We start from the raw sequence: 144,179 nt of genomic DNA, 5'->3' as shown, positions 1-144,179 counted from the left end.
TGTGCTTTCGGGGACATTTGATCAGACGAGATGGCCTTGTGTGATATGGGGGGGGGGGGGGGGGGGGGGGGGGGGCGCCTTGTGCTGCTGCTGCACCTCGTGGTGAGATTGTGTCCTTCGTGATTATCTCTCGTGCTGGTATGAGTTTGATATTCTTGGAGGCCATTAAGGCATGACGCATGTTTTCTGCTAGAAGCCTTGAACCTAAGCGATTTGGGAAGAAGCCATTTCTTTGAAAACGTTCTGGATTATTCCAGAAAACATTGAAGTTGTCAATGAATTTCAGGCCGTGTACTAACGGTATTATAGTACTAGTAGTCATTTATAGTCGACTATAGTTCAGCATTCAACACTATAGTCCCCGCCAGACTCAAAACCAAGCTCAGGAATCTAGGACTCAATCCCAACCTATGCAGTTGGATCCTGCACTTTCTGTCAGACCGACCCAGGTGATGAGGATGGCCCATAACACTGCCCATGTGACCCTCAACACAGGAGCACCCCAGGGCTGTGTCATGAGCCCTCTCCTCTACGCCCTGTACACTCTTGACTATGTAGCCACTCACAGCTCCAGCATGGTGATTACCATGTTGACACACCGTTCTTTTTATAGGCCTAATCACCAATAATGACAAAATGGCCTACAGAAGTGAGGTTGACAACATGACCTCACTAACCTCTCTTTTAATGTTGACAAGACCAAGGAGTGGGTCGTGGACTACAGGAGAGTGGGAGACAGGGCGGCTGGGTGGCGTAGCGGAGATTGCGCTCGTCACCAACAGTGATGCCAGTAACTAGTTACTAAGTAACTAGTTACTTTAATCTGATAACTTTTTCAGTAAATAGTAATCTAATTTACTTGCTTTTTACAAGCCAGTAATCTGATTACAGTTACTTTTCCAAGTGGCTGTGCATTACTATTTAGTTACTATCTCATAATACTGATGATAAGAGAGCCAGGGGTACAGTCAGCTAGACCGCTCGCGCACGCACACAGCCACACACACATGTTTACGTTCATAGCTGATTTTAGAATGGCTTCAGTATGAAGTTAAATCAACTATCCAGTTCGTTTTATAGTGTAATTTGGCTACTTGAGAGAGAGTGAGAGAGTGAGAGTGAGAGTGAGAGAGAGAGATTCATGTTACACACGACTTGCAGAGTACGCACTGAGTCCGTTGTCTCAGATTGGATTTGGTAGAGAGAGAGAGACATTTTTTTTTGTCGTTCTTATGTTGTGGCAGCAGCAGGGGGGACGACGACGACTTCGTAACCTAGTTACTTTCAAAGTAACTTAGTTACTTTGATAATCAAGTAATCAGTAAAGTAAGTAGATTACTTTTGTACTCAACTGGCTGTACTTGGAGACAGCCAGTTGAAAGCCGACCCCAACGCCGCTTCCGGATCCTTGCCAGATCTAATCGCCATCATGCATTCTCTAGCTGTCATTCCAGTCGTTACATGTGTCCTGCGCTGCGCACCGAGCTGCTTCAGTTACGCTAGGAACTGCGTCTTCGCTGCCAGAGTGCAGGGAAAATCAGAGACATGCGCCTATAATGCGGTATGCGAGTGTGACAGGGACGTGGACTACACCGACGACATTATGCGTGATGTTCTACTCAATGGTATTTATGATTCAGACCTACGCCGTGAGAGGCTAGGGACACCTGACGTCCTTAATAAACCAGTTAACGATGTAATTGCAATCGTCGAAATCAAAGAAATGGCCCCCAATGCTCTCCCATCGTCCACCCTATCGGCCATGTCGTTATTCCGGCGCTTGAAGACAAATCCACAGACGAGCCCCGCCTTGGGCCCTGCAGACGGGGCTAAATGAGCCTCGTGTCCAGAGTGTAAAATCGCCTTTAATGTCTTCACGGAGGGGCCTCGCCGGTGGAATTACAAGCCTCACCAGATTTGTATCGACTGCTATAAGGCCCGCCGACGACTGCTGTGGGGTCAGAGCTGATCTCCCAGATTCCATCAGTTCAATCTGGAGCCCGCCCCGGCCAACGTTGCAGGAGCCGTCGCAGACACCGCGCCCCAACGTCACACGGCTGTGTCAACAAACCTACACCTATCAGACTCAAGCACCACATCTTCTCTAAGGGTGAATGGAGACGAGCCAAGCTGAGAGACCACCCCGAGCATTAATCACCATCTCGGTGGACATGCCTGTCGGACCAAGAGACGGCACCAGCAACCGAGGCTCGTCAATGGAGCGAGGATATCTGCTGTCGCAGACACTGGTGCGCAGTCGAACTGTTGGAGGATGAAGGATCACCCTTGCTGGTTCAGGTTTCCTGTTCCCAACAGAGCAACGCTATGCAGCCATCGAAGGAGAGGCCCTGACCGTGGCTTGGGGTGTGGAACAGACACGATACTTCACACAAGGGTCCGACAACCTCGTTGTGGTTACTGAACATAAGCCCCTAGTAAAGATCTTTGGCGACCGCACGCTGGATGAGAAAACAAACTCACATCTATTCAGACTCAAGCAGCGTACCCTGCCTGGCAAGAGCAACTATGCCGCTGATGCTACCTCGAGGCATCCTTTCCCTCTGGCTCAGCGAACGGTCTCTCACTGGGGTTTCCGAGCATGCCTGACACCGTGGAGTCAGCACTTATGGCCTCCATCTGTGACGATGCACAGGAGCTTGGAGCCGTCTCTTGGTCCCTCCTCGCATGAGAGACAGCAGCTGACGGGTGCCTCGGTCACCTTCTCCACCTTATCGAGCATGAGGGTGGGATTGACATGAACGACCCTGCCCTGGCGAGTCTGTCACCAGTCTGTGAGTCTGTCTACGCACAGGATGGCATCCTACTCTATCAAGACCGAGTCGTGGTTCCTCCATCCCTCCATGAGAGAGTCCTTCGGCACCTCCATGCCGCACACCAAGGGATTTCAGCAATGGGGCAGCATGCCCGTGCCATAGTCTACTGGCCCGGGTTGTCGGAGGACATCTGAGCCACCAGGGACGGTTGTGCAGACTGTAACCACAATGCTCCATCACAATCAGCTACACCCCCCTGCCATCCTCACCTCCGTCCATGCCATTTGAGGCGGTGTTTGCTGACTTCTTTGACTATGGAGGCTGCCACTACCTAGTTATCGGGGACTGGCTCTCGGGCTGGCTAGAGAACCTGATGTCCACGGCAGGTACTGACCTGGGAGGCTCAGCTGGCCTGGTTCGCCACCTCCACGCATTCTTCGCCACCTTCGGCGTACCGGAGGAGGTCTCGAGCAACGGTGGTCCGGAGGTCAAAGTGAGCCATACTGAGGACTTCCTCCACTTAGGGCATGTCAAACATTGGGTGTCCTCTGTTGGTTTTCCACAGTCGAATGGGAGGGCGGAAGTTGCGGTGAAGACTGCTAAGCACCTCCTGATGTCCAACACTGGCCCGACAAGCGGTCTTGATCATGTTACAGTTACACAACACACCTGACCCTGACTGCAACCTCTTGCCAGCACAGATCATCTTTGGTCGCCCCTTCGAGGTTCGCTCTCCTTCATCAACCGACTTGAGAAATTCTCAAACCTGCATATCTGACCGCTCTGGTGCCAGGCATGGACAGCGAAGGAAGATGCCCTTTGGACCCGGATGTCCCGCACCACTGAGTCTCTGTGGACTCACTCAAGACCACTCTGCCCTTTGGCACTCGGCGAGAGGGTATTCCTCCAGAACCAGCCCCCACAAGTGGGACAGGTCAGGGGTGGTGGAGTCACTAGGTCACGATCAGTATCGGGTTAGGGTTGATGGATCGGGACACCTGACTTTGCGCAGCGGTTCCTCCGTGGTTACACGCCAGCCACACCTTATGCCTTATACAGGAACACACAGCCCTGGGACGCCAGCCACTAGTCAAGAGTTTTATTTGTCACGGCATACAAGCATACAGTGAAATGCGGGGGATCATGCCCGCAGCGATTGTGCAATAATACAAGTAATAAGAATAGGAATGAGAATAAGACATTTGTGCAATAATACAAGTAATAAGAATAAGACATAACAGGTATAATTAGTGATGGGAATAACGGCGTTATAAGTAACGGCGTTAGTTTTTTCAGTAACGAGTAATCTTCCAATCTTAATAACGCCGTTACTGCCAAAAAATGCGGCGCGTTACTATGATTGAAGGTGTTTTTTTCATCAGACAGATCTCTGCGCCGAGAGGCAATATGTTCTTCCTTGGTTAGTGGACAGTGCGCGATTGGCTGAGGTTGAGTAAAATGTCATGCAAACCAATCAGAGGTAGAGGTGGGCGGGTGTTTGAAAGCATCCAGGGTCTGACACACAGCAACAGTTCAGTCAACGTGAGACCGCGGTCTGTGTACGTGTTGATAGTTGGTTTGGCGAGCCCAAATAATCCAAAACTAATCCAACGAACGAACAACACAAGCGACTCAGTCAACGACAGACCGTGGGTCCATGAGCGTTTTTTGTTCACTCTTCTGTTAGTTGTTGTAGCGCAGGGCACTACAGTAGTGGAGGCTACAGCCTTATCAACAGTGCTGCACTTCCTGGTTTAATAGCACAGTCTTCAGGTGCTCAAAGATATATATATGTCATGCATGTCTTAAATGTCATGATTAGATTAATTTAGATGATTAGATTAGATTCTTATATCTGTATGCTGTGTATGTCATAAATGTCATGAATTGAAAATGGGGGACCCTGATGTAAACAAGACGAAAGTCTTTCTCTGGTCTTCTGCATCCCCTTAACAATTGTGTGAATTGAGCTGTACTGTACTGTACCCATTCTGCAATCTGTTCATTAAAATGTTCAATCAATCAGTATATGTTTGTTATTTATTTGTGGTATAGTGCTTAACAAGCATAGGCCTGTTGAGGGGCAATACCAAAAGTTCCAAAACATCTATTGTGTTTGTATTTGTATGATCCACTATATAAACATAGTAATTATAATATCTACATACATGGCATTTGATTGGAGGCTAGTCTCACTTTGTCCCACAGCAACATTAAAATAGTTTAGATTTGTGTATGTTGTTTATTATTTGTAACTGAGTAAGTAATTCAGTTACTTTTTGGAAGAAGTAACTAGTAACTAAGGTCCTGCGATAGTACAATACAATGTTAGCTACAGATGAGGCACTGGGTCTTATGTACACTACTATACAATGCTATACTGTACAATCTACAGTTATACTATGTGTCCTTATGCTTGTTATCTTGAATCAACAAATCCATTATTCATAAAGTCCTACACATAAATGTTTTTAGATATGGTTTACATAAAAACCTTGGTGATCATTTTTCGTGCTAAGAGTAAGAACCTACCAGCTTGTATCCAATGTCTCTTTCAACCAAGAGAAGGAAAGTATCATTTAAGAGGGTTGTGTATTCTTAAAACATATAAAAAGGTAAGAACTAATGTAAAAGCTAGATGTGTTTAAATTTTGGAAGTTAAATTGTGGAATAGTCTTAGTGACGGGTTGAAGTTGTGTATCTCTCAGGGGAGATTTAAAAAGGCCCTGAAGGATAAAATAATTCAGGAGTACAGTTTTGAGTAAAACATCAAACATTTATTTTCTCTTTTATTTTTTCTCTTAAAGAAAAAGAAAAAAAATTATATCTTGCAGCATATTTTAAATTTGTTTTTCTTATATTAAAGTATATTTAGATTTTAAGAATTGTAAAGGATAGGCAAAAATAAGCATGTGCTTCAGCCTATTCCTTTTTTCGGTCATTGAGTTTGGATTTTGTGTGTGAGCTTACTTTGAATATGTACATTTGTGATTTTTTCTTTTTTTCTTTTCCTTTTGAAAGTCCACACATGTGTTTTTGATTTATCTGTAAACAAAGACCGAAAATAAAACTATTCATCATCATCATCATCATCATCATCATCATCATCATCATCATCATCATCATCATCATCATCATCATCATCATGCTAACTTGCTATATCCATCTATTTACTATACAAGAACCACTCCCGTTTTTTTGGCCATTTTTTTATTGATGAAAACGCATAATATGGTTTTTACCTATACATTCGGATCAGCAGTTCAGCACCTGCACTGTTGGTGGGTGAGCCTAGTAAAGGATGTCGCATTGCGTTCATCTTCAATGAATGGACCAATGCAATAGTCTACCAAAGCCCCCCCTCTCTCTATATATATCTCACACACACACACACACACACACACACACACACACACACACACACACACACACACACACACACACACACACACACACACACACACACACACACACACACACACACACACACACACACACACACACACACACACACACACACACACACACACACAAACTAGATTAGATTAATGTATTGGCATCATATACAGCTCGCGGTACACACCTGCCGCAGCGCGCGCGCACACACACACACGCGCGCACACACACACGCGCGCGCAGTACTGTATATGAATGAATGACATATAATATATATAGCCTACAGCCAGCCGGCGGGCGTAATGAATGAAGTAGTATGGCTTATTATTCCATAAGCCTATAGGCTACTGTTCATTCGTAGGCGCACACAAGACTTGTTATGGAATATTAATGCAGTCTATTTCCACCGATTAGCTTTAGTTCTTATTTATTTATCCACTGTCATTTCAGTGTTGGTGTATAGGCTATATAGTGTATTTCAATATAAGTTTAATTGATATATTCGAAGGAATGCAGGTTTATAGCTATATCAACCCCCTCCAATGTACAGTAAATGACCAAGTATGGTTTTGTCAATATTCCAATGTACAGTTTTGCTTGTACAGTGTAAGTCTACCACCCCTCCAACCTCCTCCAACAGTTTCTATGTCAAATGTACTCTCTTTTCTGGACTCTTTTTGTATCACAAACAGTACTGTATTTGCAAATCTGGTATGTCATAAATGTATAGATGTAGCAGTACTGTCTATCTGTGTCGTGTGTGTCATATATGTTATGATGAATTGAAAATGGGGGACCCTGATGTAAACAAGACGACATTTTTTCTCTGGTCTGCATCCCCTTATGTAATTGAGCTGTACTGTACTGTACCCATTCTGCAATCTGTTAATAAAGTTTTCAATCAATACCAATCAATGGGATACATTGCATGTTGACCTGCATTCTTTCAAATGTATATAATTAATCATTAAAACAGATGTGTAACAAATACGAAACACAAATTCCACATAAGGCATTAAATTATTATTATTTTCAATCATTTCACAATAATTGCATAATTGTGTTTGAATATCTGAGTAATTAAAGTAATTATACATTTGTCCAAAATAGCTGGTTCAGATATGGTTAATCCAGCTGCCCTGTGATCAGATGAATCCATATTATTTATTTTTCCGACATCAAATGCGTAATTTCTTATCGTACAAATATTGTCATATTTATTTTAATTATGATCAAGTAATTAATTCCAAGGAGGCCTGTAGCGTTAACATGAAGGAATCACTATGAGAACACAGTCTGTCAAGTTGTAATAAAGTTTTAAATTAGTCAATCAATCATGAGATTTGATCGTGGGCTGAGAGCATATTTAAGAGTGCTCCTCAGCACTCTTAGATCTGCTCTCAAATAAGGTCTCAGGAAAATTTGAGGACTCCCACTCCCAGCCCTAATATGTCTTAAATAGGCCGAAATCTGGCTAAGACGAAATATTTTGTCGTAACTACGTTCGAGAATGAGACCCAATGAGAGCATCACCAATAATACACCTGAGTGATGTCTAGTAAAAAAAAAAAAAAAAAAAAAAAAAATGTGCCCCCCCCCCCCCAGTGCTGGGCCCTTGGAATCATCCTAAGCTACCCCCCCCCCAGCTACGCCCCTGCCTGCAGGGGTGGTAGTGCAATACCCGTAGTACGCTCAGCTGAGCGCACCACTCTCTGTAGGGCCTTCTTGTCCTGTGCCGTGCTGTTTCCATACCAGGCAGTGATGTTTCCAGTCAAGATGCTCTCTACAGCTCCGGAGTAGAAGGACTGGAGTATCTTCCCTGATACTCTGAACTTCCTTAACTGTCTCAGGTGGTAGAGGCGCTGCTTCGCTTTCTTTACGACTGAGTCTATGTGTGTTGTCCATGTCAGGTCTTCTGAGATGTGGACCCCCAGGTACTTAAAGCTGCTCACCCTGTCCACGGTAGCCCCGTTTATCCACAGTGGTGTGTGTGTTCCCTGCTGTGTTCTCCTAAAATCCACGATCAGCTCCTTGGTTTTACCAATGTTCAGGAGCAGGCTGTTGTCCTGGCACCAGCGTTCCAGTACCTCAACCTCCTCCCGGTAGGCCTTCTCGTCGTTGTCAGAGATCAGCCCCACCACCGCCGTGTCGTCCGCAAACTTCACTATGGAGTTGGAGCTGAACTTGGCCACACAATCATGTGTGTATTGTGAGTACAGCAGGGGGCCCTACCTGTCTACCCGGGCTGGGTAATGCCCCAGGGGATCGTTCAGCAGATTCGGCTATAGGCGCCTCCCAACTGGCGCCTGCTGATGAGGCGACCTCTGGCCTCGGGGCCCAGAGCGACCCCGTTCCTGCAGGTATCTCCCCGGGGCAAACTGGCCTCCGTAAATGTCCAATACCCCCCCCCCCCCCCGCCCCCACATATATATGACCATTTTCACGATATTTCACGATCTTTGCGGAGCTATTGTATATTCTATATTATAGCTATGGAGACAATAGAACTCTTAAAACTCTTGACTTGACTTGACTTGAATAGTATGGCCCATTTGACAGACACTATTTCTAGTCCAACATGTAAAAAAAGAGTTTGTTTCTACACACTGTAGTTTGTAGTTTATTACACGATGAACATCGCCCATTTCCAAAAGAATCCAGTCTTTTTCCATAGATCGCGAGATAGGACGCATTATATGTGTAGAAGGGTGGATTATCCCTACTTTGTGAGGGTGCGATTCTACTGGCACCGGATAGTAGGAACCCGGCAGAGCTAAGTCCAGCTGGGCCCCCGACTGCAGTGTTGGGGTACTAGGCTTAAGGTTAACAAAGGTGGCATATAGGGCCTTAGGATTTACCGACCTGGGACTGGTGTACTGGTCCTTCCCGCCTCTTAAGGGCAATACTCAGTAACCCCTAATCACCCACGCTCCCCTAGTACGCCCCACACCCCCTCACACCCGGTGGAAGTAGTGGTTGGTGTAATTCTCCCCAAAGCAGTACCATACCTTTCTCTGTAGGAGACCTGAAATGAGTACCTACCCTGCTTAGTGGGATACAGGGTTATCAAAGAGGTTAGACAGGAATACTCTATTAAATCACACACACGCAGTGGATCCAATTATCACAGTCCCGTTTACTGTAATTTTCAAAGGAATAGTTACATGAACATGTCATCACAATACTGCCTCCATAGTAAGCAGTCTATTTTACCTAGTAGGAGGAGAAAGCCATACTCCACAATGTTAATCAAATGGTGAACGTTCCCTTTAAAGGAGTTGCTGCAGTAGCACAATGCATAACTACTGTAGGTTACACTATCAATAAACCTTCTCCCGGGGGCGGCACGGCAATAACGCAACGCACAACTAGTATAAACCACGGTTCAACCCCGTGGGTAACTTGGAACGTATACACACACAACATGCATGGGCCCACACCTGTGCAATGCACTTTACCTTTACTGTGCTGCCCCCCCCCCCCCCCCCCATCAGTTATTGAAAAAAAAAATATATATATATATATATAATATAGTATTTATATATTTGTATATACTGTAACTGTATAACTGTAACACTGTATATTATAAGTTTATCCTGCTCAAAGCACTTCACCATTTTAATATTGTGTGTATTGAGCCGTACTGTATTGTAGCCATTCTCCAATCTGTTAAATAAAGTTTTCATTCATTCATTACACTACTGTATGTACACAATCATACATGTAAAACCGAGTCGATTTTCGAGTGATGACAGACTGTCTCAGACTGATTGAATGACAGGTGAAACAACTAATTGTATTCACCTCCCGTCTCCCGCCCTTCCCACGCGCCACGAACCACTGAGCTACTGTGATACAGTGCTTGCGCAGTCAGTCGATTTTAGCTAGTAGTCAGACTTTGCTAGCACAGAATGTCTCACTCGCAGAAAATAAAAATATCAGATTTATTTTCGAAACGTCCCGCCGGTCCCAGTGACAGTCCCACTAAATCTGATAAACGTCAAGGAGAGAGACAGAGACGACAGGTTCAGCCTCAGCATCAGGTATTGAAGAGTTAACTGAGTCTGTTCCCCTATACCCCCCCTCGGGCGCCAGGGGCTTCCACTGAGGGGTTTGATTGATTGATTGATTGAAAACTTTATTAACAGATTGCAGAATGGGTACAATACAGTACAGCTCAATACACACAATTGTTAAGGGGATGCAGACCAGAGAAAGACTTTCGTCTTGTTTACATCAGGGTCCCCCATTTTCAATTCATCAGGATTGAAAATGAATGCAAATAAGGATGGGGTGTTATGGCAGCTCATGATGGAAAGAGTGCGCACCGAGTCTGATCCCGAGTTGAAGAATTGGCTCCAAAAGAGATACAACTGGATGTCCAACAACATCCAAAACGAAATCTTACAGCTGTTTGCCCATGATATTCAGCGACAAATTAGAGGCAAAGCATCCAAAAGCCCATTCTTTGGCTTGAGCGCTGACGGAACCACTGATGTCACTCACTGGAAAAGAACAATTCTAGTGTAATATACAGTTCGCCGATGACAACTTGGAAGCTCAGAACTTCTTTTGGGGTTTTTACAATGCCCGGCCCAGACACAACAGCCGAGACGCTGTTTTTGTGTATACAATACTTTTACGCCTCGACCTGCCCATGGAGAGGCTGATAGGATACTGTTTTGACGGGGCCAGCAACATGTCTGGGGGGTACAGGCTAGACCAGGGGTTCCCAAACTTTTCAGGCCGCGACCCAAAAAAAAGAGAGCCGCGACCCCCACTATTATAGTCAAGTCAAGTCAAGAGTTTTAATTGTCACGGCATACAGGTATACAATGAAATGCGGCTGGTCTTGCCCGCGACGATGTGCAATACAGTGGTACAACATATAATAGAATCCAATAAAAGGATAGGAGGTAAAAAAAAAATGTAAACGGAAATGTATGGTTGAAACATGCAAACGTTCAAACGCACACACACTAATAAGCATTGGAGGCTTTTAACCAGGGCCGGACTGGGGAAATCATTCAGGCCAGGAAATATAGCCCCAGTCAGGCCACTTTTTAAGCAGGGGGTCTGGGGGTCCCCCACCAGGAATTTCTTTGTTACAAAGACTTCATTTCCTGCATTCTGGTGCAGGATTTTTTTTTATTTGTACCCTTTAAATGCCAGTGTTTGTGATGGCATCACAAATTATTGTTAAAAAACAGGCTAGCATATGTATGATTAGCAACAACACAGATTTTTATGGATTTTCAGTTTTTTGTAATTGACAATATTTTATTCAACTTCAGCCCTGATCATAACACCACATATTCATTTTATAATTCTAACCCTTTAAATGCCAGTGTGTGTGATGGCATATATTTGCAATATATCAAATGCAAAGTACGTTTTTCTGGGGGGGATTATTACAGGCTAGCATGTGTCAATGATTAGCAGTTTTTCGTAAGGATCCCGCCTCCACCAATCACATGCGGCTCCCTTTGTGTGTGTGTGAGAGCAAGAGAGAGAGAGAGAGAGATAGTTCTCCAACTTGTGTGAGTTGCAGTGATCTCCTGGTTGTTCCCCACCTAGGTTATCTAACTATTGCGCTGGTGCAACTAGAAACACTGGCCTGGCCTGCTTCTAAGTTCAGTGGCCTGACCAAAAAAATAAAAATAAAAAAAATTGACATTTTATTTAAATGTTTTTTTATCATCTGGCAACCCCCCAGCACCCCCTACCGATTTAAAGTTCCAACGTGGCTGCCTTTACTCGAATCGCCCGTGTGTGAGGGTCTATAGACGAAGCAAGAGCTCCTCCCCCTCAGAGCCTTGATAGTCCATTTCATTCATTGTCTCTCCTGTTCCCTTTCTATCAGAGTCCAAAAGGTAGGCGATACTGCCACCTGGTGAGATTCGATCGGCATTGCAATTCCAACATAGGCAAATGAGCCAGGGACGGCTAGAATGATCCAGATGATGGTTTAGAACGGGGATCAGAGGAACGTGATTACGTGACACACGTAATATTACGTGTTTGGCCATCAAAGAGTTAAGCCAGAGCGGTCCGGTACCGGACCGACAATAATTTCACGCCATAAATACATCTATACAATCCGTATTAATTAATGTAGCGTTTTTTTTTTTTTTTAATGTAGCCAAGAGTAAAGACCCTAACCCTATCAAAACAGCAGTCAAAGTGTATTTTCAGCACTACATTTGTTTACCAATGATTTTAACTGTTATAATATATATAACTCATATACATATGAGTTAGAAACCGACAGATATTGACGCGAGTGTAGTATTTTGAAAGAAGAGATCCAGGGCGTTCGATGGGCTTTCGTATTTCTACCCAGCTCACGCCAGCCCGTCAAACTTGGAGCCGTCTGACGTGAAATAATTGTCATCGTTATTTTTCATGATTGTCTCATGAACAAACCTGAATGTTATTGCCATAAAATAGAATGTAGTTAGTTTATTTACCTTTCTGTGAACGTCTAGAAAAAAACATTATAATAAAGTAACTGTACTTTACAGTAGATTTCATTCACGGATTTGCTGCCCTGTCAGGGGCGCCTGGTGGTACTAAATCCAGATTGAACTCTGCTATTGGAAAGATGAGATTTGGTCCGATCCATAGATGTATGACTTGGCCATATTAAGGTAATTTATAGGCCTGATATTCTATATTCATATTTCAAATGGCATGTGTCCGGATGGCAAAATTCAGTACTGTATCTACAAAAAAACCTGTAAACCATCTGCCCTTTATTAATTTGCTTAGATTTTTTGTACACTTGATCTCAAGAAGGTGCTGAATGAGCTCAGTGGCAACGTCTGGTCAATGTTAGCATGGTGTTATTCACCGTCAAATATGAAAAACAAAAATATATATTTTATATTCTCCTTTGGTTCATTACAATTTACTCAAGCATAGTAACAGACACACTATTTCTGACACTGGGAATACATTCCCTGAGGTCCATAGATGTCCCTAGATACCAGGAACATGCAAATGGGCCTTGTAGAAGTGGAGCAATCTTCCATTTACTTGGGTATGTACTTTTAGACCGAAATCTCTGAAAATATGGCTAGGGCTTAAGAGGTTAAGTTACCTTTAACCTTATCACCTTTTGAACACAAGAGGTTGATACTAGACAGGTTTGCTGCTCAGAGCCTCCGAGAATCAGCTCCCTGGCCCATGTTTACAACATGAAAATGCCATAGTACCATAGTGCCATACACCACCAAGCTAGATATACTCACCAATTCACAATACGGCTTCAGGAAAAAAAGAACTACAAACATGGCAATATTAGACCTAATAGAAAAAATACATGATGCCATTGATCAGGGTGATTGTGGGGTGGGCGTTTTCCTGGATCTATCAAAGGCTTTTGACACCATTGACTTCACCATTCTACTTGGGAAACTACACCATTATGGCATAAGGGGTCTGGCTCTCAACTGGTTCAGTAGCTATTTACATGGTAGGCAACAGTACGTCGATATAAAAAATCACAAATCAATAAAAATGGACATCAAATATGGGGTCCCCCAGGGGTCAATTCTAGGGCCTTTACTATTTATTCTCTATATAAATGACTTTGTCAACTCATCTGTACTTCTGCACAAAGTTATATTCGCTGATGACACTAATTTGTTTCTGTCACATAAAAATCCACTCAAGCTACAAGATCTACTCAATACAGAACTACAAAAAGTGGACACCTGGTTCAAATGCAACAAGTTATCACTAAATCTCAGCAAAACAAACTTTATTGTCTTCCACTCAAATCGGATGCACACACATCACATGTGCATAAAAATAAATGGAAAGGAGCTGTCAAGAGTGGCGTCCACAAAATTCCTGGGGGTCATCATCGATGAGTCACTCAACTTCAAATGCCACATAAAATACCTACAAACAAAACTGTCCAAATATGTTGGCTTATTCTGCAAAATACGTCATTTTCTTCCCTTGCCTGCCCTTCTCACTTTATACAAAACCCTGTTTGAACCCCTCATTAATTACTGTAACGTCATATGGTGCAACACATACCCCAGCCATCTCAAAAAACTAGAAAGCCTACAAAAGAGGGTACTACGAGTGCTGTCATGGTCCGGGTATCGAGCGCCCTCAAAGCCTCTTTTCCATCGCTTTGGTCTCCTGAGGCTCGCTGAATTTAACATTCATCAAAACGCATCAATTATGTATCAAGTTGTCAACAACATGAATCACAGACTGTCTGAGCTTGTCCCAGTCTGCCAACCACTGCACATCCACAACACAAGAAATAAGCATCTTATATCTGGCAAGAGGAGAAGGCTCAATTGTGCTAGCCTAAGCATAGCATGCAGGGGTCCACAGATCTGGAACAAGCTTGATGAAAATCAAAAAATGACTAATACCTTTAAAACCTTTAAAAAATCATTGAAAGAGGAACTGCTAAAATCATATCTCTAATTAAAATTATAACTTAGGAATAAAATTGTCTGTATTATGTATCTCTGTTATATGTCAGTTAGTAGGTAGGTGTGTAAACCTACCCACGTTGTTTTTTTTTGTTTGTTTGTTTTTGTTTATTTGTTATTGTTTTGTTGTTTATATTCTGTTTGTATCTGTGTTCAGGCTCCCTCCAAAAGCTTTAAATAGCTTCTTGGGAGACCTGGCACATGCACACAATTTGCGACATGTTATCACATGAGGATACTCGCATGTAAAATGTATCGTGTGTGTGTGTGTGTGAATAAAAATTCATTCATTCATTCATTCATTCATTCATTCATTCATTCATTCATTCATTCATTCATTCAATTCATTCATTCATTCATAGTGAACCTATTGTCGTTGCCTATACCTATGCATTAAAAACATCTATGCATGAATTTGGGCAATGAATTCAGGAATTTAGGGCAAATTAGATGGATATGATCTAATTAGAGTCTAAATTATCACAAAAAAAAAGCGTCTCATGTTTTTCTGAATGTAGGCTATGTACATTAAAAAAAAAAAGCTGTGACAATAAAATTATCTGAATCTGAATGAATTCCCATCCTTGTCCATTGAAATAAGCCCCAACCCCTCGTACTTGGAACCCATTTCTAACCTGCTTCCAATCCTAACATGCTTCCTATCACCCTTCATATGCTTCCTTTTATCCTCCCTATGCTTCCTATCAGCCTTCCTATGCTTCCTACTGTAACATGCTTCCTATGCTTTCCTATCACCCTTCCTATGCTTCCTAACATGCTTCCAATGCTTCCTATCAGCCTTCTTATGCTTCCTAGCATAATATTTTGTCTTTTGTTCCATAGTTATTTCTGGAAACAAGACATTTCTTCCATCTAGTAAAAGGGGCTACAACTCCAGTAATGAATGAATGAATGAATGAAAAAGCATGAATGCAAAATCAAACAAGTCTGAATGCAGGATAAAAACAACTTGCTCGCCTCATCAGATTTCTTTTCCGGCGTTTGGGCCCTATGTGTAAACTTGTCTCTCACAGAACGAGTGAACAAGGGGAACATACCTGGACCTGTGCTGACAAGAGAGCATGAAATGTCACCTGTCATATCAACAGAAGATAAAATGAGAATCTGTGGCAGCTGTATTTGCCATAGCCTTTAGGTGCTATAATATAAAAAGGTCAGAGGTATTTAGTTGATTCAAATCCACTTAATTCAAATCCACTTTTTAAAGTGACCTTTTTGTAGTGTGTTTGTGTGTGGGGTGTGTGAGAGAGTGCAAGTGAGGGTGTGTGTGTGTGTGTGTGTGTGTGTGTGTGTGTGTGTGTGTGTGTGTGTGTGTGTGTGTGTGTGTGTGTGTGTGTGTGTGTGTGTGTGTGTGTGTGTGTGTGTGTGTGTGTGTGTGTGTGTGTGTGTGTGTGAGAGGAGAGATCAGTGTTCAGTGTTCCGATGGCCTGGGGGAACAAACACACTGTAAGTGTGATTAAACTTAAGTATATACTGTATACAATACACAAACACACACACACACACACACACACAGAAATACACACGACCCAATCACCCACATTCTTAATGTAGCATTTTCTGCAGGCTATTTTACACACCATAAACCCACTGTCAGCAGAATAATGCTCACGTATCTTTCATCAAATCAGCTGACTCACTGTGTGCCATTAGACACCTCCGTATAGGTGCTGGGATCGCTTTGCTTTAGTGAGGTATTACCATATTTGGCAGAAAACTGGAGAAATCTCCCTTTAGGCGTGTGACATGGGAGGAGTGAGGCGGAGCCCCTCCCACCATCCTCATCTTCATGGAGTTAGTGTTACTGAATGTTATGCCAGGGTCTCAAGCGTTTTGATACAGAGGGCAGAGGGCCAACATGTAACTCTGGCGGTGCTCCAAGGCCCACATAATGTGACTGAACATCGATTATTTAACAAATGTAACAGTCTTTAGGTCTAATGGCAGTAGTGTGTTTGTACCTTGTAATGGTCAACGTAGTGTAAAAAAAACCAACTCTCAAAATAGTTCCATTGCATTCAAATAGACCAAGCTGAATATAGAACAAGAATAATGTAGTGGAGGGCCGAATTTGGCCCGCAGGCCCTACTTTGGGCAGCCCTGTCTTAATCCCGTCTCAGTGTAGGCCTATGGTCTGATTCAAAGTTACACTACCTTCTGCAGCTTGTGGCATTTCATTCATTTTGAAATCAAATGTATACAAATGATAGCAAATATAATATAATGACGTGGTATTCAATCTTAAGCAATACTTATTCAATGGTATCTGCTTTTTCCTTTTCGTTTTTGTGTTTTACAGTATGCTCTTGGTCAAGTAAGGTGTTAACGAATAGCATGAAGACTATAGTATATATCCTAGTTCAGGGCATATTTCCACATTAATGTTCGGTCATAGTGTGTTGAAGGTTAAAAGTAAAAAAAAAAAAAAAAAAAAGTGTTGGACCGACGGCGGAGCAACGTGCAGAGAAATGCCAACGACTAATGCTCTCCTCTTCCTCAACAAACGCTCTGGCGGTGTCTTTGGGCACTATTGGCACAGTGACCAAAGGTGTCAGACTCTGGGTGAGCGTCAAGCAAGGTGTTTGTAAAAAGGGAGTGTGTGTTCTCTATAATCTTTCCCAGGATGAATTCATGTTAAAAAGAAATGATAATAAGCTCTGGTATTTTGCTCTGACAGGGTGCGGCTCCCTCATGCCCTAGGGCTGATTCTTGGTGTACTACAGAAGACTCCGCCCGCTGTGTGCCAGTTTCATGAGTCCCGACAGGTACCAACAGTTCCTTCCAAGCGGTCTGAGCAAGATATATACGTGCTATATTTCATTCCCGATGGCCTAACTGTCAAGTTATGCAACAGGGATCCATATTAGCGTTCGTATCCCCCTGCACACCCTGCAAGTTCAAGTTTCTTTAATAGTTGTCATACAGAAGTACAGAATACTTTTATACAAAATGCTTCTTACTGTTACGCTCCAGAGACTGTGTTAGACAAGATAAGTATGAAATAAAATAGTATAGCATGTAAAATAGAAGTAAAAATAGAGGTCACAGTGTTCAGTATAGACATATGTACAATGTTCGATGCAGAATAGAAGTAACTGAGTTACCATACAATATACTATGTGTAACTGAGGGGTACAATTCCCTGACTGTATTGAATAAGTATGGTATCATTAAACCACTACTGAGTTATGTACATTACTACTGGCCATACAGTACACATGTATATGAGATGAACACCCCCACAATAACACGGCTTCACAAGAAATACTGTTTAGAATAATATTTATTAGAAGAGCACCAAGATTATCTTACATTATTTATCAAGATTGAGAGTTGCGCTTGTAAGGCGAAGAATGTGCATGAATAGGTCAAGAGCGTAAGTCCATGAGCATATTACGCAGGGGATAATTAATACCACCTGTATCATAAGAATTATATATCGTACACTAGTAGGTCAGCTGGAGATACTAAGGGGGTTCCCTCCGGTTGTAAGCCAGCAGGGGAGAGGATTTGTCGGTAGCAAAAGTCTGGATCAACGAGGAATAAGGAGACTCCAGGTACAGGAGACAGTGCAATAATCCCTTGATCCGTAGACAAACAACAGCTATTCTCCGGTATGCAGTGCCGCATGGAGGAAAGCTAGCCAGCCTCAGAGTCCTAGAGGCGGGCTCGACGGTGCTCCTCACAGGGTAAATCCCACACGGTAGTGGGTGTAGACGATTCTCCGCTCCAACAGCCACAGGACCAAAGCAAATATAATCCAGCCGAAAAGGGCTCTGTAGTCGTCGGGGTAGGTTATCCAGTGTACATATCCACACGGTTCTCGTCTAGGGCTCCTCGGATGACGGCACAAGGTTAGGCCGCCCAGCCTGGATAAGCACACTAGCTCGGTACGATGAAACGTTGGTAATGCTGGTCACTGTAGAACGGTAGCCGCACGATACACTATACATAATAGACTATTACTTAATAATAGAATAGGTCGAACTCGACGATACAGCGTTAAACTCTGACACTTCAGCTATCAATTTGCACGCGGTCTCAAGGCTCTATTTCGGGGCAAAACGGGCCCACTTCACAGCACGTTGTATCGTGGTGTGAGGCTTCAACTTGTTACTAAGAATTACTGCTGTATTCACCTGCGCCGTATTTATACGTAAGGTGAACAATCTAGTACCAGCCTTATTTCTGTCTCGTATTCCTGCGCAGAACCGGGCATGTCCAGGCATGTCTTAGCGGTGACTTTGAACTAGACATTGGGGGGTATGGCCGTGGCGCCTAGGGGATCGCTGTCCAATAGGAGAACGAATATTATGGTCTGGCCTGTACTAGGTAAAGGGATATTCCGTGTATATGTACAAAGAATATACAAGGGATATCAGACGATATACAAATACTATACAATATATCTCAAGTAATAAATATATATATATATTCGGTTTAATCTGACCCTTTGTAACAGCCGCCTCCTAATTAGTCCGCACCTAATTAGATAAGCAGAGACAGATTAACCGCACTGTCCACTACTCAATGTCCGTTGTGAGGAGTCGGGCAATTCACAAAGTCAGGGGGTCATGGTCGTCATCAGGAGAGTCGGGGAGCCTTGGCAACTCTATCAGCCTCGCCACGGGTCGGGTGTATGTCCGCCCTTGGACGAGCACCTCTGCCGCTCTGACCTTTCCGTCGGCACCAGTGATCACTTTGCTTACGCGGCCGGCCGGCCACATAGCTCGGGGTAGTGACTGGTCGATAATCATGACGACTGTGCCCTCCGTCAAATTGTCTCTTTCTTTTACCCATTTCTGGCGGGTCTGTAGAGACGGTAGATAGTGGAGGAGGAAACTGTTCCAAAACTTGTCAGCCAATACTTGACTGTACCTCCACATTCTTCGGCCGTTCGCTTCTTCAGGTCTGTACACTGTCTGTGGGAGCGCGGGGTCCAGCCGCCCCATCAAGAGAGTGTTGGGGGTGACTGGGTCGACATCTGCTACATCACTTGAGACATAACCGAGGGGCTTTGAGTTCAATACTCCCTCGATCTCCGTGAGGACTGTCATGAGGACTTCTTCCGCCACGGTCTGGGCCCCAAGCACGGCGTACAGGGCTGTCTTTATTGAACGAATGAATGAATGAATGAATGAATGAATGAATGAATGAAAACTTTATTTAACAGATTGCAGAATGGGTACAATACAGTACGGCTCAATACATACAATTGTTAAGGGGATGCAGACCTGAGAAAGACGTTTGTCTTGTTTCCATCAGGGTCCCCCATTTTCAATTCATATAGACATATATGACATACATGACATACAGATAGTCAGTACTGCTACATCTATACATTTATGACATACCAGATTTGCAAATACAGTACTGTTTGTGATACAGAAGGAGTCAAGAAAAGGGAGTATATACATTTGACGTAGAAACTGTACATTGGAGGTTGGGTGGGGGGGGTTGGGTACATTGGGATATTGACAACCATACTGGGTAATTTACATTGGAGGTGGTTGGGGGGGGGGGGGGGCGGGGGGCATACTGTATAAACAAGTAACACTGTACATTGAGGGGGGGGGGGGAGGAGACACTGTACAAACAAACACAATTGTACATTGAACTATTGACAAAACCATACTAGGTAAATGACTGTACATTGGAGGGGGTTGGAATGATTGGGTTAGGATATTTACAGGGGCCAGTGTTGAATTGCAGTCTCCCGTAGGTGTCCCTTGAGAGAGGTTTTGAAAGTGGGTAGTGATCCACATTCCTTTACAGCTTTGGGTAGGGCGTTCCACATTGATGTGGCATAATTGCGAAACGTGTTTAGTCCCTTATTTGAGCCGAATCTGGGTTTGACATGATTTGTGGAGCTCCCTCTGGTGTTGTGATCGTGGTATTCACTGACCTTTGGGAAGTATTTTGACATGTACATGGGTACCTTGGTCGTGTAGTGTATCTTGTAGACCAGGCCCATTGCAAGTTGTTGTACTCTGTCGTCTACTCTAAGCCATCCTAGGTTGTCGAAGTGGGCAGGGGTGAGGTGGGTTCTAGGAGTAAGGTCAAGCAGTAGTCTGACCAGTTTGTTTTGAGATGTTTGTAATTTTGTTTTTAGCGCCTTTGAGGTGCTTTGGTACCATGAGGTGCAAGCATAGTCGTAGTACCCCTGAATGAGTGCTCCTGCCAGAGTCTTCAGGGTGTTCTTGTTTACCAGAGAGGAGATCCGGTACAAGAATCGAGTTCGTTGGTTGACTTTTTTTATTACATTGGATGCCATTTTGTCACAGGAGAGATTAGCCTCTAGGATGGACCCCAGGTAGTACTTCTCGTTCCCAAGTTCCACCGAAGTGAGGTGCATTCGGGGGGTTAAACTGGAAATCAATCTGAGAGGGAGCGAGCTGGGTCTTAAGTTATGGGCCCATAGCTTGGAAGCTCTCTCTCAGCTCTCTTTCTCCGCCTTTGAAGTTTGTCCCGTGATCAGACAATAATATAGACGGTTTTCCTTTCCGCGATGTGAATCTCCGGAAGGCCATAAGGAATGAGTCCGTACTCATGGTTGGAAGGAGTTCTATGTGTATCGCTCGGGTGGTCATGCATTTGAATACAATACCCCACCGTTTCTCCGTCCCTCTTCCTTTCTTTACATACAGCGGGCCGAAACAGTCCATACCGGTGGAGTGAAAGGGCTTGTCGCCGAGTCGGAGGCGACAGGGGGGTAGGTCAGCCATCCGGGGTATACTGGGCTGTGCTCGCCACTTGCGACAGTCTAGACAGGTCCGCTGGAAGCGTCGTACTGCTTCTCTTCCTTGCAGTATCCAATAGCGACGTCTGATCTCCGCGAAGACTCTCTCTGCCCCGGCGTGGTGCACGTCCTCGTCGTATTTCTTTATGATGAGCTCTGTGACCTTGTGTCGGCTGTTTAAGACTATCGGGAACTTGACGTCATCCGTTAAGTCTGGGGCTCTCCTCAGACGACCACCCACTCTGATGAGATTATGGGCGTCGCTCTCAGGGGCCAAGTGGAGCAGTCTGCTGTCTGACGGGACTGGCTTTGATCCCTGCAGACAGTCTAGCTCGTCGGGGAACGAGTCTCTTTGGGCTCGCTGTAGCAGAAGGAGTTCTGCTTCTTCGTAGTTAGCTGCAGTAATGTCAGTAGTGGACGGAACCTCAGGGTGGTGCCACAGGAATGTCTTTAACTGCGCACTCTCAAGGGTGGGGCAGTCGTCTATGTTGGGATCTGTGGGGACTAGTGTGTGTGTCAACCCACAGAACATAGATTTCTTCTTCTCTGCCTCCTCTTCACTCGCCTCCCGTGGGGTGGGTGTAGGCCACTCTTCTTCCGGGAGCTTGAGGAACTCGGGACCGTCACTATAGAGATTGTGACGTGTGAGGTCATCCAGGGACATTCCCCGTGTGATGACGTCGGCTGGGTTCTGCTTTGTGTCCACATACCTCCAGCATGCTGCTTCTGTTAAATCTTGGATCTCTGTGATTCTGACTCCCACGAAGACCTTGTATCTACACAAATCGGACTGGATCCATGTGAGTACGGTCATGGAGTCTGACCACAGGATTGTTCTTTGCACCGGGATGGTGAGTTCACGTTGGATTAATGTGGCGAGTTGCGCTCCTACTAGGGCTGCGCAGAGCTCTAGACGCGGGATAGATTGTTGCTTGCGGGGGGCTATTCTTGAGCGAGCCAGGATGAAGGCAGTATGTATTTCTCCTCCCTCCTCTCGGGCCCGCAAGTAGGCCACCGAACCGTAGGCTACTTCGGAGGCGTCGCTGAAGACGTGCAGGTCCATCTGACACGTCTCCGGCCTCACTATGGGTGGGAAGTAGCTGCGGCGTATGTTGACACCTGGGAGCGAGCTGAGTTCTGTCTCCCACTCTCTCCATGTGGAAGCAAGGTGGTCGGGTATGGGATCGTCCCAGCCCTGGTCCTTGTCCCATAGCGCTCGTACAATCATCTTTGCCCTGGTGGTGTAAGGTAGAATACATCCCAACGGGTCATATTGTCTGGCGAGTGTTCTGTATACACTCCGTCTTGTGGTCGGTAGTGAAATCGACCTTCCCTGCTCCTTGGTCAGGGGTGTGTGTCTATAATGGAGTGAGTCTGTTTTGAAGCGCCAGACTAGTCCTAATGTCATTTCTTGGGCTTCTCCTGGGATGGTCGCCATCCAGGTCTCGCTGCTTGCTGCCTTGTCCTCTGGGGAGAGGCTGCGCAATACTTGAGGGTCGCTGCTGGCCCACTGCCGGAGATCAAAGCCGCCTTTGATCAGAGAGGCGCGGAGCTTGAGTAGGAGGGCCTCGGCTTCTTCTGGCGTCGAGACACTTTGCAGACAGTTGTCCACGTAGAAACTATTTCCTACACTTTGTCGGACCTCTTCATCAGCTGCTGGGTCCTCTGCGACGTGTTTTTGCAGTGCGAACGTAGCACAGCATGGGCTGCATGTGGTTCCGAAAGGGAGGACTTCCCATTGATAGATGGATGGTTGCTCATCCCCGATCCTCTCTCTCCATAAGAACCGCAGCAGGGGCTTGTCCTCCTCCACTAGTCGCACCTGCAGGAACATCCCTTTGATGTCGCCGCTGATGGCCACCTTGTCTTGGCGGAAACGTAGCAACACGCCTAGTAGAGAGGGGCCGAGTGTTGGGCCGGGCAAGAGCTCTTTATTCAGATTTTGTGATCCGATCTGGTAGCTGCAGTTAAACACAATACGATCCTTGCCGTTGTGGTGGACTTTGTGGTGCGGCACGTACCATGATTCGGTCGTCTGATCGGCCTCTTTAATGTCAATTTTCTTTATGTGTCCCGCTGTGATTAGCTTGTCAATCTCAGCGCGGTACACAGTCGCTTGAGCGGGGTTTCTGGCTAGGCGCCGCTCTGTGTTCGATAGATACCGTTCCGTCGCTTCTTTTGGGGCGTGGAAGGTAGGCATACCCTCTCGCCTCAGGAGTGGAGTTGCGTATCTCATCACTCCGTTGACTTTGACTCTCTTTGTCCCCCGCTCGAGGAGGGCTATAGCATAAATGTCTTCCTTGGAACGAATGTGTTTCTTTTCGTTCTTAAAGGGCATTGTCTCTAGTGTCCATAGCCTCTCGACGTGCTGTAGGAGGGTGGTGTCTTCTTCTGTCACTCTGGAGTGGAGGCAGCTAGTGGCTGCTGTTCGGTTAGGAGACCTAGAGAGGGGGCCTTGTAGTGTCCATCCTAGGCCGGTCTCGACTGCTGCTGGACAGCCTCTGGGCCCAGTGTGGACCCGGTCCATCGGGACGATGAGGTGTGCATGGTCGGATCCTATCAGCAGGGTCGGGGTGGCACCGTCTATGAGCGGTATAGGTAGTTGACGCAGGTGCACATATTTATCCATCAGCTTGGCGATGGGGTAGGTGTACTGCGACAGGCCTATGTCTTGGCTGGTGAAAGCGTTAGTGATCCTATACCGTCTCTCTGGCTGCCCGCTTGCTGCGATAGTGAAGGAGACATTCTCGCCCTTTATCGTCTTCAGGTCTCTTCTTATTGTCCGAATCGTCATCGTTTCTTCGCTCCCCCGCAGCCCCAGCTGGGCCGCAGCGGACGGGAGGAGAAGGGTCTTCTCTGACCCGTCGTCAAGGACGGCGTAGGTGTCCATGACCTTGTCTTCGTAACTCAATGTTACGCGGACCACCTTCAAGAGCACCCGGGCGCCCCCGCTGCTGGCGGGGTCAATGTACATAACACTTGCCTTTGTGCTGCTTGAGGGTGCAGGCTTTCTTCTGTTACTGTCATGTAGGACGTCCAAGTGGGCTCCGTCACACCGACTACACCTCTTCTTTAGGCGGCACTCGGCTGCCATGTGACTGCGCGCACATCGGTAACAGCGTCGGTTGGACTTTATCCATTGACTCACCTCGTCGGCGGTCATCTTCTTGAACGTGTCACAGTGTGACAGCCAGTGTTCCCTTTCGCAGTACGGGCATACAATCTTCCACTTCTCTTTCATCGAGGGGGTACTGTGGTTCTTGTTGCTCGGTACTGATTCGGCTTGGTGCATGACGGTCACCAGCCTGCGGCCATCGTTTGCTCTCCTAGGTCCCTCTCTGGAGCTTGGTGTGCTCCGCACGAACGTATCCAACCGTAGGCTGTTGACTTCTCTCGCCAGGAAGTCGGCTAGGTCTAGGAGGGATGGCTCGGGACCGTTAGGATCACGGTGGTCTCTTTGCCGCCTGAAGCGCTCTTGTCGGGCGGGCGGAAGCTTCTCTAAAATCCTCTCAACATTAGAGTTCGCGTACAGTTCGTGCATACCCTTTTCCTTTTGCGCCCCCAGCATCCCTACCAGGGATTGTACCTTGATAGACAGGTCATCTAGTGAGCGATTGTCTGTGGCTGGGGGTAGACGGTCAATATTCCTTATCTCTTGTATTACGTAGTCCCATATGCGTCCATATCGTTGGTCGAGGGCTGCTAGAGCCGCGGTGTACGGGGTAGTAGAGGTGGAATATGCCAGCGCTATATTGTGCGCTCTGGGCACCTTCAGGTGCTTGAGTAGGATAGCATACTTGTACGGTTCATCAGTTACATCGGACATCATTGTCTCTAAGCACATTCGTAGCTCTGTGTACTGTGCTCTGTTCTCGTGCGTGAAGTCCGGGAACGTCGGTGTGCCAAGGTACGATGCCATGGATGGCTGGCACATCGGTGAGCGTTGGAGGAGAGGCCTCCTAGGCGAGTCTCCTCTTACTTGTCGTGGTGGGCTGGTACCTGTCGGGTACCAAGGCCCGCGTACCCAGGTGCTGTTCCTCTGGGATGGTCGTGCGTTAAGCTCACCCGTGAATTGAGTCGGGGGTCTGTAGCGCAGAGCCGCGGGGGTAAAGTCTGGGCTGTACTGGACCTCCTGGTCCTGTGGAGTACGGTGATGCTGTTGGGCTTGACTCTCCTCCTCTCCCTCTTCTTCTTCCTCTGCCAGGTCATCTAGATCCTGTAATCGTCTATTTAGCCTCTCCGCGGCATAGGCCGGTTCTTCCCTGTTGCTGGGTCTCGCTTGGACCGGTCGGGGAAGGGGTTCGGAGAGGGGTATAGGCTCTCTCTGTTGGCCGGGCTCAGGGTCGCTTGATCGAGTAGGGGAGGGTGCCCTAGACCCTTGTCTTGACGAGGCCCTGGAGCCCTGTGCGGAGGGAGGGGGGGTTACCCTTGTAATCAGCTGCTCCATTATCTGCGCTTGTAATCGGTCGCGCTCGGCTTCGCGCTTGGTGAGAGCGAGGTCGCGCTCTGCTTCGCGTTGGGCACCGGCGGCGGCGCGCTGGGCTTCGGCGCGGTCTCTTCCCATATTCTCTTCCGTCTGGAGGCGTCTAATCTCTAGGCGTATGCGGTCTTCGTCACTCCGTTGCTGCGCTTGAAGGCGTTCTCTTTCCATGGAAGAATGTTCGCGCTCGCTAAGCGTCTGTGCTTGGAGTCGATCGCGCTCGGTTGAGGCTGCCAGGCTGGCGATAAAGGCCTGCGCCAGCATCTTGTCCGCCTCGCTGGGGGAAGACGCTAGTTGAGGTGATCGGCTTCTGGTAGTACTCGTTGGAGATCCGTTCTCCTGTCGCGTACCGGGGAGATCCATCTCCTGGGTGCGCGTCTCTTCTTGTGGTGGGTTGGGTTCCGTCCCCGGAGGGCTTTCTTTATCCTGGAGCTCTCCGGGGACTACCTCGTCGACGTTGGCGGGGGGTAAAGTCATGTCAGGTCCCTCCTGGTCCCCCCTGTGAGCTTGGTCAGTTACGTTAGAACCCACTAGGGTCTCTACTGGCGGGGTAACCTGGTCGGTAGGGTTGGACATAATTTTACTATCTACTTTTTCCGCGTTTAACGTCTGTAGAAGGCTAGGTAGTATACTGGCAGCGTAGTCCTCTAAGTACTGAGGTGTCTGCCGTCTACGCTGCGGGCGATCTATTTTAGGAGAACCGTTTGTGGAGTGTTCATCATTGGCCATGTCAATATTAATACTACTATATTAATATTACGCTAGTTACCATCCGGCTCGAAGGACCAATTGTAACTGAGGGGTACAATTCCCTGACTGTATTATATAAGTATGGTATCATTAAACCACTACTGTCTTATGTACATTACTACTGGCCATACAGTACACAGGTATATCAGATGAACACTTCCCACAATGACACGGTTCCACACAAAACTGGGTTATAATAATATTTATTAGCAGCAATGATAGTATATAACAATACTTTACGTAGGGTTGCGCTTATAAGGCGAAAGAATGTGCGTGAGCAAATCAATAACGTAAGTCCATTATCAGATTACGCAGGAGATAATGAATACCACCTGTATCTTAGGAATTATATCTATGGTACACTAGTAAGGCAGCGGGAGATACTGGTAGGGTCCCTCCGGTTATAGGCCAGCAAGGGGAGAGGATTTGTCGGTAGCAGAGTCTGGGTCAACGAAGAATAGGGAGACTCCAAGTACAGGAGACGGTGCGATAATCTCTTGATCCGCAGACGAATAACAGCTGTTCTCCGGCATGCAGCTCCGCATGGAAGAAAGCTAGCCAGCCTCAGGCTTCTGAGAGGCGGGCTCGACGTTGCTCCTCACAGGGTAAATCCCACACAATTGTGGGTGTAGACGATTCTCCGCTCCATCAATTACAGGACCAAAGCAAATATAATCCAGCCGAAAAGGGCTATGTAGTCGTCGGGTAGGTTATCCAGTGTACATGTCCACACGGTCCTCGTCTAGGGCTCCTCGGGTGAAGGCGCCAGGGTAAGCTGCCCAGCCTGGATAAGCACACTAGCTGGTACGAGGAAACGTTGGTGATGCTGGTCACTGTAGAACGGTAGCCGCACGATACACTATACATAAATAGACTATTACTGAATTAATAGAATAGGTCGAACTCGACGGTACAGCGTTAAACTCTGATACTTCAGTTATTAATTCGCACGCGGTCTCAATGCTCTATTTGGGGCCAAACAGGCCATACTTCACCGCACGTTGTATCGTGGGTGAGGCTTCAACTTATTGGGTAACTTAACTTCTGTATTCACCTGCGCCGTATTTATACGTTAAGTGAACAAACTAGTACCAGCTTTATTCCTGTCTCGTATCCTTGCGCAGAGCCGTTCATGTCCAGGCAAGTCTTTGGCGGTGACTTTGAACCAGACCTTGGGGGTATGGCAGTGGCGCCTAAGGGACCGCTGTCCAATAAGAGAACGAAATATTATGGTCTGTACTAGGTTAAAGGGATATTCCGTGTATATGTACAAGGAATACACAAGGGATATCAAACGATATACAAATATTATGCAATATATATCAATTAATAAATATATATATTCGGTTTAATCTGATCCTTCGTAACACTAAGAGCATTAAAAGTATATTTATATCCATTGCACTTTTCTGAGACTAGACCTGAAATGTATAAAACTTAAGTGGTTTGTATCTAACACAACTTGATTTAATACACAAAACGTATTATAATACTTTTGTTTTTGTTTTTATTATTATTCAGACAATCTCAACTACAGTAGGCCTATAACATTCAGTGTGAACACATTTTAGTTTACCCCCTTACCCCTTGATATCACGCCATAAATAGATGAATACAGCACTACGTTTGTTTACCAATGATTTTATAGCAAAATATGAGTTTATAAATATCTCAACGGAAACCAGATGAATTAGATGGAAATATAGGAAGCTGTCATAAGTGTGTGTAGTTCTATGAACGAGGAGACCCAGGGCTTTCGATGGGCTTTCTAATTTCATAAAACTACACTTCCCAGCTCACCTTCATCAATGTCAATCATCTGACTTCCAGCGTAAACTTTTTGTTGTTGTTATTTTCAGGATCATATCTCACCGGTCGAACAAACCTGAACATTGTTGTCATAAAATAGAACGTAGTCCGTTTCTTTACCTTTCTGTGAAGAAAAATACCGCAGCTCAATCAGATGAAAAATGGCAGAGCTATTTACATTATAAAAAAGTAACTGTTGGTCCAACACAAAAGATAGAATACAACAAAAGACAATCACATACACCATACATACATGAAGGTTTTCATCTACCGACCACCCAGACATATCATTCCCATAAAACTGCACCACCCTAATATAATCAGAAAGTAGAAAGAAAGAAAGACATTGCCATTAGAATCAGCAACATGTTTTTATTTTTTTTTAATATCTTTTTCCCCCTCCTCTTTTTCCGATTTTTCTCCCATCCCACTGTTAGTCGTTATGCCAATTCCTAACTCCCTTCCTGGTTGTTGCGCACCCCCCCTACTGTTGGTCCGAGAGGCCGGAGACTATCACATGCTATCCTCCGACACATGTGCAGCCAGCCGGCAGCCAGCCTGGCAGCTCAGATTCTCACTGGGAGAGTGTAACGTGTGGAGGGTCACACTACCTCCCTCCAGATCCTTCCTTCGCTGAGCAGGCGCCCCGACCGAACTGTAGGAGTATTTTTCTGTTTACAACGCCCAGGACCCACCCATCAGCTTTCCCACCCTCTAATACTGCCAATTGTATTAGTACGGACGACCAGCCAAATTGAAAACAATGTGGAGAGCTGGATTCGAACATGCGAACCCAGCGTCTCCAGCATTGGTGGTGAGTGCCTTGCCCACTGCAGCAACATGTTGTTTTGAGGAAGAATGCTAAGGAATAGTAATAGTAATAGTGACGTATTTTGTGTTTTTGTTAACATTCTGTGTCTGTTAGTCGCTTTGTGGGATTGGGTTGTAGCTGGAAGAGCTGAAGCCAATTAAAATTTCCTGGAAGAATACACCTCACTCATTCAGCATTCAGTATTTACGTCAACAAAAACAATCAGGATTTGACTTTGGTTTATCCTGCACCAGCTGGCACCCCGACAAGCATTGATGTACGCACTGTATCTTCTATTTCTGTAGTATTGGTGTGTTTTTTTCACACACACCAATTAGGCCTACTTTAAAAAATACTATTGAATGGAATGGAATGAAACGTGGCATTTCTGGTAAAACAACAGGACTACCAAGCTGTAACGTGGTTAGATTTTAAGAAATACTGCCGGTACATTTAACCACACTGGCTCTGTGTCACAACAAGCCGCCTGAAACAGAATATAGCAACAATCTAAATCCTAAATCGCATTTCAGGAGCCATGACATGGTTAGACTTGAAGAGATTCTACTGTAGTAACATTACAACCACAGTCATAGCTGGCTCAGTGCTCCATCTAAACCACAATCAAAACATCCTCGTTTTGATATATGTTTTGATTTCATTTGACATTTCTCCTTCTTTTTCTGTTTTTCTCCCATCCCAATTTAGTCGTGCCAATTCCCCCCTCCCCTGTCTTGATCGTTGCTGGCATGTGCCCCCCACTGGTCGGTCGTAGGGAGGGTTGAAGAATCTATCGCATGTCCCCTCCGATACATGCGGAGTCAGCCAGCCACATCTTTTCACCTGCCAGCACGGACTCTCATTGGCGAGGTGTAACGTGTGGGAGGCTCACACTACCCTCACCATCTCCTGTCATTGCTGTGCAGGCGCCCTGACCGACCTGTAGGAGTCACTGTTTACAACGACCAGATTACCACCCATCGACTTCCCTCCCGCTGACTCTGCCAATTGAGTCAGTATGACGGCCGGCCCAAGCCAGAGGCAACGCTGATACCGGTGTCTCTCGCGTTGGTGACGAGCGCTTAGACCGCTGCGCTACCCAGCCGCCCATTTGACATTTTTCCAAAGGATTTATTTTTTCTTGTATATTAATGTTTTCCCACATTTCCAGGGTGGGTTGAGGGGAGTAAGTAAGATATTATACTCAGGTATATAGTGTGCAGTGTACTGTTTTGAGGTCAAATACTTTACTTGAGTATTTACATTTTAGTTCACTTTTATTCTATTCATAATATATACACAAATACATTTTTAAACAAATATCCTACTTTTGACCCCAATATATCTATTTAAAGGGTGCAGTCAGCATACTACTGTATCTGGTTTGCCAGTGTTGGAGAAGCTGCAGCATTTATTTTTTAAACCATGTAACTTGATCAGAACAATGGTCTCAAGAACGAGCCTGTCAGCATCGTTGTAAGAGCAGAATTTCTTATTTATATGACACATGAGCAGTAATCAATGTGTCAGCTAAAAAACTAAATGTAAATGTAATATTATTGTATATTTATTTGATAAACAAATAAATAGTCACCTCAAAATTGTAAAAAGGAAAGCAATTGAAAAACTACAATAACTTCAAATTTCAAATGTAGTTAAACTACTAATGTAGTGAAGCTACTCCCCAACATTAATGGTCCTCATTCTCGAATGGACATATGTGAAAGTTACCAAGGAATTCCTTCGTAACTCGATTTACGTACTTATTCGGCATTCTCGAACGGCTTTGTATTGTAAATTCGTTGTAGGATTTATCATTTATGTAAAAAAAACGCAGTCGTAAGTCGGACAGACCGGTGTGCATCCGTGTTTTCAACAGCTTTCTCTGCAAGTCATTGGGGATTGCCAATACTACAGACATCCGTGGAATTAAATAATTATAATTATAATAAATACGACAATATGGCGGCTAGGTGGTGTAGTGGTCTAAGGCACTCGCCACCAGTGTGGAGACGCTAGGATTCGCGTGTTCGAATCCAGCTCTCCACATTGTTTTTCAGTTTGGCTGGTCGTCCGCAGTAATACACATTGGCCGTATTACGGGGAGGGAAAACTGAAGGGTGGGGATCGAACGTTGTGAACAAGCGACTCCTACAAGTCGGTTGGTGCGCCTGCGCAGTAGAATCAGGAAGTGTCGGGGGCAGCGTGAGCCTCCCACGCGTTACTCCTCGACACTGAGAGGTCGAGCTGCGCAGGTGAAAAGATGCGACTGCTGTTACCTCAAGTACCGGAGGGGACTTGTGCTATGTATGACTTAGTCCACATTGCAGCCGGCTTGTGGGAGGCAAGAAACAGCGTTCGTGACAGGGGAGGGTTGAATTGGATGATACGAAATTGGGATGGGAGAAAATATAGAAAAAATGGGAGAAAAAGTGGATCAAAAAATAAATAAATACGACAATATTTGTATCATTAACAATTACGTTTTGCATTTATAGTCCTGACTCAATGAGGCATCGTGAGCATTACACACACACACTGTAAACTAAATGAATAAGAAGTAAACCGATCACCATGGATATAGCTATACTGTATAGTGAAATATACTGTATTAATATGCCATATACTGTCTTCTTCTCTATGATATTATTTATTGTTGGTTTGATTTATTCCTATTGCTAGAACTAAATAAATGCATGGAAAAACGGCTTAGTGAGGCAGCCTCAGCGCACAAGCAGACACACACACGCGCGTACTGTATATGTGCAAAATTAATTGTTCCAGCAAAGTAGGCTTCTACTATTGGCTCTTGACAAGTGCACAGTCGTTCAGTATTGACATTACTAAATGAGATGTCATGCTAATATGTCATGTTCTACAGTAGGATTTACTACTATAACACCTAATAAAACAAGTCATTAGAATAATAGAAGAATACTTTGCTGGAATGATTAATTTCGCACATATACAGTATGTACGTGTGTGTGTGTGTGCGTTGATTGATTGATTGAAAACTTTATTAACAGATTGCAGAATGGGTACAGTACAGCTCAATACATACAATTGTTAAGGGGATGCAGACCAGAGAAAGACTTTCGTCTTGTTTACATCAGGGTCCCCCATTTTCAATTCATCATAACATAATGACACACATGTACTGTTTGTGATACAAAAAGTGTCCAGAAAAGAGTGTATATACATTTGATGTAGAAACTGTACATTGGAGGAGGTTGGGTAGGTGGGGGGGGGGGGGGGGGGGGCTGTACATTGGATGTGGGTGGGGGGGGGGGGGGTAGGGGACACTGTACACTGTACATTGGAATACTGACAAAGCCATACTTGGTCATTTACTGTACAACTGGGTTAGGACATTTGTGGGGGCCAGTTTCGAATTGCAGTCCCCCGTAGGTGTTCTTTGAGAGTGTTTTTGAAAGTGGGTAGTGATTCACATTCCTTTACAGCTTTGGGTAGGGCGTTCCACATTGATGTGGCATAATTGCGAAACGTGTTTAGTCCCTTGTTTGAGCCGAATCTGGGTTTAACATGATTTGTGGAGCTCCCTCTGGTGTTGTGATCGTGGTATTCACTGACCTTTGGGAAGTATTTTGACATGTACATGGGTACCTTGGTCGTGTAGTGTATCTTGTAGACCAGGCCCATTGCAAGTTGCTGTACTCTGTCGTCTACTCTAAGCCATCCTAGGTTGTCAAAGTGGGCAGGGGTGAGGTGGGTTCTAGGAGTCAGGTCAAGCAGTAGTCTGACTAGTTTGTTTTGAGATGTTTGTAATTTGGTTTTTAGTGCCTTTGAGGTGCTTTGGTACCATGAGGTGCAAGCATAGTCGTAGTACCCCTTGAATGAGTGCTCCTGCCAGAGTCTTCAGGGTATTCTTGTTTACCAGAGAGGAGATCCGGTACAAGAATCGAGTTCGTTGGTTGACTTTTTTTATTACATTGGATGCCATTTTGTCCCAGGAAAGATTAACCTCTAGGATGGAACCCAGGTAGGTAATTTCATCTTTCCTTGTGACAATATTGTCACCCACTGTAACTGAGAAGCCGTCGGTCTTGCTGAGTTTGTTATTTGAACCGAAGAGAATGGACTCTGTTTTGCCCATGTGTAATGATAGTTTGTTATCGGCGAGCCATATGCAGATTTTGCCTAGTTCCGAGCTGAGGGTTTTTTCAACCTGTAACTTGTTCTTGTCAGAGACCAGCAGGGCTGAGTCGTCCGCAAACAGGAACAAGTTGCAGTCACAAGCTGACGACATGTCATTTGCATAAATTAGGAACAGTAGCGGTCTTAGTATGCTTCCTTGTGGAACACCACAGCTCACTGGGAGGGGGGGGGGGGGGGGATAGGGTACCGTTTACCTCCACCATCTGTTCTCTCCACTCCAGGTAGAATTGTATCCAGCTCACTGATAGACTATCAAAACCAATTGCTTTTAGCTTGTCAATCATAATGGTGTGATTGACAGTGTCGAAGGCCTTTTGTAGGTCCAGCATGACCATGCCGCAGTATTTGCCCGCGTCCACCTCTTGTTTGATGTGGTCGTTCAAATAGAGTGCGTGCGTGCGTGCGTGCGTGTGTGTGAGCTGAGTGCAACTGCCTCACTAAGCTTCTCCACTGGCTCTTACGATGTACAATGTAAGAAATAAATAAAAACAACAATAAATAATATCATAGAGAACAAGACGGTATATGGAATATTAATACGGTCTATTCCACTATACAGTAGGAGCACACCAATACGGGAGCACACCAATACATCCAGATATAGTTGTATTTATTATCATTATAATTATTTAATTCCGAGGGTGTCTGTATCGAAGTGAACACAATCCCCATGGATTTCTCCCAAATGAAGCTGTTAAAAACAGGGCGCACACTGGTATGTCTGACTTACGACTGCCTTTTCGAGTTCGTAAATCCTGTTCGTAGCTAAAAGGTTCGTAAATCGAGTTACAAGCAAATGTCTTGGTACATTTCCGTCCCTTCGAGAAGGAGGTCCATTGTCTTTTTTTTGTATTTTATTTTTTTATTATTTTTTAAACAAACACATAAACAAACATGACAACACACAATAGGATATACCGCTATGCAGATGGTCGGATAACTATAGCTAAGATTTTACATAAGAACAGAAAAATAGCGTTGGTAGCGGTATACGCCCCAAATTTATACGAAGTTAGTTTCTTCACTACACTTACCAGAGCAATGTTAGACCTTCCCGAATACTCATTTATAATCGGTGCGGATTTTAATGCCATTTGGAACCCAAGGATGGACAAATCAAACCCCTCCTTTTCCAATGAACAAAAAAATGCATCTAATGCATTAAAGGATTGGTCGAAGATTACAGGTGTAAATGACTTATGGCGTTCACTCAACCCCATGACCCGGAAGTACTCTTGTCGATCTGCGAGACATAATACATTATCCAGAATAGATTACGTTTTCACAACCCCGAGACTATTTGATAACTACGATGTGGAAATGATACCCAATGCATTGTCTGATCACTGTTATTTACTCTTAAAAGGAACATTTGGTATACTATCATCCCGAGCCCCAAGATGGCGATTTAACACGATGCTGCTTAATAACAAGGAATTCATTACACAAATCAAAGAAGCTCTTACGGTATTCCTACGGATAAATGTGAATTCGGTGCAGGACCCCAGAATATTATGGATGTCGACAAAGGGAATGATCAAGGATTTCACTGATAGCTTTTCCTCCCAAATACGCAAGAATCGATGCTCAAAACTGGCTGAACTGGAAACACTTTACTCAACGTTATTTAATTCTTTGCAATACAACAACTCGGTTCAACTGGAAAATCAAGTCAATATACTAAAAAAAGAGATTAACGCCATATACAGACAACAATCTGAATTGCAAATATGTAGCACAAGACAACAGCAGTACTCCCAAGGTTCCAAACCAAGTCACCTATTAGCTATGCGACTAAGAGTCAACGCAAAATTTGCAGATATAACTACCATTAGAGCACAACAAGGACTTGTTACAGAACCCAAAGAAATAAACACGACATTCAAAGAATTCTACTCCAACTTATACAAATCAGAAACGACCTTCGATCAAAACAAGATGGACACATATCTTAATCAAATTAACCTCCCTAAACTTTCAGAGGATGACGCTAAACAGTTAGAAACACCGATCACACTAGATGAATTTAGGGAGGCCATATCTGAAATGCAAAGTGGAAGGGCCCCTGGAAGAGACGGTATCCCACCAGAAATGTACCTCTCTTGTTGGGACATAATTGGACCCTTATTACTAAATATGATTTTATACTCAGTCAAGGAGGGGAACTTCCATAAGAATGACAATATTGCACTCATAACAGTCCTCCTCAAAAAAGACAAAGACCCCACCGAGTGCGGTAGTTACAGACCTTTAAGCCTCCTCGGAACCGATATCAAACTGTACTCTAAGGTATTAGCCATCAGACTACAAAAGCATATGACGTCTTTAATTCATCCGGACCAAACAGGCTTCATAAGAGGCCGCCTGATCACTGATAACATAAGACGATTACTACACGTACTAGATGCTAACAAGGAAGACAACACACCTAAGGCGATGCTGTCCCTGGATGCAATGAAAGCTTTTGACAGGTTGGAATGGTCGTATCTATGGGCAGTGTTAGAAAGGATGGGGTTAGGAAAAGGATTCATTGATATGATTAAAGTATTATACAAAGACCCATCGGCCATGATTACAACAGGTACAATCACCTCCGAAATCTTTCCAGTATCACGGTCTTCCAGACAGGGTTGCCCCCTTAGTCCCGGACTATTCGATCTATCATTAGAGCCTTTAGCACAATATATAAGACAATCCCAATCCATAGAACCAATCGTAATCAAGGGCACACAACACAAAATTAGTTTATATGCGGACGACGTAATACTGTTCATGCAAAACCCCAACACCGCATTACCTCATCTTCTCAAGTTGATTGAGGACTTTGGAGATTTATCGGGATTTAGGATAAATTGGCCGAAGTCGGCCTTCCTCCCACTTAACGCCCCTGCAAAAAGAAATATAACCCTCCCAGAAGAGATACCGATGGTAAAACACTTTAGATGTTTGGGAGTTGAAATATTCCCTACCATAAGCCAAACGGTGAAGCACAATTACATAAAAATCCAAAACAAAATCAAATACGACCTTGTCAGGTGGTCAAAACTTAAAAACTCAGTACAAGCACGGATATCAATAATTAAGATGGACGTCCTACCTAGAATCAACTTCTTCAGCTCAATGCTACCGTTACCCCCTCCAAAGGGTTACTGGAAAGAATTACACTCCTCCACATACAAATTTATTTGGAATAACAAACCACCACGTATAAAAAGATCCACCGCACAGAGAAACAAAGCAGACGGTGGTATGGCATTTCCAGATTTCCACCACTATTTTAAGGCATACACTTTAAGACCACTGACAACATGGTTTGATCCCCAAGCATCAGTATCCTGGAGAAATTTAGAAGAAAATATAGTAGCTCCACATAGGCTGAAGGACATAGTGTACACCAAATTATCAATTAAGCAATGCGAACGGAAATTTGGCCCCATAATCACTCATGCAATCCGGATATGGCGTGAAACACAAAAAAAAGACTCTATCCCACATAAATGGCATAATCATACTCCCTTATTCAATAACAATGCACTCTTGATTGGAAAACAACCTATAAGATTCCCTAGATGGGAAAAGCAAGGCATACACACATTAGGAGACGTTTTCAACAAACAGGGTTTTTGTAGTTTTGATGAGATATGCAAAAAATTTAATCTCACCAAGTCCTCATATTATTTTTACGCACAGTTATTGGCATGTTTGAAGGCTCACGGTGTTCCATTAAGGATACCAATTGTACACCACAGATACCACAAATTCTTCTATGAAAGAGAGACATCGAGAGGTTTTGTTTCAGATTTTTATCATCAATTACTAACGGCCTCGTATGAAACCCTACATCTAGACTCAGTCTGGAGGAGGGATATACCAGACCTGGAGATAGACTTTGACTGGCAAGAAGCCTGGGCAAATGTACGCCTTGCATCAAGGAACCCGGACCATCAACAAATCAATCTTAACTATATTCACAGGACATACTTAACTCCTATAAGACTGAACAAAATGGGTCTTAAACAAGACTCCAAATGCTCCTTATGTACAAATGGGGACGAAGGGACATTTATGCACATGTACTGGGACTGCCCACCAGTTAAGATATTTTGGAAAGAAGTGACCCAGCAATTGTCAAATCTCTTAACTCTGGATATACCTGTACACCCCTCTGTATTACTGCTGAATGATGTCTTTGAGCATGCAGTACCTCCACAGCTAAAGAGATTGGTTTTATCCGGTATCACAGTGGCTAAAAAGCTGATAGCATCACAATGGTTTCAACCGAAAAAAATGTGCCGTAAGGTCTGGATTCTTACATATCTCGATGTGATTTATCAAGAAATATCAACAGCTAGAATTTTGGGTCTCAATGAATCCAAAATGGCAATGTGGTTAGAAGTGGTGGAGAGAATAAAAGCCAGCATATAATGGTAGTGTCTGGTTAGGAACAAATTATAATGGTTGGATTATCCAATGGGGGGTCCGGGAGAGGGGGGTACAAGCTGGAGCATATGTGTATTTGTATAGGTCCATTGTCTTTTACATTTATAACATATATTGTAGGTGTTGCCACAGTTAATTGTAGAAATATCCTAATTCATTTGAACTAGCTTTCTCCCAGTCTATACAGTAGACAGAACAGTAGAAACGTAATAGTAAAATAAGGATATTAAGATGCTAAATGAAAAGTTCAAGTTCAAGTGCATTTGTCACACCCGATAATAATAATAATAATAATAATAATAATAATAATAATAATAATAATAATAATAATACTAATAATAATACATTTTATTGTGCTTTTCTAGAACAATAAGTGAGACAAACAACATACAGTGGCAGTGATGGATGATTGTTATACAATCTATGACAATGTGTCCATGAAAGTACGACCAATCATTTCAATTTGGCCATCAGTTAAATCACAGACAAACACCTGCATATATTTAGTTCAGATCTGCCAATCAGCACCTCCTGGTGGTGACCAGGTCCAGGCTGAAAACAAGGAGTGATCGAGCCTTCGAGGTGACAGCACCAAGGCTCTGGAACGCTCTCCCCCTGGACCTGCGAACTGCCCCCTCTGAAAAAACAACTAAAAACACATTTGTTCAGACAGGCCTTTGGTCATACATAGGCACTCTTTCTTGTCCTCACTGTTCCTATAGTTTTGTTTTTTAATTAGTGACTCATGATTTTATCCAAATTCTTTTATTCTACCTTTTTATCTGGTTTCACTGTTTTTTTTAACTGCTGTCTGTTGTTGTTGTCATTTATTTCTGATTTTGTTTTGTTGTGTTTTTTATATAAGCTGTAGTGTAAAGCATCCAGTACATTCGTGCTGTGAAGGGTGCTATATAAATAAAAGTCATTCATTCATTCATTCATTCATTCATTCATTCATTCATTCATTCATTCATTCATTCATTCATATACAGTTGGCGATACACGACTGACCTGCATGGAGATTCATGCTGCACAGTTCATATCAAAGGTTCGCCTCATTGAATTTTAAACAGTAAAATTAGGAAATGAGTTCGTACCTCAAATTGAAAAGTAAAAGCAGGGAGCAAACTATTTGTGCAAATCTGCTGCCACGACTGCAAGAAAAAGTGTATGAAATGTCAACAGTAAAAATTTTGCACACAGATTTTATACACACACACACACACACGCATACACACCCACCCCATGTCCCCAATTATCTCAGTAAAAAGTAACCTATAAATCCAACATGTCTTTCATCCCATCTCCCCTGAGGTCCTGCTGCCATTCCTATGTGAGCAGCTGGGTGTGTCAGGACCTGATCACCTTACAGGCTCTGGCAGAGCCAAGTCGTCTGACGGGCTGGGCTGCTCAGACCCTTCCCTGCAGTACATGCCTACCAGTCATCCTGCCAGCAGCCAGGTAAATGGAGTGAGGGGGGGGAGCCCAGAGGGAGACTCCTCCCCCCTCCGAAACGTATAAATGCCTACGGCAGATGAGGAGAAGGCACTCAGAGGGAACTTGACTCTCCTACTGAGGCCTCTCTCTGCACCCTTCCCACTCTCCCTCACCGCAGCCATGTCTTACAAAAGTACCTCCTATCAGATGTCCAGCAGCGGCGGCGGCGGTGGCGGCCTGAGCTTCGGTGCTGGCGGTGGTGGTGGCGGCGGCAGCAGGAGGATCTCTGGTGGAGGATTCACCAGCCAGTCCGTAGGCGGCGGCGGCGGTGGTGGCAGCCGCATATCCATGAGGCGCTCAGCCTATGGTGGTGGAGGTGGAGGCGGTGGTGGTGGTGGTGGTGGTGGCGGTCTTGGAATGGGCTTCAGCGCCAGGAGCTCTGGAGGTGGCTTCGGTGGCCTGGGAGGAGGTTTCGGCGGTGGAGGTGGAGGCCTGGGCGGTGGTGGCGGAGGAGGCTTCGGTGGTGGCGGAGGAGGCTACGGTGGTGGCCTGGGAGGAGGTTTCGGCGGTGGTGGTGGAGGCCTGGGCGGTGGTGGTGGAGGCTTTGGTGGATATGGACTTGGAGGAGGTGGAGGCATGGGCGGTGTGCCCATGATCTCTGCCGTCACGGTCAACCAGAGCCTGTTGGCCCCCCTGAACCTAGAGATCGACCCCGACATCCAGCTGGTCAGGACCAATGAGAAGGACCAGATCAAGACCCTCAACAACCGTTTCGCTTCATTCATCGACAAGGTGTGCCCTACCCCCCTCCCCCCTTGCTTACAAAATAGTGGAAAATTATAGCCAAAGGCAATTAAAGTGATTCCATCTTGCGTCAAATGAATGGCGGTGTTCAGATGACTGAGTTTTAATATAATTAATAGGGACATATAGTAATGCTGGTTAGATGATGAATACGTTTTAATAGAAGTAATAGGAAAATATAGTAATGCTGGTTAGATGATGACTGAGTTTGAATAGAAGTATAGGAAAATATAGTAATGCTGGTTAGAACGATGACTGCACTGTAGACCACTGGTGTTGGTTGTTTGTTTGCAAGCGTCACGCTTGGATCGCTGCAATTCTGTATGCAGTCTCACTACTTCAAGCTCATTAAATATTTCACAGCTACCTACATCTCCTACATGTGCAGCGATCTAGCTGAAGGAACCACTAAACAAACACAGCTCAATCATAATGATAATATCATCCACAGATTATTTGATTGATAGCATCATCCACCTTGTGTTTATGCAGAGCAAAGTACTCCGGAAGACAGCGGCGCTTTCACCTGACATGAACCCACTTTGGGTTTTCTCAAAAGTGCCATTGTGCAGCCCCTGCCGCTACGTTGAAACTGAAAGCAGATCGCTGTACTGAGTACTGCAGTCCCTCTTTGACTGAAGTTGGCCCCCTTAGAAGCTACCGGCCCTCTCTGTAGTGTGAGAGGAAACTCTAGCCCTGGCGTATCCAGTGACCGCTGGCTCTCTCCATATAGAAGGAAGAAAGGGATTGTGTTGTCTTCTGTTCCCATGGTTACAGGGACTCACAAGCTCTACGTTGATTACTTAATGGTGCAAACTGTACTCGCAGTATCCGTGGTACACAATATTTGCAGTTTACCACCCCACCCAACTATACAAGATATTTCATCAACGATCAAAGAAACATTTTAGAGGCACTGCAAAGTGTAATTAGACACCCCCGCTTTGAACAATGTCAAATGTATTTTCTCTTGAGAGATGAAAAAAGCTGCACAACCACACCCTAGTTTTTGTAAAAATGCTCAATCAGCCTTTCACACACACACACACACACACACACAGCATATGAACCACACCTACTTTGTGCACATACAGTAGGTCTACATGTGATCACATCCAATAAAAAAAAACCTTTCTTCTCTAAATAAGATACGATTAAACAGAGGATATACAATATGAAATGCTTACAGAAGCCAAAACAAAGGTTAGACAAAAGATAAATTGCATACAAAAAGAAGAAGAAGCTAGCAGTCTATAACCATGTGCAGAATATGCCACATAAAGGCATATGATTGGTAGGGCTCTATGGAAGAAAGTGCTGTAATTGCACAGGGTGAGGTAGACAGGTTCATTCAGAACTAGGCATCCTGCAGACTAAGGAGTAGTAACATCAGGTTTAATAGCAGGGGATGGGCAAAGGTGTGGCCCTGTGTCATACTCAAAGACCACGCCTTAACCCCCACCACACACACACATATACAGACATACACACACGCACACACACACACACACACACACACACACACAATACAGACATGCTCACATACACACACGCTCACACACACAGAGAATACTTCAGCCTATAATACACAAATATCTTTATTAACCCTCACAATGAGGCGTGTCCATTCATGAACCAGCATGAAGCAGTATGACATTATATTTAGAAATAACAATCTTCACTGGATAATGTGTATGTGTTGCAAACAAGGGACAGCATTTCCCATAATACATAAAACTCATAAACACATGAAGTTAACTGAATACCATGCCTTATCTAAGCTATCTCCTCTTCCTGTGATGTCACTTCCTGGCGTATAGGTGCGCTTCCTGGAGCAGCAGAACAAGATGCTGGAGACCAAGTGGTCACTCCTGCAGGACCAGACCACGACCCGCTCCAACATCGACGGCATGTTTGAGGCCTACATCGCCAACCTGCGCAGACAGCTCGACGGACTCGGCAATGAGAAGGTCAAGCTGGAGGGAGAGCTGAAGAACATGCAGGGACTGGTGGAGGACTTCAAGAACAAGTGAGTGTGTGGAATGGACGAGGATGAGAAGGAAGAGGAGGAGGAGGAGTAGAGGAGGAGATAGAGAGATAGATAAGTTGGGTGTTTTCAGGATGGGGACCGGTTGAGGAAGTGAGTGTGCCTTGTTAAAAAGAACATGTTGTCTCAGCAAACAGGAGAGAGAATCACGTTCCCTTCTACTTCGTTGACTTGACTCAAAAATCGAATAATTCAAAGACATTATATATATTTTTCAACCACAAACTACTGGACCAGTTATTCTAACCCTCGTCCATTACTTTCAGATATGAAGACGAAATCAACAAGCGTGCCAGTGTAGAGAATGAGTTTGTCCTCCTGAAGAAGGTGAGTGAAATTCAGCACACTGTTATTGGGAGATAGAAACTTCCATATCTCTATATCCACCCAATTACTGCACACCTTAATAGCCCCTTAAAATAACCTATTCAATAAGAAGTTAAGGTAAATTAAGGAAGAACTTAAGTAGAATTGTGCTAAAGACAAAGTCAAATGAAGAGGCTACAATTCAGAATTCTACCCTTACAACCCCTAATTTAAATTAAACTCCTTAATTTACCCTGACATTACTGATTAAGGTGTTTAACCCCTGAATGTTTAAGGGGTCAGCAATGTTTTAAATACCCTGTGATTGTTATTAAGGGGTGTGTGCATAGGTTATGGCATTTTAAGAATGTTTAAGTGATTTACAAGACATTTGAAAGGAAAATTGTTCCCTAGTAATATACCATATAAACCTATACAGTATAGCATCAGCATAACTCCCTCTCTCTCCCATCTTTCCTCCAGGATGTTGATGGTGCTTACATGGGCAAGGTTGAGCTGGAGGCTAGGGTTGATGCCCTTCAAGATGAGATCAACTTCCTCAGAGCAATCTACGATGCGGTGAGGACAATAAGCGCCTACTTATCCTCATTTCATCTCATCTCATCTCATCTCATCATTATCTCGTAATCCTATTCCTCATCAACCTTTTCCTTCTCCTCCAGGAACTCCAAGAGCTCCAGGGCCAGATCAAGGACACCTCAGTCATAGTGGAGATGGACAACAGCCGAAACTTGGACATGGACTCCATTGTTGCTGAAGTGCGCGCCCAGTACGAGGACATCGCCAACCGCAGCCGTGCCGAGGCCGAGACGTGGTACAAATCCAAGGTATGTGAAGAAATTTATATCACTCAGATCAATGCCACCACACAGTACAATGAGTGAACAGAGTCTAACATATTGAAATCCCCAATAACATTGTAATCAACAAATGGATGTAGCTTGACATACACATAATGATCAAAACTCTATACAGTACTGTGCATTTACAGATTGGAAGGTACTCACAGCAACGATCAAGCAATCATCAGCTATAATGTACCGGTATTTATCTCTCCCTCTCCCAGTTCGACGAGATGCAGACCTCAGCAGTGTCGTTTGGAGATGATCTTCGCACCAGCAAGCAAGAGATTTCTGAGCTCAACCGAATGATCAGCCGTCTCCAGAACGAGATCGAGGCAGTCAAGGCCCAGGTGAGGCTAGAGGCTAGAGGCTAGAGGGCATCATTACTGAACCTCAGCTTGAAAATGTGTTTTGTTTTGTAAATTCAAAGTCTAAATAACTAGATGTAGGCTTACAGTACTACAGGAAGCAGACAACTTAGTTTACAGGACAATAACATCTAAGCCAGGATTCTGTGCAAGAAGACAACCTAGTTTACAGGACAATAACAACTATGGGCCTCTTCTCAACGTTCCAGCGTATCGCCTTGGAGGCCCAGATCGCAGAGGCTGAGGAACGTGGTGAGATGGCCGTGAAGGACGCCAGGCTCCGCATCAGGGACCTCGAGGATGCTCTCCAGAGAGCCAAGCAGGACATGGCCCGCCAGGTCCGCGAGTACCAGGAGCTGATGAACGTCAAGCTGGCCCTGGACATTGAGATCGCCACATACAAGAAACTCCTGGAAGGAGAGGAGTCCAGGTAAAAAAAAAAATAAAAAAAAATCGAGTACTACAGAGGAGTGACTCAGACATGTGTGGAGAGTGGAGAGGATACTGAGAATGCTGCTGCCTGCACGTTACACAGTAGATAATGTCAAGTCAGAGTGTAAGACTTGGGAGTTGGAGTCTATTTATGAAACATATTGTAAATATATTATTAGAAAAAAATACAAAGTATATGTCTCTCAAAGCTAATTCATGCATCTCTCCCGTCAGAATCGCTGCCGGTGGTGCAACAGCAACAGTCCACATCCAGACCTGTAAGTATTATGCTGCACTTCTCTATACTTGACTGTATAGACTCAAACCAATTCTCATTCATTCATTTATCTTGCATTTGTTTTCAGATATAACACATTTCTAGCACACTCTAGTCACTAGAACAATCAGATACATATATTAACTATATTAAGTATTTATTAAATACACAAAGGAAATGATTGTATACACAAAATAAATAGCGTGTGTGTCCAATCGCCATCTCCTCTCATGTCGTCTCTAATTGCAGCTGTGAGCGGCGGAGGTGGTGGTGGTGGTGGCGGCGGCGGAGGCGGTGGATTCGGCCTGGGCGGTGGAGGCGGCGGATATGGCCTGGGTGGCGGCGGAGGCGGCGGCGGATACGGCATGAGCCTGAGCGGTGGGGGCGGCGGCGGATACGGCTCGGGCGGCGGCGGCGGTGGCGGATACGGCGGTGGCAGCAGCATGTCCCTCAGCGGCGGTGGTGGCGGAGGATTCGGCTATGGAATGAGCAGCGGCGGCGGCGGCGGCAGCAGTGGCATTAGCATGTCCCGCTCCTCTACGGTGTCCTCCTCAAGAAGATACTAAATACCACAAGTCTATCTTTCTATCCCCCCTCCCCCCCTCTCCTTCACTTCCTCCCCTCATTCCAACCACTGCCCAAATACAGCCTTCCACAGCACACGCATTCACAAGCGCAGGCTAGTCACGATGTATTGGCTTGGATGTCGGACAGGTCCGTGTACTGTACTGGCACAGTGTTTGCTTCATGTATCGTCGCTCCCCTCTGCCACACCACATAACCCTCAGAGAGTCAGAGAACACCGAAAGTCAGAGGCAGAGAGATTATTATACCAAATGAAACCAACTGGCAACAGAGATGAATCTGTAAACTCTATCCCAGAATCAGTCAGCCTGGCTGTCTTTTGGTTGCTGGAGCTCCTGGCATGTAGACAGATCAGTGTTTGTAGTGTCATGACAGAGGCTTTCCACTGAGGCAACAGCCATCGCATAAAAATGGCGGCAGCAATGCCATAGACTTGGTCGATCTGGTTGATAGTGGCAGACCCCTGTATAATGTCACAACTAGAACCTTCTGTCCCGTCTTGTCCCGCCATTTTGTTGTGTGACATCATCAAAAGCAGCCTATATCTATACACTCCTACAGTGGTGACCCCATTCTCTCAGATTAGACATATTGCACTCCTCCTTTTCTTCTCCCTCTCCTAAGGACGATGGGTTCTCCACTTAAGGTTTGCAGACAGTGTTTTTATTCTGCTTATTTTCACCTTTTCATTCTGACAAAAAAAAAGCAAAAGGCTGACTGGTTGTGACCATGTTTATTGAATGTGATTGAATCTGTACCACCATCAATCCCTGAATAAATCTGGGTTCCATATTCAATTTGTTGGTCCTTGTTTCCTCTGTTCTTTGATGTACTCTATTATCCTTAGTATTCCCTTGCAGACATCTTGATAGGCAGACAACAAGTTATTATTGTTAAATGACAACCATACAGTAGGCATTATTTAAGCATTACATCACGCGCAGGAGTGTGTTATACTCATTAGATCACGTCTAGGGGTGGTTGTTAGGTCCGACGCACAGCGGAGGGTCATTATACCCCCCCTAGGCATGATCTAATGAGTATAACATACGACTTCAAGTGAACATAATGGAGATTTATTCACAAAACCATCCACAGATAAAGTAGATCCAATAGTAGATCCAAGGTCTGACAAAAAAATTTTATAAAAAGAAATCTACGGCAATTTTTTTTTTTTTTGTCCGCGATTTCTCTTTTGTTTCACAATGGGTCATGACAAACCAATTACATAATCCAACATATGTGTAATGAACTAACATATTCCAGTTGACTATCTTTTTTGGAGGATTCGTTCAAAAGATATTCATACTTCCATTTGTCTATCACACTACACAATGGATGAAAGGTTCCAATATATATAGGCTACTATATTGTAGCAGAATCGGGGGGCAGCCAGGAATCACACCCAGGTCACCCAGACCATAGGTGACAGTGCTAACCAGTTAACTAAAAGGTCTAACCTGTTAGCTAAGCGGTAGCGAGTCTAGGCATATGTGGCCATTACACTACCCCCCTTCTTCAGGAAGTACTTGACTGTCACAAAACAGTCAAATCTAGGGACCTTAAAACCTACTCTAGTGAGGCCTACTCAGACTACCATTGACCTCATCCTGACCTCTGACAAGTCCAAGATCTCCAATAAAGGGGTTATAGCATGCGGGTTAAGTGATCATTATATGATATTCTGCACCCACAAAAAGCTAAAGCAAAAGGCTGGCTGTCACAAAACAGTCACATCTAGAGACCTCAAAACCTACTCTAGCGAGGCCTTTAACCTTGAACTGGAGAGCCTGGACTGGTCAGATGAGCTCAATGGTACACTGGTTGAAGAAACATGGCTTGGCTTCAAAACCAAATTTTCAACAATACTAAACAACATGGCCCCCCTAAGAACCACCAGGGTAAAAGATTGCGCTGAGCCGTGGATGCACACTGAAATACTGACCGCTATGAAAGCCAGAGACAAAAAATGCTCTGAGTTTCGTAAAAGTCAGTCAAAGCTTACCAAAAGCACGAGCAGTGAACTCCAAGCCCACGTGACTAAACGCAAACTAGAAAGAAACAGACTAAGAAATGACGTCAACTCCAATATCAAAACTGCAAAAAAAAAGTCATCAATGACAAAACAGAGGAAAACAAAAACAAACCATGTGAACTTTGGAAATTACTCAATAATCAACTAGGCTGCAGTAAAAAACTTAAAACCAGATTCTCAAACATAAACATAAAGACGGACAACACGCTCATCACAGACAAGCTGGATGTAGCCAATTACTTAAACACTTTCTTCACAAACATAGCCACAACACTGGTAAACAAACTACCCTCCCACTCAGGGAATTATGGGGTAGAACACATAGTAGCATACTACAAGAACCTAGGGGTCCACAAAGACGACTTCAAACTGGAAATGGTAACAACAGATGAGGTACTCAAAAAACTGAGCGTCCTCCAACCGAACAAGGCCACTGGCCATGACAACATCCCCTCCAAATTCCTCAGAGACTCAGCAGCCGCCATCACCCCAGTCATCACACACATAATAAACCTCTCCATAAAACAGGGACACATCCCCAAGGACTTCAAAATTGCTAGAGTAACACCCCTGCACAAAAAGGGCAGCAAATTAGACCCAGGCAACTACCGCCCTGTTTCTATCCTTACCTCCATCTCGAAAGTCATGGAAAAAATAGTATACGAACAGGTCGAAAAGTACCTTGCGGAAAAAAATCGAATCTACGAATTCCAATCTGGGTTCAGAACATCCCACTCCACTGACACATGCCTTCTCTATTTGAACGACCACATCAAACAAGAGGTGGACGTGGGCAAATACTGCGGCATGGTCATGCTGGGCCTACAAAAGGCCTTCGACACTGTCAATCACACCATTCTGATTGACAAGCTAAAAGCAATTGGTTTTGATAGTCTATCAGTGAGCTGGATACAATCCTACCTGGAGGGGAGAGAACAGATGGTTGAGGTAAACGGTACCCTATCCCCCCCCCCCTTCCAGTGAGCTGTGGTGTTCCACAAGGAAGCATACTAGGACCGCTACTGTTCCTAATCTATGCAAATTACATGACGTCAGCTTGTGACTGCAACTTGTTCCTGTTTGCGGGACGACTCAGCCCTGCTGGTCTCTGACAAGAACAAGTTACAGGTTGAAAAAACCCTCAGCTCGGAACTAGGCAAAATCTGCATATGGCTCGCCGATAACAAACTATCATTACACATGGGCAAAACAGAGTCCATTCTCTTCGGTTCAAATAACAAACTCAGAAAGACCGACGGCTTCTCAGTTACAGTGGGTGACAATATTGTCACAAGGAAAGATGAAATTACCTACCTGGGTTCCATCCTAGAGGCTAATCTTTCCTGTGACAAAATGGCATCCAATGTAATAAAAAAAGTCAACCAACGAACTCGATTCTTGTACCGGATCTCCTCTCTGGTAAACAAGAATACCCTGAAGACTCTGGCAGGAGCACTCATTCAAGGGTACTACGACTATGCTTGCACCTCATGGTACCAAGCACCTCAAAGGCACTAAAAACAAAATTACAAACATCTCAAAACTAACTGGTCAGACTACTGCTTGACCTGACTCCTAGAACCCACCTCACCCCTGCCCACTTTGACAACCTAGGATGGCTTAGAGTAGACGACAGAGTACAGCAACTTGCAATGGGCCTGGTCTACAAGATACACTACACGACCAAGGTACCCATGTACATGTCAAAATACTTCCCAAAGGTCAGTGAATACCACGATCACAACACCAGAGGGAGCTCCACAAATCATGTTAAACCCAGATTCGGCTCAAACAAGGGACTAAACACGTTTCGCAATTATGCCACATCAATGTGGAACGCCCTACCCAAAGCTGTAAATGAATGTGTATCACTACCCACTTTCAAAAACACTCTCAAAGAACACCTATGGGAGACTGCAATTCGAAACTGGCCCCTGCAAATGTCCTAACCCAACCCCCTCCAATGTACAGTAAATTACCAAGTATGGCTTTGTCAATATTCCAATGTACAGTGTACAGTCTTTGTATCACAAACAGTACTGTATTTGCAAATCTGGTATGTCATAAATGTATAGATGTAGCAGTACTGTCTATCTGTATGTCGTGTGTGTCTATGTTATGATGAATTGAAAATGGGGGACCCTGATGTAAACAAGACAAAGTCTTTCTCTGGTCTGCATCCCCTTAACAATTGTATGTATTGAGCTGTACTGTACTGTACCCATTCTGCAATCTGTTAATAAAGTTTTCAATCAATCAATCAAAAGGCCTTTAACCACGAACTGGAGAACCTGGACTGGTCCGATGAGGTCAGGGGTACACTAGTTCAAAACCAAATTCACATCAGTACTTAACATGGCTCCCCTGAGCACCACCAGGGTTAAAAATCGCGCTGAGCCATGCATGCATTCGGACATACTGACCGCTATGAAAACCAGAAACTAAAAATGCTCTGAACTTCATAAAAGTCAGTCAAAGCTCGCCAAAAGCTTCAACAGTGATCTCCAAGCCCACGTGATTAAGCTCAGACAACAACAACAGGCTAAGAAACGATCTAAATACCATGATAAAATCTGCACCAAAAACAAACCCTGTGAGCTTTGGAAATTACTCAACAACCAACTAGGCTGCAGTAAGAAACTGAAAACCAGGTTTACAAACATCAACATTAAAGGTCCCCTATTGTAAAAATGTCCTTTTCCAATGTTTTGCATTGTTTTCAAGCAATGTGGGGTTGTAACAACACTGACAAAATGTGAAATCTGTACCAATTGCAGTTTCTGCAGTTCAGCTGAGACAAGAACTCCCCCCACTGAAACAAGCCATTCTGAATTGACTGGATCTGTGACGTGTAAGAGGTTCCTCAGCTCCAGAACCAAAGAAACAACACTATGGTCGGCATGGCAGAAGAAGGGATTAACCTGGCAGGGGATGCGAGTTAACCTAGGCAATGACTACGCCCCACGTATTCTACAAAAAAGGAAAGAATATACAGAGGTGAGGAGGATCCTGAAGGACCGAGATATCTACTTCCAAACGATATATCCTGCCCGGCTAAGAGTGAAATACGACGAGGAGACCATAGTCTACGAGACGGCGATGGAAGCGACGCAAGACATGACAAAAAATGAACTACCCATTAAACCAATCAAGGCACCGGAGACGTTGATGGAGCAGTTGAAACATGACATGGCAGACAGGGAGAAGACGAGCCAGGAGAGATGACCCACCTCCCAGAGACGACACAAGCTACAAAAAGAAAGTATAAAGCTACAAAAGAGACACACCGACAAACAAAGAGTCCGATCAGAAAAATCAGTAAGACAAAGTGGGATGAATAATTATTATTAACATAACAAGGATAACGATAATATAAATATAATTTCATGAATAGAGTAATGATATGACAATGGGTATGGAGGTATATACATGCATGTGTGTATAAGAAATAGACAGGGCCATAGTATAATAATAATTAACAATAAGAAAAAGAACAAAAATAATAATAATAGAAGAATCAATAAGACAAAGAGGGATGAACAGATTATTTGTCACAATCACGGCGAGAGCCTCCATCTCTCCACCTGCTTCCACGCCCTTATATGGGCAGCTTCCGACTCCATCATCCCCACGCTGTCATCTGACAATCAGCCCAGCTGAGAGTCGTCAGCTCATCACCAGCCCGGATATCAACCCTACGGATCCTGATCCTGATCGTCTCAGTGTTATCCTATCAAACCTAGGTACAGTACGAGGACGTACCCAACCTTGCTGCTCTGTCTGTATTGCCTGCCATGTCCTAACCTCTGTTCTCCCTGTGCCCAGGACCACAACTCTCGGCCGACGCTGTCTCCTGACGTACCACCCGCCTGGACGTTCCTGAGAATCTCAAGCAAGAGTCACTACTCGTCCAATGTCGCACATTCTTGTATATTCTCTATTGTCTTGTCTGCTCGGAACCCAAAGGAATTAAAACCTACCTAAAACGCTCCATTCGCTCTCTCCCTGTGTTCTGCTATTGGGCTCCGTCACCGCTGCCCTAACATTATTAACATAATAAGGGTAACGATAGTATAAATAACACACAAATAGTAATGATATGACAGGGGGTATGGAGGTATATACATATGTAGCAGCCTGAAAATATTGTCTATTATTCAGAACTGCTGACTTGCCTTTTTATCTCCCCTTTCTGCACCAAGACATTCTAATTAGTTTCATTGATATTCGCACAAACAATGACACAAGTGTCTCCTTCTTCTATCACTGGAATATGGATTATAAACGACATTACTGGATCCTATTCTACAATCCTTTTCCCTGTGGAGCTAGTAGGCGACCAGCAGGGGGCGGTAGCAGGCAGAGAGTGTCGGAGAGAGATGGGAGGAGATATATGGAGGAGAGAGACGGATGACACTCTCTTCGGCAGGGTACTTGACCACGAACAGTCGCAACGGGCGTGTGCTCTGGAAGAGCCCTGTTGCAGAAGTTATGTTGAAGGGCCCCGTGGGATAGCGACGGGTGATAGGAAGTACTTGCTAGTTGACGTGATACCCTAGAAGTACCAGTGATAGTGCTTTGTTCTGCACCGTTTGCTCACACACTAACAGTATCGGGTTATAGTAGTTACTGTGTGCGGTATAAGTAGCGTGCGGCTAACAACATATCTAAGTCCTTAGTAGTCGGGTTATAGTAGTTACCGTGTGACGGTATAGAGTGCGAGCCCCGAGACGCGCGTGGACCTACAACCAGTCTGCCCCGGCTGCCTGCGACCAGATCTACACCTGACTGCCTGCAGCCTACGGGAGTTCGCCGCGTCCAGCAGAGGTCGTCATCGCCCAGCACACACTCTCAGCCAGCACTGCCTCTCTGCTCCAGCTCCGCCTGCTAGTGTCGTCGCCGAGAGTGCTCGACGCCATCTTGCCTCCCGGACAACAGTGGCGCGGCGAGGCGGCCATTTTGGATGAGTATAAATGAGCGTCTATGCTCCGGAGCCTTACACCGTACACTGTGTGGTGCAGCCCGCGGGCGAAGTCAGCATTGCTATTACAGTGCTAAAGGGGAACCCCAAACAATATATGCCGGCAATAGAATAGGGCTTTTGCAAGGTATTAGTGGGCCCACACTTTTGTTTTCTCTTAATTTCCTTTGAGTGTGATACCGTGTTGGTGGTTAATAATATTTTCCCATCCAGTTAACCCTTTCTCTGTGGAGAAGTTACAGACCTGGTGTATTATAAATAAAGCCTAGAGAGGTATTATTCTTGCCGTATAATTAAAGCCTTTTGAGGTATTATACAGGGTGAAGACCCAGACGTGGGTGATGAGTCAAACACATTGAAGTATATTATCCCTGATATTAACCCAGAGGTGGGTGTATAATATACGTGTGTATGAGGTATGGAGTTACCAACGGTACTATAGTGGGACTTCCGTCCAATTGGCCACTAGTAGTAGATCATTGTAACTGACCAGTAAATAACATTAAAGAATTGGATGGGAGATTTGTGTGTGTGTCTATCCATGGGCCGGTTGACAATCCTTTTGGTGTGGGTAACGTTAATATAATTAACCCTTTCCTATTCCACCTTTCCCTCTTCATTGTAGGGTCTCTAGGGTCATTGAGGGAGGGTACTGCTTGCGGGGGGAACTCAGAGTATTTAATTACAATTCAGTCACTAGGTGTGGGAGGGTTTAAGGAGCAACTGGGAGAAGTGGGAGCGTGTTGGGGAGTACTGCTGACCGCCCTGCTGCAGGGAAGAAAGACCAGAGTACCAGACCAGGTTGGTAAATCCCGGGCCCCATCCACTCACACTACCAGCCTCCAGTCGACGCTCCAGGCCCAAAGACGAGGGTGCAGTCAGACGGAGCTCTACTGTGTCCAGCTACCTCGTGACTGCCAGCAACCGTTCCCACGAAGCAGGGATAATCCACCCTGCTACACATATATGTGTATATATGAAATAGACAGGGTCATGGCATAATAATAATTAACAAAAAGAAAAAGAATAATGATCTTATTGGTGTTATTTTTTGATTAGTTGATAGTTTGATAGCATCTGGGAAGTTTGTCATGTACATAGCGGAATTACCACATGTCACAACCTGAAATGCAAGAGGTAAAAATGTTATCCTTTAACGTCAATGGTCTACTTAACCCAATAAAAAGGAAGAAGATATTATCAAATAGCATACCTACAGGAGTCCCACCTTACCGACACAGAACATGCTAAACTGAACAAACTGGGATATAAACATGTATATTCATCCTCATATGGATCAGGGCACAGAAGGGGGGTGGCCATACTAATATCAAAAGAGGTGACATACGAACAAATATCAGAGCTTAAGGGTAAAGAAGGCAGATTTATAATGATAATAGGAAAAATAGATGGAACCCTAGTACGTTTACTGAATGTTTATGCTCCCCCAGGTAGCGACTGGAAGTTTTACAGACAGATATTTGACTTAATGGCCACAAAAACCTAGGGAATATTAATCTGCGGGGGGATTTCAACGCACGTCTGAACCCAAGATTGGATGCCTCCAGTGGTAACACAGAGTCAAAACCCCTAATTAATAAAGGAATATCTTATCTTATCTTATCTTAATAAAGAAACTAAAAGCATTAATCATAGACGTATGGAGAGAAATGTAACCAACCAGCAGTGATGGGCAAGCTACTTGGAAAATGTAGCAAGCTACACTACAAGTTACTCTCAATTAAATATAGCTCAACTACAATGGAAGCTATCCCCAGAGAAATGTAGCAAGCTACACTACAAGAACATGGCAAAAATAGCTAGCTATATCGGCACTACTTTTTTTTTTTTTTGATCAAGTTTCCACCAAACAAATAGGCAGGCAAAACAAATCTCAGTTTGATTGTTTATTATAAAACTGAAACAAGCCCTCGGTCTGGCTTTTTGTGTCATCCTTTTAACATGAACTTGTATTATGTACAAAATCCAGGAAGGCAAGTTTAGCTGGGTGCAGCCTCTACAAAAGAAAAGAAAAAGACCATTTGGTTTTATCAGTTTTTATAGTATAGTTTGTTGATTACTTTTGATGCAGTAATGGTCTTTTTCTTTTCTATTCTATCTTTATGTATTATTTATCCCTAAACTCTGCATCTTATGAAACCTGCCCACTTTATCAACCAAAAACACACTTCTTCAATATCTGAATTGTAACTGTTTTACTTCATTTTACTAGTATTATGCTACCATGTATATACTACTACCAACTATGCTAATATGTATATACTACTACAGTATGTACTCAGAGTATAACACTCAAGCTTGACACTGACAAATGATACTACTTATCCTTGGCTGCTAGATATGTACCACTCCTGCTGACTTGTTGTACACAATTTGTAAGTTGCTTTGAATGAAAGTGTCAGCTAAATGACCAAATGTATTTAAATATGTAACTCACAAAACATTCCATGGCCCCAAAATCATGTGGGGACCCCCCCTGGGGGTCCTGTCCCACAGGTTGAGAACCACTGCTTTTCCCTCTTTTTTTCTTTTCTCCACCCCCATAATATTGTTCATTTTCTGCCTACAGTGAAACATCATCATGATAGCAGCTATCTGTTAGTTAAAGCTGTTGACAAAAAGTGTACTGACTTGTGTGCTGTTTGGGAACAGTTGATTTTCATCAGCTCACCTGAATGTGTTCTCAAGTTAGTGCTGGACGTGTGAAGTTGAGAGCAGCATATGTTTTAGCCGTTTTTTCAGTCAAACTCATAAATGTGTCCCAGATAGGGCCATGGAGAGGCATTGTTGTTATTGACATCATCATCTTCATCAATGCCATCGAACCCCTCTGCCATTTCGCGCGGACTGGTTCATGTAATCCGTTAAATTGCATTCATTAATTCAGTACGTCTGTGTTTTGATTTTCACTTCCTGATTTGCGGGTTGGAGTCCCGCCGTATCCTGCTTCTGATTGGCCTACCCGTAATGTTTTGGCCTACCATACCCAATCGTGAGTCATCATACTCATATCTAAACCAACCAACCAATCATAGTGGGTTTTTTACGGGGAGTTTTTTTTTCTCCTCACAAATCTTTATACTAGTCTAGACTGTTTCTCCCGACAGTAGCGTGTAGCGTTTCCTCATCGCTACGTCACTACTTCGTTCTATAAATAGCTCCGCTACAGAGACCGCTACCCTGGTTAAGAAGTAGCGATGCTACCATCACGCTACTGAGAATTGTAGTTAAGCTATGTAGCGTCGCTACTTGTAGCTAGCTACTGCCCATCACTGCCAACCAGTAGGGACTACACACATTACTCAGCCCCACATGCAGTATACGCGAGGATAGACTATTTATTTACTTTAAAAAAAGACCTACACAGAATAAGTAAATGTGACATCGGCCCAATCGCCCTCTCTGATCACAGTCCTATTTACATGTCGGTACACCTCAATAGAAAACCAAGGTCAACACTGTGGAGACTGAACTCAGATATCCTGAATAACCCAGGAACTAGAGAGTCCTTGAAGACAGAAATTTAAGCATATCTAGAACTAAATGATAACGACGAGGTGGCACCAACTATGCTCTGGGACGCGCTTAAAGCGGTACTAAGGGGTAAAATCATCACCATAACGTCACTTTTTTTTAAAACTTAGAGGACAAAGATTACACGAACTGTAAACCAAATTAAAACATCTACAGAGACAACATATCCGCAATTTAGACAGGGGAGTGAAACAAGAGATGAACAACATAAAGAACTAGACAATTCCACGCTGGGGAAATTGTGAAAGTGTGGGTGACGCCTGTGCACCGCCGGCCAACGGAAGAGGGTCTCTATGACAAACGGTTCCAAAGATACAAAAAGGGGGAGGAGCCAAACTATGGGCATGGTCAACATAGACCAATGAAAGAGGACATCCCTACTGAGTACAATGGCACAACCTCCCGAATTTTTTTAAAAACTCAGAAAAGTTTTTTAATATGTTTTTTTTATGAAAAATATAAAATATAAAAAAAATAACTTCTGAGTTTTTTAAACTTTTTAGACTTTTTTGTCAAAATATTTCATGAAAAATATAAAATATAAAAAAAACGTATTAAAAAACGTTTCTGAGTTTTTTAAATGTTTCAGAAATATTTTTTTATGAAAAAAAAAAATATATATATATATAAGGGGGCGTGGTCTAAGGATCGGGGGAGTGGTTAACATCGACCAATGAAAGAGGATATCCCTACCGAGTCCAATGGCACAACCCGCAAGTCTCGACGACAAACGGTTCAAGAGATACACTAAGGTGGTGTGGCCTAAGGGGGCGTGGTCTAAGGATCGGGGGAGTGGTCAACATCGACCAATGAAAGAGGATATCCCTACCGAGTCCAATGGCACAACCCGCAAGTCTCGACGACAAACGGTTCAAGAGATACACTAAGGTGGTGTGGCCTAAGGGGGCGTGGTCTAAGGATCGGGGGAGTGGTCAACATCGACCAATGAAAGAGGATATCCCTACCGAGTCCAATGGCACAACCCGTAAGTCTCTACGACAAACGGGTCAAGAGATACACTAAGGGGGTGTGGCCTAAGGGGCCGTGGTCTAAGGATCGGGGGAGTGGTCAACATCGACCAATGAAAGAGGATATCCCCCAATGAAAGAGGACATCCCTACTGAGTACAATGACACAACCCGCAAGACAGAGGGCGCTGTCAAGCAATTCAGTACTGCTACACAGAGGGGCGATTAAGGGTTAACTCCATGAGAGGTCATTGGCAGAAAGAGGATATCCCTACCGAGTCCAATGGCACAACCCGCAAGTCTCTACGACAAACGGTTCAAGAGATACACTAAGGGGGTGTGGCCTAAGGCGGAGTGGTCTAAGGATCGGGGGAGTGGTCAACATCGACCAATGAAAGAGGATATCCCCCAATGAAAGAGGACATCCCTACTGAGTACAATGACACAACCCGCAAGACAGAGGGCGCTGTCAAGCAATTCAGTACTGCTACACAGAGGGGCGATTAAGGGTTAACTCAATGAGAGGTCATTGGCAGGTCAGCTGTAGCCATGAGCCATGAGACATGAGCCACACACCTGTTACCTAATTAGGCACGAATGACTTGCACTTTCGATCCAATGTATTTCAATGATGGCAGATGCATGACTGCATTCTCATGATGATTAAAAGCAAACGATAAGAGATGAAGCGTTTTTACTTTCAGATGAGCACTTCAAGGGGTATGTGAAGGGTTGTGTGCGATATTGTGGCATTCCGTCGACAATTGTGGCCCCGGTGACGATCAGAACACAAGGGGGGAAAAGCGATAAGACCTGCTTTTTCTTAGAGTGGGAACACATTGATGTCTATGGGGAGGATAACTTTCAAAGAAATGGTCATCAGTTGAGATAGAAATGTCCAATTCCATTTATTTTGTCATCGTTTTGATGTGTTGTTTTTATATCTACGTCCAAAATTGAGATCACTGTCGCAATTTACCCAAGGAGGTGGAAAAAAATTATTTCACCTCCTACACTCTAACTTGCAATGCATTTCCAATGGGACCTAAATGTTCCCGTTTAAAGTCGATTTGTAGCAAACGGTGCGGTGAAACTTTGCGAAAAGCAATAGACACTCGAGTTGGAGCAAGCCGGTTGTTTTGATACCTTTCATATGTATGGGGCGCGAACGCTTTGGGAGGAGTTTTGTTGGCAAAATCGGCGGAATAAAGAAAGAATAAGAATAGTATAGATTACTATAGTGTGGTTGCAACCTGGCTTCGCCAGGTCACCCACACTAATGAGATCAATTAAATAGGCAATCTGGAAATACGAAAAAAGCTCCTATTTAAAAAACAAAGATACTACGAGGTGGGGGGGGGGTGAAATCAATGAAACTGCTATCATATAGATTAAGGAAACAACAAGCAGACAATGCAATATATAAAATAAGGAACCCCATAACGGGAGTAACTGAATGTAGACAACATCCAACTGAACATTGAACATTTCTATAAAACACTGTACGCTCAACCAAAAATAGATAACAACTTTCAGATTGAAACATTCCTCTCCACTCTTGATCTACCCAAATTCACAGCAGAACAAAATGAAGACTTGATAACCAAAATAACAATAGAGGATCTACACGTGGCAATTTCTAGACTAAAAACAAATAAAGCCCCGGACAGATTCACTGCCAAATGGTATAAAACATTTAGAGAACAACTGACCCCAACACTACTGAAGGCATTTATGGTATATTGACTTGAGCAGACTGTTAGATAAACCCTGAAACTGAAAATATCTGTTATAATAGTTAATTCAAAATAATGCTTTAATATTAAACTATAGCATTACATGGAGGCTACTGGAATGATTGGCAGTGTTGTGTGACATTCTGGGGAGCTTTCAGGCAACCCCCTCTCATGTTAAGACTCTTTACTCAACTGTATTTAGGAGAACAGTTGGAGACACAGGGGACAAGTCATAAAAGCCCCCGCATGCTAAAACTGTTTGGGACAAAACCAAGGAACTATTAATTCAGTATACTTTATATAGGAAATCTGGTATTAAAATATGGACAACGCCACATTGGTTTAATGCTGAATATAAATGTAACTCATTACATTAAAAATGCAAATATAGAAAAGGTTTTAGAGTTAAGCCTCTGTGCTCATCAAGAGGCCACACCGACGGGGGCCCATGGGCCCCCCCTCTGATGCTGGAGGGACACAGATGAGGAAACCAGGGGGAGGGGGGACCGCCCCCAGAAGACCACCAATTGGAACAAACTCCTTATTTAGAGATAATTGTGATTGGTTAAAAGGCAGTCTAAAAATAGTGAGGTCATTTAACCTATAAATATTGGATCAGTAAGGTTAGTTGACAGGCCAGAACTCTACCCCAGATTCTGAGCCTCCATCGCCCACCAGAGAAATATGCCTGGCAAAATACATGTGAGTAAATCATGGGAACCCACTGTTGGGTGTTGTTTAGTGTAAACTGTAAAGATCCCTATCTTAGACCATGTTTAACCATGTGTATTGCTCAGTACATTCTCTTTTCATTGACATAACATGACTACTATTTATGTGCAAAACTGTCTTGATGTGAAGAGCCACCGTGACTGGGCTATATGATTATGAAAACCTCATCAATCCTTTTGTACAATCATGTCTTATGAAAAATGATGAATAATTCCTGTATGTAACTGATGCTTATCCACCTTTGGCCTCTCGGCAAATAAATACATGAGTTTGAATTCGAACTCTGTAGTCTGGACTGCACGTTTATTCCTTGCTGGCTATATTGGAAGTCAGATGAGGAGACCATTCTATCACTCTGTCCTTCTTCCCTCTAGTTAGCAACCTGTATGCACTGCAAATGACCTTAGATATTGGTAATATACCACACGTTCAATTGGGTTTTGGAAAAAAAGGAAATCCCCCCCTCCTGGAGAGAAGCAATAATCTCAGTCATTCCGAAAGAAGGGAAAGACAAATTAGAATGTGGTAGTTATCGGCCCGTAAGTGTGTTAAACTTGGAATATTAATTATTTACATCAATAATATCACAAAGAATAGACAAGATCCTACCCGACCTCATACATCTGGATCAGACAGGCTTCATTAGACAGAGACAAACACAGGACAACATTAGAAGATCACTACACATTATTAGGCATATCACCCAAAATGGAATAGAGGCAGCCCCGATAAGTTTGGACGCAGAGAAAGCTTTCGACTCTGTATGGTGGTCTTTCTTGTATAAAGTACTAGGGACATTTGGCTTTCATGAGTCTATAATATCAACCTTTCAAGCACTATATGAAAATCCATCCGCAAGGTCCGGATCAAGATTAATGGAGATCTATCAGAGTCCTTCAACCTAGAACGTGGGATCAGACAGGGTTGCCCGGCTTCTCCAGGACTGTTTGCACTTTTTATAGAACCTCTGAGCCATAAACATAACCTCTGAGCTCTTACATAAAGGGAGTGGGCATGGCAGACGGAGAACATGAACTCGAGAAGACCCTAGACCGAATCAAGGCCAGATTTTCCTGGCCGGGAATGAAAAGGGCCGTGGAGGATTACTGTCGGTCCTGCCCCGAATGTCAGCTGGTAGCTCCATGACCAACTGTACGTAACCCATTGATTTCCCTGCCTATCATCTCTGTTCCCTTTAGCAGGATTGGGATGGACCTTGTGGGTCCCCTACCCCGCAGCGCCAGGGGCCATCAATACATCCTAGTGATTATGGATTATGCCACCCGGTACCCTGAGGCCATCCCACTCCGCACCATGGCATCAAAAGGTATAGCCCGAGAGCTCATGCTGCTAATCACTAGAGTAGGAATCCCAGACGAAATTCGGACAGACCAAGGCACTTCGTTCATGTCTAAAATAATGAAGGATTTGGCCGGGTTGTTGAACATTACCCAACTGCGCACTTCAGTGTATCATCCCCAAACAGATGGGTTAGTCGAACGGTTTAACCACACCCTAAAGAGTATACTTAAAAAAGTTATGGAAGCTGATGGGAGGAATTGGGACCAGCTCCTCCCCTATTTGATGTTCTCCATCAGGGAGGTCCCCCAGGCCTCCACAGGTTTCTCACCCTTTGAATTGTTGTATGGGAGAAAGTCTAGAGGGATGCTAGATATAGCCAAGGAGGCCTGGGAACACCAGCCGTCACCACACAGGAGTTTGGTGGAACATGTGGAGGAGGTGCAAGAGTGGATGGCCACCTTGTAGCCACTGGTAAGAGACCACATGTCGAAAGCCCAGCAGGCCCAAGCCAGGGTCTACAATCGGGGAACCCAACCCAGAGAGTTTCAGTCAGGGGATAGAGTGTTGGTGTTGGTTCCCACCTCTGAGTGTACATTTCTAGCCAAGTGGCACGCACCATATGAAATTATGGAAAAGGTGGGGGTGGAGAATTATAGAGTGCGACACCCGGGGAGGCGGCCTCCGGTAAAAATATACCATGTCAACCTTTTTAAAAAGTGGGTCGCCCGGGAGGCACTGTATTCTTTCACCCCACCACAGATACCAGTCTGGACCCAACCGCTTGAAGTCCCCATGGGAGACCAACTCAGCGTTCCCCAGAAGAATGACCTAAGGGAGCTGGTGGAACGCCACCGGGATGTGTTTTCCATGGAACCAGGAAGAACTGGGGTAACTGTACATTGGATTATCGACAAAACCTTACTTGGTCCCAAGAAGAGGGTCTCGTGTATTATTGGGTTAGGACATTTACTGGCACCAGTTTTGAATTGCAGTCTCCCGTAGGTGCTCTTTGAGAGTGGTTTTGAAAGTGGGTAGTGATTCACATTCCTTTACAGCTGTGGGTAGGGCATTCCACATTGAAAAGTCTGTGCCGACCAACTGGCCCCGGTATTCACTGACATATTTAACCTGTCCTTAGAACAGGCTGTCATCCCCACCTGCCTGAAGAAGTCCACTATCATCTAGTGGCTAGTAAAGGGCTACATCTGCTCCTCCCTCCCCATCAACCTGGACCCCCTGCAATTTGCATACCGCCCCAACAGGTCCACGGAGGACGCCATAGCCCATGTGCTGCACGCAGCAGCATCACACCTGGACAAGAGGCAGGGGAACTATGTGAGAATGCTATTCATCGACTACAGCTCAGCATTCAATACCATAGTCCCCTCCAGCCAAGCTCAGGGACCTGGGCTTGAACTATGACCTCTGCCAGTGGGTCTTGGACTTCCTGATGGGCAGACCCCAGGTGGTGAGAGCAGGCAACTGCACCCCCTCATCCATCACCCTCAACATAGGGGCCCCCCAGGGCTGTGTTCTGAGTCCCCTCCTCTACTCCCTGTACACACATGACTGTGTGGCTCAGCGGAACAACAACACAATCATCAAATTTGCTGACGACACAGTAGTGGTGGGCCTGATCTCTGCAAACGACGAGAGGGCCTACCTGGAAGAGGTCAAGGTCCTGGCGGGATGGTGCCAGGAGAACAGCCTCTCCCTGAACGTCAGCAAAACAAAGGAGATGATTGTGGACTTTAGGAGGTCGGGGGTCAGGGACTACAGCCCCCTCAGCATCGACGGGGCACCGGTTGAGAGAGTGAACAGTTTTAAGTACCTCGGAGCCCACATATCCGAGGACTTGACATGGACCACACACATTGACAGTGTTGTGAAGAAGGCACGACAACGCCTCTACTTCCTCAGGCGCCTAAGGAAGTTCCAAGTCAGTCAGATGATCCTTAAGAACTTCTACTCATGTACAATAGAGAGCATCCTGACTGGCAATATCACCTCCTGGTTTGGGAATAGCACCGCACAAGACCGAAGCAGACTACAGAGAGTGGCACGTTCAGCCGAACGCACAATTGGAGGGGGGCTTCCCACTCTCCAGAACATTTACAACAAGCGGTGCAGGGGTAAGGCTAAGAGAATCATCAAGGACTCCAGCCACCCAAACAACTGCCTCTTTGAACTGCTGCGGTCAGGCAAGCGATACCGGAGTCTCATGGCAAGCACATAAAGACTCAGAAGAAGCTTCTATGCCCAGGCCATCAGGCTGCTCAACGAACAATAACACTATGCAACAACCATCAAATGCACACAGCACACACATCGACACGCACACACTCACTTTAAACAAACAACACACTGCAGCACCCACTCTCCACACTTTAGAGCACCTAAACACACTTTATATTTATTGGTAAAGGATTTGCACTACAACCCATACCTCAGTACACCTTACTGTAAATTGTACCTAAATTGCACCTCATCCCATTTCTGCTTTGCACTATATAGTAGGGCTGGGCGATATGACGATATTATATAAATATCGGGTACAGTTCATTAACGATACACTTTTTCAACGTATCGTGGATATCGAGATGTTTGGCCGAAGAGGATTGTGTCGCGTCAATCTGGTCCACACGTTACTCATTCATATCTCAGCCCGTGCTGAGATATGCCCATTCTGCGGTCTGTTAATAAAGTTTTCAATCAGACAGATGTATGGAAAGGCTTTTATTATAACATTTGTTGCAGTAAAATCATTATGCCTCGTTTAGTCATCCTGCGGAGCACTGGTCTCCTACTCGTCAGCCGCGGGGAGCTAATGTTAGTAGCTTTGTTGTTGTCAGCACTCGTCAAAATCAATGGAGGACATTCAGGAAGTCAAAAACTAATAGCGCTTGCCGATTGGTGCTAAGAACAGCAGGGCGGGTGCAAGCGGTGTGACGTAATTGGCAGACTCGACTGTCTATCAAAATTATTCTGTTTTCCGTCAGAATGAATGAATGAAAACTTTATTAACAGATTGCAGAATGGGTACAATACAGTACAGGAGGATGAAGACCAGAAAAATACTTTCGGCTTTTTTACATAAGGGTCCTCCATTTTCAATTCATCAAAACATTTAGAGACATACAAATATACAGTAGTTTCATAAAAATGCTAAAATGCTATTGATTGATTGATTGATTGATTGATTTAAAACTTTATTAACATATTGCAGAATGGGTACAGTACAGCTCAATACATACAATTGTTAAGGGGATGCAGACTAGAGAAAGACTTTCGTCTTGTTTACATCAGGGTCCCACATTTTCAATTCATCATATTTCATATCTAAATCATATAATATCTCATTGCTAAATATATGCAATATATAATCTAATAATCCAATAATCTAAATCTAATATATAATATAAAAATGCTAAATGCATGGGTATTTTATTTTGTCTTTAATGTTAGCTTGCAAACTCAAATACTGTCTTGGTAAGCCTCATAATGAATTGTTTGGGGTAAAAAAGAAAAACATTGTGATGTGTATCGTGTATCGCCGAAAGGTCAGAAAACATCATGATATCATATTTAGGCCATATCGCCCAGCCCTACTATATAGTATTGTATATTAGTATATTGCATAGTATATTGTATATTGTATGGTAACTCAGTTACTTCTATTCTGCATCGAACATTGTACATATGTATATACTGAACACTGTGACTTCTATTTTTACTTCTATTTTTACATGCTATACTATTTTATTTCATACTTATCTTGTCTAGCACCGTCTCTGGAGCGTAACAGTAAGAAGCATTTTGTATAAAAGTATTCTGTACTTCTGTATGACAACTATTAAAGAAACTTGAACTTGAACTTGATGTGGCATAATTGCAAAACGTGTTTAGTCCCTTGTTTGAGCCGAATCTGGGTTTAACATGATTTGTGGAGCTCCCTCTGGTGTTGTAGTCGTGGTATTCACTGACCTTTGGGAAGTATTTTGACATGTACATGGGTACCTTAGTCGTGTAGTGTATCTTGTAGACCAGGCCCATTGCAAGTTGCTGTACTCTGTAGTCTACTCTAAGCCATCCTAGGTTGTCAAAGTGGGCAGGGGTGAGGTGGGTTCTACAATAAGTGAGACAAACAACATACAGTGGCAGTGATGGATGATTGTTATACAATCTATGACAATGTGTCCATGAAAGTACCACCAATCATTTCTATTTGGCCATCAGTTAAATCACAGACAAACACCTGCATATACATATACACGACTGCCATGCATGGAGGTTCATGCTGCACAGTTCATATCAAACACACTTTGAACATGGCCTTGGAAAACGTGTGAGCAAAGGTTCACCTCATTGAATTTTAAACAGTAAAATGAGGAAATGAAACCGTAAGGAATCGTATTCTATTGTGGAGTTTGGAGGTTCGTACCTCAAATTGAAAAGTAAAAGCAGGGAGCAAACTATTTGTGCAAATCTGCTGCCACGATTGCAAGAAAAAGTGTATGAAATGTCAACTGTCACATTTTTGCACACAGATTTGATACACACACACACACGCATACACACCCACAACATGTCCCCAATTATCTCAGTAGAAAGTAACCTATAAATCCAACATGTCCTGTCTTTTATCCCATCTCCCCTGAGGTCCTGCTGCCATTCCCATGTCAGCAGCTGGGTGTGTCAGGACCTGATCACCTTGCAGGCTTTGGCAAAGCAGAGTCGTCTGACGGGCTGGGCTGCTCAGACCCTTCCCTGCAGTGTGTGTGGGGGGGGGGGGGGGGTGGGAGCCAGATGGAGACTCCTCCAATCTCAGAGGAAGGGGATAGGGGGTGTGTGGAGTCCAGAGGGAGACTCCTCCCCTCTCCGAAACATATAAGAACCTACGGCAGATGAGGAGAAGGCACCCTTCCCACTCTCCCTCACCGCAGCCATGTCTTACAAAAGTGCCTCCTATCAGGTGTCAAGCAGCAGCGGCGGCGGCGGCGGCCTGAGCTTCGGTGCTGGTGGTGGCGGCCTGAGCTTCGGTGCTGGCGGTGGCAGCAGGAGGATCTCTGGTGGAGGATTCACCAGCCAGTCCGTAGGTGGCGGCGGTGGTGGCAGCCGCATATCCATGAGGCAGTCAGCCTATGGTGGTGGAGGTGGAGGCGGCGGTGGAGGCGGCGGCGGTCTTGGAATGGGCTTCAGCGCCAGGAGCTCTGGAGGTGGCTTCGGTGGCCTGGGAGGAGGTTTCGGCGGTGGAGGTGGAGGCCTGGGCGGTGGTGGCGGAGGAGGCTTCGGTGGCCTGGGAGGAGGTTTCGGCGGTGGTGGTGGAGCATTGGGCGGTGGTGGTGGAGGCTTTGGTGGATATGGACTTGGAGGAGGCATGGGAGGAGGCGGAGGCATGGGAGGAGGCGGAGGCATGGGCGGTGTGCCCATGATCTCTGCCGTCACGGTCAACCAGAGCCTGTTGGCCCCCCTGAACCTAGAGATCGATCCCGACATCCAGCTGGTCAGGACCATCGAGAAGGACCAGATCAAGACCCTCAACAACCGCTTTGCTTCATTCATCGACAAGGTCAGTGACCCCTGTGCCCCACCCCCCCCCCCCCTCTCTTGCTTACAAAATAGTGGAAAGAAGTGGAAAGTTATAGCCAAAGGCAATTGAAGTGATTCCATCTTGTGTCCAATGAATGGTGGTGTTCAGATGACTGGGTTTTAACACTTTCAGTGCCACCAGGGGGCGCACGATTTAGTGCTTGAATGCCACCATCCACGCCAATGTTAACGTTAATATCGCCTAATCTATGTTTTAAATTATGGCTATGTGTCTAATCTGCCCGTCGCTTATCAAAGAATCATTTTCCAGTCAACATTGGCAAGGCAGATTGGTTTTTTATCGCTTCATTTCCGTTTGATAGCATCACCCGTTTTCCGGAGAAAAACAACCCATTCTATGATAATCGCCTTTTACTGGAATATTCCAGAACGTTGTCATTTGTCGGCCTATTTATGAATCGTTTTCAAATAAACGCTAGATGATCGATAGTATATGTGTGCGCACGCACGTTCGTGCCGCGCGCTGATAATAGTAGATTCCTTACCTGACATCAGATGGTATCCAAATGGTATATTCCAATTCCTGATCACCATTCGAAAAAATCGATAAGTGTATAGATCCAACGTGTATACAGTAGAACACATGATCCGTGCGGCTCAGAGGCTCCAGAATGAACTCTGGTAGACCCCGGCTGCATCAGTGAGACGTAAAATGTGGAGTCAGAAATCCGTTCTCCCATTCACTTTCATTGAGTCCATTCCAAAAGGGTGATTTACCATCTGGGAGACGATAGGGGGCGCTTTTTTCAGATCTGAGCAGCGGCGGTCCCTGGATCTCCAACGGTAGGCTCGTGTGATGCAATATGATTTCAGATCGCTAATAAATAAAAAAATAATAATACCCGAGAATACTCGGGCGTGGCATTCAACGGTCGGGGCGTAAACCCGAGAATAGCCGTGAGTGGCATACAAAGTGTAGAATTAATAGGAAAATATAGTAATGCTGGTTAGATGATGACTACGTTTTAATAGAAGTAATAGGAAAATATAGTAATGCTGGTTAGATGATGACTACGTTTTAATAGAAGTAATAGGAAAATATAGTAATGCTGGTTAGATGATGACTGAGTTTGAATAGAAGTATAGGAAAATATAGTAATGCTGGTTAGAACGATGACTGCACTGTCATAAAACATAAACATAAAAACATCCCATCGATGACAAATATACTTCAATACTGAAAGATAACCTTGCAAAAAATAAAGGATTACTTACAGACAATGCTTACGATGGGGCAAGGATTACAACGGATCAAATCAACATGTTGATCTGCTGAGATCTCTCTTCCAACTGAAACATGTGGTGCTATTTCCTGTTTATACCACATTCAACCAACAGGTGGTGTTAAAGCAACCCAAACCATTAAAGGGGAGATGAAGCATAGCGATATAAACATACTCATAGCATCAAATTAGTATTGAGATAAACCACAGAAAAAAATCACGTTATAAAAATAAGGCGTTTCTAAGAAAAAACGATTTGTAATGTCCATTTATGTAGCATTTATGAACCTGTGCGCCGCCATTTTGTTGCTGACGTCACGGTGTTGGTTTGGTGTATACACTGCTGGTTAGCTGCCTATAGTAAACATGGATTGTCGCGTCAGTCAGTAAATAAAATGTTGCCTACCAAACAACAGGACCGCGGTGGTTCTTTTTGTATTGCTCCTGGCTGTTCAAACTAATTTTACCGTATGAAAGAGAGAGGAAAGTTGGTTAATTTCCACAAACTACCAGTGAAAAAAACAGTGTTGTTGGCATGTTGGCTGGCTGCACTGAGGCGGCGCGATCAGCCTGTTGGACAGGGAATGAATATCTGCAGCGAACACTTCATTGCCTCGGATTATGTTGTTGTTGTTGTTGTTGTTGTTGTTGTTGTTGTCCAGAAGACCACTAATCAGCTGAAGCCCGATGCGGTTCGCTCGGTCTTCGACAGACAGACCAGCGCAGGCAGTTCAGCGTCGCTGAGCATTTAGCCTGCTGGCTACCTAGCTCCAGTTCAACCAGCGTCGCGGGGCATTTAGCTACCTGGCTACCTAGCTCCAGTTCAACCAGCGTCGCGGGGCATTTAGCTACCTCGCTACCTAGCCGGGATTCAAAGCCAACTAGCCGGCTATCCCAGCTCGCTAAATGCTGCATGTAGCTAGTTAGCTGAACCGTAGCTAGGTAGCCAGCAGGCTAAATGCCCCGCGACGCTGGTTGAACTGGAGCTAGGTAGCCAGGTAGCTAAATGCCCGTGACGCTGGTTGAACTGGAGCTAGGTAGCCAGGTAGCTAAATACCCCGCGACGCTGGTTGAACTGGAGCTAGGTAGCCAGCAGGCTAAATGCGCCGCAACGCTGAACTGCATGCGCCGGTCTGTCTGTCGAAGACCGAGGGAACCGCATCGGGCTTCAGCTGATTAGTGGTCTTCTGGACAACAACAACAACATAATCCGAGGCAATGAAGTGTTCGCTGCAGATCTTCATTCCCTGTCCAACAGGCTGATCGCGCCGCCTCAGTGCAGCCAGCCCCAACGTGCCAACAACACTGTTTTTTTCACTGGTAGTTTGTGGAAATGAACCAACTTTCCTCTCTCTTTCACACGGTAAAATCAGTTTGAACAGCCAGGAGCATTTACAAAAAGAACCACCGCGGTCCCGTTGTTTGGTAGGCAACATTTTATTTACTGACTGACCCGACAATCCATGTTTACTATAGGCAGCTAACCAGCAGTGTATACACCAAACCAACACCGTGACGTCACCATCTAAAATGGCGCCGCCCATGGCGAAAACAGGGAAATTATATTTGATTTTTCAGACAAATAAGCAGGATTTCACATTTTATTATAGGACCCTGTCTTACACAAGGTACACAACAAACAAACTAGGATCACATTGTTCAATGCTTCATCTCCCCTTTAAACAACTGCCTGGGAGGCAGAACACTCCCCGCCTGGCGTCTGTGATGCCACTATTAAACGTGTACACTATAATACACATTAACTTAACCTTCAGTCCTCTTTAGGCAAAAGAAGAATGATTTCTGAGACAGGTCTCAGGAATGTCTTTGAACTTCCTTGAGTTGTGGTCTTTACTTCAACCTTACTTACCTTTCCATCCTGGCTGGGAAGGTGGAAGGTACCAGTGCCATAGGCCACTCGTCTTTCAACAGCACATTATTGCGGGAGACACCACCTTCCTGCACACTGGAATCGAACACTACCCTGATTTGGTCAGGTTCTTTAGGGTGGTAGACACCAAATGATGGCAGGTCCCAACACTCCTCGTCTTTCATCAGAGGAGGGGCTGGCTCTGCGTGTTCGTCCTCAAAGAGCTTCCCCATAAAGGCTGTGAACTGTTGTTTCATCACAGGTTTCCTGTTGAGGGTTCGACACAGTGAGGTAAGGCAATTGAGTGCCTGCTTGCGGTTGTTTGGTGGCATCTTGAAGGGTAGTGGAGCAACCCAGCTGTTCTTCTCATCCTTATACACCTCTGAGTCCATAATATTTAAAAAGACTTCTATGGATAAGGCAAGCTTGTTTGGAACACACTGTGACCAAGGTTATCCTCTGTAACTCTCTCCGAGTTGAATTTGTGTGTGCTGATGAGGCCATCCTGTTGCTCCCTGCCATGCCACGTTCTCTCTTTCAGGTACATGAAGTTGTTGCAGGGTGTGAAGTAGGAAGGACGTCCATTCTCTAACACATGGGTCTTGAAGGTGCTCACACTAGGCTTGTGTGCAGGGGTGCAGTCGTAATATGGGCGGAGGCCAAACGGTATCCTATTATTATGCAAAGTCTAGGCACTTATCACCTAGACTTTGCATAATAATAGGATGCGCGCACTTCGAAGCCCAAACACCGTTTGACCGCGGTTGGCCAGCACTGCACCACTGCTTGTGTGTGTTCCCAAGGCATACTTCCCCAACCACAACCCACCCCAAATCCAATCTCTGAGCAAAGGGGGCATTGTGTGGCGCGTTGACCTGCTGTCTCACCTGATGTCTCTCCCTAGCAAAAGAAGGATTTGGGGATGGAAGCGAGCTGCCTTTGGAGTTGGTATTTCTGACCTGTTGGTGAGGATTTGATTGCACTCGATCAGTGGTGGTAACGTGAGGGTAGTTCCTCCATTCACTGGCTCGATCTGGAAGCCTTCCGCCTTTCTTCCAGACTTTTGAATTCTGGCCTTGCTAATGAGCGGTTACTCTGGTCATCGAGTACAGCGTCCATTTTGACTGCCTTGTGACACTGCCCCTGGGGAACGACTTGAACCAGACATATTTTAGAGCAGGACATTGCTGGCTGCTCTTCGCCACAAACCTCAGTGCAGTGTGAGGTGACAATAAGATCTTCTCCCTCCTCGTTATCCTCTGGTGCCGGGGTTGGAACTTTAGGTGCTTGTGGTGCTGGACCAGGATGCATAAACGCGATATGACGATCACTCTCACACTCATCACATTTCACAGAGACTTTACAGTCCCTGGCTAAATGGGAGCATGATGCGCAACACTTGTAACATATCCCATTTTCGTGGAGGAAGGCCTTTCTCTCGTCAAGTGGTTTTGCTCTAAATCCACGGCACTTACTTAATGGGTGTGGTGTGTGATGGATTGGACAGTTCTTTCCTGGATTCTCAACTTGCTTTGGAAATATGTTTGTGTCCTGTTCAGTGTCTGGGCAGTCTTGTGGACTGATACTGGGATTCTTCCTGTCTGATAGACTGGCCTATCTCTCACAGGAGGACTGTTGCTGGGGAGAGCAAAGCTTGGGTCATTCCTGATGCATGCTTCATAGCAAATAAATCCAGTGAAGAAGGAGAATGGGGGAAAGAGACAGTTATTTTCACCTTTGAACCTGGAGCCTTGGGATATCCATTTCTCCTGTAGGGCATATGGAAGTTTCTCTACTATAGGACTGATGCCGCAAGCGGTGTCCAGGAAAGCCAACCCGGGTAGGTATCCATCCTCCTTTGCAGACTGGAACTCCATAAGGATGTCTCCAAGCTCCATGAGTTTGATATAGTCCTTACTGGAGATCCTAGGAAACATCCAGTTTCTTGAAAAGGGTATTTTCAATTACCTCAGGTGAAGCATAACACCTACTTAGTCTATCCCATGCTTTCCTCAGTGCTGCCTCGGGATTATTGATGTGTACCTGACGCATTCTCCTGACATTGTGGGATGATTCCTTGCCTAGCCACTTGGTCAAGAGGTCCAATTCTTCACTGACCGGAAAGCTCTCAGGTTGGTCATCAAACTGGTTGAGTCCGGTTGTCACTAGCTCCCGATGTGCGAAGTATTTAACAAAGTCTGTTATCTCAGGGGTTTTAGCTGGTTCAACTGAAGGCGTGTGGTAATGAGTATAGGGTCGAGCTGAAGGGTTCATATTTTGGATATGTGGCCTATCTTCATCCCGATAGGTCTCGTTGGCATGATGAAGTGCTTTGGAGCGAGTCATGTGGAAAGATGTGGCATGCTCTTCAGGCAACATGACAGGCTTCTGGGTAGGTTGCAAATCCCCATATGCAGTTCCCCATGTGATTAGGCTGCCATCAGGTTGAATAGGCAAAGGGGCAGGGACATCATGACACAAGGTTTTATGTAACTCATTCTCTTGTTTTACATAGGCACTTGTGCAGTCATCAATGTCTCTCTCTAAGGATGTCTTCCTGCCTTTGCTGGGCGGTGTTCTAACCTGCTGTTCAGCTGCCTCCAAGACAGCAGATGGCAGCAGATGCCTCTCTCTGGAGAGCCAAGGCTCCCAATTCGGCATCCAGTCTCGCCGCCTTGGGCCTCTCTCTCAGCCAGCTCATAATTTGACCTCTTTCTCTGCGAATGATGCGCATACACGTTCTGCCTCTGCCCTTGCACGGGCCCTTGTTGCTGTAGTGGCTGAAGATGTAGATGTGTGACCACTGCTTGCGCTGACTTGCGAGGTTCTGTCGTTCTCTTCGGAAGGGTCCATGATGCTGTTTTACATGCTGTGTTTGATCTGTTGAAGGGATCGACGTTGCACCAGCTGTCTTTAGCTGACGCTTTTATCCGAAGTGACTTACACGTTTTGTACAACAAGACAGCAGGAAGGGTACAACTCTATCAGCCGAGTAACAATGTTGATCAAAGTGTTGAGTGCTACAGTGTAGGTTAGTATAATAAGTGCATGACAGTAAAGTTAGTTAGGGTTAGAGTTTTTTTATTCTACCCCGGATGGCTAGTGAGAAAGCCCCCTTAGTGGTGTAGTGTATCTTGTAGACCAGGCCCATTGCAAGTTGCTGTACTCTGTCGTCTACTCTAAGCCATCCTAGGTTGTCAAAATGGGCAGGGGTGAGGTGGGTTTTAGGAGTAAGTTCAAGCAGTAGTCTGACCAGTTTGTTCTGTGATGTTTGTAGTCTTGTTTTTAGGGCCTTTGAGGTGCTTTGGTACCATGAGGTGCAAGCATAGTCGTAGTACCCTTGAATGAGTGCTCCTGTTCGAATCTTCAAGGTATTCTTGTTTACCAGAGAGGATATCCGGTACAAGAATCTTGTTCGTTGGTTGACTTTTTTGATTACATTGGTTGCCATTTTGTCACAGGAAAGATTTGCCTCTAGGATGGACCCCAGGTAGGTAATTTCATCTTTCCTTGTGACAATATTGTCACCCACTGAAACAGAGAAGCCGTTGGCCTTGCTGAGTTTGGTTTTTGATCCAAAGAGAATGGACTGTTTTACCCAGGTGTAATGATAGTTCGTTATCAGCGAGCCAGGTGCAGATTCTGCCGAGTTCAGAGCTGAGGGCACATAAAGGCCCAGAGGCATGTGATTGGTCGGGCTCTATGGAAGAAAGTGCTGTAATTGCACAGGGTGAGGTAGACATGTTCATTCAGAACTATAGCACCCTGCACACTAAGAAGTAGTAACATCAGGTTTAATAGCAGGGGATGGGCAAAGGTGTGACACTGTGCCATACACAAAGACCACGCCTTAACCCCCACCACACACACAAACACACACGCACACATGCTCACACACACACACACATATACAGACATGCTCACACACACACACATGCACACATGCTCACACACACACATATACAGACATGCTCACACACGCACACACACACATGCACACATGCTCACACACAGACACACACACATATACAGACATGCTCACATACACACACATGCACACACACACGCACATGCACACATGCTCACACACAGACACACACACATATACAGACATGCTCACATACACACACACACGCACATGCACACACGCTCACACACACACATATACAGACATGCTTCAACAATCTTCCCTGGATAATGTGTATGTGTTGCAAACAAGGGACAGCATTTCCCATAATACATAAAACTCATAAACACATGAAGTTAACCGAATACCGTGCCTTGTGTATCCCTATCTAAGCTATCTCCTCTTCCTGTGATGTCTCCTCTTCCTGGCGTATAGGTGCGCTTCCTGGAGCAGCAGAACAAGATGCTGGAGACCAAGTGGTCACTCCTGCAGGACCAGACCACGACCCGCTCCAACATCGACGGCATGTTCGAGGCCTACATCGCCAACCTGCGCATACAGTTTGATGGACTCGGCAATGAGAAGGTCAAGCTGGAGGGAGAGCTGAAGAACATGCAGGGACTGGTGGAGGACTTCAAGTTCAAGTGAGTGTGTGGAATGGACGAGGATGAGAAGGAAGAGGAGGAGGAGGAGTAGAGGAGGAGGAGATAGAGAGATAGATAAGTTGGGTATTTTCAGGATGGGGACCGGTTGAAGAAGTCAGTGTGCCTTGTTAAAAAGAACATGTTGTCTCAGCAAATATTTTAAAAAGTAACCTTGTCAACTGGCTAAACAGGAGAGAGAATCACGTTCCCTTCTATTTTGTTGACTTGACTCAAAAATTTAATAATTAAAAGAAATAATATATATTTTTCAACCACAAACTACTGGACCAGTTATTCTAACCCTCATCCATTACTTTCAGATATGAAGACGAAATCAACAAGCGTGCCAGTGTAGAGAATGAGTTTGTCCTCCTGAAGAAGGTGAGTGAAATTCAGCACACTGTTATTGGGAGATAGAAACGTCCATATCTCTATATCCACCTAATTACTGCACACCTTAATAGCCCCTTAAAATAACCTATTGAATAAGAAGTTAAGGTAAATTAAGGAAGAACTTAAGTAGAATTGTGCTAAGGACTAAGTCAAATTAAGGGGCTACAATTCAGAATTCTACCCTTACAACCCCTAATTTAAACGAAACTCCTTAATTTACCATGACATTACTGATTAACGTGTTTAAGGGGTCAGCAATGTTTTAAATACCCTGTGATTGTTATTAAGGGGTGTGTGCATAGGTTATGGCATTGTAAGCGTTTTAAGTGATTTATAAGACATTTTAAAGGATAATTGTTCCCTAGTAATATACCATATAAACCTATACAGTATAAGCATCAGCATAACTCCCTCTCTCTCCCATCTTTCTCCAGGATGTTGATGGTGCTTACATGGTCAAGGTTGAGCTGGAGGCTAGGTTTGATGCTCTTCAAGATGAAATCAACTTCCTCAGAGCAATCTACGATGCGGTGAGGACAATAAGCGCCTACTTATCCTCATCTCATCTCATCTCATCATTATCTGGTAATCCTATTCCTCATCAACCTTTTCCTTCTCCTCTAGGAACTCCAAGAGCTCCAGGGCCAGATCAAGGACACCTCAGTCATAGTGGAGATGGACAACAGCCGTAACTTGGACATGGACTCCATCGTTGCTGAAGTGCGCGCACAGTACGATGACATGGCCAAACGCAGCCGTGCCGAGGCCGAGTCGTATTACAAAGCCAAGGTATGTGAAGAAATGTATATCACTCAGATCAATGCCACCACACAGTACAATGATTGAACAGAGTCTAACATATTGAAATCCCCAATAACGTTGTAATCAACAAATGGATGTAGCTTGACATACACATAATGATCAAAACTCTATACAGTACTGTGCATTTACAGATTGGAAGGTACTCACTAGCCTGTGGCAATGGCTAATGGGGATCCGAATAAACTAAACTAAAGATCAAGCAATCATCAGCAATAATGTACCGGTATTTACCTCTCCTTCTCCCAGGTCGACGAGATCCAGACCTCAGCAGTGTCGTTTGGAGGTGATCTTCGCACCAGCAAGCAAGAGATTTCTGAGCTCAACCGAGCGATCAGCAAGCTCCAGAACGAGATCGAGGCAGTCAAGGCTCAGGTGAGGCTAGAGGCTAGAGGGCATCATTACTGAACCTCAGCTTGAAAATGTGTTTTGTTTTGTAAATTCAAAGTCTAAATAACTAAATGTAGGCTTACCGTACTACAGGAAGCAGACAACTTAGTTTACAGGACAATAACATCTAAGACAGAATTCTGTGCAAGCAGACAACCTAGTTTACAGCACAATACAGACCTTTCCTGGATTGTTTAGAATGCCCATTTGTCAACCATGTTGGAAGAAACGATGGTAGCAAATACTGAAACCAGCCAGTGAAGGCAAATTAGATATTTTAAGAAGGATACATTTACAACTATGACCAATTTCCAACTATGGGCCTCTTCTCAACATTCCAGCGTATCGTATTGGAGGCACAGATCACAGAGGCTGAGGAACGTGGTGAGATGGCCGTGCAGGATGCCAAGCTCCGCATCAGGGACCTCGAGGATGCTCTCCAGAGAGCCAAGCAGGACATGGCCCGCCAGGTCCGCGAGTACCAGGAGCTGATGAACGTCAAGCTGGCCCTGGACATTGAGATCGCCACATACAAGAAACTCCTGGAAGGAGAGGAGTCCAGGTAAAAAAAACAAATCTAGTACTACAGAGGAGAGTGGAGAGGATACTGAGAATGCTGCTGCCTGCACATGTCGAGTCAGAGTATAGGACTTGGGAGTTGGAGTCTATTTATGAAACATATTGTAAATATATTATTAGAAAAAATACAAAATATATGTCTCTCAAAGCTAATTCATGCATCTCTCCCGTCAGAATCGCTGCCGGTGGTCCAACAGCAACAGTCCACATCCAGACCGGTAAGTATTATGCTGCACTTCTCTATACTTGACTGTATAGACTCAAACCAATTCTCGTTCATTAATTTATCTTTCATTTGTTTTCAGAGATATAAAAAATGTCTAGCACACTCTAGTCACTAGAACAATCAGATACATATATTAACTATATTAAGTATTTATTAAATACACAAAGGAAATGATTGTATACACAAAATAAATGGCGTGTGTGTCCAATCGCCATCTCATCTCATCGCCGTCTCTAATTGCAGCTGTGAGCGGCGGAGGTGGTGGTGGTGGCGGCGGCGGAGGCGGTGGATTCGGCATGGGCGGTGGAGGCGGCGGATATGGCCTGGGTGGCGGCGGAGGCGGATACGGCCTGGGCCTGGGTGGCGGCGGAGGCGGCGGCGGATACGGCCTGAGCCTGGGAGGTGGGGGCGGCGGCGCCGGATACGGCCTGGGCCTGGGAGGTGGCGGCGGCGGATACGGCTCGGGCGGCGGCGGCGGTGGCGGATACGGCGGTGGCAGCGGCTTGTCCCTCAGCGGCGGTGGTGGCGGAGGATTCGGCTATGGAGTGAGCAGCGGCGGCGGCAGCAGTGGCATTAGCATGTCCCGCTCCTCTACGGTGTCCTCCTCAAGAAGATACTAAATACCACAAGTCTATCTTTCTATCCCCCCTCCCCCCTCTCCTTCACTTCCTCCCCTCATTCCAACCACTGCCCAAACACAGCCTTCCACAGCACACGCATTCACAAGCGCAGGCTAGTCACAATGTATTGGCTTGGATGTCGGACAGGTCCGTGTACTGGCACAGTGTTTGCTTCATGTATTGTCGCTCCCCTCTGCCACACCACATAACCCTCAGAGAGTCAGAGAACACCGAAAGTCAGAGGCAGAGAGATTATTATACCAAATGAAACCAACTGGCAACAGAGATGAATCTGTACACTCTATCCCAGAATCAGTCAGCCTGGCTGTCTTTTGGTTGCTATGGCAGCAATGCCATAGACTTGGTCGATCCGGTTGATAGCGGCAGACCCCTGTGTAATGTCACAACTAGAACCTCCTGTCCCGTCTTGTCCCGCCATTTTGTTGTGTGACATCATCAAAAGCAGCCTATATCTATAGTAACACTCCTACAGTGGTGACCCCTTTCTCTCAAATTAGACATATTGCGCTCCTCCTTTTCTTCTCCCTCTCCTAAGGACGATACTTAAGGTTTGCAGACAGTGTTTTTATTCTGCTTTTTTTCACCGTTTCATTCTGACAAAAAAAAAGGCAAAAGGCTGACTGTGACCATGTTTATTGAATGTGATTGAATCTGTACCACCATCAATCCCTGAATAAATCTGGGTTCCATATTCAATTTGTTTGGTCCTTGTTTCCTCTGTTCTTTGATGTACTCTATTATCCTTACTATTCCCTTGCAGACATAAATCAAATCAAATCAAATTTATTTATAAGGCCCGACAACACACGTTAATGTCCCCATGGGCCGTACAAGTCTTCTTTAAACAAGTCAAGAAGAAAACATAACAATAAGTCAAGAACAGAACAAGAACACCATCTTGATAGGCAGACAACAAGTTATTATTGTTAAATGACAACCATACAGTAGGCATTATTTAAGCATTACATCACGCGCAGGACTGTGTTATACTCATTAGATCACGCCTAGGGGTGGTTTTTAAAGATATTCATACTTCCATTTGTCTATCTATGGCGGACTCATTCAGAATCATAATTCAGTTGTGGGAGTGATCTGGGGTCACATGGAGTGTGTTATACGAAATAACAACGGCTAACTTGACTATTTCAGCCAATCAGAATCAAGATATTTGCATGCCATTGTATAAGAAGCCATATCTACCACACCTTACATTTGATTCACATATCCAATTGACATATGAAGTTTGGTGCATATCCAGCTATTATTATTGAGCTACAAATGGATGTACTTTTTTTAATTGAATGGTACCTGTACATAGCCTGAAGCAACTCACCTATACAAGCCTACATGAATGAATGAACATTACATTTATATAGCGCTTTTCTAGACACTCAAAGCGCTCCCCACAATGTAGGGTGGAAATTGCCTCCTTCACCACCACTGGCAGCACCCAACCTTGGGCTACGCAGGCTCAATGGCTGCCATATACTGGCACCAGGCACACATCACACTACACAATGCTGAAAGGCTCCTATATATATACTGTAGGCTACTATATTGTAGCAGAATCGGGGGGCAGCCAGGAATCACACCCAGGTCACCCAGACCACAGGTGACAGTGCTAACCAGTTAACTAAAAGGTCTAACCTGTTAGCTAAGCCCTAGCGAGTCTAGGCATATGTGGCCATTACATGGACGAGACGACATAATGGCGGAGATGCTAAAGCTACACGCAAAAATGGAGGACAAGCTAACAAACCCGGAGGGCCGCTCCAGGCATGACAATGTCCGGATATATGGAATCCGCGAGGGGGTAGAAAAGGACTCCCCGTCCATGATTGTGTTTGTGGAGAAACTATTGCACGAAAGTCTCGACATCCCCGAAACAACAAATCTGCAAATAGAAAGAGCCCACCGGGCTATCGGACCACAGCCACCAGCAGACGCAAACCCAAGATACATTTTGGTCAAATTCCTCAGCTCCAGAACCAAAGAAACAACACTACGGTCGGCATGGCAGAAGAAGGGATTAACCTGGCAGGGGATGCGAGTTAACCTAGACAATGACTACGCCCCAGATATTCTACAAAAAAGGAAAGAATATACAGAGGTGAGGAGGATCCTGAAGGACCGAGATATCTACTTCCAAACGATATATCCCGCCCAGCTAAGAGTGAAATACGACGAGGAGACCGTAGTCTACGAGACGGCGATGGAAGCGACGCAAGACATGGCAAAAAATGGACTGCCCATTAAACCAATCAAGGCCCGGAGACGTTGATGGAGCAGTTGAAACAGATGACATGGCAGACAGGGAGAAGACGAGCCAGGAGAGATGACCCACCTCCCAGAGACGACACAAGCTACAAAAAGAAAGTATAAAGCTACAAAAGAGACACACCGACAAACTAAGAGTCCGATCAGAAGAATCAGTAAGACAAAGGATAACGATAATATAAATATAATTTCATGACTAGAGTAATGATTATGACAACGGGTATGGAGGTATATACATGCATGTGTGTATAAGAAATAGACAGGGCCATAGTATAATAATAATTAACAATAAGAAAAAGAACAAAAATAATAATAATAGAAGAATCAATAAGACAAAGAGGGATGAACAGATTATTTGTCACAATCACGGCGAGAGCCTCCATCTCTCCACCTGCTTCCACGCCCTTATATGGGCAGCTTCCGACTCCATCATCCCCACGCTGTCATCTGGCAACAATCAGCCCAGCTGAGAGTCGTCAGCTCATCACCAGCCCGGATATCAACCCTACGGATCCTGCTCCTGATCGTCTCAGTGTTATCCTATCAAACCTAGGTACAAGGACGTATCCAAACTTGCTGCTCTGTCTGTATTGCCTGCCATGTCCTAACCTCTGTTCTCCCTGTGCCCAGGACCACCACTCTCGGCCGACGCTGTCTCCTGACGTACCACCCGCCCGGACGTTCCTGAGAAACTCAAGCAAGAGTCACTACTCGTCCAATGTCGCACATTCTTGTATATTCTCTATTGCCTCAGTGGCGGACTCAGGCTGTTTGAAGGGCAGGGGCGAAAATAAAAAAAAGGGCACCTACTGCACAACATGGGACCCCATCAGTAAGCAAAAAGCTATGATGCGTCATGTATGATGAAATAGTCTTCATCCTTGATTAAGATTAACATTAGAATAACAGACAATCCAGATTAATAGTATAACCACACCTCTATGATAAAAACACACAGGGAACAATACACCTTTAACATTTTTATTTCATAAAACAGTTTAACAGTTAAAGTTAATTCGAGTGCCGTTGAGCTTCTTCCTTTCTCTCTCCTCCCCTTCTCTCCTCATGTCCTCTCCTCCTGTACTCCCATTCTCGTCTCATTCTCTCCTCCTGTCCTCTCCTCCCCTTCTCTCCTCCTATACTCCCCTTCTCTCCTCCTATACTCCCCTTCTCTCCTCCTATACTCCCCTTCTCTCCTCCTATACTCCCTTCTCTCCTCCTGTACTCCCCTTCTCTCCTCCTATACTCCCCTTCTCTCCTCCTGTACTCCCCTTCTCTCCTCCTGTCCACTCCTTCTCTCCTCCTGTCCTCTCCTTCTCTCCTCCTGTCCTTTACTCTCCTTCTCTCATACTGTCCTCTCCTCATGTCCTCTCCTTCTCTCCCTCTCTTTCTCTCCCTCTCCCTCCCTATCTTCCGCATTCTCTCCATTAAACTTACTATATTGTACCACCTGACTCCTCCCTCCTGCCATCCTCTGTCCTCTCCTTTATCACCTCTAATGAAAATATGTTGGTTATTTTCATGGACAGATTTGTATGTGCTGGCTCTCCATTGCTGCAATGGAAGGGAGATGGGGGTGGGGGAGTCATAGCAGAATTCGTCTTTTGGTCCTCTGTTTATATATGTCAATGACCTCATTGTGATCAATTGGGATATCCCTCTCAATTGAAAGCAGCATAAGATCAGAGAGCCTTTTTTCCCCACATCTGTTTCTGAGCTGGGTTTTGATCAGCTTCAGTTTAGAGAATGATCGCTCTACTGGAGCAGTTGTCACTGGTATTGTATCATATGTTTTGAGGAGCATGGTTATATTTGGGAAAACAGATTCCACATCATTGTCTTTAAGGCACTTAAGCGCAGCTTTGACATTGTTGGATGGGAGAGCATATGAAGAGTGGAATACCTTGAGTTCGGTGACAACATTCTCTTCCTCTACATCATAAAACTGGCACACATCTCTGACAGATACAGCAGCTGTGTCGTTTGTCATGCCCTTCCAGTGACTTGAGATGGTAAGGCAGTGAAGACCTGATAGGATTGACCCAGTAGGCGTGTCATCCTTCCCTTTGAATCTTCGGTGTAGCTCATGGGAGAGTATGTCAAGAAAGATAAAGAACACCTTTCCCCGGTATTGCTCCTCCAAGTCTTGGACTTGGTAGTCCTCTGTAGCAGATTGAGAGCTATACCTGTACCTTTGAGGTACCTTCCTGCGTCTTGTTTGTTCAGGTATTTCTTCTGGCACCTCAATGCCTGCTGCCTCTGCTTGCTCTTTTGCTTTTGAGAAAAGGACCTTGAACTCCTCATCCTTCCTCATTGCTTTCACTCTTTGTATGACTCCCTCCACAATGGTGTATGATGCTGACAAGTCAAGGTCTTTTCTCTGAAGTGAAGCAGATGCGATGGCAGTCTCATTGAAGACAGGTGTGGCAATCTCCATGCATAGCATAAATTCAAAATCTATACTACGCAAGAGCATCCGGGCATCACCTGCTCCAGAGTCTGGTGGATCACTATCAGCCATGTTCTGAAGCAGCTTCACCACAGCAGAAAGGACCTTCTTCAGGGATCTCAGAGCATCTTCTCTACACGCCCACCGTGTGTCAGACAGCCTTTTCAGTTCACAGAGTCTTTGGCCAGGGTACATGGTCTGTTGCATTTTCACAAACGCAGCGTGGCGTTTTGGAGATCTGGATATGAAAGTGTACAGATTTTCAACTAAATTGAAAAACCGAACAAAATGCTGGCTTGATTTGGCATTCTCCACCAAGACCAGGTTGAGACAGTGGGCATGGCAGTGCACGTATAAAGCTTTCTCATTGTGGCTCTGAATTTGCGACTGCAGACCGTTGTAGCTTCCGCTCATATTTGCGGCTCCATCGTAGCCTTGGCCCCTGATGTCTTCCACTTTTAATCCATTCTCCTCAAGGAATGTCATCACAACATTCTCCAATTATTTTGCTGTTGTTCCACTCACATCACAAAATCTCTCCTTGATTTCCATCTAATGGACAAAGCGAACAACAAAGGACACTTGTTCGACATGAGAAACATCAGTTGTCTCATCCAAGAGAATGGAGAATATTTTGGAATCTTCCATTTCTTTGAGAATTACTCTTCTGACATAGGTGGCAAGGGCACTGATTATGTCATTCTGTGTCTTGTAGGACAAAATTTTTTCTGTTGAGACTGGATGTGATTGATTTTATCAAGGTGCATTTTGATGGTGGAGTCATATTTTGCAAGTAGCTGTACAAGTTCAAGGAAATTCCCTTTGTTCAAAGAGTACCACTTTCATCATGACCCCTGAACGCCCCATCTTGCCATGCAAGATACAATGTGATGTCTACCAGTCTTGTCATTACCTCCCTGTTTCTTTGTCGTTCCTGTTCTCTTTTGGCTTGGCCTTCTACGTCTGCCCTCCTGAAAGCCTCTTTCAGTGGTCTCTGTTTGAAGTTGCTCCATCTTACCATGCTTACCATATGTGCTTCTGTTTGTTTATGCTCCTTAATTTTCTCTGAGCCTTTTCTCAAATTGTTAACTCCCCCTGTTCTCCAAGCTGCTTTATTATCATATTTTCTCTCTTTCAAGAAAAGTCGGCAACCAAAACAAAACATAGAAGCACTTTCCATAGAATATTCTAGCCAGTGATTATCTTGATACCACTCCCTGTGGAATGAACACCCCTCTGTCTTTGGATAAGTTAGAACTGGTTGACAAGGTCCAATAGAGCAACAAAACTCAACAAATCTATCAGAGTGGTGGTCTATGCTGTGCTTCTGAACATGGGCTGGATCAGTGGGATATTTTAATGGCAACAGGAGAGCTTTCAAGTTATTTGTTGTTGTGTCACCATCATTTCTCTCCATAGCATTATCAGCATTCTCTCTTTCCTCAACTTCTTCATCGTTTCTCTCCATACAATCATCTGCATTTCTCCTTCCTCCACTTCTTCACCATCTCTCTCCATAGCATTATCTGCATTCTCTCTTTCCTCCACTTCTTCATCGTTTCTCTCCATACAATCATCTGTATTTTCTCCTTCCTCCACTTCTTCACCATTTCCCTTGTGAATATCTCCATCTTCATTGTCTGTACTGTCTTTATCTAATGTGGAGCAAATAATATTAGTTTTATAATAATAATATAATTGTACTGTATATAATATTTGTACTGTAGCCTACAATGTTATAATTGTATTATAAAATAATATGTCATATAGCACATACCACTAGCCGTCTTGCCTTGATTGGAATAAAAACGGTCTATGGTTGGTCAATTTAAATGTTTAAGACACATTTTTCTGTCCAATATAAGCATTATTGACCATGTTAGCACCAGATTCTAATTCTTCGCCACTCAAAAGGGCACTTTAGCACGCGTTTTTTCAACCGTGGGGGCACCAATAGGGCACATCCTCTAATTTCTTTCACTCAAAAGGGCACTTTAGTGCGCGTTTTTCAACCGTGGGGCACCAATAGGGCACATCCTCTAATTTCTTTCACTCAAAAGGGCACTTTAGTGCGCGTTTTTCAACCGTGGGGGCACCAATAGGGCACATCCTCTAATTTCTTTCACTCAAAAGGGCACTTAAGCGTGCGTTTTTCAACCGTGGGGGCACCAATAGGGCACATCCTCTAATTTCTTTCACTCAAAAGGGCACTTTAGCGCGCGTTTTTCAACCGTGGGGGCACCAATAGGGCACCTCCTCTAATTTCTTTCACTCAAAAGGGCACTTTAGCGTGCGTTTTTCAACCGTGGGGGAACCAATAGGGCACATCCTCTAATTTCTTTCACTCAAAAGGGCACTTTAATGCGCGTTTTTCAACCGAGGGGACACCAATAGGGCACATCCTCTAATTTCTTTCACTCAAAAGGGCACTTTAACGTGCGTTTTTCAACCGTGGGGGCACCAATAGGGCACATCCTCTAATTTCTTTCACTCAAAAGGGCACTTAAGCGCGCGTTTTTCAACCGTGGGGGCACCAATAGGGCACATCCTCTAATTTCTTTCACCCAAAAGGGCACTTTAGCGTGCGTTTTTCAACCGTGGGGGCACCAATAGGGCACATCCTCTAATTTCTTTCACTCAAAAGGGCACTTTAGCGCACATTTTTCAACCGTGGGGGCACCAATAGGGCACATCCTCTAATTTCTTTCACTCAAAAGGGCACTTTAGCGCGCGTTTTTCAACCGTGGGGGCACCAATAGGGCACATCCTCTAATTTCTTTCACTCAAAAGGGCACTTAAGCGCGCGTTTTTCAACCGTGGGGGCACCAATAGGGCACATCCTCTAATTTCTTTCACTCAAAAGGGCACTTTAACGTGCGTTTTTCAACCGTGGGGGCACCAATAGGGCACATCCTCTAATTTCTTTCACTCAAAAGGGCACTTAAGCGCGCGTTTTTCAACCGTGGGGGCACCAATAGGGCACATCCTCTAATTTCTTTCACTCAAAAGGGCACTTTAACGCGCGTTTTTCAACCGTGGGGGCACCAATAGGGCACATCCTCTAATTTCTTTCACTCAAAAGGGCACTTAAGCCCCTGTTTTTCAACCGTGGGGGCACCAATAGGGCACATCCTCTAATTTCTTTCACTCAAAAGGGCACTTTAGCGTGTGTTTTTCAACCGTGGGGGCACCAATAGGGCACATCCTCTAATTTCTTTCACTCAAAAGGGCACTTAAGCCCCTGTTTTTCAACCGTGGGGGCACCAATAGGGCACATCCTCTAATTTCTTTCACTCAAAAGGGCACTTTAGCGTGTGTTTTTCAACCGTGGGGGCACCAATAGGGCACATCCTCTAATTTCTTTCACTCAAAAGGGCACTTAAGCACGCGTTTTTTGACCGTCGCCTGCCCCCCCCCCTGAGTCCGCCAGTGCCTTGCATGCTCGGAACCCAAAGGAATTAAAACCTACCTAAAACGCTCCATTCTCTCTCTCCCTGTGTTCTGTTATTGGGCTCCGTCACCGCTGCCCTAACAGAACACTGAGACCAACATGACGAGCCCAGCAACACAGGACGCTGGAGAGTGGAGAGAGGTCCGGACCATCATCAACGGACACGCCGGGTTGGTAAACCAACACACATGCTCACTTGTTGAGACTACTGCCCAACTTTGCGCTCTGACTATCAGCGGCGCTGAGCGAGATGAACGATGTAACCGGTTTGATGAATACATTGCAGCCCAGCCAACCCAAACAGTCGCACCCCCGTACAGAGAGCACCAGGTCCCCGCACCAGAGCGCTACGACGGGGACGTCTCAAAGTGCCGCGCCTTTATTTTTCAATGTACGCTAGTATTCGGACAACAGCCATACACCTACCAACGTGATAAATCTAAAATCGCTTACCTGTCGGGTCTGCTCAAGGGTCCTGCGTTAGCATGGGCAACAGCTCTCCATTTCAGTCAGTCCCCCCTCTGCAATTCGTTTTCCGCATACGTCGCCGACATGCAAAAAGTTTTTGACCACCCTCCCTGTGGCTCGCAGAGTAAATTTTTTTCATGACGACAACGAGACGTGACGTCACGTTATTGAAGACCATGTGACGCTAACGAGACTAAATCGTTTATTAAATATCGTTGACCACAACTGAGGACACAAAAATGTAATTTACAAAAACCAGGACGAAATTTCTCTTCATGTATGTTGATATTGTTGACTAAAACAAGACGAGACAAAATAATTATAACTTTTCTTAATGCCATCATCCCGACAGAGCAGTGTGACGGGAGTTCTGTTATTAGCATTAGCTGAAGAGTTATTTGAAAAGCTAGTTTTAGCTTAACGTTACCTTGGCTAAAGTTGGGACTATTCATAATCCAGCTGCAGACCTGCAAGCAAAGTACAGCAAGTTGGCAAAGGAGTATTCCAAGGTAAATCACTTTTTCACCAGTAACGTTACATTGTTTGTATTTCCATCTAGCTCGCATTAACTAGTGGCTAACCTAGCTCACGCTAATGTGGCTAACTGATCGACCTCTCGCACACAATTCTTTTTTTTAGTACATTAACACTTTGAGCGCCACTCATGGCTTTATTCTGGTTTACGCCCTGACCGTTGAATGCCACGTCACGGCTATTCTCGGGTGTGTTTTTTTAATTTTTTTATTAGCGATCTGAAATCATATTGCATCACGCGAGCCTACCGTTGGAGATCCAGGGACCGCCGGCGATCAGATGTGAAAAAAGCGCCCCCTATCGTCTCCCAGATGGTAAATCACCCTTTTGGAATGGACTCAATGAAAGTGAATGGGAGAACGGATTTCTGACTCCACATTTTACTTCTCACTGATGCAGCCGGGGTTACCAGAGTTCATTCTGGAGCCTCTGAGCCGCGGGGAATGATGTATTCTACTGTATACATGTTGGATCAATACACTTATCGATTTTTTCGAATGGTGATCAGGAATTGGAATATACCATTTGGATACCATCTGATGTCAGGTAAGGAATCTATGTTATCAGTGTTAGGATAATCAGACTCGTTTTCACGGAGATATAAGCGTTTCCACTATATGTAATATAGCTGTTTTGACTGTAAAAGCCATGAGGAAATAATAGCAGTGATTATCAGCGCACGGCACGAGCGTGCGTTCGCACACATATACTATCGATCATCTAGCGTTTATTTGAAAACGATTCATAAATAGACCGACAAATGACAACGTTCTGGAATATTCCAGTAAAAGGCGATTATCATAGAATGGGTTGTTTTTCCCCGGAAAACGGGTGATTTTCAAAATGCTATCAAACGGAAATGAAGCGATACAAATACAATCTGCCTTGCCAATGTTGACTGGAAAATGATTCTTTGATAAGCGATGGGCAGATTAGACACATAGCCATAATTGAAAACATAGATTAGGCGATATTAACGTTAACATTGGGAGTGGACCGTGGCATCAAGGGGGTAAAAAGGAAAACCCGGCGTGGCATACAAAGTGTTGACTAAAAATAGATCCGTTTTCGTCGACTAAATCTAGACTAAAACAAAAAAGACAAAATTTAGACAAAAACTGACTAAGACTAAAATGCTCAGACATTTAGTTGACTAAAAATGACTAAACTAAAAATAAATGAAGATGACTAAATATGATGAAAACGAAAAAGGAGCACTTGACACATGACTAAGACTAAAACTAAAATAGCTGCCAAAATTAACACTGGTGGCTCGGATAGCTCTGCTGGCTTGTTCACCATCCGCCATACCCACCGCAGCGTTAGCGAATACTCCATTGAATTCCGTATCCTAGCAGCGGGCTCCGGGTGGAATAACATCCCGTTAAAAAAGGCATTCAGTCAAGGCCTCAGCGACGTCCTTAAAGACGAAATGGCGTCCAAAGAAAAACCGAACTCACTGGATGAGCTAATTGCGTTAGCGAGAACTAGACATGCGTCTTCGTGAGCGCCGCCGTGAAAGGACGAGCGGCACCCGCTCCTCGTTATCCAAGTCATCTCGCTCTTCTCCCCCCAGGCACGCTGCTCGCTCCGAGCACTACTCCCTTGAGTCAATGGAACTTGACCGGTCCCACCTTCACCCCAACGAACGCCTCCACAGGCTCAGGACTGGGGCATGTATTTATTGCGGCCAGCTCGGTCACTTCCTCGATTCGTGTCCGCTTCGCCCAAACGGCGGGGCTCGACAGTAATGCTGGGTGCATGTTCGATCCTCAATTATGTCCCCAGTTCCGGTCCCAATATGCAATTCTGTGGCTCGCAGTGTTAATTTAGTCAATAAAATGATGAGGAAAGATGTTCGTCAAAGAAGGTTTTTTTCATGACGACAACGAGACGTGACGTCACGTTATTGAAGACCATGTGACGCTAACGAGACTAAATAGTTTATTAAATATCGTTGACCACAACTGAGGACACAAAAATGTAATTTACAAAAACCAGGACGAAATTTCTCTTCATGTATGTTGATATTGTTGACTAAAACAAGACGAGACAAAATAATTATAACTTTTCTTAATGCCATCGTCCCGACAGAGCAGTGTGACGGGGAGCTCTGTTATTAGCATTAGCTGAAGAGCTATTTGAAAAGCTAGTTTTAGCTTAACGTTACCTTGGCTAAAGTTGGGACTATTCATAATCCAGCTGCAGACCTGCAAGCAAAGTACAGCAAGTTGGCAAAGGAGTATTCCAAGGTACCATCCGCCATACCCACCGCAGCATTAGCGAATACTCCATTGAATTCCGTATCCTAGCAGCGGGCTCCGGGTGGAATACCATCCCGTTAAAAGAGGCATTCCGTCAAGGCCTCAGCGACGTCCTTAAAGACAAAATGGCGTCCAAAGAAAAACCGAACTCCCTGGATGAGCTAATTGAGTTAGCCAGAGAACTAGACATGCGTCTTCGTGAACGCCGCCGTGAAAGGACGAGCGGCACCCGCTCCTCGTTATCCAAGTCATCTCGCTCTTCTCCCCCCAGGCACGCTGCTCGCTCCGAGCACTACTCCCTTGAGTCAATGGAACTTGACCGGTCCCACCTTCACCCCAACGAACGCCTCCACAGGCTCAGGACTGGGGCATGTATTTATTGCGGCCAGCTCGGTCACTTCCTCGATTCGTGTCCGCTTCGCCCAAACGGCGGGGCTTGACAGTAATGCTGGGTGCATGTTCAAGCCTCAATTATGTACCCAGTTCCGGTCCCAATATGCAATTCTGTGGCTCGCAGTGTTAATTTTGTCAATAAAATGATGACGAAGGTTTTTTTCATGACGACAAGGAGACGTGACGTCACGTTATTGAAGACCATGTGACGCTAACGAGACAAAATAGTTTATTAAATATCGTTGACCACAACTGAGGACACAAAAATGTAATTTACAAAAACCAGGACGAAATTTCTCTTCATGTATGTTGATATTGTTGACTAAAACAAGACGAGACAAAATAATTATAACTTTTCTTAATGCCATCGTCCCGACAGAGCAGTGTGACAGGGAGCTCTGTTATTAGCATTAGCTGAAGAGCTATTTGAAAAGCTAGTTTTAGCTTAACGTTACCTTGGCTAAAGTTGGGACTAAAGTTGAATGTCATTACAATTTCAACTGTCTGTGAAGATAATAGAATATGTTCTGCTACTTCTCTGTTAAACTGTATTTATATAAATAATCTGCAAATCTCTATATCATTAGTTCAGTCTGTCATCTTATATAGAATGTCTGGTATTTGAACTATAGGTAACGACTACATTGTTTTAGTTCTGGATATATGTAACTCATTACATTGAAGATAGATCTTAGAAATGTTTAATTATTCAACTGCTACACCAGAAATGACTCTGAGAAATTATCCTCTATGCCACCTCAGCAGAAGCCACAGACAGCAAGACCCCCCTGGGCTGCAGGACAACACGCCCATATATAGACATGAAGGCAGATAGGGAGAAACCCAGGAGAACAGCACAACTCTTGTTCTGTTTTGGAGACATCTCATTGGTAGAGACAATATTTTGGATGTAACTCTGATTGGCTGAAATTAGTCTAACTTGTGATGTCATGCCTGGTATAAAAGAGAAAAACTGTATTAAATCAGGAGGCCAGGCATCCAGTCTGGTCTCCACCGCCCCATCTGAGAATGTTTTGCAGTACGTGAGTAACCATGATTCTGAATGATAACAACTGTTTGTGTTGTCTAGTTTAATGTAAGGTCACTATCCTGGACCAGGTTAACCATGTAATGCACAGTATATTCCTTTCATGTACAAACATGACTAATATGTGAGTACTATTCTGCGAGATTTACATGTCGGTACACCTCAATAGAAAACCAAGGTCAACACTGTGGAGACTGAACTCAGATATCCTGAATAACCCAGGAACTAGAGAGTCCTTGAAGACAGAAATTTAAACATATCTAGAACTAAATGATAACGACGAGGTGGCACCAACTATGCTCTGGGACGCGCTTAAAGCGGTACTAAGGGGTAAAATCATCACCATAACGTCACTTTTTTTTAAAACTTAGAGGACAAAGATTACACGAACTGTAAACCAAATTAAAACACCTACAGAGACAACATATCCGCAATTTAGACAGGGGAGTGAAACAAGAGATGAACAACATAAAGAATGAGATAAATTAAATAGGCAATCTGGAAATACGAAAAAAGCTCCTATTTACAAAACAAAGATACTATGAGGTGGGGGGGAAATCAATGAAACTGCTATCATATAGATTAAGGAAACAACAAGCAGACAATGCAATATATAAAATAAGGAACCCCATAACGGGAGTAACTGAATGTAGACTAAATTCAACTGAACATTGAACATTTCTATAAAACACTGTACGCTCAACCAAAAATAGATAACTTTCAGATTGAAACATTCCTCTCCACTCTTGATCTACCCAAATTCACAGCAGAACAAAATGAAGACTTGATAACCGAAATAACAATAGAGGATCTACACGTGGCAATTTATAGACTAAAAACAAATAAAGCCCCGGGCAGATTCACCGCCAAATGGTATAAAACATTTAGAGAACAACTGACCACAACACTACTGAAGGCATTCAATTGGGTTTTGGAGAGAAGCAATAATCTCAGTCATTCCGAAGGAAGGGAAAGACCAATTAGAATGTGGTAGTTATCGGCCCGTAAGTGTGTTAAACTTGGAATATTAATTATTTACATCAATAATATCACAAAGAATAGACAAGATCCTACCCGACCTCATACATCTGGATCAGACAGGCTTCATTAGACAGAGACAAACACAGGACAACATTAGAAGATCACTACACATTATTAGGCATATCACCCAAAATGGAATAGAGGCAGCCCGATAAGTTTGGACGCAGAGAAAGCTTTCAACTCTGTATGGTGGTCTTTCTTGTATAAAGTACTAGGGAAATTTGGCTTTCATGAGTCTATAATATCAACCTTTCAAGCACTATATGAAAATCCATCCGCAAGGTCCGGATCAAGATTAATGGAGATCTATCAGAGTCCTTCAACGTAGAACGTGGGATCAGACAGGGTTGCCCGGCTTCTCCAGGACTGTTTGCACTTTTTATAGAACCTCTGAGCCATAAACATAACCTCTGAGCTCTTACATAAAGGGAGTGGCTATGGCAGACAGAGAACATGAACTCAGTCTATTCGCTAATGATGTCATGGTATATCTAACCCAACCCACACAGACAATCCCAAAACGAATGAACTTATTAGAAGAATATGGGACACTCTCAGGCTATAAATTAAATATCCAAAAGACCCAAATACTTATGTTTAACTACAACCCCCTGAACCATATTAGAGGGAAATACATACTGTAATGGGAAGTAGACTCATTCAATTACTTGGGTGTTAACAAGCGATACCTCAAGGTTATTTGATCTTAATTATGGACCCTTGAATGTAAGCCTGAGCTCCAGGGTGGACTCAATTAAGATGAACATCCTACCAAGATTGTTATACCTGTTCCAGAGCCTCCCAGTGGAGATACCCACTAAACAATTATTGGAGTGGGATAGATTAATATCAAGATATCTATGGCAAGGAGAAAAAACCCAGAATCAGATATAAAACACTACAGATAAGAAAAGAAAAGGGGGGAAATAAGCCTGCCCTGCCTAAGGGACTATTACTATGCAGCCCAACTGAGGCCAATAGTATGCTGGTGTGCTCCATTGTACTCAGCAAGATGGAAGGAAATTGAACAGGAAATAGCAGAAGGGGTCCAACTAGCAGCAATAGTGCCAGATAGTGAACTATAATAGACAACATGACAAATAAAAACAACCCCTGGATTAATGTTGCACTGAGAATTTGGCAAAACACGATAAAGCTATGTGGGTTGAGAGGCCCCCTCAGAATGCTGAGATGGTGTGCATACATTTTACATTTACATTTAGTCATTTAGCTGACGCTTTTATCCAAAGCGACTTATAAGTTCTGTACGACAAGTCATCAGGAAGGGCACAACTCTATCAGCTGAGTAACAATGTTCATCAAAGTGTTGAGTGCTACAGTGTAGGTTAGAATATTAGGACAAGTGCATGACAGTAAGGTTAGTTAGGGTTAGGGTTAGATTTCTGTTATAAAAAAAAGATAAATTAATTTAAGTGGAGGAAACAAATGTTTCCACTCTCACACCAGTAAGAGCTAATTACCACGACACGACCGCGCTGTTAGATTCAGGAAGCACCGTGATGCTCGTAAAACCAGAGTTGGTGGATGGTTCCCTCCTGAGAAAAACAGTAGGAGTCACATGTGTGCACGGGGAGACTACTAGACAATATCCGACCACCACCATCGAACTAACCTCCACCCGGGGAAAATGTACAACGACAGTAGGGGTAGTAGAAAACCTACCGGTGTCAGTGTTAATCGGGACTGACATTTTTCCGACCACTATGGGAGAGTTTGGCGGCCGAACTACGTTTTCCCCCTATAACCACCACACCGACCAGAGGCCGGGCACGAAGGACCCGGATGTGAGGGTTACACGAGGTGGACCCCCAGGCTTCTACCAACCCCCTGCCAGAGGAAGAGTCCAGCCTGGTCATTGAGGACAACAACGAGGGGGATCCCGTCGCTGGCCCAGCAGAGGCCAATGCTCCACCAGTCAACAACGGAGGAGAGGAGTCACCACTCCACGACGAGGACGAGCCAGGCTGGGGAGACCTTTCCCCGACAATCCGAAGGACGAACCCCCGCCCTTACCACCACAACTGTCTGGACGATTCGGTACCGCCCAGCTGGAGGATAAAAACCTGGCCCCCGCCTTATGACAGGTAGCTGTGGTTGATGGTAATAAGAAGATGGAGGGGGTAGGCGAAGTAACTTTTCCATATTTTGCCATCAAAAATACTTTGTTGTGAAACAAGGGGGGATAATTCAAGAATTACTGGTACCCCGACCCCACATAAACACGGTGTTGCGTCTAGCTCATTCACACTTGTTAGGGGCTCACTTGGGGGTTGAGAAGACCCTAGACCGAATCAAGGCCAGGTCCTGCCCCGAATGTCAGCTGGTAGCTCCATGACCAACTGTACATAACCCATTGATTTCCCTGCCCATCATCTCTGTTCCCTTTAGCAGGATTGGGATGGACCTTGTAGGTCCCCTACCCCGCAGCGCCAGGGGCCATCAATACATCCTAGTGATTATGGATTATGCCACCCGGTACCCTGAGGCCATCCCACTCCGCACCATGGCATCAAAAGGTATAGCCCGGGTGCTCATGCTGCTAATCACTAGAGTAGGAATCCCAGACGAAATTCTGACAGACCAAGGCACTCCGTTCATGTCTAAAATAATGAAGGATTTGGCCGGGTTGTTGAACATTACCCAACTGTGCACTTGTGACTTCAGTGTATCATCCCCAAACAGATGGGTTAGTCGAACGGTTTAACCGCACCCTAAAGAGTATACTTTAAAAAGTTATGGAAGCCGATGGGAGGAACTGGGACCAGCTCCTCCCCTATTTGATGTTCTCCATCAGGGAGGTCCCCCAGGCCTCCACAGGGTTCTCCCCCTTTGAATTGTTGTATGGGAGAAAGCCTAGAGCAGGGCTATTCAACTGGCGGCCCGCGGGCCAGATCCGGCCCGCGGGATGATTCTGACCGGCCCGCCAAAGATTACATGATAATAAAAAAAAAAAAATTTACTTTTTTCTTTTTGTGTCAACGTTAACACGCACAATTGAGCCAAAAGTCACTCAATTAATGACAGATTTCATTGATAAATTGAGGGAAAACTTTGCAAGTCGATTTGATGAATTTGACATGTCCAGAGAATTGATGCATTTTGTGAGCAACCCATTTGCCAATGTAGCTGCTATTTCCACAAAAGGACAAGAGTTCCTTGCATCACTTCACATTGATGAAGGTCTCCTGCAACTTGAAATAATTGACATGCAAGCATCATCTGCTCTGAAGCAGGCACTTGAGAATGAATCCACCACAACATTTTGGATAAAGTGTATTCATGTCAAGACATTCCCCAAAATAAAAACGCTGGCAATATCTGTGCTAACAATGTTTGGCTCAACATACACCTGTGAATCCAGTTTCTCTCACATGAATGCCATTAAAACAAGCAACGTGCCTCCTTGACAAATGAGCATTTGCATCACTGTTTGCGGGTAGCCCTCACTTCCTATGAACCCTCTTTCTCTGCCATTGCCCAGTCAAAGAAGTGCAATCGCTCTCATTAGATGTGTGTATGTATAGGCTAGGCCTGTCTGCCCCCCACCCCCCTGATGTTTGAGAGTTAAGAGTGGACAATAAGTGCTAATAAGATGCTGTGATTTGCTGTTGTTGCACAGACATGAAGCACTTTTTCATAAGCTCAGCTGCACTATAAATGTGTTTTTTTGTTCAAGTGTTGATAAGATAAGATAAGATAAGATAAGATATTCCTTTATTGATCCCCTTGGGGAAATTCAGGCATCATAGCAGCATGGGGGGGAGGGGGGGAGGGGTACAGGTAGTAAAACAACACAGTATACAGGTAGTAAAAGACAACACAGGCAGTGTAAACAATTTGATCAATATGGTCAATATAATTTACTATCTGACTAGCTGAGGAATATTCACATTATTCACAGTGTCACATGAGGTGCAGTATGCAAGAGGTAGTGTTATAATAATTTACTATCTACTGAGTATACATTAATCAAAGTACCAGGGTAGTCTACTTTGTCCCCCTTGGGTTCCTATAAGTCCCAGGTCAATGTCTGGTAGCAGTCGCTGTCGCTGCCCCCTGTTGTGGGGCCTGGAGGCTGCTAGTCGCTGCCCACTGTTGTGGAGCCTGATGGCCGCTGGTATGAAGGACTGTCCGAGGCGGTTAGTTGAGTGTCGGGGGGGGATGAGTCTGTGGCTGAACGAGCTTCTCATCTTGACTAGCTCGTCGTAGAGGGGGTGGTAGGGGTTCTCCATGATGGCATCCAGCTTCCTTATCATCCCCCTCTCTACCATCACCTCAAGTCTAGGTAGCTCGACTCCCACCACGGAGCTAGCCTTCCTCACCAGCTTGTTGAGCTTGTTGGTGTCCCTTGAGTTGATGTAGCCTCCCCAGCATGCCACAGCATAGAAGAGGATGCTGGCCACAACAGACTGGTAAAAAGACTGCAGCAGTTTGTTGCACACATTGAAGGACCTGAGTCTCCTCAGGAAGAACAGCCTGCTCTGTCCCTTCCTGTAGAGGGCCTCTGTGTTGTCCGACCAGTCCAGTTTATTGTTCAGGTGTACCCCAAGGAACTTGTATGAGTCCACCATCTCCACATCCACCCCTCGGATGGAGATGGGAATCGGGGGGGGCCTCTTCTTGCCCCTCCGGAAGTCCACCACCAGCTCCTTGGTCTTACTGGTGTTGAGTTGGAGGTGGTTGCTGTCGCTCCACCCCACGAAGCTCTCCACCAGGGCTCTGTACTCCTCCTCATCATCGTCGGTGATGTAGCTTACGATGGAGGAGTCGTCTGAGAACTTCTGCAGGTGGCACCCGCTGGAGTTGCGGCAGAAGTCTGAGGTGTAGAGGGTGAAGAGGAAGGGTGACAGCACAGTTCCCTGGGGGGCGCCGGTGTTGCTCACCAGTACGTCAGACTGACTGTCCTTTAGTCTGACGTACTGTGGCCTCTCTAACATGATGTTAGAATGTTCAGATGCACATCATGCACTTGTTTGTTTTTTATTTTATTTTTATATTGAAATGTTGAAGAGGAGATGTTACAGTTGTTGCACAGTCATAAATGAAGCACTTTCTGCAGGAGATGTTGCAGATGTGGCACATAAATGAAGCACTTTTTTTGAAAAGTATACTACTTTTGCAATGTAGTTAAATAAAAGTTGTGAAAATGTGGTTGCGTGTTGTGTCAAGTGTACATATATTCATAGCACAGGGAGGCGCCGTGGCAGTCCGGCCCCTGGCCCCTTGGGTTTCTGACAATGTGGCCCCCTGAACAATTTAGTTGAATAGCCCTGGCCTAGAGGGATGCTAGGTATGTTTGATTGATTGATTGATTGATTGATTGATTGATTGATTGATTGATTGATTGAAAAGTGTATTAACAGATTGCAGAATGGGTACAGTACAGCTCAATACATACAATTGTTAAGGGGATGCAGACCAGAGAAAGACTTTCGTCTTGTTTACATCAGGGTCCCCCATTTTCAATTCATCATATGACACACACGACATACAGTTAAACAGTACTGCTACATCTATACATTTATGACATACCAGATTTGCAAATACAGTACTGTTTGTGATACAAAAAGTGTCCAGAAAAAGAGTTATATACATTTGACATAGACAACTGTACATTGGAGGAGGTTATAATAATTATAATAATTTAGGACCTGCTCAGAGGTCATCAATCGGCACACATGCGATGCATGCATGCAATTCGTATCTGCGATTAACCCATCCCGTCGTCCTTCCCCCCCAAGGGCAGCCGGGAGCAGACAGGCGTCAATGTGAGCCGCGCCAGGGGACCAATCCAAGTGCTCCTGTCCGTCTTCGTCAAGGACGCCACAGCGTTAGCGATCTATTGTTGTGCATGTTTTTCCATTGGGTTTATCTTATCGGGGGGGGGGGAAACCCTTGCGAGCACGGGGAGAACATGCAAACTCCACACAGAAACGCCTGGGAGATACCCCACCTGGGTAACTGGCATCATGGAAACCTGGTCCCCAAGCGGGAATCGAACCCTGGACATTCTTGCTGTGAGGTGACAGTGTTAACCACTACACCACCGTGCCGAGGTTCGGTAGGTGGGGTGGGGTTGGGTGGGTGGGTGGGGCTGTACATTGGAGGTGGGGGGGGGGGGGGGACACACTGTACACTGTACATTGGAATACTGACAAAGCCATACTTGGTCTTTACTGTACAACTGGGTTAGGACATTTGTAGGGGCCAGTTTCGAATTGCAGTCTCCCGTAGGTGTTCTTTGAGAGTGTTTTGTTTACCAGTGTTGTGGCTATGTTTGTGAAGAAGGTGTTTAAGTAATTGGCTACATCCAGTTTGTCTGTGATGAGCGTGTTGTCCGTCTTTATGTTTATGTTTGAGAACCTGGTTTTAAGTTTTTTACTGCAGCCTAGTTGATTATTGAGTAATTTCCAAAGTTCACATGGTTTATTTTAGTTTTCCTCAGTTTTGTCATTGATGAAATTTTTTTTAGCAGTTTTTATCATGGAGTTTACGTCATTTCTTAGTCTGTTTCTTTCTAGTTTGAGTTCAGTCACGTGGGCTTGGAGTTCACTGCTCGTGCTTTTGGTAAGCTTTGACTGACTTTTACGAAACTCAGAGAATTCTTTGTCTCTGGCTTTCATAGCGGTCAGTATTTCAGTGTGCATCCATGGCTCAGCGCGATTTTTTACCCTGGTGGTTCTTAGGGGGGCCATGTTGTTTAGTATTGTTGAGAATTTGGTTTTGAAGACAAGCCAGGTTTCTTCAACCAGTGTACCATTGAGCTCATCTGACCAGTCCAGGCTCTTCAGTTCAAGGTTAAAGGCCTCGCTAGAGTAGGTTTTGAGGTCTCTAGATGTGACTGTTTTGTGACAGCCAGCCTTTTGCTTTAGCTTTTTGCGGGTACAGAATATCATGCTATAACCCCTTTATTGGAGATCTTGGACTTGTCAGAGGTCAGAATGAGGTCAATGGTAGTCTGAGTTGATTCACATACCCTTGTGGGTTGGGTAATTAGCTGGCTGAGGCCGTGCAGATCACAAAACCTACTGAAGGCCTTGAAGACAGGTGCTGCTTTACGTAGCATGTCCGTGTTCCAGTCCCCAATAAGGATTTTTTCTACGCCATCCACCCCAGCTAGACACCCATCAAGTGTGTCATAGAAGCCACTATGTTCTGGCGGTCTATAGATTGTGCCTAGTACTGATTTTGCCCTTTCAAATAAGATTTCAATCCATACAGTTTCAATCTCGTCATGGTTAAGGTCAGTACGGTTGATGAATTTGGTATCTTTGTGAATATACACACAGACGCCACCTCCATACTGGTTTCTATCCCTCCTGACTATTGAGTAGTTCTCGATTTCAATCTCTGGATCCTGAACAGATTAGTCTAGTTTTGTTTCTGTGAAACACAATATGTTAGCCTTACCATTTAAAAACAAATGTCTGATTTCAGCCAGTTTGGGTCTCAGGCGTTTTTGTGTTTAAGTGAAATATGAAGTCCATTTGTGTTCGTTATTCGGTTTATGTCGTCTAGCTCAAAGTGTTGATTGACTGTGGTGTCTGGTTGTTCTTGTGGCGGTAGGTGGGGGGGGGGGGGATGGGGACACCAGCCGTCACCACACAGGAGTTTGGTGGAACATGTGGAGGAGGTGCAAGAGCGGATGGCCACCTTGTGGCCACTGGTAAGAGACCACATGTCAAAAGCCCAGCAGGCCCAAGCCAGGGTCTACAATCGGGGAACCCAACCCAGAGAGTTTCAGTCAGGGGATAGAGTGTTGGTGTTGGTTCCCACCTCTGAGTGTACATTTATAGCCAAGTGGCACGGACCATATGAAATTATGGAAAAGGTAGGGCCGGAGAATTATAGAGTGCGACACCCGGGGAGGCGGCCTCCGGTAAAAATATACCATGTCAACCTTTTGAAAAAGTGGGTCGCCCGGGAGGCACTGTATTCTTGCACCCCACCACAGATACCAGTCTGGACCCAACCACTTGAAGTCCCCATGGGAGACCAACTCAGCGTTTCCCAGAAGAATGACCTAAGGGAGCTGGTGGAACGCCACCGGGATGTGTTTTCCATGGAACCGGGAAGAACTGGGGTAACTGTACATTGGATTATCGACGAAACCTTACTTGGTCCCAAGAAGAGGGTCTTGTGTATTATTGGGTTAGGACATTTACTGGCGCCAGTTTCTAATTGCATTCTCCCGTAGGTGCTCTTTGAGAGTGGTTTTGAAAGTGGGTAGTGATTCACATTCCTTTATAGCTGTGGGTAGGGCGTTCCACATTGATGTGGCATAATTGCGAAACGTGTTTAGTCCCTTGTTTGAGCCGAATCTGGGTTTAACATGATTTGTGGAGCTCCCGCTGGTGTTGTGGTCGTGGTATTCACTGACCTTTGGGAAGTATTTTGACATGTACATGGGTACCTTAGTCATGTAGTGTATCTTGTAGACCAGGCCCATTGCAAGTTGCTGTACTCTGTCATCTACTCTAAGCCATCCTAGGTTGTCAAAGTGGGCAGGGGTGAGGTGGGTTCTACAATAAGTGAGACAAACAACATACAGTGGCAGTGATGGATGATTGTTATACAGTGATGGATGATTGTTATACAATCTATGACAATGTGTCCATGAAAGTACCACCAATCATTTCTATTTGGCCAACAGTTAAATCACAGACAAACACCTGCATATACAGTTGGCGATACACGACTGCCATGCATGGAGGTTCATGCTGCACAGTTCATATCAAACACACTTTGAACATGGCCTTGGAAAACGTGTGTGAGCAAAGGTTCGCCTCATTGAATTTTAAACAGTAAAATGAGGAAATGAAACCGTAAGGAATCGTATTCTATTGTGGAGTTTGGAGGTTCGTACCTCAAATTGAAAAGTAAAAGCAGGGAGCAAACTATTTGTGCAAATCTGCTGCCACGATTGCAAGAAAAAGTGTATGAAATGTCAACTGTCCCATTTTTGCACACAGATTTGATACACACACACGCATACACACCCACAACATGTCCCCAATTATCTCAGTAAAAAGTAACCTATAAATCCAACATGTCTTTAATCCCATCTCCCCTGAGGTCCTGCTGCTATTCCCATGTCAGCAGCTGGGTGTGTCAGGACCTGATCACCTTGCAGGCAAAGCAAAGTCGTCTGACGGGCTGGGCTGCTCAGACCCTTCCCAGCAGTGTGGGGGGGGGGGGGGGGGGGGAGCCAGATGGAGACTCCTCCAATCTCAGAGGACGGGGATAGGGGGTGTGTGGAGCCCAGAGGGAGACTCCTCCCCTCTCCGAAACATATAAGAACCTACGGCAGATGAGGAGAAGGCACTCAGAGGGAACTTGACTCTGTTGAGGCCCAATCCTCCTCTCTCTGCACCCTTCCCACTCTCCCTCACCGCAGCCATGTCTTACAAAAGTGCCTCCTATCAGGTGTCAAGCAGCAGCGGCGGCGGCGGTGGCGGCCTGAGCTTCGGTGCTGGTGGTGGCGGCCTGAGCTTCGGTGCTGGCGGTGCTGGCGGCGGCGGCAGCAGGAGGATCTCTGGTGGAGGATTCACCAGCCAGTCCGTAGGCGGCGGCGGTGGTGGCAGCCGCATATCCATGAGGCAGTCAGCCTATGGTGGTGGAGGTGGAGGCGGCGGTGGAGGCGGCGGCGGTCTTGGAATGGGCTTCAGCGCCAGGAGCTCTGGAGGTGGCTTCGGTGGCCTGGGAGGAGGTTTCGGCGGTGGAGGTGGAGGCCTGGGCGGTGGTGGCGGAGGAGGCTTCGGTGGCCTGGGAGGAGGTTTCGGCGGTGGTGGTGGAGCATTGGGCGGTGGTGGTGGAGGCTTTGGTGGATATGGACTTGGAGGAGGCATGGGAGGAGGCGGAGGCATGGGAGGAGGCGGAGGCATGGGAGGAGGCGGAGGCATGGGCGGTGTGCCCATGATCTCTGCCGTCACGGTCAACCAGAGCCTGTTGGCCCCCCTGAACCTAGAGATCGACCCCGACATCCAGCTGGTCAGGACCATCGAGAAGGACCAGATCAAGACCCTCAACAACCGCTTTGCTTCATTCATCGACAAGGTCAGTGACGCCTGTGCCCTACCCCCCCCCCCCCCCCCCCCCCCCCTCTCTTGCTTACAAAATAGTGAAAAGAAGTGGAAAGTTATAGCCAAAGGCAATTGAAGTGATTCCATCTTGTGTCAAATGAATGGCGGTGTTCAGATGACTGGGTTTTAATAGAATTAATAGGGAAATATAGTAATGCTGGTTAGATGATGACTACGTTTTAATAGAAGTAATAGGAAAATATAGTAATGCTGGTTAGATGATGACTGAGTTTGAATAGAAGTATAGGAAAATATAGTAATGCTGGTTAGAACGATGACTGCACTGTCATAAAACATAAACATAAAAACATTCCATCGATGACAAATATACTTCAATACTGAAAGATAACCTTGCAAAAAAAAAAAGGATTACTTACAGACAATGCTTACGATGGGGCAAGGATTACAACGGATAAAAACAACATGTTGATCTGCTGAGATCTCTTTTCCAACTGAAACTTGTGGTCCTATTTCCTGTTTATACCACATTCAACCAACAGGTGGTGTTAAAGCAAACCAAACCATTAAACAACTGCCTGGGAGGCAGAACACTCCCCGCCTGGCGTCTGTGATGCCACTATTAAACGTGTACACTATAATACACATTAACTTAACCTTCAGTCCTCTTTAGGCAAAAGAAGAATGATTTCTGAGACAGGTCTAAGGAATGTCTTTGAACTTCCTTGAGTTGTGGTCTTTACTTCAACCTTACTTACCTTTCCATCCTGGCTGGGAAGGTGGAAGTTACCAGTGCCATAGGCCACTCGTCTTTCAACAGCACATTATTGCGGGAGACACCACCTTCGGGGATGGAAGCGAGCTGCCTTTGGAGTTGGTATTTCTGACCTGTTGGTGAGGATTTGATTGCACTCGATCAGTGGTGGTAACATGAGGGTAGTTCCTCCATTCACTGGCTCGATCTGGAAGCCTTCCGCCTTTCTTCCAGACTTTTAAATTCTGGCCTTGCTAATGAGCGGTTACTCTGGTCATCGAGTACAGCGTACATTTTGACTGCCTTGTGACGCTGCCCCTGGGGAACGACTTGAACCAGACATATTTTAGAGCAGGACATTGCTGGCTGCTCTTCGCCACAAACCTCAGTGCAGTGTGAGGCGACAATAAGATCTTCTCCCTCCTCGTTATCCTCTGGTGCCGGGGTTGGAACTTTAGGTGCTTGTGGTGCTGGACCAGGATGCATAACCGCGATATGACGATCACTCTCACACTCATCGCATTTCACAGAGACTTTACAGTCCCTGGCTAAATGGGAGCATGATGCGCAACACTTGTAACATATCCCATTTTCGCAGAGGAAGGCCTTTCTCTCGTCAAGTGATTTTGCTCTAAATCCACGGCACTTACTTAATGGGTGTGGTGTGTGATGGATTGGACAGTTCTTTCCTGGATTCTCAACTTGCTTTGGAAATATGTTTGTGTCCTGTTCAGTGTCTGGGGAGTCTTGTGGACTGAAACTGGGATTCTCCCTGTCTGATAGACTGGCCTATCTCTCACAGGAGGACTGTTGCTGGGGAGAGCAAAGCTTGGGTCATTCCTGATGCATGCTAAATCCAGTGAAGAAGGAGAATGGGGGAAAGAGACAGTTATTTTCGCCTTTGGGGCATATGGAAGTTTCTCTACTATAGGACTGATGCCGCAAGCGGTGTCCAGGAAAGCCAACCCGGGTAGGTATCCATCCTCCTTTGCAGACTGGAACTCCATAAGGATGTCTCCAAGCTCCATGACTTTGATATAGTCCTTACTGGAGATCCTAGGAAACATATCCAGTTTCTTGAAAAGGGTATTTTCAATTACCTCAGGTGAAGCATAACACCTACTTAGTCTATCCCATGCTTTCCTCAGTGCTGCCTCAGGATTATTGATGTGTACCTGACGCATTCTCCTGACATTGTGGGATGATTCCTTGCCTAGCCACTTGGTCAAGAGGTCCAATTCTTCACTGACCCGAAAGCTCTCAGGTTGGTCATCAAACTGATTGAGTCCTGTTGTCACTAGCTCCCGATGTGCGAAGTATTTAACAAAGTCTGTTATCTCAGGGGTTTTAGCTGGTTCAACTGATGGCGTGTGGTAATGAGTATAGGGTCGAGCTGAAGGGTTCATATTTTGGATATGTGGCCTATCTTCATCCCGATAGGTCTCGTTGGCATGATGAAGTCCTTTGGAGCGAGTCATGTGGAAAGATGTGACATGCTCTTCAGGCAACATGACAGGCTTCTGGGTAGGTTGCAAATCCCCATATGCAGTTCCCCATGTGATTAGGCTGCCATCAGGTTAAATAGGCAAAGGGGCAGGGACATCATGACACAAGGTTTTATGTAACTCATTCTCTTGTTTTACATAGGCACTTGTGCAGTCATCAATGTCTCTCTCTAAGGATGTCTTCCTGCCTTTGCTGGGCGGTGTTCTAACCTGCTGTTCAGCTGCCTCCAAGACAGCAGATGGCAGATGGCAGCAGATGCCTCTCTCTGGAGAGCCAAGGCTCCCAATGCGGCATCCAGTCTCGCCACCTTGGGTCTCTCTCTCAGCCAGCTCATGTTTTAATTTGACCTCTTTCTCTGCGAATGATGCGCATACACGTTCTGCCTCTGCCCTTGCACGGGCCCTTGTTGCTGTAGTGGCTGAAGATGTAGATGTGTGACCACTGCTTGCGCTGACTTGCGAGGTTCTGTCGTTCTCTTCGGAAGGGTCCATGATGCTGTTTTACATGCTGTGATTGATCTGTTGAAGGGATCGACGTTGCACCAGCTGTCTTTAGCTGACGCTTTTATCCAAAGTGACTTACAAGTTTTGTACAACAAGACAGCAGGAAGGGTACAACTCTATCAGCTGAGTAACAATGTTGATCAAAGTGTTGAGTGCTACAGTGTAGGTTAGTATATTAAGTGCATGACAGTAAAGTTAGTTAGGGTTAGAGTTTTTTTATTCTACCCCGGATGGCTAGTGAGAAAGCCCCCTTAGTGGTGTAGTGTATCTTGTAGACCAGGCCCATTGCAAGTTGCTGTACTCTGTCGTCTACTCTAAGCCATCCTAGGTTGTCAAAATGGGCAGGGGTGAGGTGGGTTTTAGGAGTAAGTTCAAGCAGTAGTCTGACCAGTTTGTTCTGTGATGTTTGTAGTCTTGTTTTTAGGGCCTTTGAGGTGCTTTGGTACCATGAGGTGCAAGCATAGTCGTAGTACCCTTGAATGAGTGCTCCTGTTCGAATCTTCAAGGTATTCTTGTTTACCAGAGAGGATATCCGGTACAAGAATCTTGTTCGTTGGTTGACTTTTTTGATTACATTGGTTGCCATTTTGTCACAGGAAAGATTTGCCTCTAGGATGGACCCCAGGTAGGTAATTTCATCTTTCCTTGTGACAATATTGTCACCCACTGAAACAGAGAAGCCGTTGGCCTTGCTGAGTTTGTTATTTGATCCAAAGAGAATGGACTGTTTTACCCAGGTTTAATGATAGTTCGTTATCAGCGAGCCAGGTGCAGATTCTGCCGAGTTCAGAGCTGAGGGCACATAAAGGCCCAGAGGCATGTGATTGGTCGGGCTCTATGGAAGAAAGTGCTGTAATTGCACAGGGTGAGGTAGACATGTTCATTCAGAACTATAGCACCCTGCAGACTAAGAAGTAGTAACATCAGGTTTAATAGCAGGGGATGGGCAAAGGTGTGACGCTGTGCCATACACAAAGACCACGCCTTAACCCCCACCACACACACAAACACACATATACAGACATGCTCTCACACACACACACACACACACACACACACACACACACACACACACACACACACACATGCTCAGAACTATAGCATCCTGCAGACTAAGAAGTAGTAACATCAGGTTTAATAGCAGGGGATGGGCAAAGGTGTGACGCTGTGCCATACACAAAGACCACGCCTTAACCCCCACCACACACACACACACACATATACAGACATGCTCACACACACACACATATACAGACATGCTCACACACACACACACATGCACACATGCTCACACACACATATACAAACATGCTCACACACGCACACACACATGCACACATGCTCACACACAGACACACACACATACTGTATACAGACATGCTCACATACACACACATGCACACACACACGCACATGCACACACGCTCACACACACATAAACAGACATGCTTCAACAATCTTCCCTGGATATGTGTATGTGTTGCAAACAAGGGACAGCATTTCCCATAATACATAAAACTCATAAACACATGAAGTTAACCGAATACCGTGCCTTGTGTATCCCTATCTAAGCTATCTTCTCTTCCTGTGATGTCTCCTCTTCCTGGCGTATAGGTGCGCTTCCTGGAGCAGCAGAACAAGATGCTGGAGACCAAGTGGTCACTCCTGCAGGACCAGACCACGACCCGCTCCAACATCGACGGCATGTTCGAGGCCTACATCGCCAACCTGCGCATACAGTTTGATGGACTTGGCAATGAGAAGGTCAAGCTGGAGGGAGAGCTGAAGAACATGCAGGGACTGGTGGAGGACTTCAAGTTCAAGTGAGTGTGTGGAATGGACGAGGATGAGAAGGAAGAGGAGGAGGAGGAGTGGAGGAAGAGATAGAGAGATAGATAAGTTGGGTATTTTCAGGATGGGGACCGGTTGAAGAAGTGAGTGTGCCTTGTTAAAAAGAACATGTTGTCTCAGCAAATATTTTAAAAAGTAACCTTGTCAACTGGCTAAACAGGAGAGAGAATCACGTTCCCTTCTATTTTGTTGACTTGACTCAAAAATTTAATAATTAAAAGAAATAATATATATTTTTCAACCACAAACTACTGGACCAGTTATTCTAACCCTCATCCATTACTTTCAGATATGAAGACGAAATCAACAGGCGTGCCAGTGTAGAGAATGAGTTTGTCCTCCTGAAGAAGGTGAGTGAAATTCAGCACACTGTTATTGGGAGATAGAAACGTCCATATCTCTATATCCACCTAATTACTGCACACCTTAATAGCCCCTTAAAATAACCTATTCAATAAGAAGTTAAGGTAAATTAAGAAACAACTTAAGTAGAATTGTGCTAAGGACTAAGTCAAATTAAGGGGCTACAATTCAGAATTCTACCCTTACAACCTCTAATTTAAACGAAACTCCTTAATTTACCATGACATTACTGATTAACGTGTTTAAGGGGTCAGCAATGTTTTAAATACCCTATGATTGTTATTAAGGGGTGTGTGCATAGGTTATGGCATTGTAAGCGTTTTAAGTGATTTATAAGACATTTTAAAGGATAATTGTTCCCTAGTAATATACCATATAAACCTATACAGTATAAGCATCAGCATAACTCCCTCTCTCTCCCATCTTTCTCCAGGATGTTGATGGTGCTTACATGGTCAAGGTTGAGCTGGAGGCTAGGTTTGATGCTCTTCAAGATGAAATCAACTTCCTCAGAGCAATCTACGATGCAGTGAGGACAATAAGCGCCTACTTATCCTCATCTCATCTCATCTCATCATTATCTGGTAATCCTATTCCTCATCAACCTTTTCCTTCTCCTCTAGGAACTCCAAGAGCTCCAGGGCCAGATCAAGGACACCTCAGTCATAGTGGAGATGGACAACAGCCGTAACTTGGACATGGACTCCATCGTTGCTGAAGTGCGCGCTCAGTACGATGACATGGCCAAACGCAGCCGTGCCGAGGCCGAGTCGTATTACAAAGCCAAGGTATGTGAAGACATTTATATCACTCAGATCAATGCCACCACACAGTACAATGATTGAACAGAGTCTAACATGTTGAAATCCCCAATAATGTTGTAATCAACAAATGGATGTAGCTTGACATACACATAATGATCAAAACTCTATACAGTACTGTGCATTTACAGATTGGAAGGTACTCACTAGCCTGTGGCAATGGCTAATGGGGATCCGAATAAACGAAACTAAAGATCAAGCAATCATCAGCAATAATGTACCGGTATTTACCTGTCCCTCTCCCAGGTCGACGAGATCCAGACCTCAGCAGTGTCGTTTGGAGGTGATCTTCGCACCAGCAAGCAAGAGATTTCTGAGCTCAACCGAGCGATCAGCAAGCTCCAGAACGAGATCGAGGCAGTCAAGGCTCAGGTGAGGCTAGAGGCTAGAGGGCATCATTACTGAACCTCAGCTTGAAAATGTGTTTTGTTTTGTAAATTCAAAGTCTAAATAACTAAATGTAGGCTTACCGTACTACAGGAAGCAGACAACTTAGTTTACAGGACAATAACATCTAAGACAGAATTCTGTACAAGCAGACAACCTAGTTTACAGCACAATAGAGACCTTTCCTGGATTGTTTAGAATGCCCATTTGTCAACCATGTTGGAAGAAACGATGGTAGCAAATACTGAAACCAGCCAGTGAAGGCAATTAGATATTTTAAGAAGTATACATTTACAACTATGACCAAGTTCCAACTATGGGCCTCTTCTCAACGTTCCAGCGTATCGTCTTGGAGGCCCAGATCACAGAGGCTGAGGAACGTGGTGAGATGGCCGTGCAGGATGCCAAGCTCCGCATCAGGGACCTCGAGGATGCTCTCCAGAGAGCCAAGCAGGACATGGCCCGCCAGGTCCGCGAGTACCAGGAGCTGATGAACGTCAAGCTGGCCCTGGACATTGAGATCGCCACATACAAGAAACTCCTGGAAGGAGAGGAGTCCAGGTAAAAAAAACAAATCTAGTACTACAGAGGAGAGTGGAGAGGATACTGAGAATGCTGCTGCCTGCACATGTCGAGTCAGAGTATAGGACTTGGGAGTTGGAGTCTATTTATGAAACATATTGTAAATATATTATTAGAAAAAATACAAAATATATGTCTCTCAAAGCTAATTCATGCATCTCTCCCGTCAGAATCGCTGCCGGTGGTCCAACAGCAACAGTCCACATCCAGACCGGTAAGTATTATGCTGCACTTCTCTATACTTGACTGTATAGACTCAAACCAATTCTCGTTCATTAATTTATCTTGCATTTGTTTTCAGAGATATAAAAAATTTCTAGCACACTCTAGTCACTAGAACAATCAGATACATATATTAACTATATTAAGTATTTATTAAATACACAAAGGAAATGATTGTATACACAAAATAAATGGCGTGTGTGTCCAATCGCCATCTCCTCTCATGTCGTCTCTAATTGCAGCTGTGAGCGGCGGAGGTGGTGGTGGTGGCGGCGGCAGCGGAGGTGGTGGATTCGGCCTGGGTGGTGGAGGTGGCGGATATGGCCTGGGTGGCGGCGGAGGCGGCGGCGGATACGGCCTGAGCCTGGGAGGTGGGGGCGGCGGCGGCGGATACGGCCTGGGCCTGGGAGGTGGCGGCGGCGGATACGGCTCGGGCTTGGCCGGCGGCGGCGGTGGCGGATACGGCGGTGGCAGCGGCTTGTCCCTCAGCGGCGGTGGTGGCGGAGGATTCGGCTATGGAATCAGCAGCGGTGGCGGCGGCGGCGGCGGCAGCAGTGGCATTAGCATGTCCCGCTCCTCTACGGTGTCCTCCTCAAGAAGATACTAAATACCACAAGTCTATCTTTCTATCCCCCCTCCCCCCTCTCCTTCTCTTCCTCCCCTCATTCCAACCACTGCCCAAACACAGCCTTCCACAGCACACGCATTCACAAGCGCAGGCTAGTCACGACAATGTATTGGCTTGGATGTCGGACAGGTCCGTGTACTGGCACAGTGTTTGCTTCATGTATTGTCGCTCCCCTCTGCCACACCACATAACCCTCAGAGAGTCAGAGAACACCGAAAGTCAGAGGCAGAGAGATTATTATACCAAATGAAACCAACTGGCAGCAGAGATGAATCTGTAAACTCTATCCCAGAATCAGTCAGCCTGGCTGTCTTTTGGTTGCTGGAGCTCCTGGCATGTAGACAGATCAGTGTTTGTAGTGTCATGACAGAGGCTTCCCACTGAGGCAACAGCCATCGCACACAAAATGGCGGCAGCAATGCCATAGACTTGGTCGATCCGCTTGATAGCGGCAGACCCCTGTGTAATGTCACAACTAGAACCTCCTGTCCCGTCTTGTCCCGCCATTTTGTTGTGTGACATCATCAAAAGCAGCCTATATCTATAGTAACACTCCTACAGTGGTGACCCCATTCTCTCAGATTAGACGTATTGCGCTCCTCCTTTTCTTCTCCCTCTCCTAAGGACGATGGGTTCTCCACTTAAGGTTTGCCGACAGTGTTTTTATTCTGCTTATTTTCACATTTTCATTCTGACAAAAAAAAAGCAAAAGGCTGACTGGTTGTGACCATGTTTATTGAATGTGATTGAATCTGTACCACCATCAATCCCTGAATAAATCTGGGTTCCATATTCAATTTGTTGGTCCTTGTTTCCTCTGTTCTTTGATGTACTCTATTATCCTTAGAATTCCCTTGCAGACATCTTGATAGGCAGACAACAAGTTATTATTGTTAAATGACAACCATACAGTAGGCATTATTTAAGCATTACATCACGCGCAGGATAATGTTATACTCATTAGATCACGTCTAGGGGTGGTTGTTAGGTCCGACGCACAGCGGAGGGTCATTAGACCCCCCCTAGGCATGATCTAATGAGTATAATATACGACTTCAAGTGATGTAATGCTTTTATACAATGGCCGAATTCACCCAACCTTATTGCTATACAATAAACACACAGTAATTGAAGCATAATGGAGATTTATTCACAAAACCATCCACAGAGAAAGTAGATCCAATAGTAGATCCAAGGTCTGACAAAAAAGATTATAAAAAAAATCTACTGCAATTTCTTTTTTTTTAAGTCCGCGATTTCTCTTTTGTTTCACAATGGGTCATGACAAACCAATTACATAATCCAACATATGTGTAACGAACTAACATATTCCAGTTGACTATCTTTTTTGGAGGATTCGTTCAAAAGATATTCATACCATTTGTCTATCACACTATACAATGGATGAAAGGCTCCTATATATATATATATATATATATATATATATATATATATATATATATATATATATATATATATATATATATATATATATATATATATATATATAGGCTACTATATTGTAGCAGAATCGGGGGGCAGCCAGGAATCACACCCAGGTCACCCAGACCATAGGTGACAGTGCTAACCAGTTAACTAAAAGGTCTAACCTGTTAGCTAAGCGGTAGCGAGTCTAGGCATATGTGGCCATTACACTACCCCCCTTCTTCAGGAAGTACTTGACTGTCACAAAACAGTCAAATCTAGGGGCCTTAAAACCTACTCTAGTGATGCCTACTCAGACTACCATTGACCTCATCCTGACCTCTGACAAGTCCAAGATCTCCAATAAAGGGGTTATAGCATGCGTGTTAAGTGATCATTATGATATTCTGCACCCGCAAAAAGCTAAAGCAAAAGGACACAGAATAAGTAAATGTGACATCGGCCCAATCGCCCTCTCTGATCACAGTCCTATTTACATGTCGGTACCAGCATTTCCGTTAGCCGGTAATTACCGGTATTTGACCGGCAAAATCTGTTGAAGTCCGACATATTTAATCTCTCCGGTCTTAATGTCCGGTGAAAATAATTCCCTCTAAGCACAATTTGATTATTTGAATTGTATTAAAATAGGCTAAAATTAAATAGCCTATGCGATGAACGAAACAATCATTACATTTGTTTCATCGTTGCTTCTAATAATGACAACGACGTTGTCAGCGAGAGCTTAGTGCTGGGTTTGCGAGTGCATGTGCAGCTGCAGAGCCGGAGCTGCAGCGGCACAGTGCAGTACTCCAATTCAGCCATTGGCAATTCAGCTGTTGGGTGGGGGGCGCTGCTGAGCGGTCCCCAGATAGAGCCAGAAAACAGCTGAATCTGCTGCTCTGCATCGACATACTCTCGCAAATAAGTCATTGGGAGGTGGAGAGAGAGAGTCGTCACGCAAACCCACGATAATGTTGCCGTCTCTCTCTGCCAAATTTCTCAGTTCTTCGCTTGATATAATTAATACAAATGTCCAATATAACGGAATTCGTTAGCTCATAAAAATGAGATTATAACAGACTGCTGTTTATTAATGTCGGGCGACTGCCCACAGACACCTATTTGATTTAAAGTCGGCAGCAGCACGGAGTCTCTGGACTTATTTTATTTGGAATATAATGACTGTATACGCAAAAGTAGCCTAGTTTTAAGTAGAAATATTATAAATCTACATGCCTTGATGATGTCATTCTTTTGTTTTGTTGTCATTCTTTTGCCTATCAATTGTTTTTAAGCTCAATAAACTCTGACCGGAATTTCTCTCATTTGACCGGTAGATTGGAATCTACCGGACACTGAGGCCGGCAACAATTTTTTCTAACGGAAACCCTGGTCGGTACACCTCAATAGAAAACCAAGGTCACCACTGTGGAGACTGAACTCAGATATCCTGAATAACCCAGGAACTAGAGAGTCCTTGAAGACAGAAATTTAAACATATCTAAAACTAAATGATAACGACGAGGTGGCACCAACTATGCTCTGGGACGCGCTTAAAGCGGTACTAAGGGGTAAAATCATCACCATAACGTCACTTCTTTTTAAAAACGTATAGAGGACAAAGATTACACGAACTGTAAACCAAATTAAAATACCTACAGAGACAACATATCCGCAATTTAGACAGGGGAGTGAAACAAGAGATGAACAACATAAAGAATGAGATAAATTAAATAGGCAATCTGGAAATACGAAAAAAGCTCCTATTTACAAAACAAAGATACTACGAGGTGGGGGGGAAATCAATAAAACTGCTATCATATAGATTAAGGAAACAATAAGCAGACAATGCAACATATAAAATAAGGAACCCCATAACGGGAGTAACTGAATGTAGACAAAATCCCACTGAACATTGAACATTTCTATAAAACACTGTACGCTCAACCAAAAATAGATAACAACTTTCAGATTGAAACATTCCTCTCCACTCTTGATCTACCCAAATTCACAGCAGAACAAAATGAAGACTTGATAACCGAAATAACAATAGAGGATCTACACGTGGCAAGTTCTAGACTAAAAACAAATAAAGCCCCGGACAGATTCACCGCCAAATGGTATAAAACATTTAGAGAACAACTGACCCCAACCCTACTGAAGGCATTCAATTGGGTTTTGGAAAAAAAGGAAATCGCCCCTCCTGGAGAGAAGCAATAATCTCAGTCATTCCGAAGGAAGGGAAAGACCAATTAGAATGTGGTAGTTATCGGCCCGTAAGTGTGTTAAACTTGGAATATTAATTATTTACATCAATAATATCACAAAGAATAGACAAGATCCTACCCGACCTCATACATCTGGATCAGACAGGCTTCATTATACAGAGACAAACACAGGACAACATTAGAAGTTCACTACACATTATTAGGCATATCACCCAAAATGGAATAGAGGCAGCCCGATAAGTTTGGACGCAGAGAAAGCTTTCAACTCTGTATGGTGGTCTTTCTTGTATAAAGTACTAGGGAAATTTGGCTTTCATGAGTCTATAATATCAACCTTTCAAGCACTATATGAAAATCCATCCGCAAGGTCCGGATCAAGATTAATGGAGATCTATCAGAGTCCTTCAACCTAGAACGTGGGATCAGACAGGGTTGCCCGGCTTCTCCAGGACTGTTTGCACTTTTTATAGAACCTCTGAGCCATAAACATAACCTCTGAGCTCTTACATAAAGGGAGTGGGCATGGCAGACGGAGAACATGAACTCAGTCTATTCGCTGATGATGTCATGGTATATCTAACCCAACCCACACAGACAATCCCAAAACTAATGAACTTATTAGAAGAATATGGGACACTCTCAGGCTATAAATTAAATATCCAAAAGACCCAAATACTTATGTTTAACTACAACCCCCTGAACCATATTAGAGGGAAATACATACTGTAATGGGAAGTAAACTCATTCAATTACTTGGGTGTTAACAAGCGATACCTCAAGGTTATTTTATCTCAATTATGGACCCTTGAATGTAAGCCTGAGCTCCAGGGTGGACTCAATTAAGATGAACATCCTACCAAGATTGTTATACCTGTTCCAGAGCCTCCCAGTGGAGATACCCACTAAACAATTCTTGGAGTGGGATAGATTAATATCAAGATATCTATGGCAAGGGGGAAAACCCCAGAATCAGATATAAAACACTACAGATAAGAAAAGAAAAGGGGGGAATAAGCCTGATCTGCCTAAGGGACTATTACTACACAGCCCAACTGAGGCCAATAGTATGCTGGTGTGCTCCATTGTACTCAGCAAGATGGAAGGAAATTGAACGGGAAATAGCAGAAGGGGTCCAACTAGCAGCAATAGTGCCAGATAGTGAACTATAATAGACAACATGAAAAACATAAAAACAACCCCTGGATTAATGTTGCACTGAGAATTTGGCAAAACACGATAAAGCTATGTGGGTTGAAAGGCCCCCTCAGAATGCTGAGATGGTGTGCATACATTTTACATTTACATTTAGTCATTTAGCTGACGCTTTTATCCATAAGTTCTGTACGACAAGTCATCAGGAAGGGCACAACTCTATCAGCTGAGTAACAATGGTCATCAAAGTGTTGAGTGCTACAGTGTAGGTTAGAATATTAGGACAAGTGCATGACAGTAAGGTTAGTTAGGGTTAGGGTTAGATTTCTGTTATAAAAAAAAAGATAAATAAATTTAAGTGGAGGAAACAAATGTTTCCACTCTCACACCAGTAAGAGCTAATTACCACGACACGACCGCGCTGTTAGATTCAGGAAGCACCGTGATGCTCGTAAAACCAGAGTTGGTGGATGGTTCCCTCCTGAGAAAAACAGTAGGAGTCACATGTGTGCACGGGGAGACTACTAGACAATATCCGACCACCACCATCGAACTAACCTCCACCCGGGGAAAATGTACAACGACAGTAGGGGTAGTAGAAAACCTACCGGTGTCAGTGTTAATCGGGACTGACATTTTTCCGACCACTATGGGAGAGTTTGGCGGCCGAACTACGTTTTCCCCCTATAACCACCACACCGACCAGAGGCCGGGCACGAAGGACCCGGATGTGAGGGTTACACGAGGTGGACCCCCAGGCTTCTACCAACCCCCTGCCAGAGGAAGAGTCCAGCCTGGTCATTGAGGACAACAACGAGGGGGATCCCGTCGCTGGCCCAGCAGAGGCCAATGCTCCACCAGTCAACAACGGAGGAGAGGAGTCACCACTCCACGACGAGGACGAGCCAGGCTGGGGAGACCTTTCCCCGACAATCCGAAGGACGAACCCCCGCCCTTACCACCACAACTGTCTGGACGATTCGGTACCGCCCAGCTGGAGGATAAAAACCTGGCCCCCGCCTTATGACAGGTAGCTGTGGTTGATGGTAATAATAAGATGGAGGGGGTAGGCGAAGTAACTTTTCCATATTTTGCCATCAAAAATACTTTGTTGTGAAACAAGGGGGGATAATTCAAGAATTACTGGTACCCCGACCCCACATAAACACGGTGTTGCGTCTAGCTCATTCACACTTGTTAGGGGCTCACTTGGGGGTCGAGAAGACCCTAGACCGAATCAAGGCCAGGTCCTGCCCCGAATGTCAGCTGGTAGCTCCATGACCAACTGTACATAACCCATTGATTTCCCTGCCCATCATCTCTGTTCCCTTTAGCAGGATTGGGATGGACCTTGTGGGTCCCCTACCCTGCAGCGCCAGGGGCCATCAATACATCCTAGTGATTATGGATTATGCCACCCGGTACCCTGAGGCCATCCCACTCCGCACCATGGCATCAAAAGGTATAGCCCGGGTGCTCATGCTGCTAATCACTAGAGTAGGAATCCCAGACGAAATTCTGACAGACCAAGGCACTCCGTTCATGTCTAAAATAATGAAGGATTTGGCCGGGTTGTTGAACATTACCCAACTGTGCACTTGTGACTTCAGTGTATCATCCCCAAACAGATGGGTTAGTCGAACGGTTTAACCGCACCCTAAAGAGTATACTTTAAAAAGTTATGGAAGCCGATGGGAGGAACTGGGACCAGCTCCTCCCCTATTTGATGTTCTCCATCAGGGAGGTCCCCCAGGCCTCCACAGGGTTCTCCCCCTTTGAATTGTTGTATGGGAGAAAGCCTAGAGGGATGCTAGGTATGTTTGATTGATTGATTGATTGATTGATTGATTGATTGATTGATTGATTGATTGATTGATTGATTGATTGAAAAGTTTATTAACAGATTGCAGAATGGGTACTGTAACTGATGGGTACAATTCCCTGACTGTATGGTTAGATATGATACTTACTACCACTACCTCTTGTACTTTAGACTCTGGCCACCCAGTACTAGGTATGAATATGTTGAACACTCCCACCTGATAAACGGATCCAACACAAATGTACCAAATCGAAAGTTTGAGTTTTAATACATAGCAAAAGGTATGTACAACGATCACTTAATTACATTTATGATTTGAAATAGTATGCACTTTTATGGCAAATGAGTATTCGTAGGTAGATCAATATCGAATGTCCAATCTCTGATTGCGCAGGAAGCAAATATACAACCTGGAATATTTAGGGAACAATAGCGATGATACTTGAATGATTATATAGCTGGATACACTAGGGGAAGGTTCCGACTGCTTGTAGGACAGCTGGAGGGGGGGGGGGGGGTTAGAGAGTCACTGGCTGGATCCCGTCTGGCCGAGGGTATCTTGGGAGAGTCCACAGTTGTGCGACACGGTGCCCAACGATCCTCGATCCACAGATGAATGCAGTTGGACCCTCTGTGGCCGGCGTCCTCCGGTCCACGACGGAGAGACGTGAGGCGACCTCACTGTGCAGAGCGCCGTCTCACCTGTCGTCCTCTCCGGGGGGGGTATTTCCAACACACCGCAGTGTTGGCCTTTATCCATAGAATAATCAAAGTACTCAAAGCATAATCCAAGCCGGGGAAGGCTAGCCGTCGTCGGTAGAATAATCCAATATACAGGTCCACTCGCTCTTTGGCCTGGAGCTCCTCGGGTGCAGCTTCACGTGGGGTCAACCACCCTGGATAAGCGTCCAGCTGATGCCCGAAACGATGGGGGTGCTGATTACTATAGAACTCTTACCGCACGAGGCACTATATATGAATAGACTATTATTAGCTTAATAGAATACGTCCAACTCGACGATATAGTGCCAAATATGACTATTCAAATATTAATATACACGATGTCTCAATGCCGATACTGGGCCGAATTGGCCTTACTGCCCACACGTGGTTCGCGGGGAGGCTTTTGCGTCTGTCACTCTGTTGGAGGGTAAGGAACTGGACTAAAAGAAAGTTCTACTTTAATAGCGCAGTATATATACGCACTATGAATAAATAGTACCATTAGTGGTGCGGTAGACATATTCCTACGCGGAACTAGGACTTGTCCATACATGTTGAGCGGTACGATTGAACTTGGTCTGAGGGGTATGGCGACCTGGCACCAAGGTCTCGTCCAATGGTAGAATGGAGACTATTATGGGATGTTCAGTAGACTAGAAGGGATATTCAATGCATATTGTACAAGGAATATACAGGGGATATCAGGGGATATCAGGGGATATACAAATACAATTAAATATATATAAATAAATATATATATTCGGTTTAATCTGATCCTTCAGAACAGCCGCCCCCTAATTGGTCCCAACCTAATTAGTTAAGCAGAGACAGATTAACCGCACTGTCTACCACTCAAGGGTTCGCTGTAAGGGTCAGTCAACTCACAAAGTCATAGGGTCATGGTCATCATCGATTGTGTCTGGGAGTCGGGGCAGTTCTATGAGCCTCGCCACAGGACGGGTGTAAGTGCGCCCTTGGACGAGTACTTCAGCTGCTCGGACCTTGCCATCGGCACCGGTGATCACTTTGCTTACGCGGCCAGCCGGCCACATAGCTCTGGGTAGTGACTGGTCAATAATCATGACGACTGTTCCTTCCGTCAAATTGTCTCTCTCTTTTACCCACTTCTGGCGGGTCTGTAGAGACGGTAGGTAGTGCAGTAGGAAACTGCTCCAAAACTTGTCGGCTAATACTTGGCTGTACCTCCACATTCGTCGGCCGTTCGCTTCTTCAGGCCGGTACATTGTCTGGGGTAACGCGGGATCTAGCCGCCCCATCAGGAGGGTGTTGGGGGTGACTGGGTCGACATCTGCTACATCACTGGAGACGTAACCGAGGGGCTTTGAGTTCAATACTCCCTCAATCTCCGTGAGGACTGTCATTAGGACTTCTTCCGCCACAGTCTGGGCCCCAAGTACTGCGTACAGGGCTGTCTTTATAGAACGTACTTCTCGTTCCCAAGTTCCACCGAAGTGGGGTGCGTTTGGGGGGTTGAATTGGAAGTCAATCTGGGCTGGAGCGAGGTGGGTCTTAAGTTCTGGGCCCATAGCTTGGAAGCTCTCCCTCAGCTCTCTTTCTCCGCCTTTGAAGTTTGTCCCGTGATCGGACAATAATGTAGACAGTTTTCCTTTCCGTGATGTGAATCTTCGGAAGGCCATAAGGAATGAGTCTGTGCTCATGGTCGGAAGGAGCTCGATATGTATCGCTCTGGTGGTCATGCATTTGAATACAATACCCCACCGCTTCTCGGTGCCTCTTCCTTTCTTTATGTGCAGCGGGCCAAAACAGTCCATGCCTGTTGAGTGGAATGGCTTGTCGCCGAGTCGGAGGCGACATGGAGGTAGGTCAGCCATCCGTGGTATGCTGGGCTGCGCGCGCCACTTTCGGCAGTCTAGACAGGTTCGCTGGAAGCGTCGCACCGCCTCTCTTCCTTGAAGTATCCAGTAACGACGTCTGATCTCCGCGAAGACTCTCTCTGCTCCTGCGTGGTGTACATCCTCGTCGTATTTCTTTATAATCAGCTCTGTGACCTTGTGTCGGCTGTTCAATACGATCGGGTACTTAATGTCATCCGGTAAATTGGGGGCTCTCCGCAGGCGACCACCCACTCTGATGAGGGTATGTGTGTCACTCTCGGGGGCCAGATGAATCAATCTGCTGTCTGATGGGACGGGCTTTCCTCCCTGTAGACAGTCTAGTTCATCGGGGAACGAGTCTCTCTGGGCTCGTTGCAGTAGAAGCAGTTCTGCTTCCTCGTAGTCAGCTGCTGACATATCAGCGGGGGACTGAATCTCTGGGTGGTGCCGCAGGAATGTCCGTTGCTGCGCACTCTCTATGGTAATGCAATCGTCTATGTTGGGGTCTGCGGAGACAACAGTGCTCAATCCACAGAACATAGGTTTCTTATTCTCAGCCTCCTCGTCACTTGCTTCCCTCGGGGTGGGCGTGGGCCAATCTCCTTCCGGGAGCTTGAGGAATGCTGGTCCGTCACTGTAGATGTTACGACGGGTTAAGTCATCTAGGGACATTCCCCGGGTGATGACGTCAGCTGGGTTGTGTTTTGTATCAACATAGCGCCAGTTTGCTTCTCCGGTTAACTCTCCGGTTAACTCTTGAATCTCAGTGACTCTGACTCCCACGAAGACTTTGTATTTGCATGAATCCGATTTGATCCAGGCGAGTACTGTCGTGGAATCTGACCACAGGATTGTTCTATGCACCGGAATGGTGAGCTCACGTTGGATGAGCGTGGCTAGATGCGCTCCTGCGAGGGCTGCGCAGAGCTCTAGACGTGGGATAGACTGTTGCTTGCGTGGGGCTATTCTCGAGCGGGCGAGGATGAATGCTGTGTAGATCTCTCCCCCCTCTTCTTGGGCCCGCAAGTAGGCTACTGATCCGTAGGCGACCTCGGAGGCGTCACTGAAGACGTGTATATCCATTTTACATGTTTCTGGCCTCACCGTGGGTGGGAAGTAGCTTCGGCGTATATTAACGCCTGGGAGTGAGTGGAGTTCCATCTCCCACTCTCTCCAGGTGGATGCAAGGTGTGCGGGAATGGGGTCGTCCCAGCCCTGGTCCTTGTCCCACAATGCTCGTACAATCATCTTTGCCCTGGTGGTGTACGGTAGTATACATCCTAACGGGTCATATTGTCGGGCAAGTGTTCTGTACACACTCCGTCTGGTGGTCGGTATTGCCGTCGACCTTCCCTGCTCCGTGGTCAGGGGTTTGTGTCTATAGTGGAGCGAATCTGTTTTGAAGCGCCACACTAGTCCTAGTGTCATCTCTTGGGCTTCTCCTGGGATTGTGGCCATCCAGGTCTCGCTGCTCGCTGCCTTGTCCTCGGAGGAGAGGCTGCGCAGTACGTGCGGATCGCTGCTGGCCCACTGCCTGAGATCAAAGCCGCCTTTGATCAGAGAGGCGCGGAGTTTAAGTAGGAGAGCCTCGGCTTCTTCCTGGGTCGAAACGCTTTGTAGACAGTTACCTACGTAGAAGCTGTTCTTCACACTGTGTCGGACCTCTTCGTCCGCTGCTGGGTCCTCTGCGACATGTCTCTGTAGTGCAAATGTAGCACAGCATGGGCTGCATGTAGTTCCGAAAGGGAGGACTTCCCATTGGTAGATGGCTGGGTGCTCATCTCCTGGCCTCTCTCTCCATAGGAACCGCAACAGGGGCTTGTCCTCCTCTACTAATCTCACCTGCAGGAACATCCCTTTGATATCCCCGCTGATAGCCACCTTGTCCTGGCGGAAGCGGAGTAGTACGCCTAGTAGGGAGGGGCCGAGTGTAGGACCGGGCAATAGCTCTTTATTCAGATTTTGGGATCCGATCTGGTAGCTGCAGTTAAACACGATGCGGTCTTTGCCGTTGTGATGAACCTTGTGGTGGGGCACGTACCACGATTCAGTCGTCTGGTCGGCCTCTTTAATGTCAATCTTTGTGACGTGTCCCGCTGTGATGAGCTTCTCAATCTCAGCGCGGTATACACTTTCTTGGGCGGGGTCCTTGGCTAAGCGCCGCTCTGTGTTTAGTAGGTACCGCTCTGTGGCGTCTTTCTTTGCGTGAAAGGTAGGCATCCCTTCCCGCCGCAGGAGTGGCGTGGCGTATCTCAACACGCCGCTGACTGGGACTCTCTTTGTTCCCGTCTCGAGGAGGTTAATGGCGTAGATGTCGTCTTTAGAGCGAATGTCTTTCTTTTCGTTCTTAAAGGGCATTTGTTCTAAGGTCCATAGCCTCTCTACATGCTGCAGGAGTGCGGTGTCTCCCTCTGTGACTCGGGAGTGGAGACAGCTAGTGGCTGTGGTTCGGTTGAGAGATTTGGCGAGTGGGCCTTGGAGAGTCCATCCTAGGCGGGTCTCGACTGCTGCAGGACAGCCTCTGGGTCCGGTATGAACCCGGTCTATCGGGACAATGAGGTCTGCATGGTCGGAGCCTATCAACAGTGTCGGGGTAGCACCGTCTATGAGTGGGATCGGTAGCTTGCGTAGATGTACATATTTCTCCATCAGCTTGGCTACGGGGTATGTGTACCGCGACAGTCCTATTTCTTGGCTGGTGAAAGCGTCTGTAATCCTGTACCGTCGCTCGGGCTGGCCGCTTGCTGCGATAGAGAATGAGACATTCTCGCCCTTTATCGTTTTCAAATCTCTTCTTATTGTCCGAATTGTCATTTGGTTTTCGCTCCCCCGCAGCCCTAGCTGGGCCGCAGCGGACGCGAGCAGAAGGGTCTTCTCTGACCCGTCATCAAGGACGGCGTAAGTGTCCATGACTTTATTCTGGTAGCTCAATGTCACACGGACTACCTTTAAGAGCACTCTGGCTCCGCTGCTGCTGGCGGGGTCGATGTACATGACGCTTGCTTTGCTGCTTGATGGTGCGGGTGGAGGCCGCCGTCTGTTACTGTCGTGGAGTATGTCCAGATGGGCTCCATCGCACCGACTGCACTTTTTCTTTAAGCGGCATTCGGCTGCCATGTGTGATCGCGCACAGCGAAAACAGCGTCTGTTGGACTTTATCCATTGACTCGCTTCCTCCGCATTCATCTTGGGGAATGAGTCACATTGTGACAGCCAGTGTTCTTTCTCACAGTAGGGGCACACTATCTTCCACTTCTCCTTTCTTGAGGGGGTACTGTGGCTCCTACTGCTTGGCACTGACTCCGATTGGTGCATGACAGTCACCGATCTTCTTCCATCATTTAGTCTCCTGGTTCCTTCTCTGGAGCCAGGGGTGCTCCGTCCGAATGTATCTAGCCGTAAGCTGCTGACTTCTCTCGCCAGGAAGTCGGCTAGATCGAGGAGGTTCGGTTCGGGGCCATTAGGGTCTCGGTGGTCTCTCTGCCGCCTAAAGCGCTCCTGTCGGGCGGGCGGTAGCTTCTCCAAGATCCTCTCTACATTTGAGTTGGCGTATAGTTCATGCCTACCCTTTTCCCTCTGCGCTCCCAGCATCCCTACCAGGGACTGCACTCTGATGGACAGGTCGTCCAGTGCTCGATTGTCTGTTGCTGGGGGTAGGCGGTCGATGTGCCTGATCTCCTGGATCACGTAATCCCATATACGTCCATATCTCTGGTCCAACGCTACCAGCGCTGCGGTGTATGGGGTCGTGGAAGTGGCGTAGGCGAGCGCTATGTTGTGCGCGCGGGGTACCTTTAAATGCTTCAGTAGTATCGCGTATTTATGGCGTTCATCAATGACATCCACCAACATTGTCTCCAGACACATGCGGAGCTCCGTATACTGGGCCCGGTTGTCCTGGGTGAAGTCTGGTACCATAGGTGTGCCAATGTATGACGCGGATTGTTGATACATCGGCGAGCGTTGGGGGAGAGGCCTCCTAGGCGAGTCTCCTCCTGCTCCTTGGCGTGGGCTGGTACCGGCTGTGTACCATGGCCCGCTGGTCCAGGTGCTGTTCCTCGGTGCGGGTCGTGCGTCGTGCTCACCCGTGAATAGCGTCGGGGGTCTGTAGCGCAGCTCCGCGGGGGTATAGCCTGGGCTGTACTGGACCTCCTGGTCCGGTAGAGTACTGTGCTGTCGTCGGGCGTGGTTCTCCTCCTCTTCCTCTTCGTCTTCCGTTAGGTCATCCAGGGCTTGTAGTCTCTGATTTAGCCTCTCCGCAGTATATGCTGCTCCTTCCCGGTGGCTGGGTCTCGCTTGGACCGGTTGGGGAAGGGGGTCTGCGGGGGGTATAGAACTCGTCTGTTGGTCAAGTTCAGGGTCGCTTACTCGGCTAGGGGATGCCGCCCTGGAGTGATGTCTAGACGAGTTCCTGGAGCCTCTGGTGGAGGGAGGGGGTGTTGTCCTTCTGATCAGCTGTTCTATTAGTTGCGCTTGTGCTCTGTCGCGCTCGGCTTCGCGCTTGGTGAGATCCGATTCTCTCTGGGCACCGGTGGCGGCGCGCTGGGCGTCGGCCCGGTCTCTTGCCATATTCTCTTCCATCTGAATGCGTCTTATTTCCAGGCGTATGTGCTCTTCTTCGCTCCGTTGCTGTATCTGCAATCGATCGCGTTCACCCTGGAGTCTATCGCGTTCAGTAGAGGCTTTCAGGCTGACGAGGAATGCCTGCTGTAGTGTCCTCTCTGCCTCGCTGGGAGAAGACGGTTGTATAGGGGAGCCGTCCCTTGGGGTACTCCGTGCGGAGTCTTGGAGCTCTATCTCCACGGTGCTCTCCTCATCTTCTTCCGTGCCGAGTTCTCTCTCGGTAGTGTTGTCTTCCTCCCGGGACTCGTCGGGGACTACTTCTTCGGTATTGGCGGGGTGTAAAGTCATGTCTGGTTCCCCCTGGTCCCCACTGTGAGCTTGGTCAGTTACATTAGAACCCATAGGGGCCTCTATGGTCGGGGTAGCCTGGTCGTTAGGGTTAGACATAATTTTACTTTCTAGTTTTACCGCGTTTACTGTTGGTAGAAGACTAGGTTGTTGACTGACAGCGTAAGCCTCTAGGTACTGAGGGAGCTGTCGTTTGCGCCGCGGGCGTTGTTGGTTAGGAGGATCGTTTCGTGGAGTGTTCATCATAGGCCATTTTAATATTAATAACACTATATTAATATTACACTGATTACCCTCCGGCTCGAAGGACCAATTGTAACTGAGGGGTACAATTCCCTGACTGTATGGTTAGATATGATACTTACTACCACTACCTCTTGTACTTTAGACTCTGGCCACCCAGTACTAGGTATGAATATGTTGAACACTCCCACCTGATAAACGGATCCAACACAAATGTACCAAATCGAAAGTTTGAGTTTTAATACATAGCAAAAGGTATGTACAACGATCACTTAATTACATTTATGATTTGAAATAGTATGCACTTTTATGGCAAATGAGTATTCGTAGGTAGATCAATATCGAATGTCCAATCTCTGATTGCGCAGGAAGCAAATATACAACCTGGAATATTTAGGGAACAATAGCGATGATACTTGAATGATTATATAGCTGGATACACTAGGGGAAGGTTCCGACTGCTTGTAGGACAGCTGGAGGGGGGGGGGGGGGGTTAGAGAGTCACTGGCTGGATCCCGTCTGGCCGAGGGTATCTTGGGAGAGTCCACAGTTGTGCGACACGGTGCCCAACGATCCTCGATCCACAGATGAATGCAGTTGGACCCTCTGTGGCCGGCGTCCTCCGGTCCACGACGGAGAGACGTGAGGCGACCTCACTGTGCAGAGCGCCGTCTCACCTGTCGTCCTCTCCGGGGGGGGGTATTTCCAACACACCGCAGTGTTGGCCTTTATCCATAGAATAATCAAAGTACTCAAAGCATAATCCAAGCCGGGGAAGGCTAGCCGTCGTCGGTAGAATAATCCAATATACAGGTCCACTCGCTCTTTGGCCTGGAGCTCCTCGGGTGCAGCTTCACGTGGGGTCAACCACCCTGGATAAGCGTCCAGCTGATGCCCGAAACGATGGGGGTGCTGATTACTATAGAACTCTTACCGCACGAGGCACTATATATGAATAGACTATTATTAGCTTAATAGAATACGTCCAACTCGACGATATAGTGCCAAATATGACTATTCAAATATTAATATACACGATGTCTCAATGCCGATACTGGGCCGAATTGGCCTTACTGCCCACACGTGGTTCGCGGGGAGGCTTTTGCGTCTGTCACTCTGTTGGAGGGTAAGGAACTGGACTAAAAGAAAGTTCTACTTTAATAGCGCAGTATATATACGCACTATGAATAAATAGTACCATTAGTGGTGCGGTAGACATATTCCTACGCGGAACTAGGACTTGTCCATACATGTTGAGCGGTACGATTGAACTTGGTCTGAGGGGTATGGCGACCTGGCACCAAGGTCTCGTCCAATGGTAGAATGGAGACTATTATGGGATGTTCAGTAGACTAGAAGGGATATTCAATGCATATTGTACAAGGAATATACAGGGGATATCAGGGGATATACAAATACAATTAAATATATATATATAAATAAATATATATATTCGGTTTAATCTGATCCTTCAGAACAGGTACAGTACAGCTCAATACATACAATTGTTAAGGGGATGCAGACCAGAGAAAGACTTTCGTCTTGTTTACATCAGGGTCCCCCATTTTCAATTCATCATATGACACACACGACATACAGTTATGTAACAGTACTGCTACATCTATACATTTATGACATACCAGATTTGCAAATACAGTACTGTTTGTGATACAAAAAGTGTCCAGAAAAAGAGTTATATACATTTGACATAGAAACTGTACATTGGAGGAGGTTATAATAATTATAATAATTTAGGACCTGCTCAGAGGTCATCAATCGGCACACATGCGATGCATGCATGCAATTCGTATCTGCGATTAACCCATCCCGTCGTCCTTCCCCCCCAAGGGCAGCCGGGAGCAGACAGGCGTCAATGTGAGCCGCGCCAGGGGACCAATCCAAGTGCTCCTGTCCGTCTTCGTCAAGGACGCCACAGCGTTAGCGATCTATTGTTGTGCATGTTTTTCCATTGGGTTTATCTTATCGGGGGGGGGAAACCCTTGCGAGCACGGGGAGAACATGCAAACTCCACACAGAAACGCCTGGGAGATACCCCACCTGGGTAACTGGCATCATGGAAACCTGGTCCCCAAGCGGGAATCGAACCCTGGACATTCTTGCTGTGAGGTGACAGTGTTAACCACTACACCACCGTGCCGAGGTTCGGTAGGTGGGGTGGGGTTGGGTGGGTGGGGCTGTACATTGGAGGTGGGGGGGGGGACACACACTGTACACTGTACATTGGAATACTGACAAAGCCATACTTGGTCTTTACTGTACAACTGGGTTAGGACATTTGTAGGGGCCAGTTTCGAATTGCAGTCTCCCGTAGGTGTTCTTTGAGAGTGTTTTGTTTACCAGTGTTGTGGCTATGTTTGTGAAGAAGGTGTTTAAGTAATTGGCTACATCCAGTTTGTCTGTGATGAGCGTGTTGTCCGTCTTTATGTTTATGTTTGAGAACCTGGTTTTAAGTTTTTTACTGCAGCCTAGTTGATTATTGAGTAATTTCCAAAGTTCACATGGTTTATTTGAGTTTTCCTCAGTTTTGTCATTGATGACATTTTTTTTAGCAGTTTTTATCATGGAGTTTACGTCATTTCTTAGTCTGTTTCTTTCTAGTTTGAGTTCAGTCACGTGGGCTTGGAGTTCACTGCTCGTGCTTTTGGTAAGCTTTGACTGACTTTTACGAAACTCAGAGAATTTTTTGTCTCTGGCTTTCATAGCGGTCAGTATTTCAGTGTGCATCCATGGCTCAGCGCGATTTTTTACCCTGGTGGTTCTTAGGGGGGCCATGTTGTTTAGTATTGTTGAGAATTTGGTTTTGAAGCCAGGTTTCTTCAACCAGTGTACCATTGAGCTCATCTGACCAGTCCAGGCTCTTCAGTTCAAGGTTAAAGGCCTCGCTAGAGTAGGTTTTGAGGTCTCTAGATGTGACTGTTTTGGGACAGCCAGCCTTTTGCTTTAGCTTTTTGCGGGTACAGAATATCATATAATGATCACTTAACCTGCATGCTATAACCCCTTTATTGGAGATCTTGGACTTGTCAGAGGTCAGAATGAGGTCAATGGTAGTCTGAGTTGATTCACATACCCTTGTGGGTTGGGTAATTAGCTGGCTGAGGCCGTGCAGATCACAAAACCTACTGAAGGCCTTGAAGACAGGTGCTGCTTTACGTAGCATGTCCGTGTTCCAGTCCCCAATAAGGATTTTTTTCTACGCCATCCACCCCAGCTAGACACCCATCAAGTGTGTCATAGAAGCCACTATGTTCTGGCGGTCTATAGATTGTGCCTAGTACTGATTTTGCCCTTTCAAATAAGATTTCAATCCATACAGTTTCAATCTCGTCATGGTTAAGGTCAGTACGGTTGATGAATTTGGTATCTTTGTGAATATACACACAGACGCCACCTCCATACTGGTTTCTATCCCTCCTGACTATTGAGTAGTTCTCGATTTCAATCTCTGGATCCTGAACAGATTAGTCTAGTTTTGTCTCTGTGAAACACAATATGTTAGCCTTACCATTTAAAAACAAATGTCTGATTTCAGCCAGTTTGGGTCTCAGGCGTTTTTGTGTTTAAGTGAAATATGTGAAGTCCATTTGTGTTCGTTATTCGGTTTATGTCGTCTAGCTCAAAGTGTTGATTGACTGTGGTGTCTGGTTGTTCTTGTGGCGGTAGGTGGGGAGGGGGGGATGGGGACACCAGCCGTCACCACACAGGAGTTTGGTGGAACATGTGGAGGAGGTGCAAGAGCGGATGGCCACCTTGTGGCCACTGGTAAGAGACCACATGTCAAAAGCCCAGCAGGCCCAAGCCAGGGTCTACAATCGGGGAACCCAACCCAGAGAGTTTCAGTCAGGGGATAGAGTGTTGGTGTTGGTTCCCACCTCTGAGTGTACATTTATAGCCAAGTGGCACGGACCATATGAAATTATGGAAAAGGTAGGGCCGGAGAATTATAGAGTGCGACACCCGGGGAGGCGGCCTCCGGTAAAAATATACCATGTCAACCTTTTGAAAAAGTGGGTCGCCCGGGAGGCACTGTATTCTTGCACCCCACCACAGATACCAGTCTGGACCCAACCACTTGAAGTCCCCATGGGAGACCAACTCAGCGTTTCCCAGAAGAATGACCTAAGGGAGCTGGTGGAACGCCACCGGGATGTGTTTTCCATGGAACCGGGAAGAACTGGGGTAACTGTACATTGGATTATCGACGAAACCTTACTTGGTCCCAAGAAGAGGGTCTTGTGTATTATTGGGTTAGGACATTTACTGGCGCCAGTTTCTAATTGCATTCTCCCGTAGGTGCTCTTTGAGAGTGGTTTTGAAAGTGGGTAGTGATTCACATTCCTTTACAGCTGTGGGTAGGGCGTTCCACATTGATGTGGCATAATTGCGAAACGTGTTTAATCCCTTGTTTGAGCCGAATCTGGGTTTAACATGATTTGTGGAGCTCCCTCTGGTGTTGTGGTCGTGGTATTCACTGACCTTTGGGAAGTATTTTGACATGTACATGGGTACCTTAGTCATGTAGTGTATCTTGTAGACCAGGCCCATTGCAAGTTGCTGTACTCTGTCGTCTACTCTAAGCCATCCTAGGTTGTCAAAGTGGGCAGGGGTGAGGTGGGTTCTACAATAAGTGAGACAAACAACATACAGTGGCAGTGATGGATGATTGTTATGCAGTGATGGATGATTGTTATACAATCTATGACAATGTGTCCATGAAAGTACCACAAATCATTTCTATTTGGCCATCAGTTAAATCACAGACAAACACCTGCATATACAGTTGGCGATACACGACTGCCATGCATGGAGGTTCATGCTGCACAGTTCATATCAAACACACTTTGAACATGGCCTTGGAAAACGTGTGTGAGCAAAGGTTCGCATCATTGAATTTTAAACAGTAAAATGAGGAAATGAAACCGTAAGGAATCGTATTCTATTGTGGAGTTTGGAGGTTCGTACCTCAAATTGAAAAGTAAAAGCAGGGAGCAAACTATTTGTGCAAATCTGCTGCCACGATTGCAAGAAAAAGTGTATGAAATGTCAACTGTCACATTTTTGCACACAGATTTGATACACATACACGCATACACACCCACAACATGTCCCCAATTATCTCAGTAAAAAGTAACCTATAAATCCAACATGTCTTTAATCCCATCTCCCCTGAGGTCCTGCTGCTATTCCCATGTCAGCAGCTGGGTGTGTCAGGACCTGATCACCTTGCAGGCAAAGCAAAGTCGTCTGACGGGCTGGGCTGCTCAGACCCTTCCCAGCAGTGTGGGGGGGGGGGGGGGGGGGGGGAGCCAGATGGAGACTCCTCCAATCTCAGAGGACGGGGATAGGGGGTGTGTGGAGCCCAGAGGGAGACTCCTCCCCTCTCCGAAACATATAAGAACCTACGGCAGATGAGGAGAAGGCACTCAGAGGGAACTTGACTCTGTTGAGGCCCAATCCTCCTCTCTCTGCACCCTTCCCACTCTCCTTCACCGCAGCCATGTCTTACAAAAGTGCCTCCTATCAGGTGTCAAGCAGCAGCGGCGGCGGCGGTGGCGGCCTGAGCTTCGGTGCTGGTGGTGGCGGCCTGAGCTTCGGTGCTGGCGGTGCTGGCGGCGGCGGCAGCAGGAGGATCTCTGGTGGAGGATTCACCAGCCAGTCCGTAGGCGGCGGCGGTGGTGGCAGCCGCATATCCATGAGGCAGTCAGCCTATGGTGGTGGAGGTGGAGGCGGCGGTGGAGGCGGCGGCGGTCTTGGAATGGGCTTCAGCGCCAGGAGCTCTGGAGGTGGCTTCGGTGGCCTGGGAGGAGGTTTCGGCGGTGGAGGTGGAGGCCTGGGCGGTGGTGGCGGAGGAGGCTTCGGTGGCCTGGGAGGAGGTTTCGGCGGTGGTGGTGGAGCATTGGGCGGTGGTGGTGGAGGCTTTGGTGGATATGGACTTGGAGGAGGCATGGGAGGAGGCGGAGGCATGGGAGGAGGCGGAGGCATGGGAGGAGGCGGAGGCATGGGCGGTGTGCCCATGATCTCTGCCGTCACGGTCAACCAGAGCCTGTTGGCCCCCCTGAACCTAGAGATCGATCCCGACATCCAGCTGGTCAGGACCATTGAGAAGGACCAGATCAAGACCCTCAACAACCGCTTTGCTTCATTCATCGACAAGGTCAGTGACCCCTGTGCCCTACCCCCCCCCCCCCCCCCCCCCCTCTCTTGCTTACAAAATAGTGAAAAGAAGTGGAAAGTTATAGCCAAAGGCAATTGAAGTGATTCCATCTTGTGTCAAATGAATGGCGGTGTTCAGATGACTGGGTTTTAATAGAATTAATAGGGAAATATAGTAATGCTGGTTAGATGATGACTACGTTTTAATAGAAGTAATAGGAAAATATAGTAATGCTGGTTAGATGATGACTGAGTTTGAATAGAAGTATAGGAAAATATAGTAATGCTGGTTAGAACGATGACTGCACTGTCATAAAACATAAACATAAAAACATTCCATCGATGACAAATATACTTCAATACTGAAAGATAACCTTGCAAAAAAAAAAGGATTACTTACAGACAATTCTTACGATGGGGCAAGGATTACAACGGATAAAAACAACATGTTGATCTGCTGAGATCTCTTTTCCAACTGAAACTTGTGGTCCTATTTCCTGTTTATACCACATTCAACCAACAGGTGGTGTTAAAGCAAACCAAACCATTAAACAACTGCCTGGGAGGCAGAACACTCCCCGCCTGGCATCTGTGATGCCACTATTAAACGTGTACACTATAATACACATTAACTTAACCTTCAGTCCTCTTTAGGCAAAAGAAGAATGATTTCTGAGACAGGTCTCATGAATGTCTTTGAACTTCCTTGAGTTGTGGTCTTTACTTCAACCTTACTTACCTTTCCACCTTTCCATCCTGGCTGGGAAGGTGGAAGTTACCAGTGCCATAGGCCACTCGTCTTTCAACAGCACATTATTGCGGGAGACACCACCTTCGGGGATGGAAGCGAGCTGCCTTTGGAGTTGGTATTTCTGACCTGTTGGTGAGGATTTGATTGCACTCGATCAGTGGTGGTAACGTGAGGGTAGTTCCTCCATTCACTGGCTCGATCTGGAAGCCTTCCGCCTTTCTTCCAGACTTTTGAATTCTGGCCTTGCTAATGAGCGGTTACTCTGGTCATCGAGTACAGCTTACATTTTGACTGCCTTGTGACGCTGCCCCTGGGGAACGACTTGAACCAGACATATTTTAGAGCAGGACATTGCTGGCTGCTCTTCGCCACAAACCTCAGTGCAGTGTGAGGCGACAATAAGATCTTCTCCCTCCTCGTTATCCTCTGGTGCCGGGGTTGGAACTTTAGGTGCTTGTGGTGCTGGACCAGGATGCATAACCGCGATATGACGATCACTCTCACACTCATCGCATTTCACAGAGACTTTACAGTCCCTGGCTAAATGGGAGCATGATGCGCAACACTTGTAACATATCCCATTTTCGCAGAGGAAGGCCTTTCTCTCGTCAAGTGATTTTGCTCTAAATCCACGACACTTACTTAATGGGTGTGGTGTGTGATGGATTGGACAGTTCTTTCCTGGATTCTCAACTTGCTTTGGAAATATGTTTGTGTCCTGTTCAGTGTCTGGGGAGTCTTGTGGACTGAAACTGGGATTCTCCCTGTCTGATAGACTGGCCTATCTCTCACAGGAGGACTGTTGCTGGGGAGAGCAAAGCTTGGGTCATTCCTGATGCATGCTAAATCCAGTGAAGAAGGAGAATGGGGGAAAGAGACAGTTATTTTCGCCTTTGGGGCATATGGAAGTTTCTCTACTATAGGACTGATGCCGCAAGCGGTGTCCAGGAAAGCCAACCCGGGTAGGTATCCATCCTCCTTTGCAGACTGGAACTCCATAAGGATGTCTCCAAGCTCCATGACTTTGATATAGTCCTTACTGGAGATCCTAGGAAACATATCCAGTTTCTTGAAAAGGGTATTTTCAATTACCTCAGGTGAAGCATAACACCTACTTAGTCTATCCCATGCTTTCCTCAGTGCTGCCTCAGGATTATTGATGTGTACCTGACGCATTCTCCTGACATTGTGGGATGATTCCTTGCCTAGCCACTTGGTCAAGAGGTCCAATTCTTCACTGACCCGAAAGCTCTCAGGTTGGTCATCAAACTGATTGAGTCCTGTTGTCACTAGCTCCCGATGTGCGAAGTATTTAACAAAGTCTGTTATCTCAGGGGTTTTAGCTGGTTCAACTGATGGCGTGTGGTAATGAGTATAGGGTCGAGCTGAAGGGTTCATATTTTGGATATGTGGCCTATCTTCATCCCGATAGGTCTTGTTGGCATGATGAAGTCCTTTGGAGCGAGTCATGTGGAAAGATGTGACATGCTCTTCAGGCAACATGACAGGCTTCTGGGTAGGTTGCAAATCCCCATATGCAGTTCCCCATGTGATTAGGCTGCCATCAGGTTAAATAGGCAAAGGGGCAGGGACATCATGACACAAGGTTTTATGTAACTCATTCTCTTGTTTTACATAGGCACTTGTGCAGTCATCAATGTCTCTCTCTAAGGATGTCTTCCTGCCTTTGCTGGGCGGTGTTCTAACCTGCTGTTCAGCTGCCTCCAAGACAGCAGATGGCAGATGGCAGCAGATGCCTCTCTCTGGAGAGCCAAGGCTCCCAATGCGGCATCCAGTCTCGCCACCTTGGGTCTCTCTCTCAGCCAGCTCATGTTTTAATTTGACCTCTTTCTCTGCGAATGATGCGCATACACGTTCTGCCTCTGCCCTTGCACGGGCCCTTGTTGCTGTAGTGGCTGAAGATGTAGATGTGTGACCACTGCTTGCGCTGACTTGCGAGCTTCTGTCGTTCTCTTTGGAAGGGTCCATGATGCTGTTTTACATGCTGTGATTGATCTGTTGAAGGGATCGACGTTGCACCAGCTGTCTTTAGCTGACGCTTTTATCCAAAGTGACTTACAAGTTTTGTACAACAAGACAGCAGGAAGGGTACAACTCTATCAGCTGAGTAACAATGTTGATCAAAGTGTTGAGTGCTACAGTGTAGGTTAGTATATTAAGTGCATGACAGTAAAGTTAGTTAGGGTTAGAGTTTTTTTATTCTACCCCGGATGGCTAGTGAGAAAGCCCCCTTAGTGGTGTAGTGTATCTTGTAGACCAGGCCTATTGCAAGTTGCTGTACTCTGTCGTCTACTCTAAGCCATCCTAGGTTGTCAAAATGGGCAGGGGTGAGGTGGGTTTTAGGAGTAAGTTCAAGCAGTAGTCTGACCAGTTTGTTCTGTGATGTTTGTAGTCTTGTTTTTAGGGCCTTTGAGGTGCTTTGGTACCATGAGGTGCAAGCATAGTCGTAGTACCCTTGAATGAGTGCTCCTGTTCGAATCTTCAAGGTATTCTTGTTTACCAGAGAGGATATCCGGTACAAGAATCTTGTTCGTTGGTTGACTTTTTTGATTACATTGGTTGCCATTTTGTCACAGGAAAGATTTGCCTCTAGGATGGACCCCAGGTAGGTAATTTCATCTTTCCTTGTGACAATATTGTCACCCACTGAAACAGAGAAGCCGTTGGCCTTGCTGAGTTTGTTATTTGATCCAAAGAGAATGGACTGTTTTACCCAGGTTTAATGATAGTTCGTTATCAGCGAGCCAGGTGCAGATTCTGCCGAGTTCAGAGCTGAGGGCACATAAAGGCCCAGAGGCATGTGATTGGTCGGGCTCTATGGAAGAAAGTGCTGTAATTGCACAGGGTGAGGTAGACATGTTCATTCAGAACTATAGCACCCTGCAGACTAAGAAGTAGTAACATCAGGTTTAATAGCAGGGGATGGGCAAAGGTGTGACGCTGTGCCATACACAAAGACCACGCCTTAACCCCCACCACACACACAAACACACATATACAGACATGCTCTCACACACACACACACACACACACACACACACACACACACACACACACACACACACACACACACACACACACATGCTCAGAACTATAGCATCCTGCAGACTAAGAAGTAGTAACATCAGGTTTAATAGCAGGGGATGGGCAAAGGTGTGACGCTGTGCCATACACAAAGACCACGCCTTAACCCCCACCACACACACAAACACACACACACACGCACACATGCTCACACACACACACACATATACAGACATGCTCACACACACACACATGCACACATGCTCACACACACACATATACAGACATGCTCACACACACACACATATACAGACATGCTCACACACACACACACATGCTCACACACGCACACACACATGCACACATGCTCACACACAGACACACACACATACTGTATACAGACATGCTCACATACACACATGCACACACACACGCACATGCACACACGCTCACACACACATAAACAGACATGCTTCAACAATCTTCCCTGGATATGTGTATGTGTTGCAAACAAGGGACAGCATTTCCCATAATACATAAAACTCATAAACACATGAAGTTAACCGAATACCGTGCCTTGTGTATCCCTATCTAAGCTATCTCCTCTTCCTGTGATGTCTCCTCTTCCTGGCGTATAGGTGCGCTTCCTGGAGCAGCAGAACAAGATGCTGGAGACCAAGTGGTCACTCCTGCAGGACCAGACCACGACCCGCTCCAACATCGACGGCATGTTCGAGGCCTACATCGCCAACCTGCGCATACAGTTTGATGGACTTGGCAATGAGAAGGTCAAGCTGGAGGGAGAGCTGAAGAACATGCAGGGACTGGTGGAGGACTTCAAGTTCAAGTGAGTGTGTGGAATGGACGAGGATGAGAAGGAAGAGGAGGAGGAGGAGTGGAGGAAGAGATAGAGAGATAGATAAGTTGGGTATTTTCAGGATGGGGACCGGTTGAAGAAGTGAGTGTGCCTTGTTAAAAAGAACATGTTGTCTCAGCAAATATTTTAAAAAGTAACCTTGTCAACTGGCTAAACAGGAGAGAGAATCACGTTCCCTTCTATTTTGTTGACTTGACTCAAAAATTGAATAATTAAAAGAAATAATATATATTTTTCAACCACAAACTACTGGACCAGTTATTCTAACCCTCATCCATTACTTTCAGATATGAAGACGAAATCAACAGGCGTGCCAGTGTAGAGAATGAGTTTGTCCTCCTGAAGAAGGTGAGTGAAATTCAGCACACTGTTATTGGGAGATAGAAACGTCCATATCTCTATATCCACCTAATTACTGCACACCTTAATAGCCCCTTAAAATAACCTATTCAATAAGAAGTTAAGGTAAATTAAGAAACAACTTAAGTAGAATTGTGCTAAGGACTAAGTCAAATTAAGGGGCTACAATTCAGAATTCTACCCTTACAACCTCTAATTTAAACGAAACTCCTTAATTTACCATGACATTACTGATTAACGTGTTTAAGGGGTCAGCAATGTTTTAAATACCCTATGATTGTTATTAAGGGGTGTGTGCATAGGTTATGGCATTGTAAGCGTTTTAAGTGATTTATAAGACATTTTAAAGGATAATTGTTCCCTAGTAATATACCATATAAACCTATACAGTATAAGCATCAGCATAACTCCCTCTCTCTCCCATCTTTCTCCAGGATGTTGATGGTGCTTACATGGTCAAGGTTGAGCTGGAGGCTAGGTTTGATGCTCTTCAAGATGAAATCAACTTCCTCAGAGCAATCTACGATGCGGTGAGGACAATAAGCGCCTACTTATCCTCATCTCATCTCATCTCATCATTATCTGGTAATCCTATTCCTCATCAACCTTTTCCTTCTCCTCTAGGAACTCCAAGAGCTCCAGGGCCAGATCAAGGACACCTCAGTCATAGTGGAGATGGACAACAGCCGTAACTTGGACATGGACTCCATCGTTGCTGAAGTGCGCGCTCAGTACGATGACATGGCCAAACGCAGCCGTGCCGAGGCCGAGTCGTATTACAAAGCCAAGGTATGTGAAGACATTTATATCACTCAGATCAATGCCACCACACAGTACAATGATTGAACAGAGTCTAACATATTGAAATCCCCAATAACGTTGTAATCAACAAATGGATGTAGCTTGACATACACATAATGATCAAAACTCTATACAGTACTGTGCATTTACAGATTGGAAGGTACTCACTAGCCTGTGGCAATGGCTAATGGGGATCCGAATAAACTAAACTAAAGATCAAGCAATCATCAGCAATAATGTACCGGTATTTACCTCTCCTTCTCCCAGGTCGACGAGATCCAGACCTCAGCAGTGTCGTTTGGAGGTGATCTTCGCACCAGCAAGCAAGAGATTTCTGAGCTCAACCGAGCGATCAGCAAGCTCCAGAACGAGATCGAGGCAGTCAAGGCTCAGGTGAGGCTAGAGGCTAGAGGGCATCATTACTGAACCTCAGCTGGAAAATGTGTTTTGTTTTGTAAATTCAAAGTCTAAATAACTAAATGTAGGGTTACCGTACCACAGGAAGCAGACAACTTAGTTTACAGGACAATAACATCTAAGACAGAATTCTGTGCAAGCAGACAACCTAGTTTACAGCACAATAGAGACCTTTCCTGGATTGTTTATGTAACGGGGAAGCCCGTGAGTATATCCACAGTCACAGAAACAGGGGTGTTGACAAGTGACTGTGGCATTACGGGCTGGTAAGTTAAACTCACTTCCTCATAACAGGGTTAATAGGCGCATAGGTACGGTACATAGCAGTGGATTCACTTCTTAGTGCAGCGGCCTATGTCGCCGCCCGCAGAGCGGGAGCTCACCTGTTCGACTCCCCCTCGGAACATCAGATTTTAATACACAACGCAGAGGAGTCCGAACCGATCTGTCACATTTAGAATGCCCATTTGTCAACCATGTTGGAAAAAACGATGGTAGCAAATACTGAAACCAGCCAGTGAAGGCAAATTAGATATTTTAAGAAGTATACATTTACAGCTATGACCAATTTCCAACTATGGGCCTCTTCTCAACGTTCCAGCGTATCGCCTTGGAGGCCCAGATCACAGAGGCTGAGGAACGTGGTGAGATGGCCGTGCAGGATGCCAAGCTCCGCATCAGGGACCTCGAGGATGCTCTCCAGAGAGCCAAGCAGGACATGGCCCGCCAGGTCCGCGAGTACCAGGAGCTGATGAACGTCAAGCTGGCCCTGGACATTGAGATCGCCACATACAAGAAACTCCTGGAAGGAGAGGAGTCCAGGTAAAAAAAATAAAAATCTAGTACTACAGAGGAGAGTGGAGAGGATACTGAGAATGCTGCTGCCTGCACATGTCGAGTCAGAGTATAGGACTTGGGAGTTGGAGTCTATTTATGAAACATATTGTAAATATATTATTAGAAAAAATACAAAATATATGTCTCTCAAAGCTAATTCATGCATCTCTCCCGTCAGAATCGCTGCCGGTGGTCCAACAGCAACAGTCCACATCCAGACCGGTAAGTATTATGCTGCACTTCTCTATACTTGACTGTATAGACTCAAACTAGGGATGCCCCGATCACGTTTTTTGCCACAGATACCGATCACCGATCGTCGTGAGCCATATCGGCCGATACCGATCCAATACCGATCGTTTTTGATTAAAAAAATTTTTAAAATTATTTTATATAATTTTTTTTTTTTTTTATAAAATATATATATTATATAATTAAACTTGTACTTGTATTATCTGCGAGACATTGCCACCACGCAACAAGCTCCACTGTCTGTGTGTACTCTAGTAGCCTCCAGCTATGGCCAGGATTCTCCGGAGCTGCAGCTGGCCCTATGACTCGAGTAGCCTCGAGCTACGGCCAGGATTCTCCTGCGCTGCAGCTGGACCCTATTGGTATAACGTTACTGTGCTCAGCAAGCCCTCAGCTCGAATACGCGTCGAATCAGTGTTATAAGACATTGATATCAGGAGCTATCTGTAGCTACTGCTAGCCGGATATACTGTATAACGTTGATACAGCGCCTCAGTGAATTATTTAGTTCAATGGGACATTTAGTTTTGAACAGTGAACTAACTTGCGCTAACGTGAGCTAACAGAGTATCATACACGTCTCTACTAGACTATTGCTGGAGCATTTGTTGATATCAGGAGCTATCGGTAGCTGGCCGGCTAGATACCGTTCGGTTAGACAATGCCTCATCATGTATTAAACTAAAAGTGAATAGTTGACTGGGTTATTTTGTAACGGTAGCAGCTAACGTTAGCTCAGGGAGACGCCGTATTCCCATCCCACTAGACTAGACCCGTGTTTACATGCGTGCAGGAGGGGCTGGAGGGAGAAGCAGACGCCGCAGCGAGTGAGATCGGTTTTGACGGTAGCATCATCACCGATCACATATTTATACTGATTATCGGCCGATAACGATCGGTGGCCGATCGATCGGGGCATCCCTAACTCAAACCAATTCTCATTCATTAATTTATCTTGCATTTGTTTTCAGAGATATAAAAAATGTCTAGCACACTCTAGTCACTAGAACAATCAGATACATATATTAACTATATTAAGTATTTATTAAATACACAAAGGAAATGATTGTATACACAAAATAAATGGCGTGTGTGTCCAATCGCCATCTCCTCTCATGTCGCCTCTAATTGCAGCTGTGAGCGGCGGAGGTGGTGGTGGTGGCGGCGGCGGCGGAGGCGGTGGATTCGGCATGGGCGGTGGAGGCGGCGGATATGGCCTGGGTGGTGGCGGCGGCGGATACGGCCTGGGCCTGGGAGGTGGGGGCGGTGGCGGATACGGCCTGGGCCTGGGAGGCGGCGGCGGCGGCGGATACGGCTCGGGCTTGGCCGGCGGCGGCGGTGGCGGATACGGCGGTGGCAGCGGCTTGTCCCTCAGCGGCGGTGGTGGCGGGGGATTCGGCTATGGAGTGAGCAGCGGTGGCGGCGGCGGCAGCAGTGGCATTAGCATGTCTCGCTCCTCTACGGTGTCCTCCTCAAGAAGATACTAAATACCACAAGTCTATCTTTCTATCCCCCCCCCCCCCCTCTCCTTCACTTCCTCCCCTCATTCCAACCACTGCCCAAACACAGCCTTCCACAGCACACGCATTCACAAGCGCAGGCTAGTCATGATGTATTGGCTTGGATGTCGGACAGGTCCGTGTACTGGCACAGTGTTTGCTTCATGTATTGTCGCTCCCCTCTGCCACACCACATAACCCTCAGAGAGTCAGAGAACACCGAAAGTCAGAGGCAGAGAGATTATTATACCAAATGAAACCAACTGGCAACAGAGATGAATCTGTACACTCTATCCCAGAATCAGTCAGCCTGGCTGTCTTTTGGTTGCTACGGCAGCAATGCCATAGACTTGGTCGATCCGGTTGATAGCGGCAGACCCCTGTGTAATGTCATAACTAGAACCTCCTGTCCCGTCTCGCCCCGCCATTTTGTTGTGTGACATCATCAAAAGCAGCCTATATCTATAGTAACACTCCTACAGTGGTGACCCCATTCTCTCAGATTAGACATATTGCGCTCCTCCTTTTCTTCTCCCTCTCCTAAGGACAATGGGTTCTCCACTCAAGGTTTGCAGACAGTGTTTTTATTCTGCTTATTTTCACCTTTTCATTCTGACACAAAAAAAAAGCAAAAGGCTGACTGGTTGTGACCATGTTTATTGAATGTGATTGAATCTGTACCACCATCAATCCCTGAATAAATCTGGGTTCCATATTCAATTTGTTGGTCCTTGTTTCCTCTGTTCTTTGATGTACTCTATTATCCTTAGTATTCCCTTGCAGACATCTTGATAGGCAGACAACAAGTTATTATTGTTAATTGACAACCATACAGTAGGCATTATTTAAGCATTACATCACGCCAGCGTTTCCATTAGCCGGTAATTACCGGTATTTGACCGGCAAAATCTGTTGAAGTCCGACATATTTAATCTCTCCGGTCATAATGTCCGGTGAAAATAATTCCCTCTAAACACAATTAGATTATTTGAATTGTATTAAAATAGGCTAAAATTAAATAGCCTATGCGATGAACGAAACAATCATTACATTTGTCGTTGCTTCACCAAGCAGCCGGTCTAAAATGACATCCTGTTGTTGTCAGCGCGAGCTGGCTGCTGATATATTTGCGAGAAGCATGGCTTGGCAGGGTGCAGTACTCCAATTCAGCCATTGGCAATTCAGCTGTAGGGTGGGGGCGCTGCTGAGCGGTTTCCAGACTGGACCTAAAAACACCGCTGCTCTGCTCTGCCTGCTCTGCCTGCTCCATGCTTCACGTAAATATATCAGCAGCCAGCTCGCGCTGACAACATGATGTCATTATTAGACCGGCTGCTTGGTGAAGCAACGACAAATGTAAGGATTGTTTCGTTCATCGTATAGGCTATTTAATTTTAGCCTATTTTAATACAATTCAAATAATCAAATTGTGTTTAGAGGGAATTATTTTCACAGGACATTATGACCAGCACCAAGTCGTTGGGAGGTGGAGATATACATCACGCAAACCCACGATAATGTTGCCGTCTCTCTCTGCCAAATTTCTCAGTTCTTCGCTTGATATAATTAATACAAATGTCCAATATAACGGAATTCGTTAGCTCATAAAAATGTGATTATAACAGACTGCTGTTTATTAAGGTCGGGCAGACTGCCCACCGACACCTCAAGTCGGCAGCAGCACGAAGTCTCGAGGGACTTATTTTATTTGGAATATATTAATGACTGTATATACGCAAAAGTAGCCTAGTTTTAAGTTAAAATATTATAAATGCCTTGATGATGTCATTCTTTATATAGGCCTATCAATTGTTTTTAAGCTCAATAAACTCTGACCGGAATTTATCCCATTTGTCCGGTAGATTGAAATCTACCGGACACTCAGACCTGCAAAAAAAAATTCTAGCGGAAACCCTGCATCACGCGCAGGAGTGTGTTATACTCATTAGATCACGCCTAGGGGTGGTTTTTAAAGAAATTCATAGTTCCATTTGTCTATCTATGGCGGACTCATTCAGACTCATTAAAAAAAAGTTATTCAGTTGTGGGAGTGATATGGGGTCACGTGGAGTGTGTTATACGAAATAACAACGGCTAACTTGACTGTTTCAGCCAATCAGAATCAAGATATTTGCATGCCATTGTATAAGAAGCCATATTTACCACACCTTACATTTGATTCACATATCCAATTGACATATGAAGTTTGGTGCATATCCAGCTATTATTATTGAGCTACAAATGGATGTACTTTTTTAATTGAATGGTACCTGTACATAGCCTGAAGCAACTCACCTATACAAGCCTACATGAATGAATGAACATTACATTTATATAGCGCTTTTCCAGACACTCAAAGCGCTCCCCACAATGTAGGGTGGAAATTGCCTCCTTCACCACCACTGGCAGCACCCAACCTTGGGCTACGCAGGCTCAATAGCTGCCATATACTGGCACCAGGCACACATCACACTACACAATGGCTGAAAGGCTCCTATATATATACTGTAGGCTACTATATTGTAGCAGAATCGGGGGGCAGCCAGGAATCACACCCAGGTCACCCAGACCACAGGTGACAGTGCTAACCAGTTAACTAAAAGGTCTAACCTGTTAGCTAAGCGCTAGCGAGTCTAGGCATATGTGGCCATTACACGGACGACATAATGGCGGAGATGCTAAAGCTACACGCAAAAATGGAGGACAAGCTAACAGACCTGGAGGGCCGCTCCAGGCATGACAATGTCCGGATATATGGAATCCGCGAGGGGGTAGAAAAGGACTCCCCGTCCATGATTGTGTTTGTGGAGAAATTATTGCACAAAAGTCTCGACATCCCCGAAACAATACATCTGCAAATAGAAAGAGCCCACAGGGCTATCAGACCACAGCCACCAGCAGACGTAAACCCAAGATACATTTTTGTCAAATTCCTCAGCTCCAGAACCAAAGAAACAACACTACGGTCGGCATGGCAGAAGAAGGGATTAACCTGGCAGGGGATGCGAGTTAACCTAGACAATGACTATGCCCCACGTATTCTACAAAAAAGGAAAGAATATACAGAGGTGAGGAGGATCCTGAAGGACCGAGATATCTACTTCCAAACGATATATCCCGCCCGGCTATGAGTGAAATACGACGAGGAGACCATAGTCTACGAGACGGCGATGGAAGCGACGCAAGACATGGCAAAAAATGGACTGCCCATTAAACCAATCAAGGCACCGGAGACGTTGATGGAGCAGTTTAAACAGATGACATGGCAGACAGGGAGAAGACGAGCCAGGAGAGATGACCCACCTCCCAGAGACGACACAAGCTACAAAAAGAAGGTATAAAGCTACAAAAGAGACACACCGACAAACAAAGAGTCCGATCAGAAGAATCAGTAAGACAAAGGATAACGATAATATAAATATAATTTCATGACTAGAGTAATGATATGACAACGGCAGGGCTCGAGACTAACGATGTCCCGTCGTCCCGGGGACGATCAAATATTGATTTGGGACGAACAGAAATCTTTGCTGGGACGCATCCGGGACGGAGAGGATTTTTTTTTCACAGGAAATGTCAATTGGCCGACTGTCAGTGCGCGCATATATTGCTGTCAAATGGTGAATGTCTCGTGCTGACTAAGTTCACTGAAGTCTAAACGTAGCGTGATTTGCCAAATCCAATGACTATCTCCGCCTCCCAACGCAGCAATACGCTCATCCAGCATCAAGTTCCTACCCTGTTCCTACCCACCTCTCCTCCGGTACAGTACGCGCTGTGCACCGTACGATTGCAACGGTGCGGAACCTTTTTTTGCGGAACTTAAATCCCCACGTAATTTATCAACTGTGATAAAGCTGTGAGCATTATAAAACAAACGTGTGTTTAACCGACCGTGAATTAAAGTGTCAATGCTGTTTGTCATTTTAACAGCAGATACTTTCTTAAATGCCATCCTCCCGACAGAGCAGTGTGACGGGGAGCTCTGATGGGTTCGATTGCTGGTGTTAGCATTAGCTGAAGAGCTAGTTTTAGCTTAACGTTACCTTGGCTAAAGTTGGGACTATTCATAATCCAGCAATAATGGCTGCAGACCTGCAAGCAAACTACAGCAAGTTGGCAAAGGAGTATTCCAACGTAAATCACATTTTCACCAGTAAAGTTAGTCTTTCCATCTGCAGCTACATGCTAGCTAACCTAGCTCATGTTAGCGTCGTCACTGAACCACCTCGCGTACACAATTAATGACATGTTGCGGACAGCCATATCGGTGACAATGTTTAGCTTTTAGTGCCAAATGATATGAGTCTGAGGCGGAGTCTCAAAAGAGAATGTTGAATATTTATTGTGCAAAAATCACAACAGATCCTCTCCAACGGAGCCTTGTAGCTGAGTAGGGTATATCTGCAGAGCCACTTGGTAACGAGTGCAACACCGTGTAATGTCCGTGTGGATCGTTGGAGTAGGGTATATCTGCAGTGCTGCAGCCCCATACTCGGTGTATAGATTTGTATTAGTATCATAATCAATCACCTGTTGTTGAATAAATACCATTACTTTCTAGTTATTACTAAAAAACAGTATATATAAAACAGTAGCTGTATAAACTGTACCGGAAAAATACCGAACCGTGACTTCAAAACCGAGGTACGTACCGAACCGTGGATTTTGTGTACCGTTACACAGTTTCATTACTAGTCAAGTGTCATTACTTTAGTTATCAAAGGTGGAATCTCTGGACGCAATGACATTATGTAGTTTAAAGCTAAACTTGATTTGATCTTTATTTATCTCTAACATTTTCAACCATAAACACACATTTGTAATAACAAAAAAAAATAAAACGAAATAAAATACATTTAAATATATTTTCCTATGGAAGGAATAATCAACATGGCTCCAATTGGTTGACTATAACAGCACCGTGACCAAATATCCCTATACTAGCACCTTGTTAAACACTTTTTTTTTATATTTATTTTTAATCATAATTATTCTTGTGAAATCTTTCCACCATGGGAGCCTTTTGACTAAATCAATTTATTCTCCCCTTCTCTGAAAGGTGTTTCTTATGGCAATAACAACTATAGACAACAAAACCAAAGTAAAGAAACTACATTTGATTTTTGGGACGGTTACATTCACTTTGGGACGGTTAAAATTGTATTTCGGGACGGTTCTGGGACGGTGGTGAAAAAAGTTAGTCTGGAGCCCTGGACAACGGGTATGGAGGTATATACATGCATGTGTGTATAAGAAATAGACAGGGCCATAGTATAATAATAATTAACAATAAGAAAAATAACAAAAATAATAATAATAGAAGAATCAATAAGACAAAGAGGGATGAACAGATTATTTGTCACAATCACGGCGAGAGCCTCCATCTCTCCACCTGCTTCCACGCCCTTATATGGGCAGCTTCCGACTCCATCATCCCCACGCTGTCATCTGGCAACAATCAGCCCAGCTGAGAGTCGTCAGCTCATCACCAGCCCGGATATCAACCCTACGGATCCTGATCGTCTCAGTGTTATCCTATCAAACCTAGGTACGAGGACGTACCCAACCTTGCTGCTCTGTCTGTATTGCCTGCCATGTCCTAACCTCTGTTCTCCCTGTGCCCAGGACCACCACTCTCGGCCGACGCTGTCTCCTGACGTACCACCCGCCCGGACGTTCCTGAGAAACTCAAGCAAGAGTCACTACTCGTCCAATGTCGCACATTCTTGTATATTCTCTATTGCCTTGTCTGCTCGGAACCCAAAGGAATTAAAACCTACCTAAAACGCTCCATTCTCTCTCTCCCTGTGGGGCTCCGTCACCGCTGCCCTAACAGAACACTGAGACCAACATGACGAGCCCAGCAACACAGGACGCTGGAGAGTGGAGAGAGGTCCGGACCATCATCAACGGACACGCCAGGTTGGTAAACCGACACACAGGCTCACTTGCTGAGACTACTGCCCAACTTTGCGCTCTGACTATCAGCGAGACGAACGATGTAACCGGTTTGATGAATACATTGCAGCCCAGCCAACCCAAACAGTTGCACTCCCGTACAGAGAGCCCCAGGTCCCCACACCAGAGCGCTACGACGGGGACGTCTCAAAGTGCCGCGCCTTTATTTTTCAATGTACGCTAGTATTCGGACAACAGCCATACACCTACCAACGTGATCAATCTAAAATCGCTTACCTGTCGGGTCTGCTCAAGGGTCCTGCGTTAGCATGGGCAACAGCTCTCCATTTCAGTCAGTCCCCCCTCTGCAATTCGTTTTCCGCATACGTCGCCGACATGCAAAAGGTCTTCGACCTCCCTGTGGCTTGCAGTGTTAATTTTTTCAACTAAAATGATGACGAAAGATGTTCGTCAACGAAGGTTTTTTTCATGACGACAACGAGACGTGACATCACGTTATTGAAGACCATGTGACGCTAACGAGACTAAATAGTTTATTAAATATCGTTGACCACAACTGAGGACACAAAAATGTAATTTACAAAAACCAGGACGAAATTTCTCTTCATGTATGTTGATATTGTTGACTAAAACAAGACGAGACAAAATAATTATAACTTTTCTTAATGCAATCGTCCCGACAGAGCAGTG

At 45.4% G+C, this 144,179-nt stretch overlaps 4 protein-coding genes across 4 annotated transcripts; all 4 read left to right on the top strand.

Annotated features, from left to right (window-relative positions):
* Positions 1-39,396: 39,396 nt before the first annotated feature.
* On the top strand, positions 39,397-45,774 carry LOC311244277 (keratin, type II cytoskeletal cochleal-like). Its single transcript, XM_084333707.1, has 9 exons — positions 39,397-40,087; positions 41,920-42,128; positions 42,413-42,473; positions 42,936-43,031; positions 43,136-43,300; positions 43,540-43,665; positions 43,893-44,113; positions 44,350-44,393; positions 44,642-45,774. Exons 1-9 carry the CDS (start codon positions 39,476-39,478, stop codon positions 44,956-44,958), a joined length of 1,851 nt encoding a protein of 616 aa, XP_084189833.1. The 5' UTR covers positions 39,397-39,475; the 3' UTR covers positions 44,959-45,774.
* A 19,457-nt stretch (positions 45,775-65,231) lies between these two features.
* On the top strand, positions 65,232-77,068 carry LOC311243967 (keratin, type II cytoskeletal 8-like; the record flags this gene model as incomplete). The annotated part of the gene is made up of 9 exons (XM_084333375.1): positions 65,232-65,855; positions 73,332-73,540; positions 73,861-73,921; positions 74,368-74,463; positions 74,558-74,722; positions 75,002-75,127; positions 75,484-75,704; positions 75,896-75,939; positions 76,191-77,068. The coding sequence occupies 9 exons, from the start codon at positions 65,232-65,234 to the stop codon at positions 76,565-76,567; spliced, it is 1,923 nt and encodes a 640-aa protein (XP_084189501.1). The 3' UTR covers positions 76,568-77,068.
* A 7,796-nt stretch (positions 77,069-84,864) lies between these two features.
* LOC311243966 (uncharacterized protein) lies at positions 84,865-108,988 on the top strand (the record flags this gene model as incomplete). Its single annotated transcript, XM_084333374.1, has 12 exons — positions 84,865-84,939; positions 92,347-92,618; positions 92,923-93,050; positions 99,932-100,590; positions 104,952-105,160; positions 105,478-105,538; positions 105,985-106,080; positions 106,175-106,339; positions 106,619-106,744; positions 107,100-107,320; positions 107,512-107,555; positions 107,821-108,988. The coding sequence occupies 12 exons, from the start codon at positions 84,865-84,867 to the stop codon at positions 108,168-108,170; spliced, it is 2,406 nt and encodes an 801-aa protein (XP_084189500.1). The 3' UTR covers positions 108,171-108,988.
* Positions 108,310-138,287, top strand: LOC311243964 (uncharacterized protein; the record flags this gene model as incomplete). Its single annotated transcript, XM_084333371.1, has 13 exons — positions 108,310-108,409; positions 113,780-114,029; positions 114,334-114,461; positions 126,239-126,337; positions 128,071-128,729; positions 133,163-133,371; positions 133,689-133,749; positions 134,196-134,291; positions 134,386-134,550; positions 134,830-134,955; positions 135,581-135,801; positions 135,995-136,038; positions 137,203-138,287. The coding sequence occupies 13 exons, from the start codon at positions 108,310-108,312 to the stop codon at positions 137,553-137,555; spliced, it is 2,511 nt and encodes an 836-aa protein (XP_084189497.1). The 3' UTR covers positions 137,556-138,287.
* Between the last annotated feature and the right edge of the window lie 5,892 nt (positions 138,288-144,179).

This window comes from Notolepis coatsorum (assembly GCF_963971535.1).
Source record: "Notolepis coatsorum genome assembly, chromosome: 17".
NCBI classification, from domain to species: domain Eukaryota; kingdom Metazoa; phylum Chordata; class Actinopteri; order Aulopiformes; family Paralepididae; genus Notolepis; species Notolepis coatsorum.
The sequence above is the reverse complement of the archived record's forward strand: the minus strand, read 5'-3'. Positions and strand labels throughout refer to the sequence as shown.

Excerpts from the sequence above, each read along its gene's own strand:
- LOC311244277 (XM_084333707.1), top strand. The coding sequence starts at position 39,476 with ATGTCTTACAAAAGTACCTCCTATCAGATGTCCAGCAGCGGCGGCGGC. Across the intron at positions 40,088-41,919 it reads TCGCTTCATTCATCGACAAG|GTGCGCTTCCTGGAGCAGCA; the intron begins GTGTGCCCTACC and ends CCTGGCGTATAG. Across the intron at positions 44,394-44,641 it reads AACAGTCCACATCCAGACCT|CTGTGAGCGGCGGAGGTGGT; the intron begins GTAAGTATTATG and ends CTCTAATTGCAG.